This window comes from Parambassis ranga, chromosome 19 (assembly GCF_900634625.1).
Source record: "Parambassis ranga chromosome 19, fParRan2.1, whole genome shotgun sequence".
Taxonomy (NCBI): domain Eukaryota; kingdom Metazoa; phylum Chordata; class Actinopteri; family Ambassidae; genus Parambassis; species Parambassis ranga.
Genome location: NC_041039.1, coordinates 1108394 through 1239804, shown reverse-complemented (window position 1 = coordinate 1239804; position 131411 = coordinate 1108394). Strand labels below are relative to the sequence as shown.

At 41.2% G+C, this 131411-nt stretch overlaps 1 protein-coding gene across 2 annotated transcripts; it reads right to left on the bottom strand.

The window, feature by feature from the left end:
- Positions 1-10727: 10727 nt before the first annotated feature.
- Positions 10728-97131, bottom strand: LOC114452210 (NT-3 growth factor receptor-like). Of its 2 annotated transcripts, none has more exons than XM_028431398.1 (18): positions 96574-97131; positions 78448-78522; positions 78214-78285; positions 72508-72579; positions 59432-59586; positions 58662-58804; positions 57605-57749; positions 46259-46371; positions 42542-42725; positions 42025-42048; positions 41305-41351; positions 40892-40994; positions 39922-40110; positions 39703-39833; positions 17798-17970; positions 15204-15447; positions 14897-15055; positions 10728-14439 (listed from the first exon to the last, which is right to left on the bottom strand). In XM_028431398.1, the coding sequence occupies exons 1-18, from the start codon at positions 96849-96851 to the stop codon at positions 14254-14256; spliced, it is 2493 nt and encodes an 830-aa protein (XP_028287199.1). In that variant the 5' UTR covers positions 96852-97131; the 3' UTR covers positions 10728-14253. The 2 variants fall into 2 exon arrangements, with proteins under 2 accessions (XP_028287199.1, XP_028287200.1); XM_028431399.1 differs by lacking the exon at positions 96574-97131 and adding an exon at positions 95402-95521.
- Positions 97132-131411: the final 34280 nt, after the last annotated feature.

The following is a 131411-nucleotide window of genomic DNA, read 5'->3' as shown; positions in this document are numbered from 1 at the left end:
GCAGTTAAACTTACATCAAGTTGGTTAAATGAGATTCCTTGGCTGCTTTAACTCTCATCCTATCATCCTGGCACTAAACCTGTCATCCTCTCCAGACAGTTTTCTCTATCTCTCTCTGAGCTTGAATCCACCCTGCCTTCGAGCTGTGTGGTCAAACCTCACAGCAACCATACAACAAAGTGTGCTGTTTCTGCATGTTGGTGTGCTGGCTGGTAGGCTTTAGCCTAGACTATTAAACTACACAAATGCTTGAATGTTGTATAGAATAGAATAGAATGTTTTTTATTGTCACTACAAGTACAATGAGATTAAAGCTGTCATCCAGTTTCAGTGCAAAAAAGCAATATATAAAAATGTATAAAAGATATTAAAAAGAGATATTAAAAAAGATATTAAGAAAAATATTTACAATATAAATATAGAAGTCAGTGCTGCATCTATGTTTTTCTTCTTTCCTCTAATTCTTCTGTCTTGTTTACTCCCTTGTCTTCTCTTTTACCTACTCTTTTAGCTACTCAAGGTTTCTTAACATTGGTATGTACTTTGAAATGCCCTCAGCAGATGAGTTTCCTGCATGCTTCTCCTGTGTTCTTTCTTTGCTGAATCCGTCCAATAAAAGTAAAAGAACAAGATTGGTTGTTCCTGCTCAAGGACTGCCCCAGTGTTTTGTGATGCTTGAATGTAGGATTCCAACAGCAGGGCTGGTAAAAGTCCTTAGTTTCAAGAAAGTGCAACCCACTGAAGTGCTTTGTTGTCTGGATGAGTCTTTGCAGAGCCCTCTGGTCCTACATGGTGCAGCTTGCAAACCAGAGTTGCAGTATGTGATCATTCTCTCCACAGTTGAGCTGTCAAACTTTTCCAGCAGTTTTTGTGGCTGATGGGGACTTTTAAATTTCCTCATAAAGAGGTGCTGTTGTCCCACCTATTGGAGTGGTTCTTTAGAAACTACCAGCCATGTAAAGAATAGTATCCACTAAAGCCCAGCATAAAGGTGGCGAATGTTCAATAAAAATACCTCTGTGAGAAGCTAATGTTCTTAATAGCATTTAGGTAAGACTTTTCTACTATTGTATAAGAAGGGAAAAGCTAGAGGTATATCTGGCTGCCAATTGGCCTGTCCTGTCTGCTGTGCCGCTGTGAAAATGAGGGAGGACCTGAGGTGTGGACTATAGAACAGGGAGAAGTAAAGTGCATGCACACAGGCAGGACTGTGACATTCCTGTATCAGAATCAGAATTCTTTTTTTTTAATCCCACAGGGGAAATTCTTTGTTGTTACAGATAAGAAGTGAACGATGGCATAGAGTAAAAAAAAATAATATTTAAGTATCATCCCTGAGTTTTAACTAAGCTCCTAGAGCTGGTCAGCACTTTGTGGAGAGAGTAAGAGGGTACAGTCCAGCAAAGTCTTTATTTTGGACAACATCCTCCTCTCAGACACCTTTGTCAGAGTCCAGTTCCTCACCCACAACATGGCTGGCCTTCTTGATGATTCTGTTGAATCTGTTGATATCCCTCACCCTCAGACTGCTGCCCCAGCAGACAACAGCACTGGCCACCAAAAACTCATAGAACATCCTCAGCATCGTCCTGCAGATGTTGAAGGACCTCAGCTGCCTCAGAAAAAAGAGGCCACTCTGGCCCTTCCTGTAGACCAGGGGCCCAAGTGGGCCAGAACGGTCCAGTACGGCATTCCGGCAGTTTCTATGAATAGATATACGTTCGGAAAACGATTAAATAGTCTTATAGTTATGTTGTAATTTTTCGAAGATGCAGGTTGTCTGGTTGTTTCCGTCATTCAGATATTCAAAAAAACAACCAATTAAATCCCCTCTCCCTCTCACACACTCACCACTTTGTTCTGCTGTACCTGTGCATGCAAAGAAAGTTGCATTCACAGTTTCTGTGACCTGGAACGGTACATCAGTGCATTCAGAATTTAGTACAGGGCTCAACCATCATTGGATGGAGGAGGATGAGGGAGGAGAGGACCCAAACAGAGGATTACAGATTATTTTCAAGCATACAGAATGATTTGAACATTTTAGTGGGCATAAGTTATGTTATCTAGAGGGGTGGATATGTAGCAAAGTATTGTTAAGTTAAGGAAATTAAAGAAAAACTTTGTCTGAAGTGATAGTAGTCCCAGCATTGCGAAGAACATACACAAACATAAATATTATGGTGAACATTATATATGTAACAAACATACACCCCCTCCTTTCCTTTCTAAAATCCAACCTTACTTTTATGTAATTAATGAATAAAGCTCTATATTATGTGACAAAAATATTGTCAAAGTTTTTAAATTGTACTGTATTGTACTACCGTTTTGGTTCCCCATGCATCCATCCAACCACATATATATATATATTCGGACCTTTGCTTCAAGAAATTTTCTCTAACTGGACCTTTCAACTTGAAATTGAATACCCCAGCTGTAGACAGTGTCCACATTCTTGCACCAGTCCAGTACACCCCTAAGTACTTGTACTCCTCCACCACCTCCACACTGACCCCTTTTATGTTGGTAGGGGTTACTGGAGCCTTTATATGTGGTTACAGACCTGTGTGGGTGGGTCTGGGTAAAACTTAAAAAACTTAAAAACAATAGCACTAAATGTTTCCATACTTACCTGTGATGTTCTGGCTGACTGGGCCAGGTGTGTCTAACGACTGGCTAACGACTATGAAACTGCCGGAGGGGGACTGGTTGACAGCCCTTTGTTCTTACTGTGAGTATGTGCAAACTTCCTGGGAATGGATGGAATCACTGCATTGTATGTGGTAGAAAGATGATGTCTGAGGCCACCACCTCTGTTAAGGGAAGGTTTTTCCAGCTTAACATAGATGGCTTCCTTGACTCCTCTTTCATACCACCTTTCCTCCCTGTCTAAAATGTGAACATTGTTGTCCTCAAAGGAGTGTCCTTTGTCTTTGAGGTGGAGGTGAACAGCTGAGTCTTGTCCTGAGGAGGTGGCTCTCCTGTGCTGAGCCATTCTTCTGTGGAGTGGTTGTTTAGTTTCTCCAATGTACAGGTCAGAGCATTCCTGGTCTATACTCTCCTGTCCTATGCTCTCTTTTCCTCTCATTTGCAGAGATGTACAACAAACACATGTTTACAACCAAACTTTCCTGCTACCAGTAGGTGGCGCTATGACCGTATCATCCTATTAGCATATATGTTTGTTCAGACTCAGGTCCATAGCAGTAGTGAAAGATTTTGTCCACATTGCATAAAGTATATGGGTAGTACTGCATAAAACACAGCGAGTTCCTTTGTAATGGCGAATGGTCAACTTTGAGGCCACGCCCCCGCCACATGGTAATACTTTTGAAAGAGTGTTGGAATGCGTCTATTCCCTATGGTGTCCTGAGTGGACACAGTCAATTTCAGCTCAATTGCATGAAGTATGCGAGGCGTGAAAAGTTTTATAGCAGGGTCAGAAATCGCCAAAAATTACAAAAAAAATCAAAATGGTGGACTTCCTGATGGGTTTGGAGGGGGGGTCCAAGAGACTTTTTTGTGCTTGGGGTGATACACATGTGTGCTAATTTTCATGATCCTGTGTCAAACTGGCCAGCGGGGCTATGCGTTAGGGCAAAAAATACAGGGAGTTCCTTTGTAATGGCGAATGGTCAACTTTGAGTCCACTCCCCCACCACACCGTGAGACTTTTGTAAGAGTTTTGGAATGCCTCTATTCCCTATGGTGTCCTGAGTGGACACAGTGATTTTCAGCTTGATTGGATGAAGTATGCGAGGCGTGAAAAGTTTTGTAGCAGGGTCACAAAGCCCCAAAATCACGGACTTCCTGTTTGTTTTGGAGGGGGGGGTCCAAGAGACTTTTTTGTGCATCTTGGGGTGATACACATGTGTGCCAATTTTCATGACCCTACTCAAAACAGGCCAGGGGGGCAGGCAGAAAAACCTATGAAAACACAACATTTTGTGTAGCCAGTAGGTGGCGCTCTGTCAAAGCCTCAATATTGTTGTATAGATGTGTTTAGGGTCAGACTCTGATCATACATGTGATATTTCGTACAGATCGGACAGAAAACGAAGAAATTATAGCGACTTCCTGTTTCCTCTGAAATGGTCAAACTTTGAGGCCATGCCCCGGCCACACCATCAGACTTTTGTAAGAGTTTTGGAATGCGTCTATTCCCTATGGTGTCCTGAGTGGACACGGTGAGTTTCAGCTCAATTCGATGAAGTATGCGAGGCGTGAAAAGTTTTGCAGCAGGGTCACACATCGCCAAAAATGACCACAAACTTTCAAATTAAGATTAAGATTAAGATTAAGAAACCTTTATTAGTCCCACAATGGGGAAATTGCATTTTTGCAACGGCATACAGACAGCAAGGGATAAGTTAAGAAAAAGATATATACATTATAAAATAGACTACCAATAAAAAGATATATACATTATAAACAGTTTACATATTAACAGTTATTGCACAGGTGAGTGGAGGTAGAAGTAGTTTATAAACTGTACATAGTGCAACTAAATAAATAACAGTAAAATAAAAGCACACTGTGGTGTGTGAGTATTGCACCTATCAGAAGTGTTTATTATAGAGTCTGACAGCAGCAGGAAGGAAAGACCTTCTGTATCTCTCCACACACCGAGGGTGGAGCCACTGAAGCTGCTCTGCAGGGCTGACAGGGTGTCCTGCAGTGGGTGGGACTCATTGTCTAGCATGGATGTCACTTTTGCCAGGACCCTCCTGTCGCCCACCTCCTGCACTGAGTCCAGAGAGCAGCCCAGGACAGAGCTGGACTTCCTGATGACTCTGTCCAGCTTCTTCCTCTCCCTCTCAGTGATGCTGCTGTTCCAGCAGACCACACCGTACATGATGACCGATGCCACCACAGTCATAAAAGGTCTTCAGGAGTGCCCCTTTCACTCCAAAAGACCGCAGTCTCCTCAGCAGGTAGAGCCTGCTCTGGCCCTTCCTGTACAGTGCGTCTGTGTTGTGAGTCCAGTCCAGTTTGTTGTTGAGGTGAACACCCAGGTACTTGTAAGAGTCCACCTGCTCAATGTTCATTCCCTGGATGTTCACCGGTGAGGGGAATGGCGGACTTCCTGTAGGGTTTGGAGGGGGGGTCCAAGAGACTTTTTTGTGCATCTTGAGGTGATACATATGTGTGCCAATTTTCATAATCCTGTGTCAAACCGACCAGAGGGGCTACGCGTTGGGGGCGCTATAGAGCCATTTTTCTATGTGCATTTCAAAAGTCAGCAAATTTCAAAATTTTTCGGACGGATGAATTTTTCTACGAAGTTTGGTGAGTTTTTGGGCATGTTAAGGCCCCCAAAAATGCGATCAAAGGGGGGGAAAGAAAAAAAATGAAAAAAAAAAAAAATCCTAAGGGTTTCAATAGGGCTCTTGCACCATTCGGTGCTCGGGCCCTAATAAACGCTTGCATTTCAATAGGGCTCTTGCACCTTTCGGTGCTTGGGCCCTAATAATAAAGGCTTGCATTTCAATAGGGCTCTTGCACCATTCGGTGCTCGCGCCCTAATAATTCCTTGCATTTCAATAGGGCTCTTGCACCTTTCGGTGCTCGGGCCCTAACAAGATAATATAATGTCAGTTCACGCAGCAACAGTACATAGCTGTTACGCTAAAGATACTTTACCTAGTTTTATCTCGTTTACAGGATTTAGATAGATAGATAGATAGATAGATAGATAGATAGATAGATAGATAGATAGATAGATAGATAGATAGATAGATAGATAGATAGATATTTTTAGTGTCATTGTCACAAGTACAACAAAATTTAAAGTGCTCTCCAGTCAGTGCATCATTCATTCAGTCTATATAAAAAATATATGTATAATTTAGGTCTAAGTTGCTTAAAGAATAAATGAATGAATAAATAAATAACCAATACACCAGTATACACCAATATAAAACTAATAAAACAATAGGAATAGAAATAGTTAGATAAAATATGTTAAAGGACATCATACACACCCAGTCATAGCCTAAAAAAACATGCATCCACTCACACACTCTGTTGTCACACATTCTCCTGTCAAAATATACATGATAAAATAAAACAGTGATTGTGCAAATTATTTCTTAGCAACATTTAAAGTGGTTATTGCGGTTTGGTAGGAACTGTTTTTGAGTCTGTTTGTCCTTGCATGAAATTGTCTGTAACACCTGCCAGAAGGCAACAGTTACTACTACTGTGCAGCTAGGGTACCAGATACATATGCAGTATGTTAGTATACTTTCTACTATGGCACGGTAGAAGGACACCAGAAGTCTCTGTGTGATGTTATTCCTCCTGAGTGTTCTCAGAAAGTACAGACTCTGCTGGGCTCTTTTCAGCAGCTCAGCAGTGTTCACACACATTGGTTGTCTTTTATGTGGACAACCAGGAAGCGGAAGTCAGCCACCCTTTAGGCAGGGTGGGACAGTGGACTGAGCGAGTGATTGGTTGAAAATCTTTGTAAAGATTCCGGCCAGGACAGCACAGTCCTTTAGCACTCAGCCCGGGATTCCATGAGGGCCGGCCGCCTTCCTCGGGTTGACAGCCTGCAGTGTGCGCCTCATCTCATGCTCCTCAAGAGTGAGGATCATGCTGCTTTGGGCCTGGTGGGGCTGTGCTGTCTCCGGTGCAGTGGCCTCAAAGCGGGCAAAGAAAATGTTCAGCTCCTCTGCCAGCGCAAGGTCCCCCTCGGCGGCTCCGATGTTGGTCCTTAGTATAAGCTAGGTGGTGCTGTTACAACTTACTGTTAGAAATAATGATCTCTAAACCACAGCAGCACTTGATTTGGTAAGGCAGGAAGGTCCTCTAAGTTGTCCAGTTCTCAGTGATGATCCTGCACTGTGGCCAACTTTATTGATGACAGGTTGCCATATCTTTGATTGTGTTGTACAGAGAGTACATATTTCTATAATATATTTTGATTGTGCTGTACAAAGTTTTTATATTTCCTTAATATAATATTTTCATGTGTGTTTGCACATTATTTAGTTAAATAAATAAAGTGGTTGCTTATGAAAATATCATGGTATATGTCTTTGTGTTTGGGGTGAAATTTACAAAGAATTTAGTAGCCCATAGGGCCCCTTCTTGCCTAGGGCCCCTACATTGTCTAGCAACAGCTCTGTGCATATGGTACCCAATGCAGGTCTTTCTCTTGTGTGTGGAAGTTGATGATGGGGTTGCTGGTAAAAAGACCTTTTTGTTTGTCAAGTGAAATATGTTAAGCGCTACAAAATTCTTACAAAGAAATAAACATTATAGTACCTTCAGTCATATTAAAGCCTTAAAGCTCTCTTAAGAGGATTCAGGCTCTGGGTCTCTGTGAAGTGCTCTGAGACAATTTCTGATTTTAAAATGCGCTATATCAATAAAATTGAATTGAATTGAATTAAAGAACAACTCCAACAACTGTTGATGGTACCTTCTTCTGCCTTTTGATAGTTGGATCCTCTTGTGCTGTAATTGTAATTAAGGGTTGTTTTAAAGCTCCAAAGCAGCAAATGTTGAACGTTAGCTTGTCTCAGTTCCTGATAGACATGTTATCTTCCATGTATTTCTATTTTTTAAGATAAAAAAAATAAAAACAAAGTATATTCCTATGTTAAAGCAAGTAAAGTGGTAAAGTGTATTGTTTTTATAGTGTTTTTTATATTGTTTAGTGCTTAGCAGTTAGTAAAGATTAATACATTTTTGTATGTGTTTACCTGAGAATGATGTAGTGCTTCACCGCACTATAGATCTTCTGTATTTCATGACCAGTGGCACTAAATATGCCTGGGACAGCACACTCATCAATCCAGTCACCTCCTATGCCTGGTAAAATAAACAATACCAGACATTCTTGGTGCAAATCTTGCACCCTCAGCAAGTTGTCTTTATTTCTCAATGACAGTTCCCACCTTGCAACATCAGGCACATTCCAAGCATTTGTATTAAAATTGCTTTCTCTGTCTATTAATTTACTGAACCTATACATTTTCCTGTATTATAGTGTCAGGGAGGGGCTGGAGCATATCACAGCTGTCAGTGGGTGAGAGGCGGGGTTCTTTATTGTATTTATAAGTCATTGTACAGTCAAGGCAATTAAGTTGGTGGAGCTTATGGTCTTCTGGTTAACTAGTAAGAAAAAAATGTTCGCTTGTAGACTTCTGGTGTGGTGAGGAACTTTTGTGCCCTCTTGTGGCTTGGCTGGATGTTGTTGCCTTGCTCTCTTCTCCTTTCTCTCCAGGTGTGCGCAGGATCTGCTGGGTGGAGTCGTGGTTGATGGAACTCACCTGTCACTAATCACTCTTAAGCGCTTCTCCTTCCTTTTCGGCACCAGTTCTTCACGTTGCCTGACGTAGTAAGACACAAGCCTCTCAGCTGTAGTTTTTACCTTGTCATGAATTGTGACTTACATCTTTTCTCCATGCCTCAGGAACCCAAGCCGACAAAACCCAGCAGCTCCAGGCACCTGGACACCTTTTGCCTTCTTCGCCGTTGTTGTTGTTCTTTGTTATATTCTTTTATTAAAGACTAATAAACTTACCTGCACCTGGATCTCCATTCCTATGACCACACATAACAAGACTAGATAACTAGAGAGCAGATTTTCCCTTTAAGGTCAAACATCAACATACAACTCTCTTGCTATTACTACTAGCTAGCTAGAAAAACCGAACCTACTCTTATTAGTTAACAACTGTACATTCTTGGCTCTTACTAGTAAACCAGTAAGTAAACTAGTAAACCACTTTTCTCCTCCTTACTAGGAGAATGGCATTTCATATCAAGAATAAATGCTCTATATAAATAAGGGCTTTCCATGCATGTCTGCTCTTTGTGTGGACAGTGGCATTTACTCTGAAGTCTGATGCAAAATATAATAACTACTACAACTATGAATGTAAACTGTTGAGACAGGCAAAACTGATCCATGGAGAAAAAATCAATTAAACGAGGTATCTTGTCATTACAAGATATTTTGAAAGAAGCTGCCATATTACAAACGCATTTTCCTGGTTCTCTGTATTTTAAACAGTATGGCAGCATCAAGTACAGGATGTGTTTTTATATGTTTTTAGAGAAGAAGTGTTACAGAAGTAATAAAACACCAAGAGCTCCTTACCCTCTATGTTACTGCACAGTAAACATGCCCAGAGCTGCAGCCTGGAACAGCTCTCTTCTTATAACAACAGCTAATTAGTTTGGTCAGCAGAGAGCTTTATTGATCAACTCAGTTAATTGGCCATTTAACTGTTCAGTCCCACAGGCCTTTTCAGCAACACAGCTACAGTTTCACATTGTGTGTAAATATGTGAGGAGGTAAGAAAAAACTGGATACAGAAACAACCCTATCAACCTGATTCCTTAAGGCTATAAATATTCAGATTCAGTTACTTGGACAGAAGTAGAATAAATAATGATAATAATAGTAATAATATCAAAAACAAATGCAAGACATGCTAGTTTGAATGGGAACTGTCAAGATAGGCAAATCTGAGTAATGCCCAAAATGCTAATGTCAGTGTAGCCTAAGGTTAATGTAACTGTTTTGTGGAATGGCTTTCATCACTGATGGAACAATGGACTTCTGAATCATACAAGTCAATTCTAAAGCAATGCATCAAGAACATTTATCCTAGAACTGAATCTCAAGAGCGAGTGGGTTGCGGCAGTGAAACATTGACAAAGACATCATTCTACATCAACACAATGGCCTTTTAAAAAAATAAATAAATGAGTCTAATATTTCAGTGTTGGCTTCTCTTTGTCTACTTTCAGAACTTGAGAGAACTGTCCGCTGATCTTTTGGGTTATAATGGGTTATATTGTTGGAGAAATACAGAAAATTATAAAAGCAGTTTTAGGTTTTGATCATGGGAGTCTGGAAGGGGGTACACCAATATAAAATCCACAAAACAAAATGCCGTACTACTCTGAGCATCACATTTCAGAGCCAAAGAGTTTGCAAATAAAAGCAGAACAGAGAAAGACATCCACAAGAGAGAGAGCGAGAGAGAGACAGGAAGCAGGTCCACAGAGGCCCAATATCGGCTATATCAGGTTTTTGACAAAACAAAATACGAAACTGGAGCATGTGGTATGAAATCTGTTCTATGATTTGTGAATAGTGAATTATTTAGTAGTCTGAAAGCCCTACTAAGTACTGTAAAACCAATTGCCAAGGGGTATCGTGAATCATGTACATGTAATACTGCCCAACCCCAGTGACAGAGACACTGATATGAAAGAAACTATGAAGTCATACAGTGTGGTTTTCAGGGAAAGTCTCATTATTTAGAGACACATCCCAGAACTGTATCATATTTTCTCTTCAGATGTCTGTTATCTATATGTTCAGTTAGAAGCCATTTTAAAAGGCATGTGTGCCTCTGATTAACTGCTGTCTTAATTGTTAGTGTTTTCCATGAAAGTGACACCCATCTTATCTCACTTTGAGGCACTTAGGTTGTGTGGAGACTGGTGTGTCTGGAAAATGAGAGTAACTCAAAAACTGAAAGTAACTTTGTTATTGTAAAGAGGTAGAAGGTTTGGGTTAGGTTGAATCTGTATAACTTAAAAACATAATCATAGAAATAGAAAGGGGACAACAAAACAGGACAGAGGATACAACAGTTCATTGAACCTTTAATGAGTCAGAATCATACACAGAGCCACCTTTTTTAGAAAGACATTGTATAAGATGTCAAAAGATTCGAGGACATAGTGTGAGGTGTAAAGATGGATATACAACATTTTACCAACACTTTGAAGAAAGAGACAGACACAGAAATTGTCTCAAGGACTTGTGAGTAATAAACATATATGGATTAAATGCTTTATATGGTAAACATGATACAGGGAAATGACAGACAGGTGAGGAGAATGAGTGTGACTGAACAAATAATAGAAAATGAAAAGAAAGAACACAGAACAAATACAATCTCAGTCTGCAGCATTTGTCAGCAGTGTGTTTTCTGAATGATTCAGTCCTTCAGGAAGTCTGACTGTAGTAACAAAGCAGTTTGATAATGCAACATGTCAATGAAGTGTAGGCCTACACATAAATTAGCAGTTTATCTACTACAAACCCTGGACTATATTGTCTTATATAAGACAATATAATCATATATTATACAGTTCTATACTTTTGTTAATAAACATTGTTGTAGCTACGGTTGGATGGTTGGTTTAATCACATTTCTATAAGGAGAACCTCTGCTTTCATTAGGGGGACAGTTGAGAATGAAAGTGATTCTATCCCCACGTTCAAAACGTTACTATGGTTAAAAGGATTGTGGTATGGTTTTATCATGTTTTTGAAGATGATCAAACAATAGATATAGTTTGTATTTAGTTTTAAAATAATGTTCTATAACTAGTGACATTCTAAATAGAAGCCACTTTATCTTTCTAGCATGTAATAACTAAGAAGTTTAGGCAAAACAATAATAAAATGTTTTCCGTTGCACAATGTTAAAGTGGACAGGCTCTTCATAGAATAGCTGTGGTTATAGACTTTGGTCAATATTAGTACCGGTACGTTTAGGTTGAAGTAAATACCCACTCCTCCCCTATCAGTGGTTGATTGCTTACTTGCACTGCTTCTGAATGTAATGTGGAATCGGGTTAATGTAAAAATGGCAGAAAAATAACTTGTGTATGTACTCTAAGACAGAAAATACAGGCATATTTTATGGTATGGCAGCCATGAATAAAAAACTAGTTTTTTGTGAATATGTTGACGCTACTTTGAAGAGCATGATGTGTTAACACTTGGCAGGTCACACCTAATAATTAAGTCACATCTGCTAAGTGTTAATTAGTATAAACATTTACTGAAGACTTTTTTTATTCATTTTGATGCACAAGAGAGGATGCTGCCATCCAAGGGTCGGTATATCCCTAACAAGTGGACCAAGATCTCTGAAGCGGTGGGTGTCTGCCTGCTTTGATGCAGTTTGGCGGAAATATGAACATATAACAGACTGAATGCATCTAAAGCAGAAACAGGATGTAATGTTAGAAAAAATAATCAATTGGTCACATTCTGCTAAATATTTTCATTAGTTCACTCGAAGATAATGAAGTGTTGTCTATGTCTAATATATCTGTATGCTATCATACCCATGGTGTGTAAGCACACATTAAACTACACATAAGTACACACAAGTCTACACATAAGTAAATAAACCATTGTGGAAAAACATGACTTCCTGGGGGACATTGAACAGAAAAACAGATCATATCCCACGTAATATTGAATTACTAGTATATTGTCTTTTTACATTCTTTAAGACTTTGGCAGTAGTATGAGAAAATCACTGCAGCGCCTTGTAAAAGCATTATGCTTTTTCATATTTGTGAAATATAACATACATATATATTATATTTAACTTATATGGCAGTTAAATCAATCACAGTAATGTACCATACAGTAATAGGGACTGCTTCAGGTTCCACATAAGCATCTCCGCTTTAAGCATTTAGCACAAGTGTGTCATTACACTGCTGAGCTGTTTGGCCCAACGTGGATTTCATGTATCACAATAATGGGCAGTAAAGATTTGTCCTTTATTTAAGCAAAATGACACAAATTGAATATGCTAGCTGATATGGCCTATCCAGGCTAAAGTTGAGCAAGAGGCAGGGTACATCCTGGACACAGCAAAGACACAACAAACATGCAAATAGGTGGTGTATACTAAACTACTCTAGCAGAACATGTCCCATGTGAGGTGCAGCCACACTGACCATATCATGAACCATGAGAACAAACATGCACAGATGCGGCTAACAAAAGTAAGCAATTAAATAAAAATATTGACGAACGCTACATGAACAAGAAAATAATTTAGTCTAATCACTTTACAGCTTCCCCTATTTTTCTGACTCATAAATTAACATTAAAATAATCATTAGATTTTAAATGAGGAAAACATCTGTCACAACTGTGACCAGATAAATAATACCAGAAAATTAAACCTGGAAATAAAGATTATTAAAATATTTCTTGGCTTTCACATAAAATATCAACACATCAAAAAGCTAAAAATTATAACTTGTGGGGATAGGAATAAACTAACATATTGCAAAACATCAAGATTTACAGTATATACATTTTTTTAAAGTTACAAAATTGTATCTATTGAGCCTGGACATTGTGCCACCACAATGTCCATGGCTTTGGAGAATCACAGAGGTCCACTCTTTGAGAAAATAAAATAAATAAAAATATAGAGAATGTATTATGATTGGGTAGTTTGTATTGTTGTCAACAGTAACGAGTACAAAACAGCTTTGTGTTTCTCTAGTTTTTCCTCAGGTTTTTGTGTGTCATTTCCCTGTATTTTCAATACATAGTGCCTAAAATTTGTTGTAAGAAAAATGGTTTTATAGGCAAGTAAACAAATGTAAAAATGCTCTTATTTTTGAAAGACTACTGTTGAGCTCCCAGTGTTTAGAATAATAAGGAGGCACTTAGGTCCATCTCTGTGGTGACAGGCCATGCTGAGAGCAGACAACAGTAAGGATGATGAACGTTTGACAACTTCACATTTAGATCACACAGATAAGCAAACAGAAAAAATTAGACAAGGTGCTGTGGAATACACACATACATCATCATTAAAAAAAGATATATTCATTTTGTGCAGATTAATATATCAGGACTACTTTTCACAGGGGAATAAAGGCCAAATATATCCTAGTAACCAAGAAAGATTACATTTATAAGGGCCAAACCAACCTATGCCTGGAATACCAAGATGAAACATCCAGAGGTGAGATCAAGTCAAGTCTAAGGCAGGATAAGTGTAATAACACCAAGCTAAGCCAAATCCTACAAGGCTAGCAGAAACTTTTTCAAGATCAGTATCAAACCAGTGCTGCAATGATCTAGACAGGTAGAAAGGCAGATGTATACATGAAGGCATATATATCGTTAGAATAAGAAAACTATGTAAACCATACCAGACCAGTTAATCAGGTTAATCCAGTTCAGTCCAGTCTGACAAAACCTGCAATTGACACAATTCCTCAGGTCTGTGCATTTGAAAAAGACTGGATCACACAAGCCCGGGCCCAACTTTTTAGGTTCTGTACAATGTCGCGTAGTCCAGTCAGGCAGTTAGGAGCAAGGTATAGTCTTTTGTAATCCAAGTTTGTTAGGTTCAGTCACAGAGTATGTCAGAATCAAACTTCTGATCCATTCCAGTGATCTGTTCCAGCATCCCATAGCACTCCCTAAGATATCCATACTTATCCCAGAATGTCTAGATAGACGGGTGCGGCTTTCATCAGGGTATACAGCATCTTCTGAATGTCTTTGATGTTAAGTCGCTGTTGTGGCTCCCTCTGCCAGCAGCCCAACATCATATCATAAACTTCCTTTGGACAAAGCCTGGGACGCTCCAGTACTCTGCCCTGAGTAATGCACTCTATCACCTGGACAGAAGACACAGAGACATGAATGTCAAAAACGCACTGCTCTGTGTGGGTGTAGCACTGAACAGCTAAGAGCATGACACATGTGTTCTCCTTCTGTCTGCTGAATGCCACTTGAATGATCTTGTAACAGATCCACAGAATCATACCAGAATCTAGTTTCAGACACCAAAGTGAAATTTGTGGCACTCTGGAGTTTTTTCATCTGGAGTTGAATGTGTTGTGATGTAACACCACTCTTATGTGTACATACGAGAGGAGGTGACTGCTACAACACAAAGATATGGTAGGATAAATGTATGTGTATGATGTTTGCAAAGCAGAGGTAAGTTAAAACAAAATGTAGTACTTAAATGATTGTGACTCATTCGCACTAGTTTTCTTTACTAGTCCAAAACATTTTTTTTTCAATTTTAATCCTCAGTACCCACTGTACATACATGTAAGTGGTCTGTACCTCATTATTCGCGAGCTGGAACCATGGCTGTTTTCCATAAGTGAAGATCTCCCACAGAATGACTCCGAAGCTCCACACGTCGCTCTCTGTGGTGAATTTTCTATACATGATGCTCTCTGGGGGCATCCAGCGGATAGGCAACATGGTGTGACCTCCCACCTGCAAACATGATCAGTGTTTTATAGATGGAGAAATGTGCATGTTTAAGTAGATCATAAGGATTAACAAAAAGACATTTTCCAGCCAAGATTGTACTGCAATTATTATTTATGGATGTAATTTCTAAACAGTTTAGACATGTCCTTACCCTGTAATAATCTGTGCTGTAAATATCTCTGGACATTCCAAAGTCTCCTATTTTCACCAAAAGGCCGTTCCCCACCAAGCAGTTCCTGGTGGCTAGATCACGGTGCACAAAGTGTTGAGACGCCAAGTAGATCATCCCAGCTGCAATCTGACTGGCTATGTGGAGCATCTGTGACAGACCTAGTTCACCGTTGGTCTGCAGGGGTTGCCCATCCACGAGAATCATGGCATCCGGCCCATGTGCTCTGAGGCGAAGGAGATAAGGTTTACTTTACCAAAGAGACTATGATTGTTTTTTATTTACAGTCTACATTATTTTATTGAATGTTATTCCATCTCCAGCCCTCAGTGGAGTTATCTGCTGGTCAGTTTCACTCTTGTGTCCTAAGGAATGAAAAAAAAAAACTTAAGTTGTTATAACTTGCTTATCAATATTAAGAATTAAGATCAAGAATTACTTCCTCCCGGGTAACCTGGATGTTTTTATCCACTGCATTTATGTGTTTGGTGAATTGCTCCACTTGTTCCATGTGTCATTCACATATCTGAACCAGAGGGATGGAGCTCTCCCTGGGAAGGAAGAGAGGACTCTAGCCTCCACCACTTCCATGTAAAAGTTGGCCGAAACTGGAGATACAGGTGAGCCCACAGCACAGCCATGTTTTAGTCTGTAGACTTCGCTGTCATACTTGAAGTTATGTGGTTAGGCAGATGTCCAGCAGATCAAATATGTGATCAACAGACATGAATATTAAAATCCCCCACAATGAGGATATTTTACAATATGATTGATAGAAAAATTGGAGAGACATTTGAATGTAGTGAAACAGCCAAATAAGACTAGTGAATAGTGATGATTGGTCGTGAATGAAATGGCTCTTAGAACCGGCTTTTGAAGTGAACAAACCGGCTCCTACCAGGGAGTCAGAACCATTTTTTTCCTCTGTTCCAGCTGCACATGATTGGTCAAGTACACAATGTGTGGTCACATCTGTATGTCCGCACTGAGCAGGAGGGGGAGACGTGGGGGTATGGAAACAACACACGTACACAAAAAGAAACAGGAGGGATGGAGCAACAAATAAATGAGAAAGAGAGGGAGAACAGAGAGAACACAATGGACAGGTGAGAAAATGAGTGACTGGAGGAGACGCAGAAAAAATGTCTAATTTTAATTACCTTGTTAATACAAAAGCGACTACAGTTTGGGTAGGGTTAAAATTTCATATCAAGCAGTTGCACAGGCACAATAGAGCTGTACACTCATCAGTGTAGTGAACCTGTGCGATTCGCTAAGCATCTCTGTTGTTTCACTGAACAAATAGTTACAATTTTATAGATAATATAGGCTACATACAATCATAGGATCTCAGGAAAGTTTTAATCCAGGTTGCCATTGTACATGCGTACAAGTTTTGAGTTGGACTCGAGCCTGGTAACTAACAAGGTGGGAGAGTGCATGTGAACTAAGTAATTAGCCAGCTCAGGGGCTCGAGTGAGGGCCGGAGGGTCAGCAGAGAACATGGCGGCAGTAGCAGCGGCAAAAGCAACAGTAGCAGCAGCAGCAGGTAGGTGTGGCAGAGGAGACAAGGACACTGGACCAGACATCGAGCTGGGCTGCTTATTGGGCAGTGATATCTGAGCCTGTTTGCGTTGTGGAGCTGCCAATGAGGAGGAAGGAGAGGAAGGTGGGTCTGAGAGTAGACTGGCCCGGTTTGGAGAAGAGCACTTTCAGACCCATGCTGCTCAACCTGCATGAGGGGAAGGTGGTGAGGTTGGCTCTGGGGGAATCATCGCCAGGAGAGAGAAGAAGAGTGGGATATCTTTACTGCTGGTACAGGATGAATCAGAGAGGGTGAGAGACTTTCTTTATCCCCTGACGGATGACCAGGAGGGAGCTTAGTTAAAGCCAGGGACATCAGGTCGGTAGCAGGTCCTGCAGGAGCCTCTGGTTGTGGCTGCTGGTTTCCAGGAGGCTCTAGATGAGCTAGACAGGAGCCTAATGCCGACTGCTGCCACAGAAGGTGATCAATAAGCTGTTTGAAGTTCCGGAGTTCTGACTTCAGTTCAACAATCACTGCCTGTGGGGCAGTAGAGCTGTAGAAGAAGACAGCAGACAAAGACAGGGCCAGCAAGGAATGCCCCGGGCTGTGCTGAAATTCTTACCAGAGACAGTGATAGCAGAGGAGAGATCGAAAACTTGGAGGGCTCAGTAAGAAGCCCGCAGGTTTCAGAGAGCAGATTTCACTTGAAGAGTATTTTAGATGGAGACGTACCACCACTCTGGTGCTCAGAGTGTTGGCACCGCCATCAAAGAAGATAATAAGTATAATAAATACAAACAAACAATATATACAGAAAGAGTTATCCAATATCCTCCAACACTGCTCACTAGCTTGCACAAAGGAGATTTTTTTTGTGTCTGTCTTAAATAATGTCTTGACTTTAATATGTAAAGGTGACTTGTGTTATCATCTGACTGCCACCCTGCAGAAACACCTGTTTAGATACTCCCAAAGCCCCCTCTGAGGAAGCCATTCACAGCAAATACACCCACACCACCTTCCACCACCTGTTGTTTTTTGCTGAACTCACCTGAGAAACTTATTGAGATCCCCATGCTTCATGTACTCAAAGACCATGATGAGAGGATCTCCATCCACACACACTCCATAAAACTTCACTATGTGCTCATGCTGGAGGTTTGTCAGAAGCTCAGCCTCACGCTGGAAATCCTTCCTTGCTGCTAGTGTGGGGTCTTTAAGAGTCTGGAGAAAGAAGAAACATCTGATCAAAGGTCAAATTAAAACGCTTTGGAAGGTATAATAACGCACTCATGTATGTGTCCTGTTGTTATTCTACTGTTTGTCCAGGGCTTTTAGATGGGAGTATTTTCCTGCACTTGTATGGAATAAAGTTCATATTATGAACATGTTACTTTTCTGGGGTTGTATTTGCCTAATATTAAGACCCAATACACAAGAAAATAAGCATGGTGATCATTGTAGCTTTTTATGAAGCATTTGCACTTGTGTCAGTATATAGCTAATCCTATATTAGAAAATATTTTTTTCAAAGAAACACTTAGGATGTTTTCACACTTGGTACCTTTCAGGCCTCTAAACAAACTCAGATAGATGGCTGTTTGTGCATATGTGAACAATCCAACTGTACCCAGACCCCTTTAAAACAAACCGTACTGAAACCACCCAAGGTGGTCAGCAGTACGGTGAAAGTCAGCAGTATGGTTCGCCTAATCAGCGCATTGTGCACTTCGCTGTTTTTCACTATTACAACCTTCTTCACTTGCCGTAGTGAAAGTAGCCAGTGAAAACTCAGTGGTAGAGAAAACAAACATCCAAAACATGGCAGCAGCAGGTTTTGGTCGTGGCAATGGCAATAAAGAACAATTATATAAAATAATTATATATAATAATAATAATTATTATATACATTATAAACAATACACATTTATGTCAATAAATAATTAATACTCTCCTCAATTGCTTTTTGTGCTGATATGTAATTAATAGCGCTATTTTCCCTATGAATGTGCACTAATTTAAGGCTGTTACATACTCCACGAGAACAGAGAACTCGCTCCACGGGTGGTAAGAGATAAAAAAAAATTCTTTTCGGCACGAGGTACCATACTTCGTGAGACGTGTGTGTGCAGAACTCCTCATACGGCCCTCCTACGCAGCGCACGTCACACCGTAGACGTCGCTAGCCCTATTTTATGGGGGCTTCAGCCTCCCTAAAATAATCAAAAGCCCCCCTATAATTTGCGGCAATATTTAGGGCCCGAGCACCGAATGGTGCAAGAGCCCTATTGAAACCCTTAGGATTATTATTTTTAGGGCCCGAGCACCGAATGGTGCAAGAGCCCTATTGAAACCCTTAGGATTATTATTTTTTTTTTTTTTTTTTTTTTTTTTTTTTTTTTTTCCCCCTCCGAGATCGCATTTTTGGAGGCCTTAACATGCCCAAAAACTCACCAAAGTTGGTAGAAAAATTCATTCGCCCGAAAAATTTTGAAATTTGCTGACTTTTGAAATGCACATATAAAAATGGCTCTATAGCGCCCCCAACGCGTAGCCCCTCTGGCCGGTTTGACACAGGATTATGAAAATTGGCACACATATGTATCACCTCAAGACGCACAAAAAAGTCTCTTGGACCCCCCCTCCAAACCCAACAGGAAGTCCGCCATTTGAAGGTTTGTGGCCATTTTTGGCGATGTGTGACCCTGCTGCCAAACTTTTCACGCCTCGCATACTTCAACGGATTGAGCTGAAATTCGCCGTGTCCACTTAGGACACCATAGGGAATAGACGCATTCCAAAACTCTTACAAAAGTCTGACGGTGTGGCCGGGGCGTGGCCTCAAAGTTTGACCATTTCTGAGGACACAGAAAGTCTCTATAACTTCTTCGTTTTCTGTCCGATCTGTACGAAATGTCACATGTATGATCAGAGTCTGACCCTAAACACATCTATACAACAATATTGAGGCTTTGACAGAGCGCCACCTACTGGCTACACAAAATGTTGTGTTTTCATAGGTTTTTCTGCCTGCCCCCCTGGCCTGTTTTGAGTACGGTCATGAAAATTGGTACACATGTGTATCACCCCAAGATGCACAAAAAAGTCTCTTGGACCCCCCCTCCAAACCCAACAGGAAGTCCGCAATTTTGAAATTTCTGTTAATTTTTGGCGATTTGTGACCCTCCTACAAAACTTTTCACGCCTCGCATACTTCATCCAAATGAGCTAAAACTCACTGTGTCCACTCAGGACACCATAGGGAATAGACGCATTCAAAAACTCTTACAAAAGTCTGACGGTGTGGCGGGGGCGTGGCCTCAAAGTTGACCATTCGCCATTACAAAGGAACTCACTGTATTTATTGCCCTAATGCGTAGCCCCGCTGGCCAGTTTGACACAGGATCATGAGAATTAGCACACATGTGTATCACCCCAAGACGCACAAAAAAGTCTCTTGGACCCCCCCTCCAAACCCAACAGGAAGTCCACCATTTTGACTTTTGTGGCCATTTTTTGCCTATTTGTGACCCTGCTTCAAAACTTTTCACGCCTCACATACTTCATGCAATTGAGCTGAAATTCACTGTGTCCACTCAGGACACCACAGGGAATAGACGCATTCCAAAACTCTTACAAAAGTATTACGGTGTGGTGGGGGCGTGGCCTCAAAGTTGACCATTCGCCATTACAAAGGAACTCCCTGTATTTTTTGTCCTAACGCGTAGCCCCTCTGGCCAGTTTGACACAGGATCATGAAAATTAGCACACATGTGTATCACCCCAAGACGCACAAAAAAGTCTCTTGGACCCCCCCTCCAAACCCAACAGGAAGTCCGCCATTTTGACTTTTGTGGCCATTTTGTGCCTATTTGTGACCCTGCTTCAAAACTTTTCACGCCTCGCATACTTTATGCAATTGAGCTGAAATTCACTGTGTCCACTCAGGACACCATAGGGAATAGACGCATTCCAAAACTCTTTCAAAAGTATTACCATGTGGCAGGGGAGTGGCCTCAAAGTTGACCATTCGCCATTACAAAGGAACTTGCTGTGTTTTCTGCAGTACTACCCATATACTTTATGCAATGTGGACAAAATCTTACAGTACTGCTATGGACCTGAGTGTGAACAGATATATATGCTAATAGGATGATATGGTCATAGCGCCACCTACTGGTAGCAGGAAAGTTTGGTTGTAAACGTGTTCGTTGTATATCTGTGGAAATGAGAGGAGGAGAGCATAGGACAGGAGAGTATAGGAGACGAGAGCATAGGAGAGAAGACTGCGATGACCCCGCGGATCGCAAGGTGCGCGAGGGCCCGCAATGCTGCTTGCAGCTTTAATTTTTTTTTTTTTTTTTTTTCCCCCTCCGAGATCGCATTTTCGGAGGCCTTAACATGCCCAAAAACTCACCAAACTTGGTAGAAAAATTCATTCGCCCGAAAAATTTTGAAATTTGCTGACTTTTGAAATGCACATATAAAAATGGCTCTATAGCGCCCCCAACGCGTAGCCCCTCTGGCCGGTTTGACACAGGATTATGAAAATTGGCACACATATGTATCACCTCAAGACGCACAAAAAAGTCTCTTGGACCCCCCCTCCAAACCCAACAGGAAGTCCGCCATTTGAAGGTTTGTGGCCATTTTTGGCGATGTGTGACCCTGCTGCCAAACTTTTCACGCCTCGCATACTTCAACGGATTGAGCTGAAATTCGCCGTGTCCACTCAGGACACCATAGGGAATAGACGCATTCCAAAACTCTTACAAAAGTCTGACGGTGTGGCCGGGGCGTGGCCTCAAAGTTTGACCATTTCTGAGGACACAGAAAGTCTCTATAACTTCTTCGTTTTCTGTCCGATCTGTACGAAATGTCACATGTATGATCAGAGTCTGACCCTAAACACATCTATACAACAATATTGAGGCTTTGACAGAGCGCCACCTACTGGCTACACAAAATGTTGTGTATTCATAGGTTTTTCTGCCTGCCCCCCTGGCCTGTTTTGAGTAGGGTCATGAAAATTGGTACACATGTGTATCACCCCAAGATGCACAAAAAAGTCTCTTGGACCCCCCCTCCAAACCCAACAGGAAGTCCGCAATTTTGAAATTTCTGTTAATTTTTGGCGATTTGTGACCCTCCTACAAAACTTTTCATGCCTCGCATACTTCATCCAATTGAGCTAAAACTCACTGTGTCAACTCAGGACACCATAGGGAATAGACGCATTCAAAAACTCTTACAAAAGTCTGACGGTGGGGTGGGGGCGTGGCCTCAAAGTTGACCATTCGCCATTACAAAGGAGCTCACTGTATTTATTGCCCTAATGCGTAGCCCCGCTGGCCAGTTTGACACAGGATCATGAGAATTAGCACACATGTGTATCACCCCAAGACGTACAAAAAAGTCTCTTGGACCCCCCCTCCAAACCCAACAGGAAGTCCGCCATTTTGACTTTTGTGGCCATTTTTTGCCTATTTGTGACCCTGCTTCAACACTTTTCACGTCTCATATACTTCATGCAATTGAGCTGAAATTCACTGTGTCCACTCAGGACACCATAGGGAATAGACGCATTCCAAAACTCTTTCAAAAGTATTACCGTGTGGCGGGGGAGTGGCCTCAAAGTTGACCATTCGCCATTACAAAGGAACTCGCTGTGTTTTATGCAGTACTACCCATGTACTTTATGCAATGTGGACAAAATCTTACAGTACTGCTATGGACCCGAGTCTGAACAAATATATATGCTAATAGGATGATACGGTCATAGTGCCACCTACTGGTAGCAGGAAAGTTTGGTTGTAAACGTGTTCGTTGTATATCTGTGGAAATGAGAGGAGGAGAGCATAGGACAGGACAGTATAGGGGACGAGAGCATGGGAGAGAAGACTGCGATGACCCCACGGATCGCAAGGTGCGCGAGGGCCCGCAATGCTGCTTGCAGCTTTAATTTTTTTTTTTTTTTTTTTTTTTTTTTTTTTTTTCCCCTCCGAGATCGCATTTTTGGGGGCTTTAACATGCCCAAAAACTCACCAAACTTGGTAGAAAAATTCATTCGCCCGAAAAATTTTGAAATTTGCTGACTTTTGAAATGCACATATAAAAATGGCTCTATAGCGCCCCCAACGTGTAGCCCCTCTGGCCGGTTTGACACAGGATTATGAAAATTGGCACACATACGTATCACCTCAAGACGCACAAAAAAGTCTCTTGGACCCCCCCTCCAAACCCAACAGGAAGTCCGCCATTTGAAGGTTTGTGGCCATTTTTGGCGATGTGTGACCCTGCTGCCAAACTTTTCACGCCTCGCATACTTCAACGGATTGAGCTGAAATTCGCCGTGTCCACTCAGGACACCATAGGGAATAGACGCATTCAAAACTCTTACAAAAGTCTGACGGTGTGGCCGGGGCGTGGCCTCAAAGTTTGACCATTTCTGAGGACACAGAAAGTCTCTATAACTTCTTCGTTTTCTGTCCGATCTGTACCACATGTCACATGTATGATCAGAGTCTGACCCTAAACACATCTATACAACAATATTGAGGCTTTGACAGAGCGCCACCTACTGGCTACACAAAATGTTGTGTTTTCATAGGTTTTTCTGCCTGCCCCCCTGGCCTGTTTTGAGTAGGGGCATGAAAATTGGTACACATGTGTATCACCCCAAGATGCACAAAAAAGTCTCTTGGACCCCCCCTCCAAACCCAACAGGAAGTCCGCAATTTTGAAATTTCTGTTAATTTTTGGCGATTTGTGACCCTCCTACAAAACTTTTCATGCCTCGCATACTTCATCCAAATGAGCTAAAACCCACTGTGTCCACTCAGGACACCATAGGGAATAGACGCATTCAAAAACTCTTACAAAAGTCTGACGGTGTGGTGGGGGCGTGGCCTCAAAGTTGACCATTCGCCATTACAAAGGAACTCACTGTATTTATTGCCCTAATGCGTAGCCCCGCTGGCCAGTTTGACACAGGATCATGAGAATTAGCACACATGTGTATCACCCCAAGACGCACAAAAAAGTCTCTTGGACCCCCCCTCCAAACCCAACAGGAAGTCCACCATTTTGCCTTTTTTTTTGTAATTTTTACCGTTTTCTGACCCTGCTATAAAACTTTTCATGCCTCGCATACTTCATCCAATCAAGCTGAAAATCACTGTGTCCACTCAGGACACGATACAGAATAGACGCATTCCAAAACTCTTACAAAAGTATTACGGTGTGGTGGGGGTGTGGCCTCAAAGTTGACCATTCGCCATTACAAAGGAACTCCCTGTATTTTTTGCCCTAACACGTAGCCCCGCTGGCCAGTTTGACACAGGATCATGAAAATTAGCACACATGTGTATCACCCCAAGACGCACAAAAAAGTCTCTTGGACCCCCGCTCCAAACCCAACACGAAGTCCGCCATTTTGACTTTTGTGGCCATTTTTTTGCCTATTTGTGACCCTGCTTCAAAACTTTTCACGCCTCACATACTTCATGCAATTGAGCTGAAAATCACTGTGTCCACTCAGGACACCATAGGGAATAGACGCATTCCAAAACTCTTTCAAAAGTATTACCGTGTGGTGGGGGCGTGGCCTCAAATTTGACCATTCGCCATTACAAACGAACTTGCTCTATTCTATGTAGTACTACCCATATACTTCATGCAATGTGGACAAAATCTTACACTACTGCTATGGACCCGAGTCTGAACAGATATATATGCTAATAGGATGATTCGGTCATAGCGCCACCTACTGGTAGCAGGAAAGTTTGGTTGTAAACATGTGTTTGTTGTATATCTGTGGAAATGAGAGGAGGAGAGCATAGGACAGGAGAGTATAGGAGACGAGAGCATAGGAGAGAAGACTGCGATGACCCCGCGGATCGCCAGGTGCGCGAGGGCCCGCAATGCTGCTTGCAGCTTTAATTAGGGCCCGAGCACCGAATGGTGCAAGAGCCCTATTGAAACCCTTAGGATTATTATTAGGGCCCGAGCACCGAATGGTGCAAGAGCCCTATTGAAACCCTTAGGATTATTATTTTTCATTTTTTTTTTTTCCTTCCCCCCCTAAGATCGCATTTTTGGGGGCCTTAACATGCCCAAAAACTCACCAAACTTGGTAGAAAAATTCATTCGCCCGAAAAATTTTGAAATTTGCTGACTTTTGAAATGCACATATAAAAATGGCTCTATAGCGCCCCCAACGCGTAGCCCCTCTGGCCGGTTTGACACAGGATTATGAAAATTGGCACACATATGTATCACCTCAAGACGCACAAAAAAGTCTCTTGGACCCCCCCTCCAAACCCAACAGGAAGTCCGCCATTTGAAGGTTTGTGGCCATTTTTGGCGATGTGTGACCCTGCTGCCAAACTTTTCACGCCTCGCATACTTCAACGGATTGAGCTGAAATTCGCCGTGTCCACTCAGGACACCATAGGGAATAGACGCATTCCAAAACTCTTACAAAAGTCTGACGGTGTGGCCGGGGCGTGGCCTCAAAGTTTGACCATTTCTGAGGACACAGAAAGTCTCTATAACTTCTTCGTTTTCTGTCCGATCTGTACGAAATGTCACATGTATGATCAGAGTCTGACCCTAAACACATCTATACAACAATATTGAGGCTTTGACAGAGCGCCACCTACTGGCTACACAAAATGTTGTGTTTTCATAGGTTTTTCTGCCTGCCCCTGTGGCCTGTTTTGAGTAGGGTCACGAAAATTGGCACACATGTTTATCACCCCAAGACGCACAAAAAAGTCTCTTCGACCCCCCCTCCAAACCCAACAGGAAGTCCGCCATTTTGAAATGTCTGTTAATTTGTGGCGATTTGTGACCCTGCTACAAAACTTTTCACGCCTCGCATACTTCATCCAATCAAGCTGAAAATCACTGTGTCCACTCAGGACACCATAGGGAATAGACGCATTCAAAAACTCTTACAAAAGTATTACGGTGTGGTGGGGGTGTGGCCTCAAAGTTGACCATTCGCCATTACAAATGAACTCCCTGTATTTATTGCCCTAACGCGTAGCCCCGCTGGCCAGTTTGACACAGGATCATGAAAATTGGCACACATGTGTATCACCCCAAGACGCACAAAAAAGTCTCTTGGACCCCCCCTCCAAACCCAACAGGAAGTCCGCCATTTTGACTTTTGTGGCCATTTTTTGCCTATTTGTGACCCTGCTTCAAAACTTTTCACGCATCACAAACTTCATGCAATTGAGCTGAAATTCACTGTGTCCACTCAGGACACCATAGGGAATAGACGCATACCAAAACTCTTTCAAAAGTATTACCGTGTGGCGGGGGAGTGGCCTCAAAGTTGACCGTTCGCCATTACAAAGGAACTCGCTGTTTTTTATGCAGTACTACCCATATACTTCATGCAATGTGGCCAAAATCTTACAGTACTGCCATGGACCCGAGTCTGAACACATATATATGCTAATAGGATGATACGGTCATAGCGCCACCTACTGGTAGCAGGAAAGTGTGGTTGTAAACATGTGTTTGTTGTACATCTCTGCAAATGAGAGGAGAGGAGGGCATAGCACAGGAGAGTATAGGAGACAAGAGCATAGGAGAGAAGACAGCGATAGCCCCGCGGATCGCAAGGTGCGCGAGGGCCCGCAATGCTGCTTGCAGCTTTAATTTTTTTTTTTTTTTTTTCTTTCCCCCCCTTAGATCGCATTTTTGGGGGCCTTAACATGCCCAAAAACTCACCAAACTTGGTAGAAAAATTCATTCGCCCTAAAAATTTTGAAATTTGCTGACGTTTGAAACGCACATAGGAAAATGACTCTATAGCGCCCCCAACGCGTAGCCCCTCTGGCCGGTTTGACACAGGATTATGAAAATTGGCACACATATGTATCACCTCAAGACGCACAAAAAAGTCTCTTGGACCCCCCCTCCAAACCCAACAGGAAGTCCGCCATTTGAAGGTTTGTGGCCATTTTTGGCGATGTGTGACCCTGCTGCCAAACTTTTCACGCCTTGCATACTTCAACGGATTGAGCTGAAATTCGCCGTGTCCACTCAGGACACCATAGGGAATAGACGCATTCCAAAACTCTTACAAAAGTCTGACGGTGTGGCCGGGGCGTGGCCTCAAAGTTTGACCATTTCTGAGGACACAGAAAGTCTCTATAACTTCTTCGTTTTCTGTCCGATCTGTACGAAATGTCACATGTATGATCAGAGTCTGACCCTAAACACATCTATACAACAATATTGAGGCTTTGACAGAGCGCCACCTACTGGCTACACAAAATGTTGTGTTTTCATAGGTTTTTCTGCCTGCCCCCCTGGCCTGTTTTGAGTAGGGTCATGAAAATTGGTACACATGTGTATCACCCCAAGATGCACAAAAAAGTCTCTTGGACCCCCCCTCCAAACCCAACAGGAAGTCCGCAATTTTGAAATTTCTGTTAATTTTTGGCGATTTGTGACCCTCCTACAAAACTTTTCACGCCTCGCATACTTCATCCAAATGAGCTAAAACTCACTGTGTCCACTCAGGACACCATAGGGAATAGACGCATTCAAAAACTCTTACAAAAGTCTGACGGTGTGGCGGGGGCGTGGCCTCAAAGTTGACCATTCGCCATTACAAAGGAACTCACTGTATTTATTGCCCTAATGCGTAGCCCCGCTGGCCAGTTTGACACAGGATCATGAGAATTAGCACACATGTGTATCACCCCAAGACGCACAAAAAAGTCTCTTGGACCCCCCCTCCAAACCCAACAGGAAGTCCACCATTTTGACTTTTGTGGCCATTTTTTGCCTATTTGTGACCCTGCTTCAAAACTTTTCACGCCTCACATACTTCATGCAATTGAGCTGAAATTCACTGTGTCCACTCAGGACACCACAGGGAATAGACGCATTCCAAAACTCTTACAAAAGTCTTACGGTGTGGTGGGGGCGTGGCCTCAAAGTTGACCATTCGCCATTACAAAGGAACTCCCTGTATTTTTTGCCCTAATGTGTAGCCCCGCTGGCCAGTTTGACACAGGTTCATGAAAATTAGCACACATGTGTATCACCCCAAGACGCACAAAAAAGTCTCTTGGACCCCGCCTCCAAACCCAACAGGAAGTCCGCCATTTTGACTTTTGTGGCAATTGTTTGCCTATTTTTGACCCTGCTTCAAAACTTTTCACGCCTCACATACTTCATGCAATTGAGCTGAAATTCACTGTGTCTACTCAGGACACCATAGGGAATAGATGTATTCCAAAACTCTTTCAAAAGTATTACCGTGTGGCGGGGGAGTGGCCTCAAAGTTGACCGTTCGCCATTACAAAGGAACTCGCTGTGTTTTATGCAGTACTACCCATATACTTTATGCAATGTGGACAAAATCTTACAGTACTGCTATGGACCCGAGTCTGAACAGATATATATGCTAATAGGATGATACGGTCATAGCGCCACCTACTGGTAGCAGGAAAGTTTGGTTGTAAACATGTGTTCGTTGTATCTCTGTGGAAATAAGAGGAGAGCATAGGACAGGAGAGTATAGGAGACGAGAGCATAGGAGAGAAGACTGCGATGACCCCGCGGATCGCAAGGTGCGCGAGGGCCCGCAATGCTGCTTGCAGCTTTAATTAGGGCCCGAGCACCGAATGGTGCAAGAGCCCTATTGAAACCCTTAGGATTATTATTTTTTTTTTTCTTTCCCCCCCTAAGATCGCATTTTTGGGGGCCTTAACATGCCCAAAAACTCACCAAACTTGGTAGAAAAATTCATTCGCCCGAAAAATTTTGAAATTTGCTGACGTTTGAAACGCACATAGGAAAATGACTCTATAGCGCCCCCAACGCGTAGCCCCTCTGGCCGGTTTGACACAGGATTATGAAAATTGGCACACATATGTATCACCTCAAGACGCACAAAAAAGTCTCTTGGACCCCCCCTCCAAACCCAACAGGAAGTCCGCCATTTGAAGGTTTGTGGCCATTTTTGGCGATGTGTGACCCTGCTGCCAAACTTTTCACGCCTCGCATACGTCATCGGATTGCGCTGAAATTCGCCGTGTCCACTCAGGACACCATAGGGAATAGACGCATTCCAAAACTCTTACAAAAGTCTGACGGTGTGGCCGGGGCGTGGCCTCAAAGTTTGACCATTTCTGAGGACACAGAAAGTGTCTATAACTTCTTCGTTTTCTGTCCGATCTGTACCAAATGTCACATGTATGATCAGAGTCTGACCCTAAACACATCTATACAACAATATTGAGGCTTTGACAGAGCGCCACCTACTGGCTACACAAAATGGTTTGTTTTCATAGGTTTTTCTGCCTGCCCCTGTGGCCTGTTTTGAGTAGGGTCACGAAAATTGCCACACATGTTTATCACCCCAAGATGCACAAAAAAGTCTCTTGGACCCCCCCTCCAAACCCAACAGGAAGTCCGCCATTTTGAAATTTCTGTTAATTTTTGGCGATTTGTGACCCTGCTGCAAAACTTTTCACGCCTTGCATACTTCATCCAATTAAGCTGAAAATCACTGTGTCCACTCAGGACAGGATACAGAATAGACGCATTCCAAAACTCTTACAAAAGTATTACGGTGTGGTGGGGGTGTGGCCTCAAACTTGACCATTCGCCATTACAAAGGAACTCCCTGTATTTTTTGCCCTAACGCGTAGCCCCGCTGGCCAGTTTGACACAGGATCATGAAAATTGGCACACATGTGTATCACCCCAAGACGCACAAAAAACTCTCTTGGACCCCCCCTCCAAACCCAACAGGAAGTCTGCCATTTTGACTTTTGTGGCCATTTTTTGCCTATTTGTGACCCTGCTTCAAAACTTTTCACGCATCACAAACTTCATGCAATTGAGCTGAAATTCACTGTGTCCCCTCTGGACACCATAGGGAATAGACGCATTCCAAAACTCTTTCAAAAGTATTACCGTGTGGCGGGGGAGTGGCCTCAAAGTTGACCATTCGCCATTACAAAGGAACTCGCTGTGTTTTATGCAGTACTACCCATATACTTTATGCAATGTGGACAAAATCTTACAGTACTGCTATGGACCCGAGTCTGAACAGATATATATGCTAATAGTATAATACGGTCATAGCGCCACCTACTGGTAGCAGGAAAGTTCGGTTGTAAACATGTGTTCGTTGTATATCTGTGGAAATGAGAGGAGAGCATAGGACAGGAGAGTATAGGAGACGAGAGCATAGGAGAGAAGACTGCGATGACCCCCGCGGATCGCAAGGTGCGCGAGGGCCCGCAATGCTGCTTGCAGCTTTAATTAGGGCCCGAGCACCGAATGGTGCAAGAGCCCTATTGAAACCCTTAGGATTATTATTTTTTTTTTTTTTTTTTTTTTTTTTTTTTTTTTTTTTTTTTTTTTTTTTTTTTTCCCCCTCCGAGATCGCATTTTTGGAGGCCTTAACATGCCCAAAAACTCACCAAACTTGGTAGAAAAATTCATTCGCCCGAAAAATTTTGAAATTTGCTGACTTTTGAAATGCACACATAAAAATGGCTCTATAGCGCCCCCAACGCGTAGCCCCTCTGGCCGGTTTGACACAGGATTATGAAAATTGGCACACATATGTATCACCTCAAGACGCACAAAAAAGTCTCTTGGACCCCCCCTCCAAACCCAACAGGAAGTCCGCCATTTGAAGGTTTGTGGCCATTTTTGGCGATGTGTGACCCTGCTGCCAAACTTTTCACGCCTCGCATACTTCAACGGATTGAGCTGAAATTCGCCGTGTCCACTCAGGACACCATAGGGAATAGACGCATTCCAAAACTCTTACAAAAGTCTTACGGTGTGGCCGGGGCGTGGCCTCAAAGTTTGACCATTTCTGAGGACACAGAAAGTCTCTATAACTTCTTCGTTTTCTGTCCGATCTGTACGAAATGTCACATGTATGATCAGAGTCTGACCCTAAACACATCTATACAACAATATTGAGGCTTTGACAGAGCGCCACCTACTGGCTACACAAAATGTTGTGTTTTCATAGGTTTTTCTGCCTGCCCCCCTGGCCTGTTTTGAGTAGGGTCATGAAAATTGGTACACATGTGTATCACCCCAAGATGCACAAAAAAGTCTCTTGGACCCCCCCTCCAAACCCAACAGGAAGTCCGCAATTTTGAAATTTCTGTTAATTTTTGGCGATTTGTGACCCTCCTACAAAACTTTTCACGCCTCGCATACTTCATCCAAATGAGCTAAAACTCACTGTGTCCACTCAGGACACCATAGGGAATAGACGCATTCAAAAACTCTTACAAAAGTCTGACGGTGTGGCGGGGGCGTGGCCTCAAAGTTGACCATTCGCCATTACAAAGGAACTCACTGTATTTATTGCCCTAATGCGTAGCCCCGCTGGCCAGTTTGACACAGGATCATGAGAATTAGCACACATGTGTATCACCCCAAGACGCACAAAAAAGTCTCTTGGACCCCCCCTCCAAACCCAACAGGAAGTCCACCATTTTGACTTTTGTGGCCATTTTTTGCCTATTTGTGACCCTGCTTCAAAACTTTTCACGCCTCACATACTTCATGCAATTGAGCTGAAATTCACTGTGTCCACTCAGGACACCACAGGGAATAGACGCATTCCAAAACTCTTACAAAAGTCTTACGGTGTGGTGGGGGTGTGGCCTCAAAGTTGACCATTCGCCATTACAAAGGAACTCCCTGTATTTTTTGCCCTAATGTGTAGCCCCGCTGGCCAGTTTGACACAGGTTCATGAAAATTAGCACACATGTGTATCACCCCAAGACGCACAAAAAAGTCTCTTGGACCCCGCCTCCAAACCCAACAGGAAGTCCGCCAATTTGACTTTTGTGGCAATTGTTTGCCTATTTTTGACCCTGCTTCAAAACTTTTCACGCCTCACATACTTCATGCAATTGAGCTGAAATTCACTGTGTCTACTCAGGACACCATAGGGAATAGATGCATTCCAAAACTCTTTCAAAAGTATTACCGTGTGGCGGGGGAGTGGCCTCAAAGTTGACCGTTCGCCATTACAAAGGAACTCGCTGTGTTTTATGCAGTACTACCCATATACTTTATGCAATGTGGACAAAATCTTACAGTACTGCTATGGACCCGAGTCTGAACAGATATATATGCTAATAGGATGATACGGTCATAGCGCCACCTACTGGTAGCAGGAAAGTTTGGTTGTAAACATGTGTTCGTTGTATCTCTGTGGAAATAAGAGGAGAGCATAGGACAGGAGAGTATAGGAGACAAGAGCATAGGAGAGAAGACTGCGATGACCCCGCGGATCGCAAGGTGCGCGAGGGCCCGCAATGCTGCTTGCAGCTTTAATTTTTCATTTTTTTTCCTTCCCCCCCTAAGATCGCATTTTTGGGGGCCTTAACATGCCCAAAAACTCACCAAACTTGGTAGAAAAATTCATTCGCCCGAAAAATTTTGAAATTTGCTGACTTTTGAAATGCACATATAAAAATGGCTCTATAGCGCCCCCAACGCGTAGCCCCTCTGGCCGGTTTGACACAGGATTATGAAAATTGGCACACATATGTATCACCTCAAGACGCACAAAAAAGTCTCTTGGACCCCCCCTCCAAACCCAACAGGAAGTCCGCCATTTGAAGGTTTGTGGCCATTTTTGGCGATGTGTGACCCTGCTGCCAAACTTTTCACGCCTCGCATACTTCAACGGATTGAGCTGAAATTCGCCGTGTCCACTCAGGACACCATAGGGAATAGACGCATTCCAAAACTCTTACAAAAGTCTGACGGTGTGGCCGGGGCGTGGCCTCAAAGTTTGACCATTTCAGAGGACACAGAAAGTCTCTATAACTTCTTCGTTTTCTGTCCGATCTGTACGAAATGTCACATGTATGATCAGAGTCTGACCCTAAACACATCTATACAACAATATTGAGGCTTTGACAGAGCGCCACCTACTGGCTACACAAAATGTTGTGTTTTCATAGGTTTTTCTGCCTGCCCCCCTGGCCTGTTTTGAGTAGGGTCATGAAAATTGGTACACATGTGTATCACCCCAAGATGCACAAAAAAGTCTCTTGGACCCCCCCTCCAAACCCAACAGGAAGTCCGCCATTTTGAAATTTCTGTTAATTTTTGGCGATTTGTGACCCTCCTACAAAACTTTTCACGCCTCGCATACTTCCTCCAAATGAGCTAAAACTCACTGTGTCCACTCAGGACACCATAGGGAATAGACGCATTCAAAAACTCTTACAAAAGTCTTACGGTGTGGTGGGGGCGTGGCCTCAAAGTTGACCATTCGCCATTACAAAGGAACTCACTGTATTTATTGCCCTAATGCGTAGCCCCGCTGGCCAGTTTGACACAGGATCATGAGAATTAGCACACATGTGTATCACCCCAAGACGCACAAAAAACTCTCTTGGACCCCCCCTCCAAACCCAACAGGAAGTCCACCATTTTGACTTTTGTGGCCATTTTTTGCCTATTTGTGACCCTGCTTCAAAACTTTTCACGCCTCACATACTTCATGCAATTGAGCTGAAATTCACTGTGTCCACTCAGGACACCATAGGGAATAGACGCATTCCAAAACTCTTTCAAAAGTATTACCGTGTGGCGGGGGAGTGGCCTCAAAGTTGACCATTCGCCATTACAAAGGAACTCGCTGTGTTTTATGCAGTACTACCCATATACTTTATGCAATGTGGACAAAATCTTACAGTACTGCCATGGAGCCGAGTCTAAACAGATATATATGCTAATAGGATGATACGGTCATAGCGCCACCTACTGGTAGCAGGAAAGTTTGGTTGTAAACATGTGTTTGTTGTATATCTGTGGAAATGAGAGGAGGAGAGCATAGCACAGGAGAGTATAGGAGACGCGAGCATAGGAGAGAAGACTGCGATGACCCCACGGATCGCAAGGTGCGCGAGGGCCCGCAATGCTGCTTGCAGCTTTAATTTTTAGGGCCCGAGCACCGAATGGTGCAAGAGCCCTATTGAAACCCTTAGGATTATTATTAGGGCCCGAGCACCGAATGGTGCAAGAGCCCTATTGAAACCCTTAGGATTATTATTTTTTTTTTTTTTTTTTTTTTTTTTTTTTTTTTTCCCCCTCCGAGATCGCATTTTTGGAGGCCTTAACATGCCCAAAAACTCACCAAACTTGGTAGAAAAATTCATTCGCCCGAAAAATTTTGAAATTTGCTGACTTTTGAAATGCACATATAAAAATGGCTCTATAGCGCCCCCAACGCGTAGCCCCTCTGGCCGGTTTGACACAGGATTATGAAAATTGGCACACATATGTATCACCTCAAGACGCACAAAAAAGTCTCTTGGACCCCCCCTCCAAACCCAACAGGAAGTCCGCCATTTGAAGGTTTGTGGCCATTTTTGGCGATGTGTGACCCTGCTGCCAAACTTTTCACGCCTCGCATACTTCAACGGATTGAGCTGAAATTCGCCGTGTCCACTCAGGACACCATAGGGAATAGACGCATTCCAAAACTCTTACAAAAGTCTGACGGTGTGGCCGGGGCGTGGCCTCAAAGTTTGACCATTTCTGAGGACACAGAAAGTCTCTATAACTTCTTCGTTTTCTGTCCGATCTGTACGAAATGTCACATATATGATCAGAGTCTGACCTTAAACACATCTATACAACAATATTGAGGCTTTGACAGAGCGCCACCTACTGGCTACACAAAATGTTGTGTTTTCATAGGTTTTTCTGCCTGCCCCTGTGGCCTGTTTTGAGTAGGGTCACGAAAATTGGCACACATGTGTATCACCCCAAGATGCACAAAAAAGTCTCTTGGACCCCCCCTCCAAACCCAACAGGAAGTCCGCCATTTTGAAATTTCTGTTAATTTTTGGCGATTTGTGACCCTGCTGCAAAACTTTTCACGCCTCGCATACTTTATCCAAATGAGCTAAAACTCACTGTGTCCACTCAGGACACCATAGGGAATAGACGCATTCCAAAACTCTTACAAAAGTCTGACGGCGTGGCGGGGGCGTGGCCTCAAAGTTGACCATTCGCCATTACAAAGGAAGTCACTGTATTTATTGCCCTAATGCGTAGCCCCGCTGGCCAGTTTGACACAGGATCACAAGTATTAGCACACATGTGTATCACCCCAAGTCGCACAAAAAAGTCTCTTGGACCCCCCCTCCAAACCCAACAGGAAGTCCACCATTTTGACTTTTTTTTGTAATTTTTACCGTTTTCTGACCCTGCTATAAAACTTTTCGTGCCTCGCATACTTCATGCAATTCAGCTGAAATTCACTGTGTCCACTCAGGACACCATAGGGAATAGACGCATTCCAAAACTCTTACAAAAGTCTTACGGTGTGGTGGGGGTGTGGCCTCAAAGTTGACCATTCGCCATTACAAAAGAACTCCCTGTATTTTTTGCCCTGACGCGTAGCCCCACTGGCCAGTTTGACACAGGATCATGAAAATTGGCACACATGTGTATCACCCCAAGACGCACAAAAAAGTCTCTTGGACCCCCCCTCCAAACCCAACAGGAAGTCCGCCATTTTGACTTTTGTGGCCATTTTTTGCCTATTTTTGACCCTGCTTCAACACTTTTAACGCCTCACATACTTCATGCAATTGAGCTGAAATTCACTGTGTCCACTCAGGACACCATAGGGAATACACGCATTCCAAAACTCTTTCAAAAGTATTACCGTGTGGCGGGGGAGTGGCCTCAAAGTTGACCGTTCGCCATTACAAAGGAACTCGCTGTGTTTTATGCAGTACTACCCATATACTTTATGCAATGTGGACAAAATCTTACAGTACTGCTATGGACCCGAGTCTGAACAGACATATATGCTAATAGGATGATACGGTCATAGCGCCACCTACTGGTAGCAGGAAAGTTTGGTTGTAAACATGTGTTCGTTGTATAACTGTGGAAATGAGAGGAGGAGAGCATAGGACAGGAGAGTGTAGGAGACGAGAGCATAGGAGAGAAGACTGCGATGGCCCCGCGGATCGCAAGGTGCGCGAGGGCCCGCAATGCTGCTTGCAGCTTTAATTTTTTTTTTTTTTTTTCTTTCCCCCCCTAAGATCGCATTTTTGGGGGCCCTAACATGCCCAAAAACTCACCAAACTTGGTAGAAAAATTCATTTGCCCGAAAAATTTTGAAATTTGCTCACTTTTGAAATGCACATATAAAAATGGCTCTATAGCGCCCCCAACGCGTAGCCCCTCTGGCCGGTTTGACACAGGATTATGAAAATTGGCACACATATGTATCATCTCAAGACGCACAAAAAAGTCTCTTGGACCCCCCCTCCAAACCCAACAGGAAGTCCGCCATTTGAAGGTTTGTGGCCATTTTTGGCGATGTGTGACCCTGCTGCCAAACTTTTCACGCCTCGCATACTTCAACGGATTGAGCTGAAATTCGCCGTGTCCACTCAGGACACCATAGGGAATAGACGCATTCCAAAACTCTTACAAAAGTCTGACGGTGTGGCCGGGGCGTGGCCTCAAAGTTTGACCATTTCTGAGGACACAGAAAGTCTCTATAACTTCTTCGTTTTCTGTCCGATCTGTACGAAATGTCACATGTATGATCAGAGTCTGACCCTAAACACATCTATACAACAATATTGAGGCTTTGACAGAGCGCCACCTACTGGCTACACAAAATGTTGTGTTTTCATAGGTTTTTCTGCCTGCCCCCCTGGCCTGTTTTGAGTAGGGTCATGAAAATTGGTACACATGTGTATCACCCCAAGATGCACAAAAAAGTCTCTTGGACCCCCCCTCCAAACCCAACAGGAAGTCCGCCATTTTGAAATTTCTGTTAATTTTTGGCGATTTGTGACCCTCCTGCAAAACTTTTCACGCCTCACATACTTCATGCAATTGAGCTGAAATTCACTGTGTCCACTCAGGACACCACAGGGAATAGACGCATTCCAAAACTCTTACAAAAGTCTTACGGTGTGGTGGGGGCGTGGCCTCAAAGTTGACCATTCGCCATTACAAAGGAAGTCCCTGTATTTTTTGCCCTAATGTGTAGCCCCGCTGGCCAGTTTGACACAGGTTCATGAAAATTAGCACACATGTGTATCACCCCAAGACGCACAAAAAAGTCTCTTGGACCCCGCCTCCAAACCCAACAGGAAGTCCGCCATTTTGACTTTTGTGGCAATTGTTTGCCTATTTTTGACCCTGCTTCAAAACTTTTCACGCCTCACATACTTCATGCAATTGAGCTGAAATTCACTGTGTCTACTCAGGACACCATAGGGAATAGATGCATTCCAAAACTCTTTCAAAAGTATTACCGTGTGGCGGGGGAGTGGCCTCAAAGTTGACCGTTCGCCATTACAAAGGAACTCGCTCTATTCTATGTAGTACTACCCATATACTTCATGCAATGTGGACAAAATCTTACAGTACTGCTATGGACCCGAGTCTGAACAAATATATATGCTAATGGGATGATACGGTCATAGCGCCACCTACTGGTAGCAGGAAAGTTTGGTTGTAAACATGTGTTTGTTGTATATCCGTGGAAATGAGAGGAGGAGAGCATAGGACAGGAGAGTATAGGAGACGAGAGCATAGGAGAGAAGACAGCGATGGCCCGGCGGATCGCAAGGTGCGCGAGGGCCCGCAATGCTGCTTGCAGCTTTAATTTTTTTTTTTTCTTTCCCCCCCTTATATCGCATTTTTGGGGGCCTTAACATGCCCAAAAACTCACCAAACTTGGTAGAAAAATTCATTTGCCCGAAAAATTTTGAAATTTGCTGACGTTTGAAACGCACATAGGAAAATGACTCTATAGCGCCCCCAACGTGTAGCCCCTCTGGCCAGTTTGACACAGGATTATGAAAATTGGCACACATATGTATCACCTCAAGACGCACAAAAAAGTCTCTTGGACCCCCCCTCCAAACCCAACAGGAAGTCCGCCATTTGAAGGTTTGTGGCCATTTTTGGCGATGTGTGACCCTGCTGCCAAACTTTTCACGCCTCGCATACTTCATCGGATTGAGCTGAAATTCGCCGTGTCCACTCAGGACACCATAGGGAATAGACGCATTCCAAAACTCTTACAAAAGTCTGACGGTGTGGCCGGGGCGTGGCCTCAAAGTTTGACCATTTCTGAGGACACAGAAAGTCTCTATAACTTCTTCGTTTTCTGTCCGATCTGTACGAAATGTCACATGTATGATCAGAGTCTGACCCTAAACACATCTATACAACAATATTGAGGCTTTGACAGAGCGCCACCTACTGGCTACACAAAATGTTGTGTTTTCATGGGTTTTTCTGCCTGCCCCCCTGGCCTGTTTTGAGTAGGGTCATGAAAATTGGTACACATGTGTATCACCCCAAGATGCACAAAAAAGTCTCTTGGACCCCCCCTCCAAACCCAACAGGAAGTCCGCAATTTTGAAATTTCTGTTAATTTTTGGCGATTTGTGACCCTCCTACAAAACTTTTCACGCCTCGCATACTTCATCCAAATGAGCTAAAACTCACTGTGTCCACTCAGGACACCATAGGGAATAGACGCATTCCAAAACTCTTACAAAAGTATTACGGTGTGGTGGGGGCGTGGCCTCAAAGTTGACCATTCGCCATTACAAAGGAACTCACTGTATTTTTTGCCCTAACGCGTAGCCCCGCTGGCCAGTTTGTCACAGGATCATGAAAATTAGCACACATGTGTATCACTCCAAGACGCACAAAAAAGTCTCTTGGACCCCCCCTCCAAACCCAACAGGAAGTCCGCCATTTTGACTTATGTGGCCATTTTTTGCTTATTTGTGACCCTGCATCAAAACTTTTCACGCCTCGCATACTTCATGAAATTGAGCTGAAATTCACTGTGTCCACAATTTGGACAAAATCTTACAGTACCCAAGTCTGAACAGATATATATGCTAATAGGATGATACGGCCATAGTGCCACCTACTGGCAGCAGGAAATTTGTCTTTTAAATATGTTTTTGTTCTACGTCTCTGGAAATGAGAGGAGAGGAGAGCATAGGACAGGAGAGTATAGGAGAGGAAACTGTGATGGCCCCATGGATCGCAAGGTGCGCGAGGGCCCACAATACTGCTTGCAGCTTTAATTTTATCATTATTTTTTTTATATGTTTTCATTATAATTATTTTTATCGCCACCATTTTGACAGACGCTCTCCTCTGTGCGCCGTGTTTCTCCTTCCAGGAGCTGTTTGCCAGCTGCATCTGAAGAAGCTCTTGGCTTCTCCACATTCATCACGCCCACAATAAATTTCGACCAATCACCACATGGTTGACGCACAGCCTTCAGAGAAAAAGTTCTGCCCGGGCCATGTGCACAAGAGTGCTGCACGGTCCGAGATAAAAAATGACGTTTTGTGGGCGTAACGTCTGCAGGGGGGAGGGAGTTCTCTGTTCTCGCGGAGTATGGATCCAGCTTTAACCAGAAAACACAGGAGGAAGTAAGCATTGCAGCAGACATTTTGCTTCAAGTGAAAACTACCCAGAATTCAGTGCAATGGGGGTCTGAAAGCTCTAGACGACCTGGTGCGAACAGAAAGAGGAACAAAGCCCCTAACAAATCTGAACTGGACCAAAAAGGTAACCCGGTCCTCTGTAATAAACTCACAGTGTGAACACAAAAAGTACTGAGACCTTTTTTTGCTGGTCCACTTTTTGTTTCACTTAAAGAGGACTGGGATTGGTTCTTTTAAAGGGACCAGGTGTGAAAACCCCCTTAGTGTTACAGGAAAAACATCAAATGCAAATACATGTAAAATACAAATATTTCAAATAGTAAAGCTGTGTTAGAACTACAGATCTGCACTTGTGAGATCAGACAGCTCATCAGCACCACTTTCAGATGCAACTAAAAGTTTTAGCCTATTCAAACTGCAAAATAAAGTTACACACACATGCACGTCTCTTACCTTTACAGCTACTAGCATCCTGTCCTTGGTAGGACTCAAGTTGTAACATTCAGCTAAAAAGACCTTTCCAAAGGCTCCTTCTCCAAGTTCCCTCTTCAAAATAATGTCTCGCCTCTTGATATGCTGAACAACTGGCAGAGAGGACAAAGACAGGAAGGGACTGAGTTAAAACCCATATGTGTAAGGATGTAGACCTTAGAATGCATTGTCTTTACTCACAGGTGGTTGGTTTGTTGCAGTTGTGTCCATGCCTGAAATACTGTGGGTTCTCTATGACAGGGATTCTGGTCATTCCAATCACCACTGCATCTGACCCAGCATCTAGGGTACAGGGGCTGATAATGCCATGGTTCACATGATGAAGTGGGCTAGCAGAGTCTTCTTCACCACTGATGACTGCTACTGGTCCTAGATACACACAGGTATGTTTTAAGACTAATCACATAACTCTTTATCTTAACCCCAACCTCCCAAGTCGCTTCAGTTAAAAACTCTAATTTAATGCAGTCCAGAGTACATCCCCAGTAGTGTCATCCCGACACTTAAATGGTATAAATCTCACTGCATTTACCATTGTACCTAATGGCATATAACCATGTAAAAAGCTTCTTGTGTGGGTGTTATGACCCAGTCAATGCTTTATTTTATTTTATTTTATTTTTTTTAATGCAAGCCCATTATAGATTAAACTCCCAGTCTTTAAAACTCTTTTGACTTTTTTACTCTATACTTTTTATTTATTTATTTTCAACAATTACAAAAGCAACTGTTTTTTTCTGTTTTGCAATAGTTAATTCAATTCTCCTGTTAGCATACACACACCTATGGCTTAATTAATGATAGAGAACAGTCATGTTTAACTGTTTGAGAGTTGATTGAACTGTTCTGTAATTGCACTCAGATTAAGTTTTTAATAAAGTCTCACTATAATTATACAGTGCAAAAATATTGTGCTAATCTTTTGGTTGTTGCTTTGATATAACCACTGTCAAGGTGCCTTGACAAAAAAATACCTTGACAACTGATAGCATTAAAAACTGGAGGTGATAACCGAAGCAGCCTTTGGTAAATAAACATCATATACTGTGCTAATAATTTAGTATTTATTTGGCCAGCAGTCCATCACCACTGAAACCTTTAAGCTTGTGTTTTGAGAGCAAATAGAGGCACTAATCCACTGCCTTCTTACCTTTCATGCCAAATTTGGATCGTCTGCCATACTTGTTAATGAGAAGAAAGAGAACCACCAGCATTACACAGGCAAACCCTGCCAGGCCTACTGCTATGGAGACCTGCAGAAAAGGTACACAAACCACACGGTCACACAGGTTGTGAGGTTTTATTTAAAATCACTGACATTGTGTTGTTTAAATGATATATTAGGATTTAATAATTATGGGTGTGACCACTTTGGGTGACAGGCCTTTGGCTTTATGAGTTTGAGTTCAGATGGATTATGACGCTGCTCAAAATCACTCTTCAGAAATTTAAGTGTGACATCACAACTTCGTGTTCTTCCTGTTCTTCATACACGCTATTCTCATCCATATGGTGTAAAGTTTTTGAAACATCAGGTCAACATTTAATATTTTAGCCACTTACCCCAAATGTCTCATCCATAGGTTTGTGCGTTTCTGCAGTTGGCGTTACTAGTAGAAACAAAAAGATTCAGTTTAAAGATCAGTTCAACACAAACTATGGAACTACATAAATAACCACCAGAAAATACAACAAAGACCTGCAGACACAACACCATAAATTAAGTAGTCCTCTAATAACTCCTGGCCATATGAAAATAGAATTTAAAGGAATAATAATTTGCTTTTACTACAGACTAGCTGCATCTGTAATCATTCTCTCATACACACATTATTTTCAATAATAAATTCATAGTCTTAAACAATACTCTCTACACTTGCAATCATACTTTCTTGGATTTTGGTCTAAATTGATATGATAGCAGGAAACAGTTGCTGTAGAGTTGTTGACTGCACATCCATCACGTCCATGATGCCAGTCTCCATTTACATGATAAAATGTTTGGTGCTGCTTTCAGCGCTTTTGTCACTGGTATAACATCACTGGGCAACAGAGTAAAGAAGTTTGAGAAACTGAGATCTGGTGTGGAGGCCATTAGAGTACAGTGAGCAAAGAAAGAAGTTTGAAATGATTCAGCCTGTGTAATTGTGTGAAAGTGTGTTATTCAGCAGGTTTTTTTGTGAGCATCATGCTGCCATCTTGATCTACCAGTCATAGTAAATAATAAATAACTGACTGTTTTGATGAACCAGACAATACAATAATAGGTTTCAAAACACTTACCATAATCATAATCCATTTCCATGTCTGTGAGAGAAGGAAACATAATGTATAACATGCTGTACAGAAAGGTGAGGTCCATACAGTGCTCATCATCACAATAGAGGAGAGTAAAAATCACATCAAGGTAATAGACTATGATGGTGTAAAGTGTGTAAAAAAAACAACAAATTAGCACTATGACAAGATCATCACATCATGTACTTTTATTTTACCCTTGTATTCTCTACATCATATTGACACTGACACCAAATCAGGGTTTTATTTCACAACCTGAGGGAAAGAGTTGGGATCCTTTTTCTGACCACACTGAACAGGCACTAAACTTTGTTGCGCATCAACAATGTAGCAAAGAGATACAAAACAATAGCAAGGTGAAAAAGAAACATCTAGATATGTATATCATATTTCCCATTGCTATAGTATGTCCAAGATGTTAATCACTGAAACGGATCAGGCCAGGTGTTTTCTACAGTATGCACCAGTTGTTGTTTTTTACAGCATGTGTCTTACTGCTTACCTTTAAAGGGCTCATTGAGGAAATGCCCATACACAGAACTAGTGGCTACACCCAAGTAGTTGGTGGCCTCTAAAGTGTAGTTGCCATTATTGTGGTGTGTAGGGTTTTTAAAGGTTAGACAGCCCTCTATGTCGTCCTGGTAAATATCCATATCAGGGCGCACATACTCGCTGTGGGATATTTCCTAAATGGGAATGGAAGAACAAATGAAGAATTTAATTTATACACTGTGTTATTGTTATTTACAAACAAAACATTTCACTTGCTTAGAGTGATCATGCATCAAGATAAGAATATGTCATTAAAAAAATGTTAGCTTAGGCAGGTGACTTCAAAGGTTGCCTTCAACATCGGAGCTGGCCAACCTTTTCCAGGCCCATGCCAGTAAGTGAAATAAAGACTTGCATGACAGAACCAACACTGAAGCCCCTAAACATCAGTTCACCCTGCTTCAAATGGAGAGCCAGGTCCTTTACTTTCACACTTCCACGATAGAGGCTTCATAAAGACAAATGAATGATTAATAGGACCAGTGACTTCTCTCTCCTTGTATCATATAAATTGATGCTAACATGCTTTCTCCAGATGTGTGTATTTGACCTCATTCTAGATTTTCATGCACCGAGTGGTGCGAAGACCCTATTGTAATTGTAGTGTTTATTAGGGCCCGAGCATGAAACATGCGAGAGCCCTATTGAAATGCAAGCATTTATTAGGGCCTGAGCATGAAATGTGCGAGAGCCCGATTGAAATGCAAGCGGTTATTAGGGCCCGAGCACGAAACGTGCAAGAGCCCTATTGAAATGCAAGGAATTATTAGGGCCCAAGCACCGAGTGGTGTGAAGGCCCTATTGTAATTGTAGTGTTTTTTATTAGGGCCCGAGCACCGAGTGGTGTGAAGGCCTTATTATAATTGTAGTGTTATTATTGTTATTATTATTAGGGCCCGAGCATGAAAAGTGCGAGAGCCCTATTGTAATGCAAGGAGTTATTATTCCCTATTCTCCTTCTGCCCCCCTGAATGTGCTCAAAAACTCACCAAATTTGGCACAAAATTGTCCCCCCGGCGAAAATCGCGACTTGACACTGTCGCTATTGGCGGGCGTGGCCGCATGGCTCTGCAGTGTGAAAATATTCACTGCAACTTCTACAGACTTGAAACTCAGTACATTGATGTATCACCTCGTGACAAGAAAAAAAGCCTCCTGGACGAAAATTCCACGACGTACAGGAAGTCCACCATTTTTAAAAACCCATGCTATGTTCCAATTTGCACTCCCTGCAGTTTTGCGAACTCCTCCTAGGGGAATTGCTTGATACGGCAGAAAATTGGTGCGCTTGCCCTTAAGGGGTTAGGGACCAAAAGTTATCAAAAATGCAGCACTTGACCATCATACGGTCTGGCTGTGGCACCACCACAAATTTGACCCTTCGCCAAAACACAGAAAATTGATGTATTTGTGGCTGTATCTCCCACATACTTCATCCTATGTAGGTGAGAAAAATCAGGCATGTTGAGCCTGTACTTCTGAACAGATTGATATGCTAATGTAATGATACTCTCATAGCTTCACCTACTGGCAGTATGAATTGTGTTCAGGCTGATTTCTATGTTCCACACCTCGTATTTGAACTCCTCCTCCTAGGGAAATACTCTGACAGACCTGAGATTTTGTCACATGTTTCTGAAGACATGGCTGAAATTGAAATTTTAAAATACCCCTCTCCATAGGGGTTTTTTTTAGAGTAGGAAGACAAAAATCGGCACACATACAGAACCCTTCCAGACGCACATAAAAGTCTCTTGCACCATTGATCTAGACCACACAGGAAGTCGGCCATTTTGATTATGGCGGTCAAATTTCAGCGATTTCCACCTTTGGAATTGCGGATAAACTCCTCCTAGGGATTTCGCCCGAATGACCTGATATTCGGTGGATGTGACCTAAAGGACCTGCTGATCAAAAGTTATCAAAAGCTTTTCTCTAACTTAAAGGGCGGGGCCTCTGTGGCTCGCCAAAATCTGGACACGATTCATGATTTCACCATTAAAGTTCGAATGGCTCTCACGCCCACATACTTGCTCCAAACAGCTTCAAACTTTCTGCACATGGTCAGAGCCCCACTCATGGAGACACCTGTGAGGTTTCCTGTATCATGCTGCCCGTGACAGTGGCGGCTGTCGAACCGTCGCCATCAAACATCAACTGCTTATAACTTTGCCGTACATCATCCTAACGTCCTCAAATTTTTTTCATGTCATAAAGCTGGATCCATACTCCACGAGAACAGAGAACAGAGAACTCGCTCCACGGGTGGTAAGAGTAAAAAAAATAGTTTGTTTTGGCACAGAGGTACCATACTCCGCGAGACTTGTGTGTGCAGAACTCCTCATACGGCCCTCCTACGCAGCGCACGTCACACACAAAAGGTTGACAATGAAATTGTATTACAAATTGTGAGTACAGTCGTGGTTACCTGGCCTAACGAGCTGATAATGCTCAGGGACGTGGGCATATAGCATGAGAATAGATAGAAGATCAGTGTAGCTGTGAACGTGTGGATGACTGTCTGCAATAATACATCCTGTCTCCCGGTGTCTCATGTGCGTCCAGCCGCTGTAATGCCGTGATCAATACTGGGACTAGTTTTTATCGCCACCTTTTGGACAGACACTCTCCTCTGTGCTCCGTGTTTCTCCTTCCAGGAGCTGTTTGCCAGCTGCTCATCTAAACTGTCCATCGTCGCTGTACTACCTCCTTCTGCCTGTGTGTTCTGCACCTGAAGAAGCTCTTGCGCTTCTCCACATTCATCACGCCCACAATAAATTCCGACCAATCACAGCATGGTTGACGCACAGCCTTGAGAGAAAAAGTTCTGCCCGGGCCCTGTGTCCGAGAGCGCTGCACAACGGTCCGAGAGAAAAATGACGTCATTTTGTAGGCGTAATGTCGGCAGGGGGAAGGGAGTTCTCTGTTCTCGTGGAGTATTGATCCAGCTTAACGGTCCGTTCCCGGACATATGTCTGCATGCTCATGAGTCACCTGCACAGCGCCACCTACAAGAAACTGGAAGTAACTGCTTTTTGACAATTTTTATGTATGAATCAAATGTTTTTGGAGGTTTGATGCACAGACAGGTCTCCACTATTCTCATGGTGTCTGGCTCCACCCAGTGGACACATAGGGTATTGCAGCTGATATAACTCCACCACGGATGCTCCTAAAATCCTCAGATTTTTTACATGAAATACAGACCCGACCATGTGTGGACATCTGTGGACAGTGCCACCAACTGTAAACGGGAGGTTACTGCATACTAACAATTTTTACATATATTGACAGAGTTGTTGCACTGACATGTCTCTGCTCCTGCCTGCTGCTTTTTTCCCCACCGCTGGTAAAATCGCTGCAGCTCGTGGGGGGAGCGGGGGAGGGAAGGGACGGCGTGATGGGGAGGGGGCGGTCGCACAGAGTGTGAGGGCCCGATCATCGCTGCTTGCAGCTTTAATTTTTTAAATTATTATTTTATTGTAAATTTCTCTTACAACATTGTGTCTTTTGGCTTGAACACTGATATTTGTGCATAAATATGCACATAACATTCTCCTTACAATGTAATGTACAATATATAATAATAATAATAATATATAACATCAATCAATAACAGTTTCAGTAAAAAAACAGCATAAGTTTAATAAATCCAAAGACAGTCAACCTTATCTTTATAGAACCATCTTAACGTTGGGTGGGGCGATCCACGAACAGTAAACTCTATGCAGGTGTCATGGCGGCGCTCTGGCTCCTTTAGCTTCACAATGGTTGGAGGAACTAAAGGACAAAAGAGAAGGAGGAGATGAAGAGTGTTCACTTTGTGGTTAAACACAGAAAGATGTTCTGCTTTACTCGACACTTCTGATATGACCCTGCCTTACTCGTAGTAAAACATATTGAATGACTTTGAATGACACATAATGAATTGTTAAAAGAAGACATCAGAAGGCAGCCTTACAGTTATTTGCTCAATTTCAGGTGGTGCTATGTTGGTAAAAGGCAACATTTTGGAATCAGAGTTTGTGCAGTCAAGCTTGAGAGGTAACGCTGCATCATTACTTTTTGTGAGAGTTGAACAGTGAGGGTGAGAGTGTTTGTTTGATAAAAACAAGTGTGACAGCATGGTCATAACAGTATTAGTTGTTCTGAATGTTCCAGAGCAGAAAACTGCCAAAACATCTGGTTTTATAGAGGTCTGCACACCTGCTGCAGCTCAACTAATTCAATCCTAGTAGTAAGAGGGGACGCAGTATAGAACTTTTTGTTTTCTTTCGGCAATTGTAGAATGACAAAAGTTGTTGTTGTTTGAAGTTTATTTGCCTAATACTAGCACCTGTTCTTCACATCCACTCCTTACAACATTAGTGCAATTGTCAGTTGTCAGGTTTATCAGATACATTTCTAGGTGTGGCTTTGTTGTAATAGTAATATAAGTAATATAAGTAATGTAAATGGATGTAAACTTTACTAATAAACAGACTAATACCTGTTTAGTTCTGTTTACGTCCTAGTCATCTTTCTGCTCTGATATTTATATATACCGTATTTTCGTGACCATAAGGCGCACCGTATTATAAGGCGCAGTCTCAATTACAGGGTCTATTTCTGTATTCGACACATACATAAGGCGCACCATATTATAAGGCGCACGCTATGCTAAAACATACCAGTACGTAAATAAAACGGGAGCAAAACAGTGAGTTAAGTCGAACTTTATTGTTATGAAGGAACGACTTTGTATATAGTTCGATTACTTGCTGCATATAGCGCTATAGCGTGCAATAATTATATAATACAGATGCAGCTGATTGGTTTGTTACTCACATGTTATTCTATATAACAATTTGAAATGTGTATGTACAATTTTCTGTTTTGCATGCCGGGCCTGTGTGGTGTCTGAGCTGTCTTAGCTTTAAAAACAGAGAGTTACGCTGCATTGCAGAAGTGAAAACATAGGAAACCGCTCCGTATCCTCCGCAAGCCGCTCACATCTCTATCAGCAGTGATTCAGTAAAAACTGGCTGGATATCAGTAAGGAGAGCCGGCGGCATGACGCAGCTCTCGACGGTGGCAGCGACAGAGAAACAGCGTGTGTGTTTCTATGGGCAGAATAGTGGCTGCTGCTCAATGCCTGTTGTGATTCGAACTTTATGTTCACACCATCTTCGGATATACGTTGTCCCGCATTTTAATCAGATGCACCACAGTGATTCCTAATTCATCATTTATTACAACAATGTACAATAAACAGGAAACAACTGCGCAAGTTCAAACCTGCCAGCTTTCCTCTCATCACTGTCAGAGTCACACTCACTGTCGTTGCCAGCTGGCTGTTCGGAAATTATGCCGGCTTTCAAAAGCTCGGACAACAGTCAATGCAGAAACATTAGTCCACGCATCCACAATCCATTCACATATGCTGACGTAACTCGCCTGGCGCTGCCTCCCAGTAAAGCTGTGCTCGCCGTCTGCCATCCATCGCTCCCACACCACTCACAACTTTACTTTAAACGCCCTGTTTACGCCGATGTCCAGCGGTTGGAGTTCTTTTGTTAACCGTCCCGGGATTACGGCAAGCTCTGAATTCATCTGCTTCGTCGGTCGCTACATCGGCGGTGAGACGGGCGCACGCGGAGTCGCAGATCAGCAGCGAGGGTGATGCATGAAAAAATCCATCCGGTCTCTTTACATAAATCTCCCTGAGCCATGCTCTCATTTTCTCCTCCTCCATCCAGCCCTTTAGATCGGCCTTCACGATGACTCCGGATGGAAACTTTTCTTTAGGCAGCGTCTTCCTCTTAAATATCACCATAGGTGGAAGTTTCTGTCAATTACCATGGCAACCGAGAACAACAGTGAGCGCTGACTTCTCGTGCCCCGTGGTCTGTATTGATACCGTGCTGGTCCCCGTTTTCTCCACAGTTTGGTTCACGGGGATGTCGAAAGTGAGGGAGACCTCATCTATGTTGGTGATGTGGCTGGGCTGGATGTTTTTGCTGGCATCTTGTCACTGCAGTAGGCGCGGAAGCTGGCCAGCTTTTCTTAGTACTCCGCTGGAAGTTGCTGCGCCTGTACCGTAGCGTTCAGCTGATTGGTGAATTGCTGCCAGCGTACGTAGTGTACGTATTACGTAGTATCCATCTGATTGGTTCATCACTGCCAGTGTACGTAATGTACGTATGACATAGTGTTCAGCCGATTGGTGAATTGCTGCCAGCGTACGTAGTTTACGTATCACGTCCCTGTGTCTGGTACTCAACCCATACATAAGGCGCACCAGATTATTAGGTGCACGGCTGACTTTTGAGAAAATTTTAGACTTTTAGGTGCACCTTATAGTCATGAAAATATATATATATTACATATTTTTTATATTTCTGTTATAGATATTTAATTAAAGTACTACATCACAGTAGTACTTTACTCATTTCTAAATGCACCAAATCTCTTCAGTAAATAGCATGGCCTGTCATCCTTTTCAAACCTTCCTTCACCATCTGCACCGCCCTCTCTGCCAACCCATTTAAGGCTGGATGAAAAGGAGCTGTCCGGATATGTTGGATGCCATTTTTGTGCATAAATTCACCTAACAGCTCACTGGTGAATGTTGGACCATTATCAGTGACCAGTGTGTCTCGCAAACCATGAACAGCAAACACTTGATCTTTTCAATGGTTGTGAGGGCTGTGATATTGTTCATGATATCGGTTTCAATCCTTTTAGAATGTGCATCCACCATTATAAGAAACATGTGCCCCCTAAAAGGCCCAGCAAAATCCAAATGCAATCTAGACCAGGGGTGGTCTAAACCTGTAAAAACCTGTAATTCACGCCGTAACTGCTGGGGGCTGGCTCCAGGCAGGAGTTTGTACAGTGGAGCTAAAACTCTTTAAGAGGTCTGGCAGAAATTTCCCATAATAGTTGACCAAGATCAAAAATGATCTGAGTTCAGCGACACACTTAGGGCTTGGGGCCTCTTTGATAACTCTCACCTTATCTTCTACCAGGCAGAGCCCCTCAGCTGCGATCCTATGCCCCAGGTAGGTCACACTCGATGCTAGGAACACACATTTGCTGCGTTTTAAGCGCAGCCCTGCTTCTAAGAACCTTTTCAAAACTTGCTCCAAGTAAGCCAGATGCTCTGACTCTGTGGCCCCTGTGATCAAAATATCCAGGTACACGGCCACATGTGGAATTCCCTGCAACAGAGTGTCCATTGTTCTTTGAAGATGGCGGGACTGGACGCCGCTCCAAACACCAGGCGATTGTATTTAAACTGTCCTCTGTGTGTGTTGATGGTGACACATTCTTTTGACTCCTCATCCAGCCTTGCTCATGTCCAACTTTGTGAACTGCTTACCCCCTGCCAGGGTTGCGAACAGGTCGTTTATGCGTGGCAATGGGTACTCTTCAAGCTTAGAGACACGAATTATAGTAAGCTTGTAGTCGCCACATATTACGTGCCATTTTGTCTTCTTTCAAAACAGAAACAATGGGTGCTACCCACCTCGAGAACTGAACAGGTACAATGATGCCCAGCTTCTGCAACTGTTCCAGCTCTTCTTCAACTTTGCCTTTCATGGCATAAGGCACTGACCTGGGCTTGAAAAATCTAGGAGTAGCTTCAGGGTCCCTTCAGTGTACCGCTGCAGAATATCCTCTGTTGTGCCTGCATATATTATTTCATGCCAGTTTAGTCGGATTTTGCGAAGCCAATCACAGCCCAACAGACTAGGACCACTGCCCTTAGCAACCACCAGCCTGGCTTTCGCCTTCTGACCCTCTGCTGAAATGTCCACATACAGCACCCCCAAATGAGGAATGGGCTGGCCTGTATAAGTCCTAAGCTTGTACTTTGATGGTCTGGGGGGAGGCAAGTTAGACCCCCATGTCTGTCTGTAGGTCTCCTCACTGATGACAGATGCAGTAGCCCCTGAATCAATCTAAAACTTAATATCTTTCCCTCTGACAGTGATAGTAGCATAATAGGGCTCCGGTGGATCCTCGTCCGTTTCCACCCTAAACATGGTATAGGAACATGTTATGGGTAACGTATTGCGTCACTTCCTGTTTCGACACTGTCCTGTTTGTTCGTTCACTTGGTGTGCGCTGTTGGTGCTACGGACTTTCTGCATTAGACATACACTCAACAAAAATATAAACGCAACACTTTTGTTTTTGCTCCCATGTTTCATGAGATGGACTTGAAGATCTAAACTTCATTCCAGATACACAATATTACCATTCCTCTCAAACATTGTTCACAAATCTGTCTAAATGTGTGATAGTGAGCACTTCTGCTTTGCTGAGATAATCCATCCCACCTCACAGGTGTGCCACATCAAGATGCTGATCTGACATCATGATTAGTGCACAGGTGTACCTCAAACTGCCCACAATAAAAGGCCACCCTGAAATGTGCAGTTTTGTCTCACAGCAAAATGCCACAGATGCCACAAGCATTGAGGGAGCGTGCAATTGGCATGCTGACAGCAGGAATGTCAACCAGATCTGTTGCTCGTGCATTGAATGTTCATTTCTCCACCATAAGCCGTCTCCAAAGGCGTTTCAGAGAATATGGCAGTACATCCAACCGGCCTCACAACCGCAGACCACGAGTAACCACACCAGCCCAGGACCTCCACATCCAGCAGGTTCACCTCCGAGATCGTCTGAGACCAGCCACTCAGACAGCTGCTGAAACAATTGGTTTGCATAACCAAACAATTTCTGCACAAACTGTCAGAAACCGTCTCAGGGAAGCTCAACTGCATGCTCGTCGTCCTCATCGGGGTCTTAACCTGACTCCAGATCGTCGCCGTAACAGACTTGAGTGGGCAAATGCTCACATTCGATGGCGTCTAGCACGTTGGAGAGGTGTTCTCTTCACGGATGAATCTCGGTTTACATTGTTCAGGGCAGATGGCAGACAGCGTGTGTGGCGTCGTGTGGGTGAGCGCTTTGCTGATGTCAATGTTGTGGATCGAGTGGCCCATGGTGGTGGTGGGGTCATGGTATGGGCAGGCATCTGTTATGGACGAAGAACACAGGTGCATTTTATTGATGGCATTTTGAATGCACAGAGATACCGTGATGAGATCCTGAGGCCCATTGTTGTGCCATACATCCATGAACATCACCTCATGTTTCAGCAAGATAATGCACGGCCCCATGTTGCAAGGATCTGTACACAATTCTTGGAAGCTGAAAATGTCCCAGTTCTTGCATGGCCAGCATACTCACCGGACATGTCACCCATTGAACATGTTTGGGATGTGCTTGACCGGCGTATACGACAGCGTGCACCAGTTCCCACTAATATCCAGCAACTTCGCACAGCCATTGAAGAGGAGTGGACCAACATTCCACAGGCAACAATAGACAATCTGATAAACTCTATGCGAAGAAGATGTGTTGCACTGCATGAGGCAAATGGTGGTCACACCAGATACTGACTGGTTCTGAGTCCCCAGACCGCCAATAAAGCAGAAACAAAATTTCAGGGTGGCCTTTTATTGTGGGCAGTTTAAGGTACACCTGTGCACTAATCATGATGTCAGATCAGCATCTTGATGTGGCACACCTGTGAGGTGGGATGGATTATCTCAGCAAAGCAGAAGTGCTCACTATCACACATTTAGACAGATTTGTGAACAATGTTTGAGAGGAATGGTAATATTGTGTATCTGGAATGAAGTTTAGATCTTCAAGTCCATCTCATGAAACATGGGAGCAAAAACAAAAGTGTTGCGTTTATATTTTTGTTGAGTGTAATTGTGTTACAGGTCATGGAGGAGGAGTGGCAGCAATCTACCGTTCCAGTCTTCGGATGAATCCTAAACCTAAGTCTACTCATACTTCTTTTGAGAGTCTCACTCTCAGCCTGTCTCACGGAAGCTGGAAGAAGTCTGAATTTGTTTTACTCGTCGTAGTGTATTGTCCACCTGCTGCTGCTTATTTAGAGTTCCTGCTGGAGTTTTCAGACTTCTTATCAAGTTTAGTGCTCAGCACAGATAAAGTCATTATAGTGGGTGACTTTAACATTGATATGGACGCCGTCTGAAGACTGCCTTCAACTCACTCTTGGATTCAGTTGGGTTCTCTCAGTTAGTAAATGAACCCACACACTGTCACAGTCACACCCTCGACCTGGTTCTCACCTACGGCCTGGAGGCTGAGAACCTGCTAGTGTGGTCTCAAAATCCTGTTCTTTCAGATCACTCATTAATAACCTTTGACTTCTCTCTTTCAGACCTACCAGCACCTGAGGAAAAGGTCTATTACAGCAGATGTACAGCAATCCTACCAGTACTCCCCACAGGTACCAACTTAAATATTACTCCTGCAGAACTGGACTGCTTTGTCAACAGCACTGCAGACACATTACACTCAGTCTTAAACAGGATTGCTCCACTGAAGAAGAAAACTACAAATCAGAAGAGGCTAGCTCCGTGGTATAACTCAAATATCCGATCACTGAAACGGACTACACGAAGGATGGAGAGGAAATGGCAGTCCTCTAAATCAGATGACACCCAGAGGGCCTGGAGAGACAGTTTGCTGAAGTATAAGAAGGCCCTTCGTAAAGCTAGGACAGCTAGGACATTCATCACTTATAGAAGAAAACAAGAACAACCCGCACTTTCTCTTTAACGCTGTAGCCAGGCTGACAAAGAGCCACAGCTCTGTAGAGCCTCGCATTCCTGCAGCTCTTAGTAGTGAAGACTTCATGAGCTTCTTCACCGATAAAATCACCACTATTAGAGGACTAATCAACCACAATCTCTCTGTGACCGCTGAGGATACACCTTCTGGAAACATATCCTGATCTAACTCTGGATTGCTTCATGCCCATCGGCCTCCCTGAGCTCACCACCAGCATCAGCAAGTCTAAACCTACTACCTGTCTTTTGGATCGGATCCCATCACGGCTCCTCAAGGATGCTATTCCTCTGATCGGAGACTCTATATTAGGACAGATCAACCTGTCTCTGGAAACAGGATATGTACCGCAGGCTTTTAAAACTGCTGTGATCATTCCGATACTTAAAAAACCTTCACTGGACCCGGACGTCTTAGGAAACTACAGACCAATCTCCAACCTCACCTTTATTTCAAAAATTCTCGAAAGAGCTGTTGTAAGTCAGCTAAATGACCACCTGCATAGGAACAGTCTGCTCGATGCTTTCCAGTCTGGATTCAGAGCCCATCACAGCACAGAAACAGCACTGCTTAAAGTCACTAATGACCTCCTCATGGCATCGGACCGTGGACTCGTCTCTGTACTCATTCTACTGGATCTCAGTGCTGCCTTTGACACAGTAGACCATCGCATCCTGCTACACAGATTAGAACACAAGATCAGGATTACAGGAACAGCACTGTGCTGGTTTAAATCATATTTATCTGACAGATTTCACTTTGTTCATGTTAATGATGTTTCCTCCACAGGTACAAGGGTTAATCACGGTGTTCCACAGGGTTCTGTGCTCGGACCGATCTTGTTCACCCTCTACATGCTCCCTCTAGGAAACATCATCCAGAAGCACGGCATAAACTTTCATTGTTATGCTGATGATACCCAGCTGTATTTATCCATGAAGCCTGAAGAAACGGAGCTGCTAGTCAGACTACAGGCATGTCTAAAGTACATAAAGGACTGGATGTCCTCCAACTTTTTACTATTAAACTCGGACAAGACTGAGGTAATTGTTTTTGGACCTAAACATCTCAGAACTAGTTTATCAGATAATACTTTCTCTCTGGATGGAATTACTCAGATCTCTGAGTGCAAGTTTACTTGTAGTTCTTAGGATTCATAAAAGTAGAATGGGAGGACGAGCTTTCAGCTATCAGGCACCGCTATTATGGAACCAGTTACCAATCTGGGTCCGAGAGGCAGGCACTGCCTCCACCTTTAAGACTAGACTTAAAAGTTTTCTGTTTAGTAAGGCGTACAGTTAGCCTTAGACCTAGTGTGTAGCACAGCTATGCTGCCCTAGGCCTACGCTGTCGGGAGGCACAAACATGATCCACTGAGCAGTTTCCCTCTCACCCTCTGACCTCTCCTCTACTCTCCTTAGTCTGGCTCATAATGGTAATATCGTCTCATAATCTGTGTTCACTAGCTTCCTCGTAGTTTTGTGCCTCGCTCTCGCTCTCTCTCTCTCTTTGCAGGTCTCAGGACCTGCATACTGACCTGCAGTCTGGCCCCTGATCTCGCCTGTGCTCATTGACTTCACTAGCCCCTGCTACTCATCTTTGCTTTGATTACTATCAAATTACTATTACTACTTATGGACTGACGATATATATAGATATACATTATAATATAATCACTGTTTCATCTTGCTTGTCATGTTTGCTCTGTACTGTATCATGTTTGCTGCATGTTTGCTCCTCTCTCTCTCTCTCTCTCTCTCTCTCCTTCATCCTGTCTGTCCTGTCTCCCTCTTCTTCTCCTCCTCTACCCGGCCGACTAGCAGCAGGACTGGTTCTCCCTTAAGTTGACAGGTCCTGCTCAAGGTTTCTTCCTCTTAAAGGGAGTTTTTCCTTGCCACAGTGCTCTTAGGGAGGTTCAGTTTCTGGGTCTCATGCTCTGATTGTAGTTTCTGTGAAGCGCTTTGAGACAATTTCTAAATTGTAAAACGAGCTATATAAATAAAACTGAATTGAATTGAATTGAATTGAATTGAACACTCTGCCTAGGTGGTGCGTGGCTACCTGAGACTGATTAGGTTTTCCCAGCCCTGGCTTCCCCCTCCCCTTGACCCTCTGCACTTTTTAGCTAAATGTCCTTTTTTGCTACAAGCATGGCAAACAGTGTCTTTAAATTTACAGTCATTAGCATAGTGAGCGCCACCACACCGAAAACGCTCCACTCGCTTTGCCTGATTACCAGTGTCTTTCTTAACTTGGTGCACTGCTGCTATCTGTGCACCTCCATTTCCTTTTTGGATATCTTTAGCATTGTTAGCAGCCATCTCCATACCTTGAGAAATCTCCAGTGCTTTCTTAAAAGTCAGTGGTGGGGTTTCCCCCATCAGGCGGCGCTGTATGGCATCATTATTAATACCACACACCAGTCTGTCAGGGAGCATATCATCCAACACTGTCCCAAAGTCACAATGCCCGGACAGCTGCCACAACTCGGCTACAAAGTTGGCTTGCAGCCGCTTAGCTCGCTAGCTAGCACTCTTCAGCCCAGCTGAGCTACTATTCAAAACAAACGGCCACCAACCGGTTCACCTCGTCGCCAAAAAGATGTGGTAACTTGTACACACAAGAATGAGAGGATCACGTAACTTGTTAATGATAACTTTATCTCAGTGCGAGGAGCCAGCATCACATTTGAGTGTATAACATCATAACCAGTGTTGGGAAGAATACTTTTCAGTTACTGAATACAGATTACATGCCCTAAAACGTAATTTGTAATGTATTTGCTGAAATGAACCAAAAACTTTAGCTTTGATCAAAGATGTTTTATTGACAGTAAGAGCTCTCACTCCAATGACTATTCACCGTCATACACACGTATATGACCACACAATGAGACAAGCGATCAGGAAAGTCAGACATCTGTAGTAAATACGATCTTTGTTGTAAGAAGACAAAGATTTTTTTACGTGACTTGTTTCATCCAGCAGAGTGAATAAACACTTAAAGTACCGTTGTGTAATCCGCTGATTTTAACAATGTAACTGTATTTTGATTATCATGTCTTTAGACTGTAACTGTAACAGAATACAGTTACTCATATTTTGTATTCCAATTACGTAATGTCGGTACATGTAATCCGTTACTCCCCAACACTGATCATAACAAAACTACAACAGAGCAGAAGAAGAGTTTTCCCAAAAACAACCACAGCAATAGTGACCCCTACAGGCCAGTTGACTATAACTCAATTACAACATACTGCATAATGTATAGTTTCGTTAAATTAATTAGCATGTAATCATTTTCTGGAAAAAGACAACCATGCATTAAACAATAGAAAAAAGATGTTTCCTATGATGTACAATAGATGTGGTCCCTTTTTAATTGCCGTATGGCAAGATAATTTATGAGGCCTGAACATAGTACTACACACTCCACCATCTCTCTATCTCTCTCTCTCTCTCTCTCTCTCTCTCACACACACACACACAGGGGCAGAGTGGGACAACTTTTCAGCCCGGGAGTTTAATGGCCAAGACTGGCCCATTATTCACCACATGAAAAATTAGGCAAAAATTTAGCATGTAATATAAATGTTTTATTACAGTACGAAAAATATTAATAAATAACAAATAAATCCTGGCCTGCTTTTTGTCCCTGTGCCTGTTTTTTACCCTGGGCTACTTTCTTTACATCTTTGTTATGTTAATGTATCAACACAATGAACTTTAAAAAGTCCTGAAAAACAACTTTTGTTAAATCTTTTTTACTCACCACCACTCCCACATTTAGCTGTGCCTGTTCCCTCCCTAATTTTGGTTTCATCAATATTGTCTGCCTGGCTTTGCTCCTCAGATGCTACATTCTTTACAGCACACCTATTATAGGCTACATTAAATTATATTTAATAATTTAATGTAATAATTTAATATTAATTATTATTATTTATTAATGTGTAACTTCATGTATTTATGCTAGTTTTAGTTAAATTATCAATTAGGCCTAACAATATGTGCCTTAAAAATCATCCACTCCACATTGTTTACAGTGGTCAGTATAAGACTAACAGGAGCGCTCTCTTCGGTCAGTGCCACTAGGAAACAACAAAGCAAATCATTACATACAGCAGTGCATTTTTAACCTTGCTTCACTGACAGTGTTGAACATTGTTATTGATTAGATTGATAATCTCACTTTTACTAATAGCGAGTCTTTTATTTCTTCTTTACGGTTAGGAAAAGGTTATGCAGGCTTAGACAATGTTAAACAAAGTCCCAAGTCTCCAATAACAAAACGTAAGTCAACACAAAGTGAGAGCACAGCTTTATTTAGGAGCATGTCTACTTACAGTGAACAGTTAGCTGAACAGAAGCGTTGGTCATGCCCACTATGTTGGTAGCAGTGCAAGTCAGCAGGAAGTTGTTGTCATCTCTGCTCACATTGACCAAAGTTATTTTGATGGAGTGAATAGTGTTGTTGTCGTAGACTCTCGCCTGGAGGGACAGTAGGATAAAATAAGCAACCATTAACCAATACGGACTGAACATGTGAGATAGTATTCATTAAAAGGAAGCAGTCAACTCAGGGTCTGTATATGTACATCTGTTAAATGTATTCAGTGCAGTGTTTATTTTGTGAGTCATTGTGTTATCTTTGTGCTCAGCATGTAGTAGTAATTTACCGAGCTGAACTGACCATCATGTTACTGTTAGGTTTTTAGTAAACGTGCTAACCGGCTCTTCACTTCACTTCACTTTGGATACTCCATCGTGCCCAAGAAAGAACTTTCTAAGACCCATGTTATGTTTTCAAAGACTGATCTGGTAGAGACGCAGGACATGACAGGTAGCTATTGAGGAATACCTGAGAATGAACTAAGAAGGGCAACAGCACTTTGCTCCCCAGACTCACACTCCAACTGAGCAAGCAACTGACTTTCGAAAACTCTTAAGCATTCTAATACATCACACTCTGGTAGTAATCTAATGTATTAGCAATTAAGATATATCATGTGTGTAATCATGTGTAAATGTTTATCAAAATGAATATTTTTACCTTTTCACACACTGACACTATTTGCCATTATCAATATGATATAATACCCTCTTCAATAAGAGGATTTTATGGTGGATTGTGAAAAAAAGATGACATGATGAAGGTGAGGTGAGTGAGGTAAATCAGTGTATATGTGTTTTGAAAAGACAATACTTCAGAGTCAGAAAATCATTTGAAATATTACCTAATGAAAAGACAAGGCTTATGCATTAAAAACAGGATTAACTAAATTTACAGTTTGTCCTAAAAAGCACACTCAATGACATTAAACACAATTTACAATAATAACTGTTCCCTTATGCAGTTTCTAACACTCACAAGTAGTGTGTGTGCCTGTGTGCCCTCCCTACCTCCTGTGCATTGATGGAGTGCAGGCCGTTAACAGGCCAGTCCACATCAGGTAATGGGGACCCAGAGCCATTACAGACTGCTGTTACTTGATCACCTTCAACAACTGTAAGATTGCTGTGGCTGACACTGATGTCCGGCAGGTCTAGAAAAGAAAGACAATAAACAAGTTCCAGGGCTTTGTTGTGTGTCTTGCTGCCTAACTTTCAGACTACAAAATGACACTAGTTACTAGTTACTTGAAATGATTTAGGTCTTCATTAAAAAACTATAATAGCAAAGGAATTAAGTTAAGAGAAAGGTAAAAGCACAGTCACTTTTAGTCTTCATCCAAGGTTAAGGTTAGACCCCTAATAAACAAAAGGACATAAGGCTGTGGGCTGGTTGACGTAAATGCTTGGAGCAGGATCTGCATTTACATTTCAACATCTTACTCTCTGGGGGTCCAGGGGTTTGAAGCTAGGATGTGAGCTGCAATATGCCATGGGATAGCAATTCAGCTCAGCGGTGTGTTTGGGGCAGCACCTATCGAAAACATTAAAAGCAAGAGGAGCTGGTGCTGGAACTTAAATGGTGTTGATGTCCTTGCTTTCTGCTTTGAGGTTATGGGGACTTGGCTAAACCCTGCCAGGCCTGTACTGTTTCCAGCACAGTCTGAAAAATCTGGTTATTTGAAATGTGCCAGTGTGCAGAATGCAGTCTGGGTCTATTTATTGACTCTCTACAGTGCTGGGGGTAAGGTCCAACTCCAGTCAAGCTTTTCATCACCTACCACAACTGCTGATGTTCATGTCCTGCAGGGGTATGGTCGTGTAGCCATCGATACAGTATAACTGTTGGCTGCTTAACCCTGCCTCCCCTCTTTGTTGCCATAGCTGTAGCCAGCGAATCTCACAGCCGCAGGAAAACATCACGTCCTCTAAATGTCTGTGAAAAAAAGAGCAATGACAATATTAGTAGTGTCATTATTTCAGATATATTCAACTTCAAACTTAAATCATTTGAAGGTACAAAGGTACAACGTTACAGCTCTAGCTTACAGCAAGCCCTGAAGGATTCCAACACTGAGATGCTCACCAGTAGGTTTTGGAATCCACAGAAAATAACAGATTGGTGATTATGTAACACTTGTGTGAATCATGATTTTATTCTGTTTCAGCCTAGTAACCACATGAAATACAACATGCACATCAGTCAGCAGAAAGCTGAAAAAAGCCTACTTGACATTGACTACAATACACAATACAAGGTTTATTTATATAGCACCATTCATACACAAGGCAATTTAAAGTGCTTTACAGAGGACATTAAAATCGCAGAATAAAAAGCAACATTTTAAAACATTTTAAATTAAGATGGACACAAATTAAAATTACAAAAAATGAGATAAATGCACTTAAGACAGCAGTCAATAAATAGCTAAGATTAATATATAAGAATTTAAGAAAACGATGTAGTAAATAGAAGTGTTTTCAGGCCTTAAATAAAGTGACTGTTTGAGCAGACCTCATGTATTCAGGAAGGTTGTTCCACAGGTGAGGGGATGAATAACTGAATCCTGCTTCACTCTGTTTGGTCCTGACCCTGGGTTTCACAGTAGGCCTGTCCCTGATGTTCTTAAGGGTCTGGATGCTTCATAGCAAAGCAATAACTCCATGATGTATTTTGGTCCAAGACCATTCAGTGCTTTGTAAAACAAGAGTAAAGTTTTGAAATGTATCCTTTGACTCACAGGAAGCCAGTGCAGTGATTTGAGGACCGGTGTAATGTGGTCCATTCCTGGTATTACTCAGAACTCTAGCAGCAGCATTTTGGATCAGCTCTGGACATATGGCCCAATAACTATGACTTACAGCTGGGAATATCAACATGCTGTCCCCTAAACACCACTGCGTTGTTTTAGTTAGTGCTGAACACTGCATACATCTCTTCTACTTTGTTTTTACTCATGTTGGGGTTAGACAATAAAAATAACTAGTTCAGGTTAGGCATTAAAAACATCTGGTAAGATCATGTTACGGGTTACACACATTAAACACATTCAAAAAGGAAAAATCTTTCCTTATGTCCCCGATATATATTCACTCACAATGGTGTTCTTTTCCCAACAACACACATAGATATAGGCTTAGTGGCAATTTCCATGAACTAAAAATATCAGCCTTATAGTAGGTTTTCCTGGTGAGGACACCAACCTACTTTTACTTTTAGACTATCATCCCTGTGATCAGATGACATCAGGCCTTATACATCATTATGCTCTGGTCAGGCGATCCAGCATAAACAATAACCAAATGTGGCATCTATTCATGAGAATGTGTTTTCATGAATGCACTCAGCATGCTGTTGCTTGTGCTGGTGTGAAACATTCACCACCATTGGCAGTGGCTGTTCTACATTGAATTACTCCCCCGGGTGAGACCCCCCCCCCCCAAAAAAAAAAAAAAAAAACAGGTCGAAAGAACCTTCCTGCTGCCAGTCGGCCGGGGAGAGGAGGAGAAGAAGAGGGAGACAGGACAGGGAGGATGAAGGAGAGAGAGAGGAACAAACATGTACAAACATTACAGAAAACAAACATGACAGGTTGCAAAATGGATAATATGATGATAAATGGTATAAAAAATAAATTCCCCATTGTCTATATTTTTTTTTAAAAAATAAACTAATAGAAGGCATGTAAACTACAGCACTACAATTGTACTGAATCAAATATATGTCCTTGCTTATTCAGTACTAATAAGTACTAAAACAGGACTTTTATACATAATTCTTTGTTAGCAATGATAGTTGTTTCAGATTTTAATAAGCAGCATAAAAGGTTGTAATGTGTAAGACTTTGGGCAACTAGTCATTGTGAAACCTGTGATGGTCCAGGCTGTGGGCATTAATTGATAAGAGGCTGAATGGATGATAAATATGGATGAAAAATAATCATTCCCACTTTTTACCCTGTATTTAACTCATAAACCAGCTGACAGTAGCAGTATTCTTACTTTAGTTTATCGGTAATCAGCCTGTCATTGATGGACGGACTTCTGTTAGCAGACAGTAGCTAACTTGTTAGCTAACCGACGAGCCAGAGCAGCGCATGATAGAGGGACGTTATAAAACACAGCGCGCAGCATCAGACTCTCAGTCCAGCATCAGACTCTCAGTCCAGCATCAGACTCTCAGTCCAGCATCAAACTCTCAGTCCAGCATCAGACTACAGTCCTCTGTCTCTCTGCCTGCAGCTCTGCTGTCTGTCCGGTTTGGCCCCAAAACTTCCGGGTTGTTTAATGATCTTAACGGTAAGACCTCTCACTCCTTCGGATCATTCAAGCTATTCACACTATACACAAACATGCAGTGACGCACGCTATCAGGACAGAGTGAGACCTCTCTCCTTCACTCCCTGTCGTTCCGTTTGGAGACCCAGAGGTGAGCTGTCCCCCGCGCCCCCTCCTCTTCTCACACAGCTTCTGTACGGCAGCTTCTCAGCAAGCAGGGGCGCCTGCAGCTGCAGGGGGCGCTAATTTGCCAATTCTCCAGACAGTGAAAGATAAAATACGTAGACAACCGCCGTGCAGATTATTTTTTTTCGAACTGCTCGTGCCGCCCCCTGTGTGATGCCGCCCCGGGCGACTGCCCGGTCTGCTCGTGCCCAAAACCGTCACTGACCATTGGATATAATACATATTTACAGTCATGTTGCTGCATAACCAACTTTCTCATTTCACAAATACTTCCTATTCTGCTGATGAAGTGGAACTCCCTCTGGGTCTTTGGTGACTGCTGGTTGAGAAACTCCATCTGACTGGCTAAGCAATTCAATGATGACATCAAATGGTTTCTCCAAAAACTAGAAGAAAGACTTAAATGCCGTTTTTGCTTGAAATTCTCACCTAAATTTCTTTGTCAATAAAAAAAAACATGTAGACCTATCAGACTATTTAGACTATTTTATCCATTTATGTTTCAGACACTGCTGTTCTAGTATCAAAACCTACGACTCAGAACCTTGCTGACAGTGTTGAATGTGGGCTTGTGTTGTGTTGTTAAGTGACTTGACAAATATCTTGAATTTCCTCTATGATCTGTGCAATTCTTTAGAGATGCTTTTCCATCCTGATGTGCAACATCTTTTCCTGAGATCCTTCAGAAATCTCCTTGGTTAATTCCATGGAACAGTCCCACAAACACATGCTGTGAAGATCAGACATTGGTAGATCTGTTTTGCGTACAGTGATTCTGACCTGCTTCTGATACCACAAACTTTCAAGTACCACTACAATATTTATGGAGGTCTTCAGGTGTCTTGTCTACCTTTCCTCGTGTGCTTTCTCCTCCCACTGATTACCTAATGTGTTTCACCTCTGTCACCTATGATTGACTTCCCCTCCTAAATGTGTGTGTCTCCCCTCACTCCTCGTCAAATTGTCTTGTGCATTTTTCTGAGCGTCCCAGTCCTAGTTCCAGCTCTAGTTTTCGAGTGTTTGACCATGCTTGATTCCCTGGATTGTTAGCCTTAGCCTAAATGCTTTTGGTACTTTTGCCAGTGTGACTTAACTACCTGGTTTTTGATTCTGGTAGGACTGTCTCCCTGTCTACCCAATGTTTTTGTATTAAACTTTGTTTTATCCTTTTTGAACTGAATCTTGTCTTGCATCTGAGTCCACATTTTCTGGTAAACCCTGACATCTTCTGAGGATATATGTGGTCATTTTAGCATTCCTGTAAAACAATGTTCTCTTTTGCACTGCAGGTGGAACATTTCGGATCTAAGGGAACTATCCAAGGTCCCCACTGTCTCAATCAGAGGGTGAGTGGAATTTGACCAACATCATCCTTTGATGATGTTGAGTCCACTGAGGACCAGTTTCTTCCTGTCCCCCTTTCTGTGATTCCAACACTACAGCAGACCACAGCATAAATACCACCTGATGCACCCACATTGTCAACCACAGTTCTTATGTGACATCAGTTCCCTCAGCAGATGGAGGGGACTTGTGCTTGTTTTGTCTGGACACTTGTGTTGTCTGACCAGTCCGGTTTATATTATGGAAGCCCCAAGAAAATTGCTAACATTGAAATCAAAAAGTGCATTAATCAAATCAATAACCCTGTGACAGACACAAATAATGAACCAAAGCTTCCATATCTACTAGAAATCAGTTTTGCAGGAGAGATGATTTAGACAAAACGGCTGTTCTATCTTGTCTGATAGCACCTAAAGCACCTTCACACTTTGAACTTGTAGGTTGTAGGAGCAGTGAAGTGTCAAGTGCTGCTCTAAAATTGAACTTCAGCATCACACGTATGTGTAGCTCTTATTAGCATGTTTAAGGTGTTGTTTTAAAGTGACATGACTTCATTTTACAATTTCACGCCAGCACAGCAATAGCTGGATTAAAAATGACACAAGGTGAGAAAGTCAGTGTCCTCTAGAGAGGGAAGAATACATTGCTCAAAGGAAGATGTCCTGATACCCTACGATAAGTCACTTTAACAACTGTAACTAGTCAACATTTCCCCAGTCTAGACAAAGACTGTCATCAACAAAGTGAATTTCTTCCTGATTGGTTTGTTGAAAAATACAATGAAGGTGTCATTATGTATGAATAAATGTATGTCTAACTCTTGATATATGGCTCCATTGTATATTTTGTATGACAGAATCAGTCACTAGGTCCTTCAACTCTCCTCCCTGTAGTGGACAGACAACACATAGACAATTTCTGTGTTCTGTAAATAAGGTCTATACTGTTTATTTTTACTGTTAAAGGTATATGTTAGTATGCTGAGTGCATTGCTGCTGAAATTTCCCAGCTTGGGATGAATAACGTATTTCTATTCTATTCTATCTAGACTAGAGTATGGAGCCTAGCCTCCAAGGCTAATAAGCTACACTTTGTACACCTCTTACTCTCACTAAAGGAGGACTAAAGGAGGAGAAGAGTAACTAAACATTTCACACACCTTGCAAAAGGCAGGAGAGGAAGAGGCAGAGCGAGCAGAAAAAGCCATTGTAACGCTAAGCTAAGCAGAGCTGAGCAACAGCGATAGAGCTCAGATCAGCAAAGGCTAGAACCTAGAGGATCACGCAGTTAAAAAACTTTTACTAAAGTGCTTGTGTACTTCTTTGTTAAAACCTTCCACAGTAAAAGACAACACAAAGTATGTCGATTAAAGTAAATCCACAACACCAAGCAGGACAAAGCAGAAACAGGAAGTAATGCAATTATACATTACTGCTCCTACATGTATTACAGTGCCTCCTGCCTACAATTCAAAAAGGGTCTGTCCAAATATATTTCAATTACAAATAGGTATTGCAGGCATTTTGTCTCAGACTCTACAGCAATCTGTTAGTAGCTAGCATAGCATTTTAACACAGTGTAACTAGGTATTAATAAGCTTTGCTTTCCTTTTTAGTGGCAAATGATAACCTGTTCTCACCACAGTATAATACAGGGCAGGATAATATGTATGTGAAGTGACGCTCTCTCCTGTAGTCACCTTTACAGTGTTAATTGAGCAGGCCATCATGTTGTACTCTGATAGGACCATGAAATTACAACCTCGTCCTCCAAGGTGACTTGGGGGTGCTCATACGTGACTTAGGACCCAAAACTGGGAGAAACGTGAGATCACCAGCAGAGCACACAATGAACCTTTATAGCACAACAGGGAAAATGTGTGTAACTGAGAGTATAACTACAATGCTTTATATTTACACATTTAGACATTCATATCAAGTACAGAGCAAGCTAGAGTACATGTGGGTTTTTTACATGCCCTACTTGTTTGCTCTTTCATCATAATTACTTTTAAACAGGCATATTAATCAATCAATGTACTCTTCTCTCCTCTCATCAGGCTGCCCCAAATTCATGATCCAGTATTTTACATCACTGTGTAGTTTTGTGTCTCTTTCTCCATCTCTCTCTCTCTCTCTTTCTCTCTGTATCTTTCTGCAGGTCTCTCTCTCTCCGTCCCGATCAACAAGATCAACATGCTGAACGGCATCCGGCCCTCTGACAAACCCAGTGTCTACTGTCAACGCCTGCCTATGTCATTTTTCATGTAGTATTAGTATAATTAACTTGAACAACATATCAGCTAAAATACAAATACATAGTTTTCAGGATTACAATTAAAACAACCTGTCATGTTTGTTCTCTGTAATGTATGATGTTTGCTGCATGTTTGTTCCTCTCTCTCTTTCATCCTCTCTGTCCTGTCTCTCCTCTTCTTCTCCTCCTCTACTCGGCTGACTGTCAGCAGGAAGGTTCCCCTCCTGTTCAAGGTATCTTCCTGTTAAAAGGGAGTTTTTCTTGCCACTGTTGCTCTTAAGGGGGTTCAGGCTCTGGGTCTTTGTGAAGAGCTTTGAGACAATTCTAATTGTAAAATGCGCTATATTAAATAAAATTGAATTGAATTAAAGGTAGGGTAGAAGATGAACACTCAGTGAGTAACAGTCAGAATTTGAAAATACACTCCCACCTCCTTGTCTCTGAGCCCACCCTGCAGCCACACCTCCTAATCACAGGGACGCGCAGTATGTGTTCACTGAAGACGACTGTGGTCGAGCACCGCGACCTGCATCAGCCGGATCTCATTCACAGGTAAAAAACATGTAACATCATCATAACAAATAAAAAAAACAAATGTGGCAGTTATTGCAAGCTAGATCTGCCAAGCGAAAATGTTAGTGTATGAAAACAGTGCGTAATACTATTTTTATAATAATGAGTGTTTATGTTGTTTACAGAGCAGTCTGCTCCCTACAGATATTCAGCTACCTCACATCACCAGACACCTGCCTGCTCTACTTTAGTCTGAACACCAATGATATGCAAGACCTGTTCAAGGACAGTAAAACTCTGTTTATTGACAATATATAAATTCAGAATTCAAATCCTGAGCCTGGAGCAGACCCATCAGCTGCTGGAGCTCCGTCTGAACCTAGTGTGACATCTGACCTCCTCACCATGGTCCTCCTGCAGCAGGTGCAGCCAGCTGTTGCTTTTAAGGGAGCTGCAGGCTCAGATGATGCCGTGGACAACGTGGTGACTGGTGCATCCTCATGCTGACACACACAGGCTTGTATAGCAGGGAGGCCTGTTGTTCTTCAGGTTCTAACATGTTTGGTGCTTCTGTTCGTTTTTTGTTGATCATACATGAGAATAAATATCTGTTCACTGAAAAACTGTTGTCTATTACAGAAAATATTCAATCTTTGTTAGTTAAAGCTGCACAAATAATGAAAACCAGATATGTTGGCAACAGTTTACTGTATTTGGATTTAAATAAAATACATTACACATATACAATAGACCAAAATCAGTGATCATTATTATCATGTGCTGTCCTCAGGCAGGTGAAGACTGGTCTGGTGCAGCGTCTGGTCATAAGATCACAGAGCTGTGGAGAGAATATCACAATTACACAATGTACAGTAATTACAGCAAGACATAAAGAGTGCAGCAGTAAACTGAACAATGATAACAACAGCAGGCCTATGACAGAAGATGCTGCTCTGCTCTCCCTCAGCAGAGCTGAGGACGCAGCTGCAACAACACAGAGACAACTTAGCATGATTAGCAGCCCTGACGTGACCATGATAATGACCATCGACAAGAACAAAGTCTTTGTATCCAAATCAAGTATGTCTGATCATCAGAGAGAAGCTCAGAAAAGCCAGTAAATGGAATAAAACCTGCTTTGAAACGAAGAGATCTGCCGATCAGAGCCTGTTAGCATGATGTTAGCATCAGTTTAGCAAACGTAGCCTGGTGAAAGCTGCCTACCTGTACGGAAGAACCGTGCCCACCACAGCAGCACTCTGTAGCTGCTTCTGCTCTCTCAGTCGTAGCCAGCGCTGCAAAGTCATGTCGATAACCACTCTTGTCTCACATCTTTCTGCATCAAGCCGTTTTCTGGTGGTGGCGTTTCCAAAAACAGTGTTTCTTTTCCCACTCGCTGGTAGCGTCTCTGCCATCCGCCATCATGCGCCGATCTGGTGTTTAACTTGGCGTTCACGCGCATCGAGTTCACGTACCTCTCTGGTGCGCGCAGAGCAGGAAGAGAGTGACAATCAGCCAATACAACACGCAGGGGTGCCTCGGAGGATTGGCTGATGTTTTTAGCGTTTTATAGCTTCCACAGATGATTCATATTGTTCGTTTTAAAGCGAAACTGCCGAACTAATTGGTTGCTATCGGATTGTAAAGAGAAGTTACACTAATTTAAAAAAGTGCATCAGAATGTCAAAATCTCCTACCCTACCTTTGACAATGACTTAATGCACTTAGACACTATGTCATTGTATGAATTTTGAAGAATTCAAATTCAAGTTCAAATTTAGTTTCTGACATCAAAAAAATACACATGGCAGAAACACACAGATGTTTCTTCTTTTTTCTTTTTTTGCCATTTAGTATTTTAAAGTTTGCATTAGTGCACACTTCAGAATATATAATAATAAAGTTGTAAATGACAACAAGGGCCCTTACCAGTATAGATATCAGAGTATGTTATCATTAAAGTTTGTTGTCTTAAGCTCCTGTACAGATGTCCACCTAGTGCCCCCCCCCCACCCCAAAACAAAAAAACAAAAAAAAAACAAAAAAGAACTCTGTGCACCAGCCACTTTACCCCGTGAACTTTCTTGCACCTTAGACAGCTCATACCAGTCTCATACAAGTCCTTAATTACATTACATTTCCCTGGACTGTTTACATCTATATCTTGCACTATTAATATTTTTGCACTCACACTGCGTTGTGCCTTCATTTTTGTGTGTGCCTCATCGTAGGTACGTTTTTTTTACACTTTACAGTTATATGTTTATTCTTAAGTTGTTAGTTATATGTTATATGTTGTGGAGTTGAGAGTAACGCAATTTCAATTCTGTGTATGTCCAGCACATATAGCAGATCTGACGATAAAGTCTTTGACTTGCACAATTCTTGACTTGACCTTTTCTAATGCAACCATATGTCACACATGAGCCCCTTTCAAACATGCAGTGCAGTCTGGACATTCTCCAGGCTTTTGACCAGCATAACTGCATATATGAACACAAATGTCCAACTCAAATGCAGCTGGGACCCGCAGGTTGGAATAGGCTTCGGGATCGAGTCAAGAGCAGTCAGAGAGCCTTTGGGAGCGTGCAGAAGTGGGATTGAAAATACTTGTGCAGGTCTCTACCTTGAGCAGCCTGCTGTGAGCCACAAAGAGCCATCTGTTATGAGCTGCATGTGTTAACGGGTCACACCAATTAAAGTACACCATCTTTATCAAACCACACTGAGCAAAAGCACCAAAATATTTGATAAGAAGTTAATGCCTTTTCTACACTCTTCTAGTGCGTCTATCTGCGCCCACACTCTTAGTGATAAAAAGAGGTTATCTCTGCATTATTGAGAGAGAGGTTATCTACAGTGCTACAAAGTGAAATAACTCATTTACATCACACTCCCTCGTCAGGTAGATGAGTGAGTTAATTAGCTTTATGTTGAAGCAAAGATTGCATTTGCTGCATGTCATGAGATAAACTTCACCTGGGGGCTAACAACATCGTGTTAAGACCCAAAATATATTAGATTTTAATTAAGATGGACTGACAGGGCTTCACCTAGACAGGTGTAATGTTTGGGTGAAGTACACTGGTTAGATGTATGCTGGTGAGTAATAGCCATGCTTGATTATCACTTCCAGAGAGTCCCAGTGCAAAAAACACTCTCTTCTGTCTCTTCTGAACTTCTCTACTTTCAATAAAAAAGGGGTTACTGCAGAGTAAATGCTTCAGTGCAGCGGACCAACCCGACAGCTACCTTCAGAGGTACAGTGTTGTAAAGCACGGTCTAAGCTGTTCATCCACTGTGTCCACAGAGCTCTTCTAAATGCTGCTTCTCTGGACCACAGACTTCATGCAAAAATGATTTACATAGATACAGTGTATCTGCTGGACTCAAGCCATGACACAAGTTTAAAATATGCAAAAACCTGTAGAAGAATTGTTCTGCCAACTCTTAACATCAGCCCCCTTTTTCTCCCACTCTCTGTGCAGATATATAACTGTAGATTCTGTTGTTAGACAGCAAGTTGCTATTAGTATGTGAGTAAAGTGTGAATGGATTTGTAAGCAAGATTGTCTGTCTGACAAAACACACACCTCTCTGCTGTTCTGGTTCAGACTTTTTGGCTACTGTTTGGTGCAGATTGATGCAATTTGAGTAGACTTTATCGGAGCAGAGTGAGGGGGCTTCTGGGATGTCTAGTGGGACCTCACAAATCGAATGGTGTGGAAGCAATCAACTGCACCTGGCACAGCATAGATTAAGATTAAGATTAAGATTAATGTGACAGCCACAAAAGTGTCACATTTTTGTTTGTTTTTGGAATAGGTATATACTTGAGAAACATAAAATGTGTGTTTTGTAAGGGTTTTCTTTTAAAATGGGTATGTAATAACCACTCCAGAACAGCAGGGGGCAGCGTCGAGTGCTGGGTTTCTCTGCACTACAGGTGGATTTTCCTCATTACTGCAGAGAACGCACTGTAAACTGACACGCTGTTGCCCTGCCTCATCATTTCTTTCCTGAATTTCAGGTTAGTGATGTGTAAAATGACACAAAATAAGGATAAAACGATGTGAAAATGTGTTTAAGATTTGAGTGAGTTATGTTGGCCAAATAGCTCTCTAGAAATATGGGTTTAATTAGTTGTTGTGCTCCGTGACTAGCAGGTTGAGCCTGAGATACTTTGTTAGCTTGGCACACACATATCCCTCCACGTGCAGAGACTCACACGCGAGTGCGTACAGACACGGTGGAATGTGCAAGTAAGCTCCGTATAAGTTTACTCCCACTTGGTTATGAGTTGTGTTGCCAAATGAGTTATGAATAAAATGTTTAGGATTGAATATGAATCAATCAATCTTCAATATGAATGAAGATAGAGTTAAGTAAAGAATTGTTAACCTTCGTTTGATCGGTCTTTGCAGTATGGTGATTACAGTGAATGAGTTATGCTCATTGAAAGACAGTTTATACTGTTAATAGAAGTTTGTAAAAACATTTTGAATAGCTTAATATTACAATAGTCCATATATTTTGAGTATAAAGAGTAAGAAAAGACATTTTTGGAAATGTATTTATTTTGAGATGGACTGAAATTTATTGATGTTGATTTATGATTGATTCATGTTGAAAGGACATTCAATATTGCACATACATTGGACATAATGAGTCTGAACAATAAGAGTTGTTATAAGTATTTTCTGAAGGAAATGTCAAAATAAATTACTGCAGAGAACCACTGTGAACTGACACGCTGTTGCCCTGCCTCATTTCTTTCCTGAATTTCAGGAGTTTATCTGGCAGCCCGGTGCCGTTGCTACGGTACCTGTTACATTAACAAAACCTTTATTAGTCCCACAATGGGACTAATAAAGGCTAATAGCTAATAGATGCTAATAAATAATTAATAATAAATAGCTAATAAATGGCTTATAGCCAGAAATGAATAGCCAGAAAGCATCACAAACACACCCATAGAGACTCCAGGGTACTACGTGTTGTGATATGGAATATCAGAATAGAATAGAATACTAACTCTTATTCTTTAATCTTTATCATATGCTGCTATAGGCCTACACTGCTGGGGGACACAAACATGATCCACCAAGCAGATGCCCCAACTCCTCAACAACACCACCAACTCTATTCCCCCACCTCCTCTCCTCTTTTTCCATGTATTACTAGTACTAAAACTGTTGTTTTCCATGTAGTACGAGTATAATTAACTTAAAAAATATATAAGCTAAAATACATATAAATACAATTAGCACTAACAACCTGCCATGTTTGTCTTCTGTAATGTATGATGTTTATTGCATGTATCTCTCTCTCTCTCTTTCATCCTCTCTGTCCTGTCTACCTCTTCTTCTCCTCCTTCACCTGGCGACTATCAGCAGGAAGGTTTTCCCTTGTGAGTCGGGACCTGCTCAAGGTTTCTGCAACCAGTGTCTACCAAAATATCTTCGAAGCATTACAGTCAGTATTTCCATTATAATGACTGTGACATAATGCTAATACAGTGGGGGTGTATGAGGACAGATACTGCTAAAACTGCAAGAGAAGAAGAAAGCTGCAGACACTGCAGCTGAGGCACATTTCTCTGCAACATTTCTCTACATGGCACACAAATGATACCTCTATTTTACCATCTGCATACTGAAACTACCTACTAAATCTACAGGCCTATTTTTTTTTTTAAAAAAGGCCAAAACTTACTAAAAAGGACAAAAAAGACAAGAATGGAACATCAAGCATCTATGTATCTTAAGAGGTGCTATATTAGTGTTGCTACATTTCAGCCATATTTTTAGATGCCAGGTCTTTAGTAGGGACGGGTGGTATTCACACTAAAACATGTGATCATTGGAGACATGTAAACCTCCTTAAGGTGTGCACATACTCCATGTCTTTCACTGTCTGTTCACTCTCCGTGGGACATGTCAGAGTCGCCTTCTGTCCTCACTGCTCTTGATAGCCTGGTAATCTAAAACAAGATTCTTCAGTATCCAGCAATGCAGAGTAGAACATGATGACCAAGTCAAATATGTGTGAGATCCATTGCGTCTTGTTTTAGGATATATCTCTAGATTCAAATCCTCATCTACTCTGCTCTGAAAGCAAAAAGTCTGGCATACACTACTCACTTACTCAATTCAAGTACTGCACTGAGCTCACCTTAGCAAAACCAAGTCACAATTGTTAAAATTGAAATCTATTCACAATATGGCTGTAAGGTTTATATGCATTTTTAATAAAATAAAATGAAAAAGATTTGACTTACAGTTCTATAAGCTGCAGCTGTTCAAAGCTCTGCCATGACAGTGTTGTCAACATGCGGTTCTTGGAAAGGTTTCTGTGGGAGAGAATGACAACATGGTGTAAGATTTGATAAATGAGAAAACATCACTCTATTTTATCTCTTTTTTAATCCCTTTTCACCTTAAAGACCAGACTCAAAACCTTTCTGTTTAGTAAAGCATACAGGTAGCCTCAAACAAAGTGTGTAGGGCTGATAGGTATAGATACAGTCACTTCTTGACATACAACCACAGGTAGAATAGAATAATAACTCTTAGTCTTTAAACTCTAAGTCTATAATCTTTATTATAGCTAAGCTGCTATAGGCCTACGCTGCTGGGGGACCACCATCACCACCACCATCTCTATTCCTACACCTCCTCTCCTCTTCTTCTCCTGTCCCCTCATCACGCTGACCTATGATGAATTATTTCATGGTACTAACCATGTGTCCAGTCTTCTTCATAGTTTTCTCTCTCTCTCTCTCTCTGTGTATCTTTCTGCAGGTCTCTCTCCCTCCAGATCAACATGCTGAATGGCATCCAGCCCTCTGACAAACCCAGTGTCTACTGTCAACATCTGCCTATGTCGTTCATCTATGTAGTGCAAGTATAATTAACTTGAACAACATATCAGCTAAAATACATATAAATACAATGTATAGATTCTCAGCATTTCTATTATAACAACCTGTCATGTTTGTTCTTTGTCATGTATGAGGTTTATTGTATGTATGTTCCCCTCTCTTTTTCATCCTCTCTGTCCTGTCTACCTCCTCTTTTCCTCCTCTAAAATTGCATTTAATTGAATTGAATTTATAAACACAATGGCAACAAATTTATAGAAAAATGAGCAATAGATAGAATTACAAAAACAACACTGAGCCACAAGAAAGAAGTAGAACACATATTCACATAATTATACACAGCAAGTCTGACACACACACAAGTACACAAAAGCTGCTACAAAAGCAGTGTTTGAACTGTGAACAATCTCTCATTTCCCACATAAGCCCTCTGGGTCACAGTACCACACAATATAAGTGCAGGTGTATGTCTCCATGGCAACAGAAACCCAAGCAAGTGTTCCTGTGGATGGAAAGCTGAGACTACCTCTAGAATCCAATCACCTTATCATTCTATTATGACCTGTTAAGGGTTGTCACTGTGTGTATTTCTGTTCCATAAGTGGCACAAAAGTGTTATTAGTTAGCTGATACACTTTATCTTCCACACTTACTGTATCTCGGTAATTTGATTAAATCACCCAGACTCCACTTTCTCTGATTATAAAATAAATATGCGGCCTGACTTCCTTGTCTGTCACAGTGGAGTGATGGTTGACTAATGTTGTATTCTCTGGAAGAACTTGGATTTGGTACTTGTGTACAATTCATGTATTCACTGCAACCACTTTAGACATCACACAATGCCATAAGACTCTGTCAATTGTCATTTGGCAAGGTAGGGCACACCTGGACATCACAGACTAACTCACACTCACATCTGTAGACTTTGGGAGGAAGCAGAAGTCTCTAGAGAAAATCCATGTTGCAGTTTATTTTGACTCTATCTCTCTCTCTCTGTGGTTGTAACAGTTCCACACATGTACTACGTATATTTAATCCAACTCCAAATGTGGATACATCCCCCAGTAAAACCACAGCAAATAAAAACCGCCGTTTGTGGGAGTATTAAATATTGTGGAATACAATAGAATAGAATGCTGTTTATTGTCACTATACACAAGTACAATGAGATTAAAGCGTCATCCAGTTTCAGTGCAAAAAACAAGCAATATAAAAGTTATTAAAAAGAGATATAAAAAAGATATTAAGAAAAAAAAATGCTACCAACCAAGGTTACAGTGCACAGTCCTGAGAATATAAATATGGTGTGTATGCAGAATTTCAAGTATGGAAGAAAGAAAAATATTGTGTTGTGAATTATAAATATATTGCACATGTTGTGTATTGTCCATCTGGATATGTAGTATTGCACATTAAAATCAGTGTGTGTAAGAGTTCAGGGTGGTTACAGCTTTTGGATCTGTTAGTCTTTGTCTTGATGCACCATAGCGCCTCCCAGAGGGTAGCAAGGCAAACAGATCAGAGCCAGGGTGGTAACTGTCCTTGATAATATTTTTGGAATATCATTACACCTGTCAGTGCAAGTGAGTTTTCACTTCAGGCATCTTAAATTGTGATGGCTAGATAGGATCACAGCATCTCCAAAGCCGGAACTTTAGAGGGTGTTTTCTGTCTGCAGTGGTCAGTATCAGAAATGATCCAAGCCCATGTGGTTCTGCAGCTCAAATTGCTAGTGACATACCAGTTTTTGGTTATTCTGATAGAAAGATGCCACAACACTAAGGGCAGCAAAGTTGTGCATGTATGCAGCCGCAAATCACTCTGTGTTCTCTGGGTTCCCAGGGCTTATCAGTATTTATGTTGTGGGTTATCAGTATTATGGTTTATAATTAAGGTGAAGATTAAGAAAACCTTTTTGTCCATTTGACCATTTGTCTCACAATGGGGAAATTGCAACAGCACAGATACAGCAAAAAATAAGATAAGATAAAAAAAGATAAAATCCTATATACATTATAAAAAAAAAACTACCAATAAAAAAATGTAGTAATGCTGGGTCCCCGTGTTTTTATGGCATATTTTTGTAGTTGCAGACTTTTAGTGTGTGTTAGTTTGATTACCTGGATTACTACTTTATATACATAAATATGTCATGATATTAGAATATTTATTGATTCTACTTTGGAGGTCAGATTGCATCCTTTGGCTGTCTGTGTTGGTGCTTTGGACTCAGTGTCTTGTGTTCTGCTTTTGAACTGAGCCTCACACATGAACATCAAAATAGGTCGACTGTCACTGACTCCAAAGGCAACATATGTTCTTGATTGGTTGACCTGCCAGAACAATAAATCTGGCCTAGAGCTGATGTCTACGGCTACACAAAAAAGCAGATAACTATGTCGATGATAGTTACAGCTGAGCAGGCGAACACAGTTTTGGAGACTTCCTTTCTTATATTTCAGGATGTAGCTATACTTGGTAGATATCTGTAGGTGTTAGAATTTGTATTATTGACACTTTTTATCTTGTTATTAATGTGTTGTTATGTGCTTGTTTGTTATTAATGCCATTATTTGTCCATTGGTCAACTGCTATGCAAAAAATATATAGTTTTTAATTTTAAAATATTTTTTTTCTAAATAAATAAATAGAGCAAAAGAGAGCATGTATTATTATATACTGTATATCAATCATGCTATTGGAAGCACTACATTTGCAAAGACACTTCCATCATAGAAGACCCTCACCCCCTTTTCAGGGCATGTTCTCAGTCCTGCCAATTGGAAAAAGATACAGGTGTCTCACAGCCCTTTGTTAATGTCTTTGATGCTTTACAAGTAGCTTTTTCCAATTACAACATAGCAATTACATTATAGCATAATCCTAAAACAAATACATAGGCCTCTTCATCTCTACCACTGATTGTGATTATCTTTTAATTTGGCTCCTATATTACTTTTGCAGAATCTTACGAATATCTGGGAACTTGGTAGACCTCTATGAGGTCAGAGGTGTGTCTGTAAAACTATTATGCCATCATCTTTTCTCTCTGTAGTGGACTATGGAGATGCACTAATTTATCATGTCATGCTGCCTTATCAGCACTTCATCAGTACTCCCATACTATCTCTAGTAATTATGGACCTCATTCCAGTCCATATTTAGCTCTTGACATCTGCCTAGTACACACTGTATAGCCAACACCGTCTTAAAGCACTATGCACCTTTCGGTTGACAGAAGAAACAATTTGTCCTTAAAATGAAAAGCTGTTCCTCTTGAGAATTTTAATTCCTTCTTACATAATGTTTTTCACAACCCCTGCAATTGTGTTAAATAATTTCTTGTCTGCTGTGTACTGTGTTGGTCTATTTTTAATCTCAATGGAACTGCCTGATTAAATAAAGACAAAATAAAATGTTAAAAAAATATATCTTTGTAGCTGAGCAGGTTGTGTGCAGAGATTTTGTCTGAACACTGAGGATGAAACTATGAAAGCAGTGACACAGGAATAACCAAAGTGTACTATAAAGCTCAGTACAAGGGCAGAGTGAGGTAGTCAGGTGATGATTCTTTGTGGATTTGTTACTCGGAGCACCTACTTTCGCATAATACTAGCACACTGCTAGCTGCTTTAATTCAGGCTCTAAAGCAAAAACACCTACTCAGGGATCAATTTCATAGTAACATTCAAATGAATGGTTGATGCAAGTTGTAATAGAGTGGCAATACATTATTTATACTCACATGTAATGACACTACACAAGCACTGAATCAAAGCATTGACAATGTGAGTAGTTTCCTAGCAACACACAAAAAATCCTCACACACACATTAACAAACACACACAAATGTAGATATACACAGAGAGAAACAAACACCATCTGCCCACTTCCTGCTGTTCAGGAAGTCTCAGCAGCACTAGGATGGTCACCCCCATGTAGAGCTGGCTGTAGCCATAACTGACCACTGTGTTCTCCTTAGAGACAGTTGCTATGCACACAGAGCAGAAAAAAAACTTTGTTTAGTGCTGCGCTGTTTCCATGCCTCATCAGACATTTTTAACATGTCACTCTCTCACTACCATTCCTGTACCCAAAAATGCAGCAGCAAAAAGCATAAATGACTATTATACAGTGGCATCCTGATGCACAATTGCCATGGACCCCTATAAGTATAGCTACAAGAAGAACCGGTCTGTGTCAGACACAGTGTCATCTGTCATCCACTCTGTTATCGTCCACCTGAACAGCAGGGTATCTTGTGTCAGGCTGCTCTCCTTGGACTTCAGCTCCTTCGGTACGATCATCCTGCAGATTTTAGTTAACTAACTGCTGCTTGGACTAACACTGTCTATGTGCAGCTAGGTCCTGGACCTTTTCACACACCAACCACAGAGTGTCAAAACCCATGGCATCTCATCCTCCCACATCTTCCTTCACACCGGCCTCCACTGACTGCTGTGTTCTGAGCCCCCTGCTCTACATGCTAGTCAATATAAAATATGACTGCATAGCTAAATATTGGGGCATATAATGTGAACGCTGCAGATAACATCTCTGTGATGGGACTGATATCCCACAATTAGGAGTCATTGTAGGAGATAGAGGGCCTTGTGCATATAATATCAAGAGTACACAATGATGAGTAATCTTCATCACTGGTAACACAAAGCAGTTGGTTGTGGACGTAAGAGGAAAAACCAAAAACTAGACTGACCACATTCCTTTGAGACTCTACTTGTACAAGGCCTAGGACACATTTTACAGTGTAAAGCCATTAACTCTGTCTGTGTCTCTCCACCACCTGTGCACCATGAGCTCTGCGCTGGGTACTAAAGTGTCACAAAGATGGATGTTTTCACTTATAATTTGTTTTATTATTATTTTGGTTAAAAAAAATGAAAGGGCTTTGTTTTATCATTTTGGATGATCAGCAGCTATAGATAGATACTCAGCAACATTATAACAAATCATAATGAAATACTATTAGTATTTTTATTTAATAATAATAATAATATTTTTGCCCTTATTATATGTAATAAGAGATAAGATAAGAGATTTCTCATTTTATCATGTTTATGTTATAGTGGGTTTACTTACATGTAACGTAGTTGGGGGTTCTTGGAGAAAACACGGGCCTGGATTGTATGCAGGTTACTCCTTGTGATAGTTCTAAAACACACATACACACACAACAAAACTTTAAAATCACTTGCAGCTGTACCATTTTAAAGTATAGGCAGCTCACCTCTGCCATAAAGGGGAGAATTCCACCAAATGTTCGAACTTTCATTACCAATATCACACTAACACAAAGGTATGTCTTGTACTCACAGCCTCTGTAAGCCCGTGTACAGCTCCATATCAACATCCCTCAGTGTCTGCAGACCTGTCCAGTTTTCAATGTGTCTGCAGGGAAGGACAAACATCTCGTTATTTTCACTGATACGGTTTGTTTCAATGTGTGATGTATGAATTGTAATGTGAAAAATGCCTGTCACACAACAACAAAACGACACATACATGATGCACGGTCAGTGCCACTTATATACTACTGATACCATAGGTAGCACTTCCACTGAAACCGGAAGAGAGTGTCCGTAGGAAAAGTCATTTTTTGTTTTTAATTAGCTTTACAGATTGGGTTAGATTATTTTGATGTTTAGTTTTTATTTGTTTCATGTTTCAATGTTGGTCTTTATATTGATGTGGGGTTGTTTAAGAAAGAAGGTTTAAGAAATGTAGAATGTAGAATGAAATTGTGAATGTAAACATCCTCATGCCAGTCTCAATAAATATGTCCAACAAATAAATACATAATTAAATACATACAATAATTATTTTTATGTAATTTTGTTCACAGTTTTTGGTTTAGTTTAGTATAGCTCCTCACTAAAACTGTGACTTTACAAGTCTAAACACAAAATGACCTTATTAAATAAAAACTTCCAGGCTGTTCCACACTAAGAATCCTCTTGCTGTTCCCTTCTTCGTTGTAGGCTAATTTAAGAGGTCTCTTACAGTGTTTAGAGAGAATGTTTAGGCTAATTTAAGAGGTCTCTTACAGTGTTTAGAGAGAATGTTTGTGCATACGGCCTCAGGCCTTAGTTCAGGGAGGTTTTTGGCTGTGAAATTTTGCAGCATGACCTTGGGGGAGCTCAGCAGTAGAAACAGGATAGTGGCCCATTTTTGATCTAGCAGTGGATGGTAAGAAACATCTGTTTACCCCCTCTATCCTGGCACCAGCAGGTGTGTATCTGTGTGTCTGTACTCTTATCTGTGTGTTGACAACACAGTTATGTATGCAATGATCAGTGAAAGGTGCTGTCTGTCCATCTGTCTTTTTGGAATTGATTTACTTGTTTATGTGCCAGCATTATAACACGATTTATACCATAAGCAGACACAGACACCAAAACATAGGAATGCATGCACTAATGGTGAATCTGTGGATGCTCTCATTCATCCAGGTCATAGTCATTTCCAAGAGTTTAAATCGAGGCAACTGGACTCAAGGATTGTTTTTTGAACACCTTTCGCCACTCCCCCAAGTAGCAGAACTGAAGTCTTCAAAAAACGACTACACCTCAAACCCCAGTATATACCAGCAGTACAGCTGCAGCCGGTGACCACCAAAACTGTACAGAGGTGGACACTGGAAGCTCTGGTGACTCTGCAGGGATGTTTTGAGGTGACTGACTGGGATGTGTTCTGTGACGCTCACGGTGAGGATGTAGACACACTCACAGACTGTATCACAGAATAACTTGCCCGGAACAACTTGAGGGAGGTATGGAGTGGCATGAGAACCATCACCGGCCACAATAGGATCTCTGACCAGCTGATGGATGGAGATCTGCAGGAGGCCAACTAGCTGAACCTGTTTTTCAACAGGTTTGACAGTCCACTCCCTGACCACCCTCCCCCTCACCCCTCCCATGATGCACCATTGACACCTGTCCATAACAATGTACCTCCTCCCCCTCCCCCTAACCACACTAACCAGTTCCACCTTCCCATCACTAACATCACTAACATCACCCTGCCCCCCTTACCCCACCTTCCATTAACAACCCCCCAGCCTCCTTGCCCCCCTCCCCCATCAGATCTCTTTCTCTCTGCTCTTCTGTGTCCACAGTTACCATCACCACAGAAGATGTGAGGAGGGAGTTCAGTCGTCTACGACTGGGAAAAGCTGCAGGACCGGATGGACTCAGCCCCAGAGTACTCAAGGACTGCGCCACACAGCTGTGTGGGGTCTTCCAGCACATCTTCTCCCTGAGTCTGAGCCTGATGACCGTCCCTGCCCTGTGGAAGACAACATGCCTTGCTCCTGTGCCCAAGACCAAACATCCAAGCACACACAGCGACTACAGGCCAGTTACTCTGACTTCACATGTGATGAAGTCTCTGGAGAGGCTGGTCCTGAAACACCTGTGTGCTGTTGTTGAACCATCGCTGGACCACCTGCAGTTTGCTTACCAGCCCCGTATTGGAGTGGAGGACGCCATCATCTACCTGCTGCACAGAGCCCACACCTACTTGGAGGAGGCAGGTAACACTGTTAGAATCATGTTCTTTGATTTTTCCAGTGTGTTTAACACCGTGCAGCCTGCCCTTTTGAAGAGGAAGCTCCTGGACATGCAGGTAGAGACCCCACTGGTCACCTGGATCACTAACTATCTCACAGGTCAACCACAATTTGTGAAGCTGAGGAACACCGTCTCGGAAACGATAGTGAGCAGCACAGGGGCACCCCAGGGCACGGTACTGTCTCCATTCCTGTTCACACTCTATACATCGGACTTCAGACACTGCTCACAGTCCTGCCACCTGCAGAAGTTCTCGGATGACTCTGCCATTGTGGGCTGTACCAGCAGAGGTTGGGAGGTGGAGTACATGAGTGTGGTGGACAGCTTCGTGGAGTGGTGCGGACAAAACCACCTGCAGCCGAATGTCACAAAGACAAAAGAGCTAGTGGTGGACTTCAGAAAGCACCAGACACTCCCAGACCCGGTCATTATCAAAGGTACCAACGTGGACATTGTGGACAGCTACAAATACCTGGGTGTCCACATTGACCGCAAACTGGACTGGTCCACAAATGCAGAGGCAATATACAAGAAGGGACAGAGTCGCCTGTATCTCCTAAGGAGACTCAGGTCCTTTAACGTCTGCCAGACCATGCTGCAGATGTTTTACTTGGTGGGCTCCAGCATCATCTTCTACGCTGTAGTGTGCTGGGGCAGCAGGATGAAGACAGCTGACACCAACAGACTCAACAAGCTCATTAGGAAGGCTGGCTCGGTGCTGGGAGTGGAGCTGGAGTCTGTGGTGGAGGTGACGGAGAGGAGGATACTGAGGAAACTCCTCAGTATTTGTAACAACACGTCTCACCCCCTGCATGACACACTGCTGTCCTACAGAAGCACATTCAGCGGTAGACTGAGACTACCAAGGAGCAGCACAGAACGCCACAGGAGGTCCTTCCTGCCAGTGGCCATCAGACTGTATAACTCCTCCCCTTTCTGTAGGGAGAATAGCTAGATAATCATGTCAGGCATCACTGTCATTCCCTCCACTGGTCTATATTTATGTTTACTTAGCACCTTACATCTCCATATTTGTATCCATGTATCATATATTGTGCTCATACTGCGTACTGTACTCTGATTTGGATTATAGTGACACTTATACTCTTATACTCTGTACTTAACTGCATTTAATGTAATGTAATACCTCTGGCACAAGAATTTCCTTCGGGATTAATCAAGTTTTATCTTATCTTATCTTATCTCTTACCACGTGGCACCTTCTGAATCCACATATAAACTCCGTAACAATCCCACTTCAGCCAAAGAGATGGAGCAGGAGTTAAGCTTAGCAGGAAAGCATTGAGGGAAGCAGAGAGCTTGTGGTGTTTTCTCAAGCTGTCAGATTCTCAATTATGCAAAATTTTGAGTCCTAAAATGAATGACTTACAAAACAAAATTCATCCTCATACATTTGTCATGAAAAGTGAACTCATCAATAAAGGCCAAAACTGTTGGACTTCATTGAATAACACAAAGAAAGGATCAATCAGGATCAGCAGCAAGATATAATGCTTTTTATCACAAGTTCATTCCATTGGTCCATAAAGCAGTACCAGTCAGATGGGTGAAATGACTAATAGCTGGCCATATTTCTCCCCTTCTGTCTTTAGTTAAAAAGGCCTCCTGTCTCATTCTGTGTAGCTGTTAGAGTGTTTGGAACTGTGATCACACTATCATCACTGAGGTACAATTCTGGGACAGATAAATCAGTGATTTAATCTAATTTAAGGAGTCGCTTACCACATGCTGGCTTACTGTCACTGTTATAGTGTATGTCTTTCACACCTCCCCCACCATCATCTGTAGCCCGGTATCACTTCCATCCTCAGCTCCTTCCCCTCTTATCACATCTCCTCCTGCCAAATTGTACTTTTCTTAGATTATTTGGATTTTTAAGCCCACATAATATCCCAGAATGTAAAATCAGCTTGACAGGCCAGAGCACAAGAGGTTTCCAGCCTGAAAAGACAGAATTTGCTACTAACCAAAGAAATGACACACTTTATTAGTGGGGGAGAAGAAGCCTGCCAAACACCTGACCTACCACCTTTAAACACTGTCGTGGAAAATAGAAGCCATGGCAAATGGCCGCTGATGTTAAAAACACACTATAATATATAATGTGCTGTGTGTGTGTTTTGATTAAAACACAGTTATTGCTCAATATTAATTATTTAATATTGAGTATTTACAGTTTTTTCTTGCTTTCTTTGCTTAAACACTAACAATGATTCTTATAGCACAATTTCTGGAAGCTTAAGGCTGCTTCAGACTGTCGCAGCCTGGAACCAAACATACTGCAAACAAAGATGGTGAAAGAGCCAGACAGGGAGACAGAGGAGATGCACAGAATGAGATACAGACAGGGACAGAGAGACTGGAAAGGAGAGAGGAATACAGCAAATGAGACACAGAGAGAGAAAAAGACAAAAAGTGGGAGAAAAAGAAAACTGGACAGAGACACAGAGTCGAAAGAGAGACAGAAAAAGGGACGGTCAGTGGCAGACAGTGGTTTGTGTGACCAGCTTATCAACACAACAGGGGCTCTGGCCGAACAAATTGCCTTCTCTGTTCTCTGTGATTAGACTGCACCTTATCACCCGCCCACCCACACCACACATGCACACACAGACACACACAAACATACACATGCACACATGAAATTCCATCATACTTTATCATGTAAATAATTTATGCTTGAAATAAAAGTGTAAACATGATTTGGAAAAAAAAACCTAAGAAACTTCAAGGTCAAAAGATCAGCATCACTTGGATTATTTTAATGTCGCATGAAAGGGTAAACACTCACCCCTCCACTTAAATGCAGAATAAAGTTTTCATGTGTGTGGCAGACACCGCCTTTAGCCAATGACTCATGAGCTGCCAAACTCAATGTCACTCAATTTGGCTCTGACTGTCAGTTACTGATCAAAAGTTTTCCTTTCCAGGGCAGTCTCACTCTGACTGCCTCATATACAGATACATGGTCAGGATGTGTATATACGAAGCTGAAAGAAGCACTCTGTCCACAATTTTCAGTGTGAACTGTAGTTCAGTGAAAGTGCTATAGGGGCAGGAACAGATGCCACGGGACTGTGACTGTCTTTAGCAAAAGGGGAGGAAGCAGTATACATTGTATCAATGGAAAGAAATGAATAAAATAGTGTCATTCTGTTACCCAATCAGGCAATGACAAATCAATAAATAAATGTTTTCATGGTAAGAACAAATCTATCTGCAATCAATTACAGTTTTTTCTGAATGCTCACAGTTTTTTCTGATTGCTTGAGCACATTTCTGTAACTATTGGCTACAAAACTTTACACACAAATAAAAAAACCTTACACCAAATCAGCAAAACATTGTAGATCTCTTGCAAAAGCTAATACATCTTGCTTAACTCTTCAAACCTGTGTAAAAATGGTATTTTGGTATCAAACAGTTAACACAAACCATCATATTACTAAGCACACAATGTGCCAACTACACACTGATGGTATTAACTGAAAACACATCTGGCTTTTGCTTTCTCTGTGCACAAGGTATGTCCATTTGAGGTCAAACTTTTGTCATAAATAGTTCTATAAACACAAGGATTCCAATTTCAAGTATGAATGTTTATTCACGCACATCAAAACAATCACAAGAAAACATACAATTTCACTGAAAGAGAGAGAGAGAAGATCAGTCTTGTCTCTCTGGGTCCGGCCACAGAATTTCATCAACATCACATGCAATGTCTTCTAGTCCAAGGCACCGGGGAACATGTGCTGTATCCAGGCCTGACATGATGCCTGGTCCATATCCTCGCATGCCTCCTTCCAGATGCTGGATGTCTAGTAATTCTGTGGAGTAACAGTTTCAGTTTTACATGTACAGTATTGTTGTTTTTCTCATTAGAGTATGGTACACCTACAAAACTTAGTGTGAGGGAACTGTACTAACCCATTCTCATCAATATGTCCTCATGATGCTTGCTACAGTGTAGCGGCTCAGGCTGAACCCGTCCAGCTTCCCTCAGGGTCATTCCATGGTTGATCACATGATCCACTATTGTAGCTCCGATGACATCACTAATTCTATTTCTTCTTACCCTTCCTCCTTCCTCTTCACCTCCTCGTCCTCTTCCTCTAAATTCACCTCCTCCTCTTCCTCATGTTCCTCCTCTAATTCTCACTCTTCTCAGTCTCCTTCTCCCTCCATTGTTCTCCACACTGAAGCTTACCTGTGGCTTATTCACAGAGCTCATGCTGATTGCAAAGTGAACTAATGATGTAAAACAGTTCTCACATGTGACAGTGTAGCCAGACAGTTGGCAAAATAGTGTAAATACTAGCCATAAATGTGTGTAGTTTTACTAGGAGTGTGTTGATCATTTGGAAGTTGTGTGTAAAGCAGTGAGTTGTGTTTACAGTTCAGCAAACAGAGTGCTGTCAAGTGGATTATATTTATACAATTGCAAATTGTGTGTTACAAAAGTGCAAATTGAGTGTAAAGCAGTTTTTTTGCTTTTAGTTTTGCAAACTCAGTGAGTGATTTTGCTATAACTATTAATAGTTTTAGAAATTGTGCTATAAGAATCATTGTTAGTGTTTAAGCAATCAGAAAAAACTGTAAGCCTAAAGCACTTTGATTGACTGCATGTACCTTGTGAACTGAAAACACATGTTTTTGTGTGACAGAATTACTTCATTTTGAGTCTGATTTCCAGTGTTTTGGTAAGGTTAGTGTGTTAGTGAAAGATGTACTGTATTTTGAAAAGAAGAGTTAGTGTTTATTTAACAAAATGTGTTTTTGAGAATGAAATTAACCCTTTGGACGATTGTGTTTTGTAGGTATGTGTCTGTGTTAAGAGTTTAGAAAAAGTATCTGAAGAATGGCTAAGCGCTTGTTAGCGATTGAAAAAAACTGTAATAAAAGTTGGATGTAAAGACAAGCAACCAGGCATGGATAATATAGATGAGAAATTAATCCACCTAGCAGCAGATTATATAGCTGAACCAATTTGTCACATTTTGAACAACAGTTTGAACACTTCTATATTTCCACAGGCCTGGAAAGAGGCTAAGATTATACCTTTGCCCAAAGATAAAAGAAAGTCATTTTGTGGTCCTAACAGTCGCCATATTAGCTTGTTACCAGCTTTAAGCAAGATTTAGATTTTCAATGTTTGACCAAAATCCAATCTTACTTTTATAATATAAAAATAATAGAACATTTAATTTCCAGCATGCCTACAGAAAGGAATACTCCACATGTTATCACTGCGTTAACACAAATGACTGATGATATGATGATGACAATTTGCTTTTAAAAAAACTTAAGCTGTATGGCTTTAAACCATCAGCACTTACATTGATGAGAAGTTACTTGTCCGATAGGTCACAGAGCGTGTCAGTAGACTGTGGAATTCCACAAGGAAGCTGCCTAGGTCCACTCTTGTATGCGATCTTCACAAATAATCTACCATTAGGACTAAAACATGCAAAATTAACAATGTAAGCAGACGATACAACTATTTATGCATCTGCAAAATCAACATCTGAAATAATTCCAAATTTAAACAATGATTTAAAAATTGTAGGTCAATGGGTTTTAGATAACAAATTAGTGCTGAATCTTTCAAAAACAAAATCTTTAGTGCTTGGTTCAACCAAGGCTCTTAAAAATGACTCAAAGTTAAATCTGTTTATTAATAACACACTTATTGAGCAGGTAAACGAGGTCAAACTTTTTGGTGTCTATCTGGACAATAAACTATCTTGGTCAAGACACACTGAAGCAGTTGTAAAGAAAATGGGCAGAGTTTTGTCTATACTGAGAAGAAGCAGGACATTTTTGCCAGCTGATATGACTAAGCTAGTCATACAAAATTAAATAATTTCTCATATTGACTATTGTCAGACAACATGGTCAAATGCAAAAAAAAGAAGATTTAAATACACTCCAGATAATGCAGAATAAGGCTGCCCTTGTGGCATTAAATTGTTCTTATAAGACCAATATAAACACCATGCATTCAAATCTTGGCTGCCTAAAAGTTCATGATAGGGCATTAGCTTCACTATTATTATCAATGTGTAAAATCTTAAAAAATCCACCACCAATGTTTTTGTTTCTCCAATTCAAGACAAATTTAGATGGTCATGGATATGCCACTAGACATACAGCTAAAGGATGCTTTTTAATTCCAAGGGCTAAAACTAATTTCCTCAAATGCACTTTTACCTACAGAGCAACGAAAGAAAGGAACTCTGTGCCACTAACTCTCATCAAAATTGAAAAGAAGTCTGTTTTAAAATGCACCTGAAAAGGTTTTTAGGAGCAACTTTTATATAAAACACCTCTTTTTGTAAACTACTGGGACCTATTATGAGTAATAGTTTTACATTTCCTTTGTATAAACTTCATTGATGATATTATTGTAATGTAAATTTGTCGTCTGTCAAACATTTTCTATGAATTTTTATTGTATAATGTATGTTTTTAACAATGGACCCCAGGAAGAGTAGCTGGGTGTAAACCACAGCTAATGGGGATCCAATAATAAACCATCCATCCATCCATCCATCCATCCATCCAAACAAATCCAAACATAAACAATAAACAAATGAGTTCTTTTTCTCCACCTTAGATCTGACATCAGATACAGTATGCAGCACTCTCTCTGGCACATTACAAAGGTGCTTCCAGGTCACTTTCAAACATCTGGATAACTTGGCTCAAGAAGAACTCTACTCAATACTCCACCTGCAGCAGCACTCCTTCACACACGGTGGCCTGTTACTGAAAGAGCAGCTCAGTGCAGTGCAAGGGGTGAGAGCTGTTCTCCACGAAGAAGGATAGCTTTGCCAGCACAGCACAGGATCAATTGGGCTCCCCAGGACAGAGCTGGCTTTCCTATTTAGTTTAGACTAATTCATAATGCTGCAAGTGATTTGAGATTGGCCTCTAGGACCCTTCATGTTAGGCATTCCTTTAGAATCCCCCAAAGGGAGGGGTCCCAACCAGATAACCTGACTTTGCACAACATGGAAATTCCTGCCAGGTATTGTAGCGGCTCGGTTGAGTACAGAAGCAGAGTCCATAAGGAACTGGCAGACAAGCAAAGAACCAGCTACTGGTAAATAGAGTAGGCATTTCACAGTGTAAGAAGTGACAGTCTGACCTGTGCACCCCCCTGGATTGCCTATAGAACTATGAGTGAGTGTCTCATACATAGATCCTGATATATATATACATACATACATATATATATATATATATATATATATATATATATATATATATATATATATATACACACATACATACATACATATATATATATATACATACATACATACATATATATATATATATATATATACACATACATATATATACATACACATACATATATATACATATATACGTGTATATATACATATACATACATATATACATGTATATATATATATATATATATATATATATACATACATATATATATATATATATATATACATATATATATACATATATATATATATATATATATATATATATATATATATATATATATATATATATATATATATATGAGAGAGAGAGAGAGAGAGAGAGAATTATTTGGTTTGTTTGTATATATATATATATATATATATATATATATATATATATATATACAAACAAACCAATTATTGATTGACTTTTAAGACACTTAATGTATGGTTTTGCTTAAAACTGTCAGGGTTTGTGGAGGAGAGCGGACACAGGTCCAGGATGCAGGGCGGTTCAAAGTCCAAAAACAGTCTTTATTTCAAGCCAGGTGGGCAAAACTATACAAAACTAAAAATCACACTCGTCGTGGTCAAAAGGTAAAGTACAAAATAACTAACTAAACATCACACTTAGCGTGGTAAAACTCAGATAAGCAAAGACTAGGATTCTTAGCGAGGATTCTAGGGAGGGTTCAAAAACATAACAAGAACAAAGAAACTACCTGGAGCTAAGCATAGCATGGCATGGCATGGACGAGACAGGGAACGACACAAAGCCCACACAGACAAGACGAACTAGCAAAGACAAAGGGGAAGACACAGACTATATACAAAGGGACCAGGGAAGACAACGAGGCACAGGTGACACACATGAGGGCAGGGCAAGGAGGGAAAACACAGGAAGTAAAACACAAGACAATACACAGGGAGGACAGGACTACCAAAGCAAAACAGGAAACACAAGACAAGACTAGACAACTAAACACAAACCCAGGGAAACAAAACACCAGAACTACAGGAAAATAACAATAACTAAACACAGATTAAACTAAAAACCCAAAACAAGGAAAACTAAACCATAAATAAACACCAGGTTGTGACAAAAACACAGTGTTTTACGGTGAAATGTAACTCAGGGAGATGATCTTATTATATGCAAGAGTTACTTACCCATTCACAAGTATATGGAATACAAATTCCTGCACTTTTTGATATAATGCTTTCCCATTGTTTGCATCATTTTCAAGAGGGTTAATTGTGACAGCCAGTTCTTGCATGCTCTGTGGGTTAAGTGGGGAAAAGGAGTCAGGTTCATACATTGTGGATACCCAATCCACTGTTCTCTTGTCCTCAGTTGCAGCATCTGGCAGTGGCTGTGCCCGGGAGGCCATGTGCAGCAAGTATAGCGCCTGATGCCTAAAATAAGAGTTCGTACTTTAATAGTTGTCAGTTTTGATACAAAACTGTCTCCCACGTGATGGTCATACACACATTGTATGCATGTTTTTAGTTTTGAAACAGTTTACTAAAGCTAAATTGCCTGGACTAAGGAGTGGTGAGTGACCAAGAATGAGCATCGGCCCTCGCTTACAAAGTTTGCATCCAAGTACCTTACAAACGATGGCTAGCTAGAAAAGCTAGCTAACAGTAATTCCCTCTCCTGGTGCAACAGAAACAGTACATTCAAACAAACTTAACTCACTGTTAGAGTGCATGTGATGGCTGGTGAACAGCAGCCTGAAGCGCAGCCCGTACACCTGCCGTTTCGGCCCTTTCAATCGCCGCCAATGGGACAGATCTAGCTGTGCGCACTGTTTGAGGTGCTTGAGGTGTTTGAGTCAGCATCACTGATTCGAGATCAGCGTCATGGGCGGAGGATGCTATTAGAATAATAATGAATATTCAGTTTACACTTGGGCGAGACATTTAACATTTACATTTAGATATAATATTTATATTTCTATTTACATTTACATTTTACATTTACATTTAGACCTTGTCACATATAGCTAAATGTGAGAAAAATAGTTAATAATTTTACATTTGTCACCCCATAATTATGTGATTTAAATGTGTTGCCAAATCAAACCCTAACATTACATCACTGCTTCACAGGAAGATGACCAAAACTAGAACTCTATTCACCAGCAAGTCCAAATCCTTGATCCCAGTCCCAGTCCCAAGTCCTTGTCCTATTGGATATTAAAAAGTAATAAGACTGTACACAAAAAGTGATGTAGTAAATGTATCTGTAGTGTGTCTGCGTTTGCTGTGTTTGATGTAAGGTCATGCAAACTGCCTTAATCCAGGGTTAAACACTTAAACACATACTACACAACAACACACACTGTGTCCTCCTTTTTATGTCTATATATTTAACAGAGTTGTTTATGGAAATCATTATGGCAGAACATTACTGAAGGTCAGTACTATGCTGTCAACATTAAAATGCAGTCAATTATGACAATGGAAAATAAGTCAATATCTTCCTCAGTAATGCACTAATGCTGTCTGAGCATGTCAATAACATCTGTGGTGATGGATTACCAACAGCTCAGGGAGATGTGTGATGTGTCAGTGTTTACAAGGCCCTGACCACAGGCTGCTGAGGTAGAACAAACAACTGCAGTCTGGAACTGTGTCACATTATTATGTTTTTTTTTATCAGTGCACACCATAACAAAATATACAATATGTTACTAAAAAGCCTGACATTGCCTGTAATGTATGTAAACATGAACTAGTTTGACAAGTGTGTATTCAGAAGTGATGATGTGTAGTCAGCATGTTACATGAGCTCTGCACATAAGGTGTGTGGAGCTGAGAGAGTGTGTGTAAGGTACACTGATGTATGAATCCTTGTGGTTTATGTCAATGAATCACTATGCAGCCCACACACAATACACTCCCACAGACACTGTATAAATGCAGAGATATGGTTCTATCAGCTCAGTAGAAATACAAAGTGAGGCAAAAAGCTAATATTATATATATATAATATAAAGTCAATATTCTCTTGGTAAATATTATAGTGAATGTGTTGTGCCACTGGCATATATACTTCCCACAGATTTTCTCTTTTCTTTGGTGGTCTTTGTATTGTTTGATTTTGCTTGCAAACACTATGTCCTGAAACACTATCAGGAGCACCAGAGAAAAATGGCTCATGAACATGAGTATCCTGGCCAGTCATGCTAAATATTTTTCTATGCAAAGTATTAGTCTGGTCTCTGTGGGTTCATGTTGGATTTCCTGGAGACAGTATGGACGGATGCAGAATAAACTGCCCTTGGAAGCATTTCGATAGACATATTCCCAATCATAGAAATGATGCAAGTGATGTAGGCAGAGCAAACCAGACTTATGCACTAAAAAATGTAAAATAGTGTGCAGTGGAGTAGGTCCACCAGTGAATGAATATTCAATTGACACAACTTGAAAATCAAAAATGCAATTCTGTAAATACTTTCAAAGGAGGTAAGCAGCAAGTCATCACATGCCAGATCGATTGTTATGATTGATGTGATAGTGGAACAGGCTGTGAAGGAGATTTATATATTTAAGTGAATTGGTACGACTGCCAGGCTAGAACATGAGAACAACTCCTGTGGAATTATTTTGTTTATATTGTTATGTCTTGGATTTATCTGTGTGTTTACTGAACAGTCAGGTCAAAGCTGCCCTCACTTTTCTACAGAAACAAGCACATGAACTTGGACTTGGATATGTGGAATTCATACACTGTTACCAGGAATATTACTCTTACATATGCATTTGGTCTGCAACAATCTGGATAGGCTTCAGATGCTGGAAAAAACACAGACTTTTTGCTCCCTGTTCACTGCAGCTGGCATACTCAGAGATGACCACCTCAAAGAACCAGCAAGAAGAAAGGTGGAGGAGGCTGCCTTTTTATCAACAGTGGCTGGTGCAATTTGACTGTATGTTGTTCTCTTGATCAGGAATCCTCCTTCATAACCATTCTACTTTTAGGCCTTGAGGGCCAGTGTACAAGACTAGCCTGACCACAACTGCAGGTTGAGCTGACTTGCCAGTTATTGTCCTCACGCACAAACTCATCAAATATTGACAGATCATTAAATGATGAAATGAAGATTCTGGATGATTGTGAAACTACAGTAAATAATGGCCACCATGCTGTCCACAGTGTTGGGCTGGGAGGCTCTGACAAATTCTTGGTGCACCTGCACCTGCCTCTGGGCAGAATATAAAGCTTTTTAAACCAGTTGCACAGACATCAAAAAAGAGGACCAGCAAGATTGTGGAGGAACCTTGGGCTTGAAACCTACCGACCAGGATGTGTTCAGGTCTCAGGTTTCTTGTGCCCCCTGATCTGGTTTGAACACTTTCATCATCCTAGCTCTGCTAAAGGACAAGCTTTCCCAGCTATTATATATAATATTTTTTGTATTTTATGACACTGTTTTTTGCAATCCATCTCTCCATCTCTGTCTGTTTCACACCACACTCTCGCATTCCTCCTTCTTCCGGAGACTTTCATTGATGACACAGCTTCCTTATCACACTGCCCACTTCTCATTGTCCACTCATTTCCCTATATTATCTGTGTCTAGTGTGAAAACAAGCACTAGCACAGTGTGGAAACAGACACTGGATGGAGTCAGCTGCAGCAGCCTCTGAGAGACAAAGTAATTATGAAGTTTATTTTGTTCACCTGTTGGAGTTCTCAAAGTTCTCTCTTTCATTGTAAAGTCATATTGATAGTGTAACTGAATGCTGTGTACAGCTTGTACAATTTGATCCCAAAGCACTGTGAGGGGAGTGCCAGTGTAAAGTTTGTCAACCAAAACCTTTCGTTGATGACCCTTTATTCCATGACTAATTTGTTACGAGAACGTAAATTTAAGAAGGACCGACAATGCAAATTAAAACGAAATCTCTGCTCATTGTAAACTAATGAGTAATAAGATGACGCTCACCGACTGGACAATCTGGGTTACAACCATCCTCCCTGCCTTGATTGCTTAAAAAATGCCTTGAATTTGTTACCTTTTAACCAATTTATTATCACTTTTTATTCACTCTCCCCATACATAAACACACACAAACCTCTTTCCGCTCCTGCGGACTCCTTCACAGCGGTGCACCCCTGCCGTGTGTGCACTCACACATATTTAACTGTAATAGGAAATATAAATAAAGGACTTGTGAGGAATATAATTAAATAGTACACTTTTTCTAACAGACCTTTTTTGGAATATGGTACATTCTTAGTTTAAAAGACTATAGGTATAGGTAAGCTTACAATGGAGTGTTTACTACCCTGACAAAAAATGTTGCAAAATCTATTACCGTACAACTGTCAAATTTGAACTAAAACAAAACAAAACTAAAAGACAAAATGTGACTTTAACTAAATGCAGTGTTTGGTGAGTGACTAAGATTAAAATGATATGAAAAAGTCTTGTTAAAATTAATACTGGGGAGTGCTGCTCACTGAAAGGTATCAGACAATGTGCAGTTGGGGGACTGGGACAAATCCTATCAGCAACAAATCCATCACCAGTTGTTTTTATTTCATGATTTTTTTTTTTTACTATTTTAATGCTCCCCAAACATTCCACTACATAATGAACACATAAGTGTGATTTAACGAAGCGGCAAGCTTCGGGGCTCAAACTTGAAGCCCATGCGGAAGTGTCAAAACATGTGAACATGTTTACAGCCTGGTACAAAAAATCATTCTGGTCTCAAATGATACGTTCCCTTCTAGTGTCAATTGTACAGGGGGTGATTTTTTTTTACAACTTACTCGTTTTAATCATATTCAGACTTAAAATTATGCATAATTATGGGTGTTGCCGCTTGAGCGACAGGTGGTTGCCGTGTCTCAGTGGACGTGATGCTGCCAACATGGCGGTGGTCAGAGCGTCCTAGAGCCTCCCACCGAGCCTCAAAACGGCTCTTCAGAAACAAACGGGTGACATCATGGAAGCTTTGTCCATAGTTTTTACTGTTAATGGATTAAACTCAAGATTCAGAGGCTGTATTATGTATGTTGTAGTCATGTACTTTTTTTTAAATAGTGTTAGCTATTCACATATGCATATCAGTGACAGTAAAAAATTGTGGACAACGCTTCTGTGATGAGCTGTTTTGTAGCTCGGTGGGAGGCTTCACGACACTCTAACCGTCGCCATGTCACAGTCCAAATATGGACAAAGAGGGGGAGCATGAGTGGAGCTGAAGAGGACGGGCAATTAAACTAAAGCTAAATGACAAGTGTAAGTTCAGTAAGACTGTAATTACACCAGTCAGAGCATGTCATCATTTCGTCATTGGATGGTGCAGCTCTCATTTCTAGGAATTTGGCCATATGTATCAGACAGCCAACCCCATAAAAATCCAGGGCTGAGGCCACATCTATCCCATAAGTGACCTCTGCAGCAGGAATATCTGCTCTCAGAGCTAAGCAGCTGCTTCACACCACACCATGTGGAGATGCTGTAGTTTTGCGTAAAATCGGTTGCAACCAGCCACAAGACTTACCAGAGCTATGCTATTCATACAAATTTCTCACTTCATCTGTCCCTAGTCCCTATACACACATACATATACATTTCTGTGGAAAAATCTATTTATTTCCAGTTTGAAATGTTTTAAAATAAAACAAAATATTTGCTGCATCCGTGTTAACTTATTTTTTTATATAGCATAATTCACACAGATGGCAGAAAGAAATCATTCCAGATTCTCCAGAAACCCACTGCTTAAAAGTGAAGGCAACAAACTCCAGCTGTATTTGAGGGCTCTCGAGGCTGATCATTCATGTTGTGCTATACAGCCTCATCTGTTGTTGCAAACATCTTGCAGCTTGTGCTGTCCACTGACTGAAGTAGGATATTGCCACTTAGAATACCAGAGTCCACAGTTAAATACAACCTTTGTAAATGAATTGTACACCTGAATGCATTTGTGGCTGCACCCAGCCCTGATGACATTCTCTCCCTTCATCATTTTCTATTGGAGCAAACTTCTAGTGTCACAGAGAATAAGTTACCAAATGCAGGAGTGGTCTCCTGAACAGCAGTTTCAGACACTTCAGCCCTATAGCTGGTTCACTCTCTGGCTGAAGTGATTGGTGCGACCAGACATTTTTTTATGTTGGCAAACAAGCCATACTTCCAAACAGAGCCACAGCCAGGTGAACTCCTTCCTCTCTGCTTAGAAACCAATAACTGTCAGGTATGTGAAATAAGTATACAGATTAAACATCACAAACCACAGACATATTCCTAGTGGATTGACAGAACATGAAATTTCATCATGTGGACAAAAAAGCCAGGAGAAATTAAAACTTGAGGACAGCAGCCGATGCAGAGATGGCACATAGGATATAATTTTTTTTCAGTGAGATATACAAGTAAACTCAGGGTGGTTGGTAATAACCTATAAACTCCAGCTCCTCAGCCATCCTCACTGCCAGAGATCATTTCAATTCAGTGTGCATGGAGAGGAGGGGCCAACAGATGGCATGTTGAGTTTGGTAGAAAGGAAGAGAGAGTGAAGGTGACCGCGTCGCTGAGGGTGTAGATGACGGGGGATTGTAGTTTCTATCAAAGTAAAAAGATTAATTAAAGGCTAAGCATGTTTGATGCATTATGAAGCTTTTTTTCAACATTCAAATTTACTCAGCAGTAAGCTATAGTAGTTGGGGAAACACTGATCTGCTGGCTTACAGATCAGCTAGAAATCCAGAGAGAGGGGAAAGCTACAAAGAAAAAGCAGCAGCCTGAATCCCTTGTGGCCTCTTTCATCAGAGAGCTTATTGACTTAGAATTACCGAAATGTCACAAGTTGCTGCCATGCTCTTCCATCTGACGCAAGACTGTCATGGTTCTACTATGACTAGTTAAATGTCTAGTGTTGGATGGATTGTATGAAATGTTCTTTAGATATTCATTCTCCTTGGGATTTACAACTTTAGTGAGACTTCTTATCAGTGTTACATCTTAAATGAGACTGACTCATGATAGAATATGTCGGTGTGTATAACTATAGCGTATTTTTATATATTTTTGTTTCCTTTTTGGGTGTGCTATTTGATTTTTTAAGTAAGTTAAGCTAAACTGCAGTTGAAAAATATTTCACTTACTATGTTACTGTAAAAATGCATTAAATGAAAATAAAATACAATAGAAATGCACTAAAAGTGAATCACCAAAGTGAATATTTAAAAATTAACTATATTATATCATTTAATGTTATAGGGGTTACAGTAAAGAACATTATGATTTGGGGAAGACTCTTATTTTTGTCATGTTTAATATATATTTGATCTAACCACAAAGATTTTATATGTATTTCCCAAAAGGACAGCTGTTTATGTAAAAGGGTTTTTTAAACCACAACTAACGACCAAATGATTTGTATCAGAGTCGTTTATCACTGCATGTTACTCAACATTGAGCAGTCTTCTGTGCTCCATTCTCATGAAGGATGACTCTTCTGACTCTCAAAACAAACAATGTAACCCAGATCCTGCATCCAAAGCATCAAGTGAGCGAAGTCCGCAAGCAGCTTTAATCACAAACACATAACACAGCATCAGCAACACTTACATGGAGGTGATATTTTGAAAAAGGTCCTCGATGCTCCCCGTACTGTTCCCCGCGCTGCCGGTGCCTTGGAATGACAGCAGCGGGAAGAATTTGCTGCTGTCGGACTTATTGCAGTAGATCTCCGTGGGCGAGCAGGAGCAGGTGGGCGGACAGTCCAGCGACGAGCCCAGGTAGTTGTGAAAGAAAACGCTGAGCAGAACAACAGGCTTCCAGCCGCACCATATCCTGGAGGAGCAACGCACGCCGAATGCGCTTAATAATGCTCCAAATTCATCCATGCCGTCACGATTAAATCACCAAGATTCGCAACTTTACAGCGAGGCAACAGTAAAAATGACTCAGACCCTCTCGTCTGTTCAGTCGTATGTCCTCACCTTATTTCTTCCAGTGAAGTCCAAACGTTAAATGGCTTAATCTCCCTTTATGTAACGTTCATACGGTGTCAGAGGTTTTGATGGCAGACGCGGCCCGTCTGCTCCGCTGAGAAAGAAAAAAGATGAAATAATAAAAATCCTCAAAATATTCTAGCTTTATGACGCGCAGTGTCATCCTTTCATCTCTCTTCCTCTCTCTCTCTCTCTCGCTGTAGTAGACTACTGTTGCTGCTAACAGGCGGCGGGGATGGCGAAGAGTCATAGAAAAAGAGTGAGAGGCAAAGAGAGCGAGAAACGCGCATCCTTCAAGCTTCAAGTCCCACCTGCTGGGCAGAGAGGAGACTGGCACAGATTCGTGCGCATGTACGGAGTCCGCTTATTGACGGCACCCCAACAACCGCAGAAATGGAGGAATATAACAGATGGTGATAGTATAGGCTACACACACACACACAATCCGTATCCATTTTTTAAAGCAAGGGGTCTTCAAGCACGGTCTGCTTGACTTTTGATTATTAGCACTTATTGGTATTATAGACTAAATGTTAACCTTATTCTATCATTGACTTGTTATTTCTACTGCACCCAGTCTAAAAGAGTTATTCTTCAGACTTAAATGTGTCATGATCATAGGCAGAAATAACATCCTGGCACCAGAAGGACATTTGGTGGATGAGACAACTACTGCCATTGGATCCATTTTTCCTGTCCTCAAACACGACTGATATGGAATTTGTTAATCCAGCAGAACAGCAGAGCAGTGTCTCATAAGATTAACTAGACCTACTGTATTTTCAACTAGATGCACTAAGAGTGCTTCAGCAGTAAAATAATACTTCATAAGATTTGTACTGATAAGTGATGCTGTTACCCCATAGGTAGTTATGGTATTTAACAGCCCACTTGGCCTGTTATAAAGAAGGTGAAGACCAAATGAATCTTGTTGAAATATGAGACAGTAGCTCCCTACAACCCCTTTGAACCCATTTACAAATGCAAATTTAAGGAGTTTTCCATGTAAATGCGAGGACACTGGGACATGAGCTTAAAATCTGTGAAAATACCATATTTTGTTTATGCAGGTATGAGAAATCTAAACATGGCTACTCTGGGGGCTTCTCAATATTTAATTGGCTCCTCCAGAGACATCTTAACATCTGATTGGCTCCTCTTCAGACATTTAAACATCTGCTTGGCTCCTTTTGAATCATCTAAAAAACTGATTGGCTCCTCTTGAGACATTTAAACACCTCAATGGGAAAAATCTGCTGTATTCACAAACATTGTAAATACCTGTTAATTTTGCCTCCTAGGAAGGAGTCTAAGCCTAAAAGTGATGCAAGTAAAGTACAGGAAACTATCAGAATGGTTCATTTTTGTGAGGGAGCATGGTTACATGTGGCACATTCTTTTAAGCTATGTGATTGGTTTATCCTCTTTAAGAGGTCTTTAGATGCCTGTGGCCCATGTGGGTTAAGTGGTTTATTTGGCTTCAAAGTCTGAGTGGAGGATTATACCAAACCAAAAAACGGATATGATCATTTAAAAAACTATCCAATAGAAGTGTTTTGGCAGAATTGTGTCAGTATAGGCAATTCTTAGTGCTAGAAATCTCTAGCAAGTCAATTTCTATCCTCTCCTACTCTGCTGAGAGTGGAGCTGTATAGTAGTATAGTATTTAGTAGTTTAGTAGTTAGTAGTACTAGTAGTAGGTATAGTTTAGCTTTGAGAAGACAGATGTTGTTACAAGCAGGGTCCCTAATGATGACGTTTTCTCTGTACACACAATACTCAGTCTGGATGTCCTGCTGACATGGCAGCAAGATAACAATGATTTCGTTCTGCAGTTTTCACAATCCTGTTCACCATGTGTCTCCTACAGTGTCCTCTACAGTGCTGTTAGCAAACCAGGAAGAGACACTGAGGGTGAGAATACAACTGTTACACTGTGGTGTTGTCAATGGATATCAGATTGTCAATCAGATAGACCCTGATGAACTTGGTGCTATAAATCCTGTTCACCTCAAAGACACTGATAGTCAGTGAAAGATGTTGCTGGTAACCAGTTAGTCAGCTACCATCCCCCTGGTCTTATCGGTGCTGAGAGAAAGACAGTGTGTTCTGCACCAGGCTGTCAGCTGCTCTACTTGTAGTAGAGATGGCATCTTCTGTAGACTGGTTCACCAATAGGCAAATTGTGACAAGTCCAGGTTTTGTGGAAGGCAGGACTTAGAGGTGATACCTCTCACAGTATTTTATGGCTATATTGGGCAAAGCTACAGGTTCGTATTCATTGTCTTGGGCACTCTGGCATTCAGGCATTAGTGGCTTGTTGGTGTGACTGAGCACACTTTGCATTATCACTTACGTTTGCAGGTTTCAGCAGAATGTTAGACGTAGACACTGATGAAGTTAATTTCCTCAGATTTTTAAAGTGGCAATAGTGTCTGTACAGTACTGTACAGTCTTATTCAAAAGTTGGTAACCCTCATCTTTAAATGTGTATAATTAAAAACTTAATAAGGAGTGACGTGAGGAGGACCTCAGCTTTACTACCCAGCCCAAAGTTATATGAACTGCTAAGCTGTGAGTTACACCATGAATCAAGAAAAACAAAGCGTGCACGCTCGCCTGAAGACCATGGCCAGTATAGAAGCCAACCCCACTAGCCAAGTGCACATCCAGCAAACCTGAGGTTTACATGGAAGGGGAAGAGATGGATGTGGAGTTAGAGAGTACAGTCCAGAGGACTCACATGGATGACAGGAATAAGGCATTAATGTGTCATTCTGAAAGAATGAAGGGTATACTCTTTGAAAAAATGAGTAGTGGATATATCAATATAGTAACATGGAATTTCAATGGGTGTAGTACACCAGTTTAAAGAAAAAAGATACACACATCTTAAATCAAAAGGCACAGATATCGCATATATTCAGGAGACACACTTAAGGAACCAAGATGAAGCATTAAAAATGTAACATGATTGGGTCGGCAATGTTTTTCATAATTTAATACCAAGCAAGAGCTGTGGAGTTGTTATCCTTTTCAACAAAAAGCTGAATTTAGTCATATTAAATCAATTTAAAGACATCAATGGACAGATTTTAATTGGAGAGGAACTTAATGGGGTTAAAGAGGGGCTCTGTAACGTATGCTCCAAACAAAGAAAACACATGGAAAATACATGGTTATATTTTAATCACATATTAACTGATCAATTGGATCGGAGCAAAATTAGATAGGCACATCCCCCATAGCCAGAACAGCAGTATGTATTATGCCGGAGGAACTGGGTTTGACAGAAATATGGAGACTTAGAAATCTGAATGAGCGGAAGTACGCATTCTCTTCTCATTCCCATACTTGCAAATACATTTTTTCTGGTTGCTGATTCACGTATTGACCTGGTAACAAATTGCAATATAGGAGTTATAGCAATAACAGATCATGGCTGGTTGAATTGCATATTCATTTATGAGCTAATAAAGGTAAAGTCGGGTGATGGGAACTGTATACAAGTCTATTACAGGATGGACAATTTGCTAAACAACTTGGTGAGGATATCAAAATATTTTTAGATATTAATAAGGAAACTGTGCTGTCCTCACAACATGTGACTATGTGAAGCTGGACCGTAAGCAAACAAACTAAACAAAAGGACTCCAAACAAGGCTTGCTTTTCTTGATTTTACTGAAGATCTTTCATGCACTATTTTTGTAAGTGAAATACACAGAAAAAGGAAAAGAAAGTACTAGCTAATAGACAATGCCACACTAACCTGGCCTACACACATTGACATCATTGATGTCTCACTCTAAACAGACTTCAAACCAAAATATTTTTAAGGTTTTTAGCATCAATTTACTTATTCTATTAAGTAACTACTAACTTAACTAACTACTACTAACTTAACTTAAAAATCAACTTATTTATGTAACCTAATTTTATCATGAACTAACTACTGTTTTTGACCAAAAGGCATCACAGAAACAACTGAAATATTAGCTATTGTGTGGGATGCAGCGTTTATCAGAGGGAAAGAAGAAAAAGTACAATAAAGAAAAAACACTGGAAGAGGGCTGAAAGTTGGAGAAAACTTTGGCTAAACAAAAGGAGTACCATATTTCAGGAAAATGTGATAATCAAAACTTGAATTACATAAAAAAATAATAAACAGGCTTAAAACTATTTTTTATGAAAATAGTAAAAAAAACCTGGATGACTAATGGCAACACAACTAAAATGTCAAATAACACTATCACAGCAATTAGAAAAGGCGCACACACACACTCACTGCCCAATTTCTTAAAGACATGCCACTGTTTCATTATGATAGGTACATTAAGATAGTGCATTGGACACGATAGTGAGCAGCACAGGGGCACCCCAGGGCACAGTACTGTCTCCATTTCTGTTCACACTCTATACATCGGACTTCAGACACTGCTCACAGTCCTGCCACCTGCAGAAGTTTTTGGATGACTCTGCCATTGTGGGCTGTACCAGCAGAGGTCGGGAGGCGAGAGAGTACATGAGGGTGGTGGACAGCTTTGTGGAGTGGTGCGGACAAAACCACCTGCAGCTGAATGTCACAAAGACAAAAGAGCTGGTGGTGGACTTCAGGAAGCACCAGACACTCAGCATCAAAGGTACCAACGTGGACATTGTGGACAGCTACAAATACCTGGGTGTCCACATTGACCGCAAACTGGACTGGTCCACAAACGCAGAGGCAATATACAAGAAGGGACAGAGTCGTCTGTATCTTCTAAGGAGACTCAGGTCCTTTAACGTCTGCCAGACCATGCTGCAGATGTTTTACCACTCCAACAGACTCAACAAGCTCATTAGGAAGGCTGGCTCAGTACTGGGAGTGGAGCTGGAGTCTGTGGTGGAGGTGACGGAGAGGAGGATACTGAGGAAACTCCTCAGTATTCGTAACAACACGTCTCACCCCCTGCATGACACACTGCTGTCCTACAGAAGCACATTCAGCGGTAGACTGAGACTACCGAGGAGCAGCACAGAACGCCACAGGAGGTCCTGCCAGTGGCCATCAGACTGTATAACTCCTCCCCACAGTACTAACTGTGTGTTCAGTCTTCTTTTTAGTTTTGCCTCTCACGCTCCCTCTCTCTCTCTCTGTATCTTTCTGCAGGTCTTTCTCTCTCCAGATCAACATCTGAACTACATCCGGCCTTCTGACAAACCCAGTGTCTGTTAACATCTGCCTATGTTGTTTTCCATCTAGTAAATGTACTACATTTATGCAGCTGATATGTTGAACAACCAACCATCATGTGTGTTCTCTGTACTGTATGATGTTGGTGCATGTTTGTTCCTCTCTCTCTCTCTCCTTCATCCTCTCTGTCCTGTCTACCTCTTCTTCTCCTCCTCTGACTATCAGCAGGAAGGTTTTCTTTATCAGTCGGGTCCTGTTCACGGTTTCTTCCTGTTAAAAGGGAGTTTTTCTTGTCACTGTTGCTCTTAACCCTCATGGACTGTTCGGGACATTTTTGTCCTCTGAGAGAAATTTTTCTGTTTATTTTGGCCATAACTTTGTCAATATGTGAACAAATTGAATCATTTTTGCTCAACAAGCTTAATTTTACATAAATTTTGTTAATATGATTTTAAAATTTTTCATAGGTCAACAGTACACTGTGGGCAAATTTTACCCCCTTATGTGTTGTTGGGGACAAAAACGTCCCCTAATTTTAACGGTTTTAAAAATATATCAGATAAATATTTTTTTGAAATTTTTTTGCATAGACCTTTTAATTAACTTCAGTTCTAATCAACAGTAGTGAAAAAATCATTTTCCCCCAGGATTTTAACCCTTTAATCACCAATTTTATAAGGGGTGGTGCTGAAAATTGGAAAAAAACACACAAAATGGCTCATTTTTAATCGAAAAGGTGAATGTGGACTGGATTTTTTTTTAACCTTTATTACAGTCTTGGTCATGTCAAACATCAGTAAAAAATTGACTTTATTGCATTATTAGTTTTTGCACAGCACTGGATTTTCATTTTTTCTCCCATTTTGTCCCATAGACTTCCATTATAACCACACTTTTTTTGACTGCACAGCCATGGCACTACATAATCATGCATTCTTGATTGTTGGTGGTTTACCCTGTTGGTAGGAGGTAAAATTTGTGATTTTTACAGTTAACAACTTAATGACTATATTAATTACCTGCAGGCCTGTGCTCATGTAGTGTAGTTTCTGGCTTGTATATGGAGTTATAGGGAGTATTTTAGCACATAATTGTGTGTCTACACACTGTGTTGATGAAGATTCTCAGTCATCCAGGTCATCATATGTAGAGAAGATTGAAGCAAGGCGTCTGGACTTGTAGAGTTTTCTAGAAGACGTTTCGCTGCTCATCCAAGCAGCTTCATCAGTTCTAACTGTTTGGTGGGGAAACATGGTTTATATGTGGTTACAGACCTATGTGGGTGGGTCTGGGTAAAACTTAAAAAACTTACAGTAAAAACAATAGCACTAAATGTTTCCATACTTACCTGTGATGTTACCTGTGAGTATCAGAGAAACTCCGCAGGATCTTCAACAACCATGACATCCCGGTCCATTTCAAACCTATGACAACACTGAGACAGAGTCTGGTTCACCCGAAGGACAAGATTCCCAGGGAGAAACACAGCAATGTGATATATGCAGTCCAGTGCAGTGAGGAATGCTCTGATCTGTACATTGGAGAAACTAAACAACCACTCCACAGAAGAATGGCTCAGCACAGGAAAGCCACCTCCTCAGGACAAGACTCAGCTGTTCACCTCCACCTCAAAGACAAAGGACACTCCTTTGAGGACAACAACGTTCACATTTTAGACAGGGAGGAAAGGTGGTATGAAAGACGAGTCCCTTAACAGAGGTGGTGGCCTCAGACATCATCTTTCTACCACATACAATGCAGTGATTCCATCCATTCCCAGGAAGTTTGCACATACTCACAGCAAGAACAAAGGGCTGTCAACCAGTCCCCCTCCGGCAGTTTCATAGTCGTTACCCAGTCGTTAGACACACCTGGCCCAGTCAGCCAGAACATCACAGGTAAGTATGGAAACATTTAGTGCTATTGTTTTTAAGTTTTTTAAGTTTTACCCAGACCCACCCACATAGGTCTGTAACCACATATAAACCATGTTTCCCCACCAAACAGTTAGAACTGATGAAGCTGCTTGGATGAGCAGCGAAACATCTTCTAGAAAACTCTACAAGTCCAGACGCCTTGCTTCAATCTTCTCTACGTCTACACACTGTGTGTGTATGTTAGAGAGGAAGAGAGCCATTTGCACACTGATCTTGTTTTCTGTGAGTACACACAACCACAGAGTCTTCATAGTAAACAAAAACAAAGAAAGTGTTGCTATGCATGTGTGGCCCTTTGATGTCTACAGTTTGATGGTGACAAGAGCAGCAAGCAGCATGAAGAGAGGATTCACCTGTGCATGAGTGAAGGATTCACTTGTGAACGAATGAAGGATTCGCTTGTGAACAAGTGACGGATCTACTTGTGCAGCCTTCACAGCTTCACAGCCTGGCCCTTCATAGAGCCAGGCTGCACAATCATTTCCAGAGATTGTGCACAAGTGAATCCTCTCTTCATGTTGCTTTCTGCTCTTCTCACCATCAAATGACCACAAGGTCACATGTAAGACCACTTGCCTTTTTGTTTTGTTTAGTCTGAACCTCTCAGCATCAAAGGGCCAGGCACTTACTTTTAGGGCTGCAACAAATTTACTTTACTTTACTAAACTACTTTTAATACTAATTTTAGTAGGGGACTAAACTGTAGATTAGATTTGGTTAGTCAATGATTATTTATTGTTATCAAGTTATTTATCTATGTTGTCTATTTAGTAACATGCACGTATTGTCGTGTGGAGCGCAACACACCATGGAAAAGGGGCACTTAGACTAATTCAGTGATCTCAACTGAGACACTAACCTAAAAGTAAAGTCACTCTACTGGAGGACGTGTTTTCCGAAAGCTAAAAAAAACAGCTATTTTACCCATCCACAACTTCAGACGCCAGAACTCCTGGATGTTTTCATTTTACATGCTTATGCATCGCCGTTGTACGCCTGAATTAGGTACACTTCACTTACTTAGTATCTTTATTTTCCTGACTTTCCTTCCCTGACACCCAGACTTTAGATCATTGTGGTCTCAACTTTACTTCACTGCTCAAATTGAGCCGGAGCATCTCCCATAACTCATCTGTTTGACTTCTTCAGTGGTGGGTTGATTTAGGAGGCAGATGGTGCAAGGAACGAAGCTACTGCCCCCAACCCGTCCTGGGGTGCATTTGATGACTGTGCACAATTCTATTATTAAATGCCTTTCAGGTTGCTTAAATATTATGAGTCATCAACAACAAAATTTTGTGTTGACAAAACGTAATTGTCATCGTGGTAGAAGTTCTCAGCTATCTGTTGCATTCCTACGTTCTTTGTTTTTGTTTACTCTATGAAAACTGTGGTTGTGTGTACTCACACACAACAAGATCAGTGTGCAAATGGCTCTCTTCCTCTCTAACATACACACACAGTGTGTAGACACACAATTATGTGCTAAAATACTCCCTATAACTCCATATACAAGCCAGAAACTACACTACATGAGCACAGGCCTGCAGGTAAAGGTAGGGTTAGGTAATAACCCTTAGGTTATGTTAGGTAATATAGTCATTAAGTTGTTAACTGTAAAAATCACAAATTTTACCTCCTACCAACAGGGTAAACCACCAACAATCAAGAATGCATGATTATGTAGTGCCATGGCTGTGCAGTCAAAAAAAGTGTGTTTATAATGGAAGTCTATGGGACAAAATGGGAGAAAAAATGAAAATCCAGTGCTGTGCAAAAACTAATAATGCAATAAAGTCAATTTTTTACTGATGTTTGACATGACCAAGACTGTAATAAAGGTTAAAAAAAAATCCAGTCCACATTCACCTTTTCTATTAAAAATGAGCCATTTTGTGTGTTTTTTTTCCAATTTTCAGCACCACCCCTTATAAGATTGGTGATTAAAGGGTTAAAATCCTGGGGGAAAATGATGTTTTCACTACTGTTGATTAGAACTGAAGTTAATTAAAAGGTCTATGCAAAAAAAATTCAAAAAAATATTTATCTGATATATTTTTAAAACCGTCAAAGGTAGGGGACGTTTTTGTCCCGAACAACACATTAGGAAGAAAAAATGAAAATCCAGTGCTGTGCAAAAACTAATAATGCAATAAAGTCAATTTTTTTACTGATGTTTGACATGACCAAGACTGTAATAAAGGTTAAAAAAAATCCAGTCCACATTCTCCTTTTCTATTAAAAATGAGCCATTTTGTGTGTTTTTTTTCCAATTTTCAGCACCACCCCTTATAAAATTGGTGATTAAAGGGTTAAAATCCTGGGGGAAAATTATTTTTTTAACTACTGTTGATTAGAACTGAAGTTAATTAAAAGGTCTATGCAAAAAAATTTCAAAAAAATATTTATCTGATATATTTTTAAAACCATTAAAATTAGGGGACGTTTTTGTCCCGAACAACACATAAGGGTAGTGTTTGCGAACAGTCCATGAGGGTTAAGGGGGTTCAGGTACAATCAGCTGGTTTTTATTATCTATTTACACAAAAACATAAAAGAGCAGGTGCTAACCTTTGAACATGCCTAAGGTAGCCCTTCTGAGAGGGTTTTAAAATGGAAGGAAATATTAGAACATGTAACCAGATGCTGTTGGCAGAGTTTTTGTCAAACAACCTGAGGGAAGTGTGAATCCCAAGAACCCCAATGAATCATCAAAATGTGCATTTTATGGTAATAGAGGAACATGTTTAGATGTTTTCAACTTTCAATTTTATTTTTGTATAGCATCTTTTACAATCAGAATTGTCTGTAGGCACTTTACAGAAACCCAGAGGCAAACAGTGGCAACCAAGAAACCTTTAGCAGGACCTGGCTCATAAGGAGAACTTTCCTGCTGATAGTAGGTAGGTACAGTACAGTTGACAGTAGGTACAAGAGGTAGACAGGACAGACAGGATGAAGGAGAGAGAGAGAGGAACAAACATGCACAAACATCATACATTACAGGACTAACAGCAGGTCATTGATGTTGTCACATAAGCTGAAAGACTAACTTGGATAGCCATACAGTTCTATAGCTCAGAGGAAGAATATTTATCAGGCCCTGGTTACAGATACACACAAAAGACACATTAGGTTTTATGTCTGAAAATGGGATTTCATGATTATGAGTGAAAAAGCTTTTCCGTATTTTAAAATTGGAAGCAAACCACAGCCTGAACATACAAGCTGTCACATAATTTGATAGTAACTGTATTTCAGGACATCACAGGGGACTGATGGATATCTGATCAGATGTTAAAGCAGGCTGCAACACTGTGGGCTTTTAAAGATGTGTGTGTGTCTTTGTCTTTGACAGTGAGAAGGAAGGCAATACAGGGTTGGGGGAGAGAGGACATGACATACAGCACCTGAGGTGACCCTCATGTTGCTTTGTATTACATCTTACATCTTACAATCGAACTTGTTTTGTACCAGTGACCTGGAAGCTTGGGGGGTCCTGTGCAGTATTACCTACTCTGTTGTATGCACTGATATGATTAGTACCTCTGTGCTGTCTTTCAGTCTGGTATTTTCCAGCCAATGCAGTGGCTGGCATTGTTCTTTATGGCATATGTGGTTGGAGACAAAATGTAAATAATATGATAGTAAAAATTAGGAGAGCACAGAAATTTTAACATGTTTTCAAACATACTTTTATTTAGGAAGCTTGCATCTGTCCACAGATCAGTTGTGAGGGCTTTGTGCAGGCCAGTAAATCACGTTCACTTTGCTGAAGAGCAAAGAAGGTCATTGTCATGTTGAAAAAGATAATGACAACAAAGAACAAATTTGGCTGCTTTAAGATTTCTTTTCAAGATATTTAGATCTTCGTTTTTTTTTTATTATTCTTTCCACCCTGACAAGGATTCCAGTTCCAGTTGGCTTTGGGGTAAGCTCTGAGAGAAAGGGCGTGTGTTTACTTTCGAAATCTGGCTGACTCACTGAGTTTTTAAAATCTCCTACCCTACCTTTAATCAACCAAAATGATGGTAAAAAAAAATTAAATTAAATTGTGCTATTATGTCTTTGCTCTATTAAACAGTACTTAATACAATAATATTCACATAGAGGGCTAATAATTTTGTCTCCAACTGGTTATACTATATCTATATATTTATATTTATGTATATTTTCACATTTTCACTATATTTTCACATCTCTTCCATGATGTCTATGTGTGAAAATCACAGACTAGACCAGTGTTGGTTGTGAGCTAAGAAATAATAAACAGCAAGCATAAGAACTGTCTGCACTTATTTTGTATGTGCTCCTTTACAAAACAAAGTCACATATGAATATGAATATGGAGTCCCCCCCACCACAGCCCCACTCAGCATCTGCAGCAGCTGGATGGCCCTGCTCGCACCTCGTCCCCATACCCCTTGGCTGACCGTCATCACCTGGGAATTACGCCTCCACCTCATCACTGACCTTCACCACTGAGCAGGTGAAAAGACAGCTGCAGAGACCCCATGCAGGCAAAGCTGCAGGCCCAGGGTCCTGAAAGCCTGTGCCCCCCAGCTAAGTGGAGTACTTACCATGTCTTCAACCTGAGCCTGAGGCTTTAGAGCAGGGGTATTCAATTTCAAGTTGAAGAGGTCCAGTTACAGAAAATTTCTCCAAGCAAAGGTCCGAGGTATATATATATATATATATATATATATATATATATATATATATACCCCTTCAGGTTTTAAAGAATAACCTGCTGTTTGGACTATAGGTTTGGTTCCGTACGGGACGGCTTCTTCCCCATCGTGTGAAAGACATCATGCCTTGTTCCTGTTCCAAAGACGTTGGGCACCAGCGACCAGAAGGACTACAGGCCTGTGGCTCTGACGTCACATATTATGAAGACCATGGAAACAGCTTTGGCCCATGGTCCAACCACTTCTTGATCCCCTCCAGTTCTCCTACCAGCCCTGGTTAGGAGTGGAGTACACCATCATCTTCCTGCTCAACAGAGTCTACACCCACCTGGACAAGCACTGTGAGAATCATGTTTTTTTTTTTTCATTTTTCAAGTGCGTTTGACACCATCAGGCTGGCTCCGTTGGCTGAGAAGCTAACAGCAATCTAGGTGGATGCCCTACTGGTGTCCTGGATGGTGGGCTATCTGACTGGCAGACCACAGCATGTACGCCTACAGGGCTGTATGTCTTTGGAACAGATTGATCAGATTGATCAGCAACACCGGGGCTCCACAGGGGATCGTCCTCTCTCTCTTCCTCTTCACTCTCTACACCACAGACTTCAACAACTGACTCTCTGACAGAGGTGTCTGTGAGGAGAATGTTGTCCAAAATATGGACTATACTGGACTTTCCCTCTCCCCCCTCCACAACGTGCTGAACAGCTCCAGGAGCTTGTTCAGCAACAGACTCCGACTCCCACGATGCACCACTTAGAGACACATTCCTGACTGTCTCACGTTTGAGAGTAGTGATTCTGGTCTTCTCATTTTGTGTGGACTGTAAGTCAGTGCACAGCCATTGCAGCTATATTTATTTCAATCTGCTTTTTGAACAAAAGGGTTTGGTTCCACCAATCAAATGACATCGATCAGATGTTAATGTCATGACTTCTTAATGTGCCTATGACCACAATGCATTATGGATGAGCCATTGATTCCTAATGGCTAGTTAATGTACTGCCTGTGACCAGGCTGTGGTTTCATAATAGATCAACAGAAACAAACCTCTGTCTTCCTCTCACAGCAGACACACACATTACTAGGACAATGTACATATACTTCCCTGTATTTATATGAGCTGAATCAATAACTGTAATGATTTAATTGACCATAAGATAATTACAGGTCTTTTTAGCTTAGGGCAAGTGGTTTTTGTTGTTGCTTGTTTGTTTGTAATAAATAGTCAAAACACAAGATTTCGGGATCTTCACAAACACAGCAGAGGCAATTGTGGGAATTTTTTTCTGGAGCTTATAATAACATCTGTCACTGATTTTAGTCTGTTGGTCTTTAGTTCACTGATTCCTTTCTATTTAATGAGGATATAACAACTCTTCCCATCAACTGACCCACACCATTCCGCAAAGTCCCCAATCAGGCTCCTATACTCGTCTTCCTGTCCATTCTTAATACACCTAACAATGGTGAATCTCGTCAGAGAACTTCTGCATGTGACACAGGTCCCAGTTGTATTTGAAGTCTAACGTGTAGAGACAAAATGGCACATTTATTTATTTAATGTCTGCATTTATTTTTTATTATTCATATGAAAATCCTCACTGCCAGCTTGTTGTGGCATTAGCTAACCAGCAGTAACAACTCTGATAATGACTACCAAGCAGTGTTAATTTTGGCAGCAATTTCTGATTGTTTTTATTTTAGTCTTGTGACTAAAATGTCATTTGATTTTAGTCACGTTTTAGTCATCAACATTTTTTAACTTTTAGTCTAGTTTTAGTCAACTAAATATCAAAGAATTTTAGTCGACTAAATCTGCCATTTAGTCGACTAAAATTCTATGATATATATTTTTTCATGAAATATTTAAGGTTTGAAGTGCAATAAAAACAGGCACAGCTTTAACTTGTGTTATTTGAAACAAACACCTCTTTATTTAATTGCTATGACCTTTTCACAAAAGAACCAATGAACAGAGAGCTGCTCTCCCGCACTGTTCAGTCATGACTTTCTTCATGAATCCTCCATAACTACAGCAAAACACTTCAGTGACAACTCAGAAACAGTGCGCATGCTGTAAAACCATCAGCAGCAGTGTCTAAATTTATAGATTTTGTCACATGTATCTTTGAACGGAAGTTAAGATGACTTGTCTGCAAATGTCGCTTCAGGTTTGTTGTGTTTTTACCGCTGATAGTCGCTCCACACGGTTTGCAAACCGTCTTGTTTGTCTTGACATCAAACGTGTCCGTGTGTCTGTTCTTCTCCTGTTTTGTGTTACCATGCATGAGTACGCCTTCTTCCAGCATCGCGGGGTAACGTCCTTACGCAGAGAGAGCACTTCTGATTGGCTCTCTGCCGCTGTCTCCTGATTCGTCCCTCCCTTCCACAAACAAAATCTGCTCTGATTGGATCTCGTCTCCATCAATAATTTCGTCTCGTTTTCATTCGTTGACGAAAGTGTCAATACATTTCGTCTTCATTTTTGGCGCCATGCGTTCATTTTTAATTAGTTATCGTCTCATTTTTATTAGCAAAAAACGTTTGCTGATTTGTCGTTAACGAAAACTATGACGAAAATGATTCGTCAACAAAATTAACACTGCTACCAAGCTATAAAGCATTACGAGAGGGTCATGCTTGTACAGTGCATTGCAAAGGCATTCGCCCTCTTGGCTTTTTTCTTACGACCCTGGCTCAGGGGCTAGCAACATGACAGCATAGCAAGTGGTTTAAAATAAGATTTACATTTATTTACAAAATTAATTTACAACAGAACTAACAAAATAAACAAGGTAGAGTGGTGTGGCTCTGCTCCTGCTAGCTGAGATAGAGTGTGAAGAATGGAGGAAGGGCCTTATTATACCGTCAGCAGATGACCAGGTGCAGCTGATCAGTAGAAGGCGGCACATCATGCGCTCTCTCCACTAAAGATACTAAGAGTGCTTTAGACCAAATGAATGATACAAATAGGTTTCCTTGAACGAATGGCATAATTGCCTACGAATCATCTTTAGATGCACACAAAACGAAAACCCACAACACTAAAAGAGCTACACGAATGGGTTTCCTTGAACGAATGGCATAACTGCCCACGAATCATCTGAAGATGCACACAAAAGGAAACCCCAGCTACACAAAGTTCATTGGTAGAAGCCAAACAAAACTAAGGCACTATAATGCCAAGTTGCCAAGTTGCAGACACTCAACTCAACAATTCACGCCAGCCACAGTCCTCCCAAGAAACAGAAGTGAAAACAGAGTACTAACAAAACTCAAAAAGGTAAACCCCAGTCCCTGACATCTTTCAGGACTGCCTTATGCCTAACAGTCTTCTGTGAGGCGTGCCGGGCTTGAGGCAAAGTGCTACACAGTGTGTCCGGCTAGTCTTAATCAGCCATACTGCGCAACATACCACCAACAGGAACTGATGTTCCCACCCAGGATTACCTCAAAACAAAAAAGGCAAAATAATAAAGTAGTGAACCGATGGAAGAACCGATGGACCAGTTCAGCTGGTTCATTCGATGCCTACCTTACCAGGGTTTACCACAAAACACAAAAGGAAGGACAACCTACACACCACACCACAACCTCACTGTTGATTGGGCATCTGAAACAAACCACAGGGTGTTGGTGTTCTTAACAGACGTCTTAGGTATAAATAAATGTGTTCATTCATATTAAAGATGATAAATTTAGATTGTAAGTACCATTTAGAAGGTAGACACAGAGCAACAGATAAACCAAATTAAGCAGACATATTACACCTGGTCATTTATTGGGGAAAATGATCCAATATTACATATTTCTTAGAGCCAAAACAATGTGTAGTAGATGAGACACAGAAGCACCAAGTAAGTGTGCACTTTGTGCATAATAATCAGCTTTTAAACAATGAATCATTTTACAGGGATAACAGTGGCGGCAGACTGTTTCTTGCCCTTGTCTTACTTGTTCACTTTATCCAGTGGTGCATTTATCTCTATAAAATATACAGAAAGGGGTATTTAAGGTATGTGCTTGCATTTTAAATTGTTTTAGATTTTAGTTACTAATGTAGTAAAATGTAATAAAAACACTCCAAGGTCGTACACAGAAACAATGACAAAACACTCGGGCTAAGGCTAAGGCAGTCCAAAAAAACATTCACACACAGGTTTTCTAGAAGAACACAGTGTTCTGAAGGCTGGAAATGTCGGGAGTCCAGCTGACATCCTCCTGTTAGAACTCTTAAAATGGCGGCCAGCCACTGACGGGGCGGCCGGAACGTCCGATCGACCTGGCGGGTTCCCGTCGCTGGAGGCTGGACACGCCCCTACCTTTAGGATCTCCCACTAGCGAAGTGGTATTTAGGAGGTTGGTTTCCTGCCTGGGCTCCGTTTGCTATGACGATACAGACTACCCGACCCTCTACCACATGCCACGGACTATGAGTTTGCCTATTCCACTGGCACTTTTGCCTGGAGAACTGTCTCCCCGTGTATGAACAATGCCTTACTGTCTCCCCATGAACACTAGGTATGACACTATGAGGTGCACAGGTACACATACACAGGTGAGACACATTAGGGAGGAGCACTTGGCAATCATTTGGCAGCCACTAATATGCATTTTTTCTGCTCAAACTGTCAGAAACAGACTCCATGAGGGTGGTATGAGGGCCCAACGTCCACAAGTGGGGCTTTTGCTTACAGTCCAACACTGTGCAGGGCGATTGGCATTTGCCAGAAAACACCAAAATTGGCAGATTTGCCAATGGCGCCCTGTGCTCTTCACGGATGAGACAGTGAGGACAGTTGTATTTTTAAACTATTTCAGCAGGCGGTCATGTATATTTGAGTGTATGTTAGCACTGAGACATTTTTATAGCACACTGAGCACGTGACAGATGTGACAGTGGATATGGAAACTATTCAGACCCACCTTAAATTTTTCACTCTTTGTTATATTGCAGCCATTTGCTAAAATCATTTAAGTTCATTTTCGCCTGATTAATGTACACACAGCACCCCATATTGACAGAAAAACACAATTGTTGCCTTTTTTTGCAGAAATTTGTTTAAAAAAGAAAAAGTGAAATATCACATGGTCCTATGTATACAGAGACTTTGCTCAGTATTTAGTAGAAGCAGCCTTTTGATCTAATACAGCCATGAGTCTTTTTGGGAAAGATGCAACAAGTTTTTCACACCTGGATTTGGGGATCCTCTGCCATTCCTCCTTGCAGATTCTCTCCAGTTCTCTCAGGTTGGATGGTAAATGTTGGTGGACAGCCATTTTTAGGTCTCTCCAGAGATGCTCAATTGGGTTTAAGTCAGGGCTCTGGCTGGGCCATTCAAGAACAGTCACAGAGTTGTTGTGAAGCCACTCCTTTGTTATTTTAGCTGTGTGCTTAGAGTCAATGTTTTGTTGGAAGATAAACCTTCGGCCCAGTCTGAGGTCCTGAGCACTCCGAAGAAGGTTTTCGTCCAGGATATCCCTGTACTTGGCTTCCCTCGATTGCAACCAGTCGTCCTGTCCCTGCAGCTAAAAAACACCCACACAGCATGATGCTGCCACCACCATGCTTCACTGTTGGGACTGTATTGGACAGGTGATGAGAAGTGCCTGGTTTTCTCCACACATACCACTTTAAGGTCAAAAAGTTCTATCTTGGTCAGACCAGAGAATCTTATTTCTCACCATCTTGGAGTCCTTCAGGTGTTTTTTAGCAAACCCCATGCAGGCTTTCATGTGTCCTGCACCGAGGAGAGGCTTCCAACAGGCCACTCTGCCATAAAGCCCCAACTGGTGGAGGGCTGCAGTGATGGTTGACGTTCTACAACTTTCTCCCATCTCCTGACTGCATCTCTGGAGCTCAGCCACAGTGATATTTGGGTTCTTCTTTACCTCTCTCACAAAGGCTCTTCTTCCCTAATAGCTCAGTTTGGCAGGACAACCAGCTCTAGAAGGATTCTGGTCATCCCAAATGTCTTCCATTTAAGGATTATGAAGGCCACTGTGCTCTTAGGAACCTTAAGTACAGCAGATTTTTTTGTATCCTTGGCCAGGTCTGTGCCTTGCCACAAAAAAGTTCCTTTGACCTCATGATCCTCATCTGCTCTAACATGCATTGTGAGCTGTAAGGTCTTATATAGACAGGTGTGTGTCTTTCCTAATCAAGTCCAATCAGTATCATCAAACACAGCTGGAATCAAATGTAGGTGTAGAACCAGCTCAAGGATGATCAGAGTTAATGGACAGCACCTGAGTTCAATATATGAGTGTCACAGCAAAGGCTCTGAATTTCTGTCAATATGGGGTGCTGAGTGTACATTATTGAGGAAAAAATGAACTTAAATGATTTTAGCAAATGGCTGCAATATAACAAAGAGTGAAAAATGTAAGGAGGTGTGAATACTTTCCGTACCCACTGTATATGTAACAGGCATAATGTCATAGTGTGCAGATAAAAATCATTTAATGCATATTGCCCTCCAGGGAAATTGCAAATTTACAGTATCCACACTGGTGAAAAAAATCATTAATTTACTTTAGTTTTGTTGGTGTGTGCATAATTTTATACTGCAGATGGGGGGGGATCAGATCCATAAAGATGTCTAATGCTTACTACTGGCACTGGAGAGAGTAGAAGAAAAACATATTAACAGAGAGCATACAGACAAAGGCCTTAGAAATATAATGGTGAAACTAGCACTCTGCACAAGATAATTTCCTGACACAGATCTTGTGATGCAGTTTTTGTGATGCTTTTGTAGTGTTTTTGTATCAAAAACATTATGACCATAATTTTATTGCAGGTGCTGCCCCTGTGGTATTGACATTGTTATTTCTAATAATAATTAGCTGATCAGTGAGTCAACAGCAGAAAAAGCATTCTGAATTTAAATTCAATAGTGTGATATGACATACCTGTATCATATATATATACATATCACAACATGTTATTTGCCAGCATCACTGAGGCAAGGCAAATAGGAGTGAAGATAAATGTCAGCTCCTTCCTTGGAGGTAACAAAGGAAGTGAGAGAAGATCTCCCTTTTGCAGCCACATTGCCAGTACATTTAACACATGTCTTTTTGCATATGGAACCTTTAAACAGATGGTTTATTATAGCGTTGGACAGAACACTGGTATTTTTTGAATATAGACACTTTTACAATATGAAATTAACAGTTTGCAGTGCACTGCTACATGGAGAATGAAAAAGCTGTGATATAGCTGTGTCCCATTTCAAAGGATACTTTTGTAGACAAATGCATCACAGCAGTGTGCCAAACTTTTCTCACTTAAAGGGCTCCTTCAAATGCAGCCTAGGGTCTTCTTGGGCCCAACATATCCCAGGGGTTATTGTGTCATTGTGAGGGACATACCTTCATTAGTCGTGTCCTTTGAAGGATGCAGCTTCTGAAATAGGGCTCAAAACATCAGCAGACTTTCCTACACAAAACAGAGATCCCATTCAAACAAATTAAATGGAAGTATTACACTCAGTCAATTATTTATTCTGCAAAAAGGTCCATCTTACACATATGTAAATGCAAAAGTATGTGAGCCTTTGCTTTCAATATCTGCTGTAACCCTTTGTGCAGCTTTGAGCCATTTTATCCCATTCTTTATTACAGAACAGCTACAATCGGAGATATTAGGGGTTTCCTCACATGATCGCTTTTAAGTTAGGTCCATAACATTTTAATTGGAATGAGGTCAAGACTCTGACATTAACTGTGCTCCTATTTAACCATTCTCTTGTAGAACCTTCTGTATGTTGAGATTCAGCTCACTGACAGAGGCCTTGACATTTTGCTTCAAAAGCCACTGGTATAAATCAGAATTCATAATGGAAAGTCATCCTGCCACAGATGAAACAAAACAGGCCCAAACCATGTTACTACCACCCCCATGTTTCCCAGTATTAGATTCCCATTTAAACCAAGGAATTCCATTTTGGTCTCCTCTGTATAAAAAAAACCTTAAATACACATTTTTTTGGAGTGACCTTTTTTGTCAACAGAATTGTTTGGAAATAGTTGAGTACTTCATTTTGTTTTACATAAACTACAGAATCATACATGTATTGTGATTTATTTTATGTCTAAAATGAGAGCAAGAGCTGAGATCAACATATATATATATATATACATTTAACACACACACACACACACACAGAGAGAGAGAGAGAGAGAGAGAGAGGCACAAAACCACACAAAAACAAGCCCACACCTTTTTTAATGGAAGTCTGTTTCCTTTAAAGGAGCAGTAAAACATGAGCTTTCCGCCTTCCATCTGTCCTCAGGGCCTTCTGTGGCTCTGTCAGAATGGACTGTGGCCTATTAAAAAGCTAAACACATTAGGGTGTGACCAGAAACCACATGCATCTAAAACCACCAGCAGAAGCCCAGGAGCATTACTAGCTTTAATGTACAACTGGTTGTACATCTAGTGTGCTCCTGTTGTAGACACAGCCCAACAAGAAGTGATGATGAGCAGCAATGGCGGATCATAACATTAGGCAGCAGGATGAGGTGTCAATCTAACAATCTGTAAAAGCAGTAGTGATTCCTGATAGATTAAGTGCAACAACTGTATAACAATAATTGACAATGAAGAGCTATTCCCTTCCATAACCTATATCTCGTATCATTATGGTGACCACCAGTATGATGTTAGAATACTGTGTCTTCATTGACACATTGCCTCTCATTGCCTCTCAACAGCATTGTCCATGTTGTGATGGTGGACTAGAACTGCCTTAATTCAAAATAGCATAGATTCAATAAAGTGTTGGAAACATTATTCTGAGTTTTTGGTGCATTTGTTGACTGCACATCCATGATGTGAATGTGCCATTCCACCACATCCCAAAGGATTAATATCTAATAAATGTGGAGGACATGCAGGACTTTCCCAGATCCTTACCATGTTCGTGAAACCACTTTGAGGTGATCTGTTTGTGACATTGTGCATTATCCTGCTTGGAAGTATCCATCAGAAGATGGTTCACTGCTCATAAATGGATGGACATGGTCATGGCAACAATGGTCAGGTACACCATGACATTTAAAGAATGTTAAAATAGTACACTATTTTATGTTTTGTGCAAACAAAATCTCCCCCACAACATTAAAGCACCACCACTAGCCTGAACCACCGATACAAGGCAGAGTGGATCCATGCCTTTATTTTGTTTATAACAAATTCTGACCCTACCATCTGAATGTAGGCAAAAGTAAGCTTTACCATGTCTAGATGCATTAAATTGCTGCCATGTCATTGGCTAATTAGCTGTTTATGTTTACAAGGAATTGAACTTCTTTTGCAAGGTGGTTTTACAATACTTACAGTTCCTCACATGACTTCAGGGTGTCTTCAAAACTGACTCAATCCCCATAGACATTCATGTTAAAACAGAAATCAATAGGCTTTAAGCCTGGTACAAAATAACTTTTGATCTCTATGGATTATTTTCCCAGGGGTAAATTGTTATAGAATTTATATTAAGATTTAAAGCAAAGTTTCTCGATTTTAACTACAGTCTCAGATTTTAACAGAAAGGAAGCCTTTAATAGAACCAGACTGGGTCAACCAGTTTGGGAAGAGAGGAGAGAACTTTAAATGTTCATCTCACCACAGTTCATGTGTTTGTTTAACCCATGCTTTACCCTCATGTATCATTAATGAAATTTTTGTCCTTAATGACTCGAAAGGGTAGAAATTAAAGTGATGCCTGAGGGTTAAGAATCCGCTGAACAACACCCAGTGGATGAACGACACACACAGGCCTTTTCACACTCCAAACATCCAGAATCTTACAGCCCCAGACATAGACAGGACAGAGAGGATGAAACAGGGAGACATACATGTAATAAGCATCATACATTAGAGAGAACAAACATGACAGGTTGTTATAATAGAAATGCTGTATTTATATGTATTTTAGCTGATATGTTAGTCAACTTAATTATACTAGTACTACATGGAAAATGACATAGGCAGATGTTAACAGTAGACACTGGGTTTGTCAGAGGGCTGGAGCATGTTGTTCTGGACGGAGAGAGCCTGTAGTAAGATACAGAGAGAGAGAGAGAACTAGGAGGAAGACTGCACACACTGATGTAATATTTCCAGTGTTTTTATTCAATATTTAAAATGTGTTGATGTGATTTTTCTGCTCAGGGAGGCTGAGGTTGTGTTCATAAACTCACACTCTGATCGACCCCTTCTAATTTGGCATAGGAAAAAGGCTTTAACAAATCTGTCTAGAACATTGCTTATGAATAAGAGCACCGCACATGGTTTCCATAAATGCAATATTTTAAAATATTAAAATGCTTTTAGAGACATGTCTGTTTGAACTGTGTCTTATTACATTATTTACATCAAAGCCAAACGAATAATGTGTTCTTGTTTATAAATGTTTTAGCGAACCTTGAAGCTAATCTACAAATGTGAAGAAAAATAATGCTTCAAAGAGGTTTCTACAAAGCATTATGAAATAAATATGCCAATGAACTGGTAAATCAAAATGAGATTAAAAGTGGACCACATGTGACTGAAGGAGGACTCCCTCACCACTGAAGGCCTCTGTGAACGTGGGACTTCCAGCATTTCTATGCATTGGCCTGCATAGAAAACCAACATATTATTTGGAAACAAATACTGGGAAGATTGTACACTGCCCAAAAAAATAAAGGGAACACTTAAACAACACAATGTAACTCCAAGTCAATCACACTTCTCTGAAATCAGCCTGTCCAGTTAGAAAGCAACACTGATTGTGAATCAGTTTCAGCTACTGTTGTTGTGCAAATGGAACAGACAACAGGTGGAAATGAGAGGCAATTATCAAGACAACCTCTATAAAGGAGAGGTTCTGCAGGTGCTGACCACAGACTATTTCTCTGTTCTCATCCTTTCTGCCTGATGTTTTGCTCACTTTAGCATTTTGTCAGTGCTCTCACCCCTAGAGGTAGCATGAGGCGGTGTCTACAACCCACAGAACTTGCTCAGGTAGTGTAGCTCATCCAGGATGGCACATCATGGCCCATTCCCCAGACCTGAATCCAATCAAGCACATCTGGGACATCATGTCTAATTCCGTCTACCAACGCCACGTTGCACCACAATAGAGCAGGTGGGGAAACTGATTGCTCTTTGGCAACTTTAAGAAAACAAATACCACAGTAAATGTGCAGGAGTGGTGGCTTCTCATGTCTTGTGGGACAAAGCTTTGTGTGGCAACCTGATCTCCCTTGGATTTGGATTCCATTTTTACAAAGACCGCTGGATCTCTTTTTAATGGACATTGTTAACCCAAGACTGTATTTAAGTTTTGTGCTGTTTCTGCTGCAGATCTACATCAGTAACTTTTCACTTTTTCAGTTTACCTTATTTTTGGACTCATTTTTATTTAAGATCACTTTTGGCTGGAATTGTTTTACGTTTTTTTTTTAGTTTTAATTTTAGGTTTTTATTAGAACTCACACTTAATACAACTTAATACAATATAAACACAATAGTTTCAGCTTACTTCAACAACCTGTCATGTTTGTTCTCTAGAATGTATGTATGTTTGTGCCTGTTTGTTTGTCCCTCTCTCTCTCTCTCTCCTTCCTCCTCTCTGTCCTCCTCTGACCTAGGTGGCTGTCAGCAGGAATGTTCTGCTTATGAGTCGGGTCCTGTTCAATGTTTCTTCCTGTTAAAAGGGAGTTTTCTTGTCACTGTTGCTCTTAGGGGGGTTCAGGTTCTGGGTTTCTATAAAGCACCTTGAGACAATTCTGATTGTAAAATGCGCTATATAAATAAAATTGAATTGAATTGTGTTACGTTCCCCAGTTAGTCCAGGGGATGAGGGGAAGCAACAATAATGTTACCCAGGCCTGAGGAAGAGACAGCAGTCGGAAACAGTGACTATTAATTAAATTTATTTACTTAAATGAATAACAAAATAATAAATCAAACACAAAAGCAAAACTAAAAAGGTTAGCGCTAAATATCATGCTTTAGTCCCTCTGGCACGTAACAATTGAATCAACAGCTTTAGTTGAACCAAAGGTTTTCCTTTTTCATTTGGTTCTCTTGCCCTCTTTTTGTTAATGTAAACACCCAAAACCAGCCTTTGTAGGCTTGGACAGTCTGAGTTAAAACTCTGGAGGATCTTTAATAAACCCTAGATTCCTGTGCACTTTAAACCCACTAACACACTGAGCAGAAGCTTGTCCATCACTTCCTCTGGACTTCCTGTGGTCGAGTTACTGCTGCATGTGATGAGAGAATAAGACGATGAAAGAAGTGTTAACAGTAAAGCTACCCTAACTACAGTTTGTTTATAACACTAATGTGGTTTATGTTTTATGTTTCAACACAAACCGGCCTACAGGCTCAACTCTGTATCTGTGTTGTCAAAAAAATATATGCTACTAAGGCTCTGGCTGAGATGGTTGTAACCAATACACAGAGGTGATGTTTCTTAGACTGCTCTTTCTATTTAAGTTGCATAAAGGTGTCCACACTTAGACACGCCTGATCAATGAAACTACTTTACCTACCTTTACTACACAGCTTACAGCTTTGTGTGTAAAGGATGCCAGAGAGCTGGATTTTGCTTGTTGCAAAAGCTGCAACAGAATTATGGTCTACGCCTGCAAATCTGGCATGTCAGGTTTAAGAAAACATACCTGAGTCATTCTCCCTGGAACCAAAACAGAACTGGTTGCAGAACCGTTTGAAGATAATGTGTTCAAAATTCCCAAAACATAAAGAAAACCGCTGTTCATGAAACTTAGAGGATTTGAAAGCTCACTGAGTTTCGTTAGACTTTGAGTGGGAGTGCAGAGTGGGAGTAACAATGGGCCGTCAACTAGCAACTAGTGAGGCAACAGCTCTTACCTGTTCACAACCCTGTCCCTTCATCCCACAGTTTCTGGTCGTTAACTGGCCATTAACCAACTATAGGGATCTTAGTCATGTGAGCTCCTGCAAGATCCACCCACAGAGGTCCTGAACACATAAAACTCAGATTCCCAACCAGAAAAGTAGCAGAACTGAAGAAGCCACTTGGGGGAGTGGCGAAACGTCTTCAAAAAACAATCCTTGAGTCCACTTGCCTCGATTTAAACTCTTGGAAATGACTATGACCTGGATGAATGAGAGCATCCACAGATAAACTGAGGAAAGCAAATTTAGGAAGTAAATTATAATCCTACAATGAAAGTGCCTTGAAAGTCTTGACCACATAGTAGTTTATCAAGAAAAAAATCTGCTCCTTTTACATAGCAGACACAATATGCTCTCACAGCAGGGATTGTATCTGCGCACCGCAACACATGCTTTATACTCATCCTCAGACTCGGCCGCACAATTCAGCTTTCTGTCCGGATTGTTGACCACACAGAAATTGTATTGACGGTAAGAGTTCTCACGCCAATGATTGACACCATGCCTGCTGTATGACGATCAACGTCATATACATGTACGTAAACACACAATGAGTGATCCGGACAAAGTCAGACATCTGCTGTAAACAAGATATTTGTTGTAAGAAGACAAAGATTTTTATGTGACTTGTTTTATCCAGCAGTGATCCAGAGTGAATAAACACGTGAAAGTACCATCGTGATTTCAACAATGTAACTGTATTCTAATTACCATCTCTTCAGATTGTAACTGTAATGGAATTCAGTCATATTTTGTATTCTAATTATGTAACATCGATACATGTAATCCATATCCAAAATTAGGGATGTCCCGATCAGGTTTTTTTGCCTTTGAGTCCGAGTCATTTGATTTTGAGTATCTGCCGATACCGAGTCCCGATCCGATACTTTCAAGATTCTCCATAAGATCAATAAACTTTAATTTCTAAAGAACATTTAACACTGGAAAGGCCCCAATCATCAACATTATTATTATTATTATTATTGATTATATTAATATTAATGTTGATATTATTATTATGAGTAGTGGTAGGCCTATTACCATAACTTATCTGAGCATAGTCAATGGAGTTAAGTCAAACCAACCAGTACGTCATGAGCAACAGAGCCAAACAATACGCACTCTCTGGGAGTGGTCTCACCTGTATGCACATGTGCTTGTGTGCGCACGCGTTTGCATGTGTGTATGCGCATCAGGCCGCTGCAGACAGCTGCAGTGAATTTTACAAACGCCACCATGTAGACAGAAACAAATAACTGATAGCAGAGATGGCACCAGAGGACTGGGCAAGAGAACTAATGGGTGGCGCTGCAGCGAGTGCCGCCAGTGAGAAGGCAGAGAACTTCACTCGTACAACGCGGACTCTCTCTGAGAGCAGGTTCTATACATGAGCATGTTTAGTGTCGTGGTGAATTGTGGCAAAGTGTTGAAACGGTGATTCAACACTTTGCTTCACAGCTCTCTGTGTCGCTGTAACGTCCAAGCCCTGCAGCGCTGTGACGCACCGTGGCGACGCCGCGAGCTGACCGTGGTCTGCTCAGAACATCCCGTAAACGTTACACAATGAGTTAAAAAATAAGAACTACCTGTTGATTTGACACATTTTAAGACAGAAGCCGCGGGTCATATAAAGTCCGACGGCCTTTATACACTACGACGCATGAGTGACGCCTTTTGTCATCCAGTCTCTTTGGCAGAGAGAGAGAGGGAGATAGAAAGAGAGACAAACAAACCAGCATGCAAATGTAATTTATCACGGCCGAAAAACTTAACTTATCGTGCAATTAATTGATTTATTGTTTATCGCGACAGGCCTAGTCATAGCCACCCTGCACAGAAGGCTTTGAGAGCCCTAATAAATATATAACCGAGTCCTGGTCGGGAGGTAACAGCCGATTCCGATCGAGTCTGAAATCATGTAATCGGGCCCGATTTCCGATCATGTGGGCGGATCGGGACATCCCTATCCAAAATCCTTGCCAACCCTGCTGATAACGTACAATGCACATGAATGACGTTGCATGTTGACGTACGTTGTAACCTGCAATTGCCTTCAATTCAATAAACGGTCAATTGTACAATCTGCACAAATTAAACTTGATGCCATACCAAAATTATTAGATCCACATTGCATAGTGCGTCATGCACTGGCTGAGCTGCTGACCAGTGTAAAGAAATTGTGAAGTACTTCAAACATTCCACCTGACAGAACACTGGAAACAACAGTTAAAGTAGTCAAGGATGCTAGAAATGATCTCAAGTCTGACTTCTCTCATCCCATGGTCCACCAGCCTCATGGAACACTGCCATGCTGCAGCCCATGACCCCCTGCTCTCTGTGTGCCTTAAATCAGGAAGAACTGATAGGCACAACTCAAACTGTCAGAAAAGTCCTCTTCACATGATGTACAGATTTGCACCATTACTGACTCCTAAACTGTGACAGCTAAAAATTCTGGACCTATATAAAATTACATACAAACAATAAACAGTGCAGTTAATAAATAGACAAGGAATGAGGTGCAAAAGAAATTATTCACAAAATGAACTTTGACCCCATGCCTGCTGTAGAAGTGTAGAGCAAGCAGAGGAGCCACCTGTGCCCCCACCAAGACAAAATACAATGGTTGGGGCAACCTGCCTCTCAAACTGGGAAGACATTGCTGTTCCCCCTGTTTCAGGGCCAAAGTTTGTTAAAGAAGAAATAACATGATATATCAGCAGTTGACCTACAGAAAAACTAGACCCAGACAATGTGCTTAAGTGGTGGCAGTACAACAGCACCCGCTTCCCTGCACTTTTTAAGATTGAGTATCCTTGCATGTAGTGCACCAGCCAAAAGGGCATTTAGTATCTGCAGGCACATACTGAAGGAGAAACACACCTGGCACCAGAGTCACGGAGTCATACACCACAAGTGGAAGAATGATCTGTAAAGTTAAGAGATATTTCAAAGGGTGTTGAGCAATAGAATAGACTTTGATTTGGTTGTCAATTTGGTTTGTAAATATGTGTATATTTTGTAATTAAGAGCATTTAAAATAAATAAAATGGAACTGGAAATAAAGTGGAAGTAAGAGAGAGAGTGAAAGTGCATGTTAATGAAAGGAATGATGTTCATTCTTCCTGCTTCAGCTTCCTAACTGTAGTCAGAAAGCATTGGGTGCTGTTAACAGCTCCAGAGACAAAAGAAAGGGGGAGAAATCATTTTTATATCTGTCAGATTCAGATTTTAGATTTCCACATAATATTGAATAAAACTCAGAGGTTGTGAATTACATAACAACATACACACATACACATGGTGCAGCACATAGCGGGCTTTACTCATGTGCGACACAGACCAGGTGATGCAGTATTGGAGCACAAACTGTGCCCAGTGTGGCAGCACTGCAGTGCCAGAGTGACCCTCTCTGTCTACACGTGTTTGGAGCTGCCTGCTGCTAGCAACACTCATGCACCATCTGTTACAAAGCAACAAGGGATAAGAACATCTTCGTTTTCCCTGCTGACATTTTTCCATCTGACACATACGTATTTCATTGTTCTTTGCATTATACTGACATTTATGAAGCTTATGTCTGCACTGCAAATAATAATAGTAATATAATCAGCCTTTGCAGTGGTGCATGTGCATTTATACACAGGTTTAATATCAATACATTTTTTTTCTAATTTCAGAAGCTAGACTGGCAGCTGTTGTTAGCCATTTTGTTACTAAACATGTTTGGACCATTTTTTGCATGTGCATGTCCCCTCATGTGTCAGTCACAACATAATGTGCTAATTTTCTCTGAATAACTTTTTACAGTATATTCCTGGAAAATAACTCAAATAAATATTATATAGAAGAAAAGTGGTTTAACAGAGGAGTCAAGGAAGCCATCTATGTTAAGCTGGAAAAAAACCTTCCCTTAACAGAGGTGGTGGCCTCAGACATCATCTTTCTACCACATACAATGCAGTGATTCCATCCATTCCCAGGTAGTTTGCACATACTCACAGTAAGAACAAAGGGCTGTCAAACCAATGTCGTTTTTCATTGTTTCCTTTTTCAAGTTTTCTCAGGAATCTAAAGTACCTACTCCCAAATCTAAAGTGCTAAAATATTATTTTGAGTCAGTGAAAGTACTCAGTTTGAAGCAGGGCAGCTGTACTTATTACAGTTCTTTAACATTTGACTGCTCCTCCAAGCAGCTTTATGTGTTTAGTGAGGAATATGTGGTTAAGGACATATGAAGGTGGATCCCTAATACCTGAAGTATTTGTGCTTACTGGCTGCCTAGGTCCTAGTATGGCTAATGTAATGCAGAAAATGCTGGTGAAACTAGTTAACAATGTGTTGTCATCATAATAGAGTTGTGCATTGAGGTGAAAGCCTCTGGGAAAGAGAGGTTAGCACTCTTCTCTATGTGGATGGAGGTTGATGTCTGAGGCCACCTTCTCTGTTGAGTTTTATCGTTTTATATATTTATATATATATATATATATATATACTGTCTTGCACTGTCTTGCACCATTACATCTTTTGCACTCTCATACCAGTCACAATAAGCTGTTATAAGTTAAACAATTCCTGTTTATATTATGCCAACTGCACTGTCTTGCACTATACATCTTTTGCACTCTTACTGCATTGTGCCTTCATTATGTGCCTTGTATTTTGTGTGTGCCTCATTGTAGGCCTCTCCTGTGTTGTGCCATGTATTTGGGTGTTTGTTGTTTTTCTCCACATTGCTCTGCTCTTTCCTGGGTGTTGTTTTTCCCTCAGGTGTACTATGTAATTTCTGCCTCAGTGTGGCATTGGGCTTGATTTGTATAGGGATGTATTGTACACTAAATATTCTAAAGACTGAGTTTTCAGATATTCATACAGGATGACAATATTTTTCTTTTGTGAGTTTCTTTCCTATTCCCCATCAGTTTTGTGTCCTGTTTTTTTTGTTTATTTTTTCTTTCATCTTTCAAGACCCAATTAGGCAAGTCGCAAGGTTTGTGTTGAGTTTTGATATGAAACAGATGAAACTGGGAAACATAAACATTATAGAACTAATTTCAATCTGACTTATGCCAAGATAACTGGTTAATAAACTTGTTATCTCAATATAGCATTAGAAATAATTGCCAGACTGACAGACTTAACAAATTGTCAAAATATTTACACAAACAATTGAGCAATCTCACAGTAACCAGACTCACTTCTGTTCAATTTAATAATTTTGATGAAGATCCTTGTACAGTGGTACATAATGTACAATATGCGTTAGGCCTACTTTCAGCCAATAATACCTGTACACTAATAGTGTTATAGTGTCCTTTAAACTCATCCAGATAGATTGAGGTCCTTTCTGCTATACATACGTTAAGGCCAAAGAAATATATTTATATCCTGCCTATTGAATTATTTCACTATCTGGAGCCCCACAAAGAAACAAGGACATCTGAGTCAATTTAGGATGTAATGTCCTTATGCCTGTATTTGTTCCATCAAATAGTACACACCCAACAACCCACAAAAACAACAACACACTCACACAGACACATACACACGCATATAACACCATTACTGACTATGTTGTGCCCCTGGCGGTAAAAGCCATCAGCTTTTAGCCATTAATAGGATTTTTATGGACCAGACCTCCTACCAGAGATCTCTAAAAATCTAAACACACATACGCACACACACACACATCCTTTTCTTTCCTCTTCTTAGAATGTGTTCAAACAGTAACCTCCCTACTGGACGCTATTTAAGAGCTGCATTAAAGATGCATTCAAGCTTTAGCTAAAGTTAGAGAAACAATACAGAGGTCCTAAGTTGGATGGAGTACAGTACCTCTTTATACACATAGGTCAACAGCCTTTAACAGCCCTGGTGTTGACAGTGATTTCTCTGCGTCTAAATTCTCATTAGTTCCAACTGATCTCTTTGGGTGGTGTATATGGGGCAGCTGCTGGAATCCATGAATACCCCTGTCCACTGCAGAAAGCATCTACAATGGTGCATCAGACCTGGGCCCCAGAGCATTAGAACAAGGTGGCCTGATCTGAATCTTGTTTTCTTACATCACACTTACTCAAGTTACCTACTGGTCTCTTAATGCCTATCTCTTCCTGCCCTGAAACACCATACATCTCCTAATTCTCCTAATTCTTGCAGTGTCATACAATGACTAGCAAGGCGCGCCACAGGCTAGGGTGAAGTGTCTTGCCCAAGAACACACAACAGAGACTAGGGAGGAGTTGGGATTGAACCAACCCTGCTATACCACTGCGCCACTGTTGTCCCATTTACATGAGTGTGGTCTGTTATTCCTTGTTGATGAAGACCACACATCCCGATCAGACTAGGGTGTCACTCATGCTGATACGTATTGAAAAATAAGGTAATGAGTTAGTTGGTAGACATTTGTTGTAGGCACTAATCTCTGATCATGAATGCTATTTTCAGAATCATCGGTAACCAAATTAGTACATATAATTCTAGGTAATTAGAATAGTAATGACAGGGGCAAAAACCTCTTGAACAGTGTTGGAACTTACCAAGACCTGAGAAAAGTGCATTAAGAAAGTGAATAAGATGAAGCACAGTATGTACTAAGAACTGATGGACATGTGCCAGCACAATGGCTGGAGCCAACAGAGGTGGACTGCAGAGGCTCTCGAATGCTTAGGCATCAAAGAAGCGGCCAAATGGAGAGAGAGGAGAGAGAGAGAGAGAGAGGGCATCTGATGTCAAATCCAGTGTCCCCATCAAGCAGCATCCTCTGCAGCTGAAAAATGAGGCCAATGTCCAAAAAATCTGAATCTAATTGGATTCCATTCAAAAAGCATCTGTCATGAAATCCTTAGTGAACAAAATGTTTTGCCAGTCATCATGATGTCACTATATAGTTATCATATCCTTATGGTCTACATGAAAATAATTTGATGAATAAAATGGTATTAAGCGTTTGATATTGTTGAATAAAGACTGGGAGGGCATGATTGACAGATCTGCTCTTGCTGTGAGTCTCAGACTGTTGTGGTTTGATCTTTTGTGTTCTGTTAGTCTTCTGTTTTTGTTGTATTATCCTCCCTGCCTCGATCTTCCTTGTTTGTATCGCTATTAAGTTACCCTTTCTGTCCTCACCTCCCTCGTTGTGTTTTCTCCTGTCCTTCCTTATGTGTTGTAATGTTGTTTTGTGCTTCCTGTTTTACTTTGAAGTCCTGTCTTCCCTGTGTGTCTTCCTGTTAGTTTTACTTCCTAGATTTTCCCTCCTTTGTGATTGCTTGCTCCTCCCTGATTGTTCTCACCTGTGTCTCGTCTCAGCCATATATAAGTCCTGTGCTCCCTTTTGTCAGTTCATTGTTTGTTACTCCCTGTGCCGTGCTCATCGTCTTACCTGGTTTTCTTCCATCTTGTCATCCTCCATACTCCTCCCGTCCTTCCCTGGATTGGATCTCATTGGTTTGTTGGTTTTCATTCCCTTTTCTTTGTACTTTGTGGTTTTGAATTGTTCTGGACTGAGTTTAGTTTAGTTATTTTTGTCCTCTGGACTGTTTGGCTTTCATTAAAGCTCACCTTTTGTTTAACTTTACTTTTGTCTGCGTTTGGGTCCTATTTCTGCACTGCACATGACGCAGACATTGCTACACTGGAGTTACATGCTTCATGTTGTGATACTGAAAGCATAATGAATGCTGTTTTTTTGTTTGTAAGGGTAGAGGCCTTTCTCTAAACAAAGAGAAAGGCCTCTACCCTTACAAACAAAAACAGCATTCATTGTCATTCACATGTCTGCACATTCTTATGCTTTATTTTATAATTTTATTAATACTTTTTTACAATTTTGGTGCACTTACTGTCATTTACGAATTAGGTAGAACATGATTCCTAAAAAATGTTTAGTGATGTCAGTCGTGGATATGCTAAAATAACACAGTCGAGTTTTTTCAAATACTAAATGATAAACTCCAGCTCAGCTCCCACCTGGGTATTTAGTAGGAACATTTACAAGTACATATAAGGCAAACAAAGTCTGCATGAGTAGTGTTTGTTTGATTTGTCTGACTACAGTTATAGCATTTTATGAAACATTTGTTTAATGCACCTATGTCATTTGATCATAAGCAGATCATGATCTTTTGTATTGAATTTTACATAGACCTGCCTAAGCTGCCCAATTATTTCATTTTACTGAGTACATTTTCATTACTTCACCACACTCTTAGTTGAGTTGACAGATTTACATCATGTATTTGACACTGTACTTTGAATTGGTGTTACCATATCATTCAGTACAGAGGGTATGTATTAAAATTGCATAATCTCTACAAATATCTTTTGATCCTTTGTCATCCGTATTTAAAGATGGCAACATGAATAAACATTTGTACTAATGGTGATTTATAAAGATCTACACTGTAAAATGTAATTAAGACAAGGAAATTCTTGTGCCAGAGGTATCAAGTTACATTAAATGCAGTTAAGTACAGAGTATAAGTGTCACTATAATCCAAAATAAGAGTACAGTATGCAGTATGAGCACAATATATGATACATGGATACAAATATGGAGATGTAAGGTGCTAAGTAACATTTACTTAAAAATATCAAGTGGTCTTAACTCATATGTGCTTACTTTGTTGACTCTACTAAGTTACATTTAGTTAATACAACGTTCTAATGTAGAAAGTATTAAACTCATCAGCCTTGAGTAACCTTAACTGAAAAACTGTAAGTGATGAAGACCGATCCACAAGACACACGTCATGAATTGCACCATCAGTGAGGAGGGCTGTTAGGGGTGTATATATGTGTATTTGCTAATAGTAAGACAGGTGAAGGTCTAGGTGGTTGAGATAAGGCCCCCTCCCCACCTATGTGGCTATGCAGACTGTAGTGGACCTCTAAGTCTTGCAGTCTTGAATCTTATGCTTCCAGCTTGGTGAAGTACTGACACACAGGTGTTGGTAAATTTCATAAAGACACTTTAAGCATGTTGTGTGACACTGTAAAAGTATAAAGTAATTAAACTGTATAGTGTTATGTTCAATACAGTATTAAATTAAGGTAATTATAGTCATCTTTTTTTTCTGTAGACATTTCTTTACTTCCCCAACCACTTTCGCTCATATTTTGACGAGATTCATTTGGTCTTCACCTTAACTACACTCAACAAAAATATAAACGCAACACTTTTGTTTTTGCTCCCATGTTTCATGAGATGGACTTGAAGATCTAAACTTCATTCCAGATACACAATATTACCATTCCTCTCAAACATTGTTCACAAATCTGTCTAAATGTGTGATAGTGAGCACTTCTGCTTTGCTGAGATAATCCATCCCACCTCACAGGTGTGCCACATCAAGATGCTGATCTGACATCATGATTAGTGCACAGGTGTACCTGAAACTGCCCACAATAAAAGGCCACCCTGAAATGTGCAGTTTTGTCTCACAGCAAAATGCCACAGATGCCACAAGCATTGAGGGAGCGTGCAATTGGCATGCTGACAGCAGGAATGTCAACCAGATCTGTTGCTCGTGCATTGAATGTTCATTTCTCCACCATAAGCCGTCTCCAAAGGCGTTTCAGAGAATATGGCAGTACATCCAACCGGCCTCACAACCGCAGACCACGAGTAACCACACCAGCCCAGGACCTCCACATCCAGCAGGTTCACCTCCGAGATCGTCTGAGACCAGCCACTCAGACAGCTGC

Coding starts and splice junctions, on each gene's coding strand:
- LOC114452210 (XM_028431398.1), bottom strand. CDS start 96,851: ATGGATGAATTTGGAGCATTATTAAGCGCATTCGGCGTGCGTTGCTCC. Junction 59,587..72,507: donor CAGCTGCAGCTTATAGAACT/GTAAGTCAAATC, acceptor TTTTTTTCACAG/ACATTTAGAGGACGTGATGT. Junction 58,805..59,431: donor CATGAACATCAGCAGTTGTG/GTAGGTGATGAA, acceptor TTTCTTTTCTAG/ACCTGCCGGACATCAGTGTC.